The sequence below is a fragment of the Cydia strobilella genome, chromosome 2 (genome assembly GCF_947568885.1).
Source record: "Cydia strobilella chromosome 2, ilCydStro3.1, whole genome shotgun sequence".
In the NCBI taxonomy this organism is placed as follows: Eukaryota; Metazoa; Arthropoda; class Insecta; order Lepidoptera; family Tortricidae; genus Cydia; species Cydia strobilella.
In genome coordinates this window covers 159,113-303,291 of record NC_086042.1, presented here as the reverse complement: position 1 = coordinate 303,291, position 144,179 = coordinate 159,113, and the positions used below count along the sequence as shown (strand labels likewise).

The following is a 144,179-nucleotide window of genomic DNA, read 5'->3' as shown; positions in this document are numbered from 1 at the left end:
CCCCCAAAAGTGGCCCCCATGTTTACATGTCCGTCTTTGGGTCACAAATTTACAAATGTGTACCAAATTTCAACTTAATTGGTCTAGTAGTTTCAGAGAAAATGGGCTGTGACAGACGGACAGACAGACAGACAGACGCACAGTGATCCTATAAGGGTTCCGTTTTTTCCTTTTGAGGTACGGAACCCTACAACTAGGCAAATCGTATGACGCGATTAATGGATGCCCCCTAAGGAATGAGAATGGTTGGACAATGGAAGAAATTGAAAAGACGAGAGGCAGTGGAAAGCCTAGAATCACATATCTGAGCCAAGTAAAGAGAATGCATCGTACGAGCAAATCAAAAGACTGGCTCAGGAAAGAAAGGATTGGCAATTACTCCACCGACAAGAGCAAAGCTCTTAAGTTATGATGATGATGACGCCCTAGACTAGATTAACGGTTTTTTCTAGGGTAGCTGCTGTTGTTACATAGGCGCATTTACCCCGATTGATTTTATCCTCTTCTATCTACCCAAGTAAAATGTCCGATTCGCTCTTGTGCAAGCGGGCAGGTTACGAGTTATCGAAAGAAGGCGATAACTCGACCAACAACAGAATATAATCGTTTCATCTTCGGCAGTTTTAATATTAATTACTGCTTTTAAAAACTCCGGTGCGTGCGAGATGAAACAGTGCAATAACTTAGGACATTTAGGTTATACACATAACAATTAAGTTTATGGAGGTAGGTTGACATTTGAAGAAAACGTTCGGTAGGATTTATGAACGCGGCACTTAATACCGATTCACATGTTTTTGCTGTCCGCGCTAAGGTCCCAAGTACGTTTAATCTTTTGAACACTGCACCGATCCCTTATAGGCGTCCTATGTCACTCCTATATGCCTAGGTATGGTACCAAAAACTGTTAGGTATAAGAGTTACTAGTTACTATCGAAATATCCTTTGTTTCTACTTATATGGTTCATAAGACTTATGTTATGTACTTAAATATGGATCACCTCTGAATTGAACGAATTTTATTTTTATTCTTTATAAAAATAAAATAGAAAATAAAAATCTTTTATTTCAGAAAACATAGGGTTCCATAATATGGTTAGTAACTCTTTACTTAAGAACTAAAGAGTTACTAACCATATTATACAGGGTGGCTAAAAAATAAGTGCATTCCCGTTGCCAGTGAGGTTTTGGGATTATACTGAGCAACTTTTACTATGGGACCAACCACGAAATCGCGACCACGAAAATAGACTAGCCAAAATGTATGAAACAGCCAAAATTTTTCTCGCGATTTCGGGGTTAGTCCCATAGTAAAAGTTACTCAGTATAAAAATAAAAAATATTTTATTGCCAACACCAGAAAAAATAAAAAACATTGCACAAGAGACAAAACAAAATACACAATACACTTAAATTTCACAAAAACATTGTAGAAAACATGCACAGAATGAATAAAAAAGAAAATTGAACAGTAAACTAGATCTAGGTCTGTTTGTGGTATAGGCAATGGGTACCAGTCTCAGCTTTTGCTAGATATATGTGGATATATACCCAGCGCTGATTTTCAAACGGGCCCTTTTTTTTGTACAATCCCAAAACCTCCCTGGCAACGCGTATGCACTTATTTTTTAGCCACCGTGTATACAAAAGATGACATGGCTTGTCGCTTAGGTAGTATTTGTCAACCCGACCCGCCTTCTCAGCCATTCTTGACAGTGTCAAGGTCGTGGACAATGATGAGTTGATGAGACGAAGGTATTTATTGTGGATAATGCAGCCCTCGCAACTCGCAATGCGCCTCCATTGCCACGGTCTTTAGTTACGGAAACATTAGACTATATGGTTGTTTGTGGGGTTTGATTTGGACATTGGTCATCCCGATACACTTTTACTATTGGGGTTTGGTGTGATCTCTAGTATTTGTATGTTGGCAACCCTGAGCGCACGCCAAGATTCTACCTGCTCCACCAGCATAAAAAGCGCTGCGACACCGGCGACCGCCTCTTTTTAACCGACTTCAAGATTTCAAAAGGAGGAGGTTATCAATTCGGTTGTATGTTTTTTTTTTTTTTTTTTTTATGTTTGTTACTCCATCACTCCGTCATTTCTGGACCGATTTTGAAAATTCTTTTTTTGATTGTAAGTACAAATACAGATTGGTCCCGTTTTTGTCAAAACACAGTTCTGATGATGGGATCCATGAGGAATCGAGGGAACTCCTCAAATGTGAAAGGCATACATATAGTGATTTTTGTATTTTCATCAACAAATCAAGCACTTACATTTAAAAAAGTGACATTTGATGAAGTGGAACTGCTGATGATGATCAGAACGGAACTCTTCAATGACGCATAGTTCACGTTTGGCGATTTGTCCTCTTCGTTATGTTTGTTAAGCAAGTTAGGTTTTCAAGAAACATTTTTGTCAAGCTCGAGTTCTGATGATGGGATCCATGAGGAATCGAGGGAACTCCTCAAATGTGAAAGGCATACATATAGTGATTTTTGTATTTTTATCAACAAATCCAGCATTTCCATTTTAAAAAGTGACATTTGATGAAGTGGAACTGCTGATGATGATCAGAATGGAGCTCTTTAATGACGCATAGTTTACGTTTGGGGATTTGTCCTCTTCTTTATGTTTGTTAAGCAACTTAAGTTTTTAAGGCATATTTTTGTCAAGCTCGAGTTCTGATGATGAGACCCATGAGGAACCGAGGGAACTCCTCAAATGTGAAATGCATACATATTGTGATTTTTGTATTTTCATCAACAAATCCGTTTGGGGATTTAAAAAAGTGACATTTGATTAAGTGGAACTGCTGATAATGATCAGAATGGAACTCTTCAATGACACATAGTTCACGTTTGGCGATTTGTTCTCTTCCTTATGGACCCAGACCCAAACTTGGACCCGGACTGGGACCCGGACCCGGGTCTGGACATGGACCCCAACTCGGATCCGGACCCGGACCGAAGTCTGACCCAAACTTGGACCCAGACAGCCGGACACGGACCCGGACTCGGATCCGGACCCAGACCCGGACCCGGAAATGCTACTAGAAAAGTGGGTTAGGTTAGGTTAGAACTGTGACCCTTACAGAAACGAAATGCTATCAGAAAAGTAGGTTAGGTTAGGTTAGAACTGCGACCCTTACAAAAACGAAATGCTACTAGAAAAGTGGGTGGTTTTACCTCCTTTTCTACATTATTAGGCAATATTATAATAATTAGGCAATTAGGCAAAATTAGTCAAAAGATGGATTAGGATAATTACGCAAAATATGCTGTCTATTTCATTTCATTGTCTGGAATCTAAGAGTGCACCATCAACAATAAGTAAACTTTCAGCGGCATCCCCCTTTGAAGTCGGTTTTTTTTCTTAAAAATTATTTGATTTAGACTTCGGCTTCGAAACGTGGCTATTATTGAATGCATTTTGATTTATTCGCTGAGGTCTTTGTGCACTTCGTCTCTCCAGCGGTACCTAGGGCGTCCAGGCCACTTGGTACTCCATAGTACGCCCTCCAGACTGCACGATCTTCCCCCATCCGGACTACGTGCCCGAGCCATCGGAGCCTGGCGGCTTTCGTTTCTCCAATGGGTTTCGTTTTGGCGCCGTCGACTGGACAGAAACGGCTAGACAGAGTAGCATAGCGGTCTTTGGTTTCGGAGGCCAAGATCCACTTCGGGTCGTCGCGCCACAGCAGTAAGTAGGTAAGTAAGTATTTTGATTTATTGTACATTTATTTTTAATTAAAAAGTATTACGGATATTAAACTAGTTTTCTTGAGTAAATTATAGTATTGCTTACATGTAAATATCTACAAAACTGCCAGGCTGTAGAAGAATACAGAGTACTAGGTACAGAAGGTTCACTCTCTAAAACGCGTCTATTACGACATATATGACCGCTAGGTGGCGCAAGCGCGAGCAGGCGTCCGTTCCGTAGCGGTGTGCGGCAACTATTATGGCTAAACACCAAAATTGGTGTGGGCCGCATGTACTTGTAGCGACGCGACGAAATCGCGGAGTAAGCCACGCCTGACACAGAGCTCAATATCTTGGTGTAAAATACACTAGTTTACATATTTTTGTTAAAACTTTCGAGGCCGAGATAAGAAGTTTACTGTTTTTCAATTGTTAATTAACTTTATAAATAAAACAGCTCCGGTTTGATTAAATTTATTTTTATTGGTATCAAAGTGTTGTACATATCATAACCAATATCTTAGACGTAAATTAATACAATATGCCAACCAACACAACTAACAAATATCATGGTATATTAAAATAATTGATAAATTACATTAAAATTAGTTTATTGCTAATGTTTATGGTCATTCCGTTAAAAGTTAAATTAAAAACGTCTTTTCCAGCACAGCAAATCATCGTGATATGTGGTATTTTCTATAAAAAGGGACCTTATTGTCGATGGCGCTATTGACAATAAGGTCCCTTTTCATATAAAATGCCCCAAATATGATCACTATTATCTGAATATTTCAAAGGGCCTATCCAAAATAACAAGCGTTGATAAAACACGCCGATCGAAACTCAGTATATGGAAATAGTCACGTGACTTTTCGTAGCATCTGTCATCCCAATATTCTTTTCGTTTGGCGTTTGTCTTAACTATACAATTGTAATTTTATCTAGGCTCCCAGAAACGTACTTTTTTAGGCAGTCGGTAAGGCATCCAATCCTGAAACTAGTGTTCAAGATTTGATAATGAATAGAAATCCAAGTATTCTAAACACTTATCACAGTTAAAAATGCCTACGTATTCGTATATCGACTGCAAAGTAATTGAACATTGTGATAGTTGAATATATGCCCATGTGGGGCACAGAAGCGTATGATATTTACGAATACGTTAAATTAAATTTAAATTACTTGAGATCAGTTGGAACGAGATCATGTCTTCAGTCACTACTCACAAATAACAATTGTTTATTTAATGGTAAATAAGCAAGTAATTGTTGATTTTAAATGATTTAGTCGATTTTCGTAAATTGTCGCCGCGCGTGTAACTTTTTTTGATTTGGAACGACAATATTCAATGTTCATGTCAACCGTTGGACAAAAGCTACAAATTTGACAGCTATAGAAGACTTGTGGTTATTAAATTGTCGAAAATTAGCGCCATATATTTCAGCTATGTCTAATTCGCGACTATATTTCGCATTATTATGCATTATGGGCGTTCGTACATAACAAATAACACTTTTTGGGACCAGCCCCATTCTTCGAAGAGATCAATTGTGTTCCAAAGTTTTGGATATAAGTAGAACTAAGTATTCAACAAGCAAAGACTCGTATTTGTAATGGCTCCTTTACACGATGGTCCAGGCTATATGGCCATGCGATGGTTGAGAGCACGCACTACGGAATGGGCCACATAGGTACATGGTGTGCTCTCGTCGACAGCTTCTCGCCCGAGACTCTCGGTGAGAGGCTCTCGCCGAGTGTGTACAACCGGCATGATGTGCCATCAGCCACCCGACACCACTACTCTCTCTACACGCTGATTGATGGCCCATTGTGTAGAAGAGCAATAAACAAATATTGCATTGAGCCAACGCAATCAATGCGGCTTTTGTATTACAAAAATATAGGTACAATCAAATGTATTACGCCTACACACTTCCTCGTATTTGCGCAAATACGGCATAGCATTTCTTCCTTCTTCTAATTTTACATACATACAGTCATACATCTAAATATGCATGTCAAGTATAAGGCTGGAAACTTCATAGTTAAAATCCATTCTGCCAGAATAATCATAAAAATAATTACAAAAATAATTATAGATAAAATTGCTCACAATATAAATATTGGTTAACCTACCTTAGGAGAAGTCTAAATGTCTTGGACGAGTTTAAATACGATTCATGGCGAATATTGGAAGAGTTTGAAAGAGATCGAAGATATAGTTCTTTTAAACTTGTTTTTATATCGCAAATATTATATATAGGTACTAAGATCAGATATCATTTATTCGTGGCAAAACGTTGTACAACATGCAAGAAGTAAATGAAGATACAGATACAGGTCAAAAGTAGACAAGCAAACTAACAGCACCTCTAACAACACATTATTATACCTCGACCTTTTTAGCATTAGAAATGGGTAATTGTTATTTTTTTTCAGCGGCGTAGCTAGAGGATATGGCGCCCGGGGCAGTCACTAAATTTGCGCCCCCTGACGACTGACAAAAGTTTCCCTGCTGCTGCCTTTTGCCCATTTTGGCGCCCCCCCTTGGGTGGCGCCCGGGGCACTTGCCCTCTCTGCCCTCCCCCCCTAGTTACGCCACTGTTTGTTTTATAAGGGGGCAAAGTTGTTGTTTACCTCTCGTGCTAATGTTGATACCCGAGCAAGCAAAAGATTCCAAAATAATCTTGAGCTTTGCCAGGGTTTCAAGGCACGAGGGTTAAACAAATTTTGCTACCGAGTGAAACACAATTTTTCACCACACCAACACAAGGAAAATACTAAAAGTAAAATATCAAATAAAATCAAAGCAAATCGATTCAAAATGAATGTTATTAAATATTTATCATTCAGAATCATCATAAGAAAACTCAAAATTTGCATTTGATTACTTTGCCTCACATGTGAATAAAATGCAACTTTCTTATCAGTTTTTGAACAATCAAGAGAGCCTTTACCAGCTGGTGTGGTGAAAAAATCTTGACGTCTATATTCAAAAATTCTTTAAAAAAATTTAATTACTTTTATGAAACCAAAAGTAAATAAAAATAGTAAAAAAAACTAAATATAATTATATCCTTGCTATATAATTGTTATATATTTGCTGTAAATTATTTAAAAAAGTGTTTTTCAATATAAATACACGTTAAAATTGTTTATCCTTTTTCCAATGCTAAAAACACGAGGCAAAGCCACGAAACGGTCCCGACTCAGCATGGTGCTGGCCTGGCCGTAACAAAGTGACGACAATTTGATTCGCCAGTTCACTAACAAATCGTACTGCTTAAGTACGTACATACGTACGTTAAGTAGGTACTGACAGTTTCCATTAGTAAACTACTTCTTCATCTTACTAGCAATCTCTTTCAATTCACAATAAAGGATTTGCCACACTGGATGCGTTCTGCGGGCAGCGGTCAGGTCAAACTTCAACTTCAAAGGTTGCTGTCAATGTTGTTCATACATAATGCGGGTTTGACCTGACCGCTGACCGCAGAACGCGTCCTGTGGCAAATTCTTGAGAGTTTATTTTTATACAATATTTTACTTATTTTATTAACATCATATGTAAGTAATATAAAAAGTTTATATGAAAAAGCACCTAATTCGCCGATAGCTACGTTAGTTATCCTCAATAGTTACAAGTTGTAACATATCACTTTAGTCATTACATTATCTCTGCTTTAGTTCACGACTAAAACTTGTGTAAAATGCACGGTAAAGGAATTTGATTTCTGTGCTACTTCGTACCACAGTGAAAATAATGGGCCAAGTTTTGTTTCGTTGACTTTTTTAGGGTTCCGTACCCAAAGGGTAAAAACGGGACCCTATTACTAAGACTCCGCTGTCCGTCTGTCTGTCTGTCACCAGGCTGTATCTCATGAACCGAGATAGACAGACAGTTGAAATTTTCACAGATGATGTATTTCTGTTGCAGCTATAACAACAAATACTAAAAAGTACGGAACCCTCGGTGCGCGAGTCCGACTCGCACTTGACCGGTTTTTTCTCTTTAGATAATATTTCGCTGCTTTGAAGAGCTCCTACGAAATCACAACATGGCCCGAAAAATGTACTTATAGCTCGAAAACGATACAGAAGGTAATCACGGTCCATACCCCGGTCAATATAAGTCTAGTAAAATTATTGCAGAATTGCAGATTCCGTTTTCTTGTACAAACTGATAAGGTTCAAAATAGATTGTCCACAAATATTACCAAACCCCGTTATATCTAACGCTCAGTTTGGGGGCAAGTAATGGAGCATTTTCGCTAATCTGAATCGATAAATAATGAAGTTGATTTCAATACTCACTCAATAACATATCATTACTTAACAGAGCTCTGCTATAGTTTTTTTTTAATTATTACGAAATGAAAGATTTTTATTATTAGGGTTCCGTACCCAAAGGGTAAAAACGGGACCCTTTTACTAAAGCTCCGCTGTCCGTCTGTCACCAGGCTGTATCTCGCGATCTGTGATAGCTAGACAGCTGAAAATTTCACAGATGATGTACTTCGGTTGCCGCTATAACAACAAATACTAAAAACAGAATAAAATAGAGATTTAAGTGGGGCTCCCATACAACAAACGTGATTTTTGACCGAAGTTAAGCAACGTCGGGTGGGGTCAGTACTTGGATGGGTGTCCGTTTTTATAGTTAATGGTACGGAACCCTTCGTGTGTGAGTCCGACTTGGCCGGTTTTTTATTATTGTATGTTTCATAATTAATTAATTAACTAATCATAGTTTAGTCGTCATCAATCATATCACGTCGAATTGTAATAACTTCAATTTTCACAAAGGAAGAATTTTATTTTGACAAATAATAACTCTTTATAAGTAAAATATGAATCTACTAATTATATGTGAAACAACATCACTATTTTAGCTTGCCCTCAAACTGAGCGTTAGATACAGGGGTTTAAATATTACAGCTTCTGTCTTTCCCTGCTTCATCTCGAACTCCCCGAAGACCCATTACTCCTCTCCGTCCAGCTTAGACGAACTGTTCTGGGCAGCAACTAACCCATACCGCGGTTATGTAAGATTCTAAAAGCATGTAGTAATCATACGGATATACACTGATTCGCTAAGCAAATTCAAAACACGAGAACATAATAGGGTATTTGACTGTATTTGATTTGAAATAAATTATTTTACACCACGCATGAAATAAAGCACCAGAAGATTAATAGAGAAACGTAGACAACAGTTATTTGTATACACAATTTCTATTTTAAAACCCGTATGAAACTATAAAGAGTAGGGAATTTGATTGTGACGTCACATGCTAGTGTTTCATATAAATTTCGTAGCAGCAAAATCGTTTTGACAGTTCGAAAAAAGAAACTGATTTGACTAGTAGTCAAATACCCTATTGTCTATCCACAACCCATTGAAACATTTTGTAGTGCACTGCATTATAGTCTGTCAAACTGGCTATGTCAGTAGCAATGTAAACCAAACTAAAGTATGGTATCCCTAGGAAACGAACAAAAAGCAGCAATGTACATCGAACAACGATGAAATGGAAACAAAACAGTTCCACATGTAAAATATAAATGACGTAGTGTTGCTAACCCGCGATTTTTCGCCGCCTTTTTCTACTGACAAGATTTGCTTGACCAAGTATATTAAGTTTTTTTTGTCGGATCTTTTTTTTTCTTTGTATCAAAGATAGATATAACTCCATAATAGATGGATACAGTAAGGAAAAAACGTGCCTCGAAAATCACGAAAATTTGATTCTCGGTCAGATGGCGCCACTAGTTTTGGCCTACTCTCGTATAGAGGGCGTTGACGGTTTCGTTTGTTATTAAATAATTTTAACGCATATCAGTGAAAGAACATGGGTCAAAATCATATAAAAATAATTAATGCAAATAAAAAAATCATTTATCCATATTTAAATACATTTTAACGTATTTTTATAAATCTTCATTTTTAGTTTTAAAGTATGTCGATAGATGGCAGTGAATTTACAGTGGTTACAAAATTTACTATGACAGACCGCTCTATCTTATTATGTCCTCTTTGTTTGTAGGAAATGCATGCTGTGTTTCCCATTAAGTGATTGTTGCACTTAGAATATCACTAAGAGTGCTTGTATGTATTTACCATATATTATATGTGTAGGGTATGCTTGTAACTAAGATGAGGGTAGCTTTAAGTTATTATCAATAAAACAGTTAGCTTCCGACTGCAGACTTTCATTGACGTTGCATTGGCGACGACTCGGGAATTTAACCGTTTTAGATTGCAAATATTACGGATCAGTGATAAATTTCGATACGCGGAGTCAATATGCCGATCGGTAAAGTGGAACCTTTCGATTTACAATCGAAGCAGTGGTTAAACTATATACGCCGCGTAAAACAATTTATATTACTCAACGAAATCAAAACAGAATTGAAAGTGGCAACGTTAATAACATTAGTCGGTGAACCCACGTATAATTTAATGTGTGATCTGTGCGCACCTGCTAATCCGGAGGACAAAACGTTTATGGAGTTGGAACAATTAATGACAAACCATCTTGAGCCCAAGCGGTCGGTTATCGCCGAACGCCATGTTTTTAGATTACGTAGGCAACGAGTGGGCGAATCGTTATCGGATTATTTACAAAATTTAAAACATTTAGCCGTAACCTGTGTTTTTGGTAGTACATTAGAGGAAAACTTAAGAGATCAATTTGTGTCCGGATTGGCGAGTGATGATATGAGATCGCGGTTATTCGCGGAAACTAATATCGATTACAAAAAGGCGGTGGAGCTAGCTCTGGCGTTAGAGGCGGCTGAGAAACATGCGGAGGCGAGTGCTAGTGGTGTGCGCGGGTGCTTGAGTGCGAGTGCAGTCGGTGCTAGTGGCAGCGGCGCGAGCGCGAGCAGCGGCGGCGCGCCCGCTAGCGGGCTCGGCGGCGGCGGCGGCGCGGCGGGCGAGGGCCTGCACGCCGTGCGGGGAGCGCGTTCCGGCGCGCCCGCGGCGGCGGCGGCGCGGCGGGCGAGGGCCTGCACGCCGTGCGGGGAGCGCGTTCCGGCGCGCCCGCGGCGGCGGCGTCGGCGGCAGCGACGGCGGCGGCTTGTTGGCGATGTGGTAAACAACACCGACCAGATAAGTGCCGTTTTAAACAATATAATTGTGATAAGTGTCAACGTAAAGGACATCTTAAAAGTATGTGTAAGTTGCCTGACAATAAGGGACAAAATAGGAGGCATTTTTATATGGAGGAGGAGTCGGATGAGTCCGATAGTGATTTTTATCACATCCGAGTGTGCGCGACAGGAGAAAAACCGTTTTTTACAGATGTTACAATTGACAGTTCAGTGATTAAATTTGAAGTGGACACTGGTAGTCGAATTTCTGCCGTTAACGAAGTGGATTATTTACGTTTTTTCCCTGATTACCCTTTGTTTAAAGATGATATTAAACTTTGTGCGTATGCAGGCTCGTTGATCAAATCGGTGGGCTATATTGTATTAACTGCATCGATAAATAATGTTACACAAAGAGATTTAAAGTTGTATGTTATTAAAAATGGTAGCCGCCCATTGCTAGGTAGATCGTGGATTCGTCGTTTCAATATTAAGTACTTCGACATACACAATATTGAGACAGATGAGGATAATTTTATTCAAAATCGATTTGTCAACGAGTTAACTCGAGAATTTCCACAAGTGTTTACAGATGGCTTAGGAAAGTCTAAAAAGTCAATTCGATTACAACTCGCAGATAATGAACCGGTTTTCATACGCGCCCGGCCCGTGCCGCTCGCGCTGCGCGCAGCCGTCGAGAGGGAGATCGCGCGAATGGAGCAGGAAGGTTCTATATACCCGGTAGATCAGTCAGACTATGGTACTCCTATAGTACCCGTGATTAAACCATCGGGAGAAATTAGGATCTGTGGGGATTATAAAACTACCATTAACCCAAAACTCAAAAGGGACTATTATCCCCTTCCCCGTATTGATGAGTTATTCGCAGCGTTAAGCGGGGGACAAGAATATTCAAAAATAGATCTGACTAGAGCCTATATGCAGGTACCGTTGGAAGAAAAATCCCAGGCGGCGACGGCAATATCTACCCATATTGGAACTTATGTTTATAAAAGAACTCCGTACGGGTTGAGTTGCGTGCCTGAAAAGTTCCAGAAAATTATGGAAGAAACTTTGCGAGGTTTACAAAATACGGTAGTATTTTTAGATGATATTTGTGTTACAGGCAAGGATAGAGAGACACATATTAAAAATCTGCGAGCTGTAATTGAAAGACTGGCGGAAATGGGTCTAACTGTAAAAATTGAAAAATGTAAATTCTTACAAAAAAGTGTTTCATATCTTGGATTTGTGATCGACCGACACGGGTTGCATCCCGATAAGTCAAAAATAGTAGCTATTTCAAATGCGCCGCGACCGGGCAATGTTACTCAATTAAAAGCGTTTTTGGGACTGGTTAACTATTATGGTAAATTTTTGCCTAATTTAAGCACTCTATTACATCCACTATACAATCTATTAAAAAAAGAGGTCACGTGGGAGTGGAATGAAAATTGTGAAAATTCATTTAACAAAATAAAATCTTTATTAAGTAGTGACAAAGTTTTAACACATTATGACCCAAAGTTGCCTTTAATTTTATCGGTTGACAGTAGTGCTTATGGCATCGGGGCGTTTCTAACACACAAGTTTGCCGACGGTACCGAAATGCCAATCAGCTGTGCTTCGAGAACGCTGACAGATGCCGAGAAAAATTATAGTCAATTAGACAAAGAAGCATTAGCAATTTTTTATGGAGTACAAAAACATCACCAATATTTGTTTGGTAGGCAATTCATACTTAAAACGGACCATAAGCCGTTGACGTATATTTTTGGGCCAAAAGGGGGTATTCCTCAAACGGCAGCAAGCAGGCTGCAGCGATGGGCGGCAAAGTTGGCTGCATATGATTTTCAAATTGAGTATATCGCTTCAAAAAGTAACGTGAGCGCGGACGCACTCTCGCGCTTGCCGTTACATAGTAAGTCACAGAGGGCAAAGGGGGAAGAAGATTGTCACTATTTATTATTTACGGATGAGACTTTACCGATAAGTTTTAAAGAAGTAGCAATAGAAACAAAAAAGGATTCGATACTTAGTAAAGTGGTAGGTTTTATTCTGTTTGGTTGGCCGGAACGATGTGATGATGAGCAGCTGAAACCATTTTATTTTAGAAGAGCTGACTTAAATGTACAACATGGGTGCATTGTATATAAATATAGAATAGTAATTCCACCGAAATACCAAAAAAAAGTGATGTCGGAAATTCATGAAGGCCATTTAGGAATAGTTAAAATGAAATCGATCGCGCGTAATTATGTGTATTGGCCATCCATTGATAAAGACATCGAAACAACAGGCAAGGAATGTGACGCGTGCTGCAGTGTGCGCGACGCCCCCCCGCGCGCCAGCCTCCACCCCTGGGAGTTCCCCGACACCGTGTGGCAGCGTTTGCATGCGGATTTCGCACAATTTAATGGAAAGTATTATATTGTGTTAGTAGACGCGCATTCTAAGTGGTTGGAGGCGGAAGAGATCCGTAGCACGTCAGCAAAAGATACAATAACATTCCTAAGATCTCTTTTTGCGAGATTTGGTCTTCCGCGACAATTAGTGACCGACAATGGACCCCCGTTCCAAAGCGAAGATTTTAAACAATACTGCACAAACAACATGATTAAGAGCCAACAGGAGTGGTCATTTCTCCATACAAACGTACTCGACTGTTTCCTCCGTGGTTTTTGAAGCTAGAGCAATGATTTTTTCAACACAGATTAATATTATCAATATCTGTGTCGGTGTGTTTTGCTTTTTTTGATATTTTTGTTTTTTAAGGCGCTAGAGCCCTTCACACATGGCCAAAAATGGCCTCACTGACTATGCCGCAATGAGAGGCGTGGTATTCAAAACTGGTATCAATTAGCCAAAAAATCAAAACAGTCCGACACAGACAATTTCATAATCATTTAGATTTCCAAATTTGGTTACGATTGGTTAAGTTTTGGAGGAGGAAACAGTCGAGTACAAAACCTCGATTTTTGAGATTTTTACGCAGGATTTTTCGCCTAAGCTGCAGTTGTTCTTATCGCACTAATTTTAGGGGCGGGGTCAAGTTTCTAAATACGTACACAGACAGAAAAGTGATGGGCAATAGTCGACATTAAATGTTGATAATCTAGTGATGTGATAAGATCGATAAACCATTTTGAAAGTCGCGATTTGCCTCTTAGTAGGCGAAGTAAGTAAAGTGAGTATGCACTTTGGCCTCAGGGGATATCGTTTAACACTATTTATTATTCCTTGGTTCATACAAAGCTGAGCTGACGCACTAGCTACGAGATTAAGCGGGTTACCACCGCGAAAAAGGGAGGGGAAAGTCGGCTTCTGCGGTCCAGTTTGCCTCTATTTCTACATATCTGTTGCTATGAGATCAAATTTGGTATAATTATTGTGTAAATTAGGGACGAATAATTTATTTTAGAAATAATAGTTTCACATTTTCATACACAAATCTGAATATATGAACGAAACATTAAAATCATATATAATTTTTGGTCACTGATTTGCTCTTTAGAAGCAAATTGTGGTGATTTGCACTAAAAATTAATTACACAATTTAGTCCATTTATTCGTTATTTAGAAAAGTATCAGTTCTAAGTACGTATTCATACATTTGATTGTAAAAAGAATTAATAATACTTTGGTTAAAATATTGTTTTATATTTTACAATTTTCACTATTATTCTAAAATTTATTTTAAATAAAGTATTACTTTTATTAAATCGTTTATGACGTGATCTTATTATGTATATGAAAAGGGCTCCACGAGGCGAAATACTTTTTACGCCAATTATTTTCTTTTTTTTTTATTTACAACAAAGACGAAAGTTCGAGAAAAATGTGGTTACTTAATAATTGCCTAACTTGTTGAAAAAATAACTTTACATACTATCAACTTATAACCGTAGTATATTCCATGATATGTTTTAAATGCACCATATTATTTTCTAATTTTTAAAAGAATATTTAATACCTTTAAAATAATATCTGTCTGTCTGTCTGACTGTCTGTCAATCTATCTGTCAGTCTGTATCTCATGAACCGTGATAGCTAGACAGTTGCAATTTTTACAGATGATGTATTTCTGTTGCCGCTATAACAAGAAATACTAAAAACAGAATAAAATAAATATTTAAGTGGGGCTCCCCAAACAACAAACGTGATTTTTTGCTGTTTTTTGCGTAATGGTACGTTTGCGTTTTTTGTTAATAGCTTTTGAACTTTTTTTATGTGGGAATGCTTCGAATACATTTTTCTAGACATCATTCCGAATCTAATGAGGTATCATACGTATTTTTAGGAGTTAGTATCTCTATTAGTGGCAGCCGTACAAGCCCAATTTCAAAGAAAAACCGCAAATGGATGTACAAGTTAGCCGTTTGGCACACGCATACTGAGGTCAAAACAAAATTTTTGACCCGCAGTTCCTAAAAAAGTCCCTTAGGAAGGGTGTGCTACAACATTTTTTTTTTGTATGGAAAAAAACATTTTTTTTTTCAAAAACCTATCGTGTGTGGTATCATAAGAAAGGGCTTTTTGAGGCGATTCTAAAAGTATACCAAATCATTACATTTTAGCCATTTTTTTTTGTAAATTAAAACAAATAGAATTTTCAAAACATACCAAGTTTGGGGTCAAGTTAAAGGGTTAAAGAGGTATTTCCCGTTGGATATATGGATATTACGTATCCTTGTATGATTAATATGTACCGTATCTGCAGTACAGTTCCATAAGTCTCGTAAAATAGGTATTGAAGTAGAACGGCCGGTCCGGGCCGTAGCAACTACGCTCGCATTCCATTGCTAATTGTTCTGTTTATAAGTTATTGATATACCCGACAAAAAAAAACAAAAAAAAGTGTTTTTTGTTTAATTTAGTTTAATTTGTATACTTTTAGTTTAAGTCATATATGTTAATACCTACAGTATTAAGTTATTTGTTATAGGTTAAGTGTGCGCTCACCGATAAAATGTATTTTGCGTGAAAAAACAATTAATTCTCGTGTAAGTGAATATTATGTATTCTTATGAGAAAGATCTTTAAACCTAACTGTGTCACTTTGTATTTAAAAAAAAACAAAATAAAATTATTTTTAAAATTCCTTTTTTTGGGTTAGATATGAGGAAATCACGTATCATTTTTGGTATATTGTACAAAAAAAAATCAGCCATATCGTATTTGGAGGAGCCCAAACTTGGTATGTTTTGAAAATTCTTTTTGTTTCAATTTAAGAAAAATGGCTAAAATGTAATGATGTGATATATTTTCAGAATCGCTTCAAAAAGCCCTTTCGTATGATAGATAAGAGAAGAATACGATAGGTTTAAAAAAAAAAGTTTTTTTATACAAAAAAAAAAGATTTTTTATACAAAAAAAAGTTTCAGCACTCCCCTCCCAAGGGATTTTTTTTTAGGAACTGCGGGTCGATAATTTTGTTTTGACCTCTAGTATACGTGTACCAAACGGCTAACCTGTACATCGATTTGCGGTTTTTTAATGCGAACAGCTTACACTATATTTTTAACCACCTTGAACGTTTTGTAGACTAGACTATTGTCCCAAATTGGGGTTTCTTATTCATTCCGACCAGGATTAGGAGCTCTTCAAACATACCTATTTTAATCAAAATCTGACTCATAAATAAAAAACGGACCATTAATAAAACTGTATAATTACATCAACGTAAGAAATATCTCATGTCACATGTTTCTTTGTTATGATAATTTTATCTAACCTGAGGGTTTCTTTTTTTGTAATCAACGAAGCCGGAGAGCGACAAATTTGTTTTTCATCACACTTGCTCGAAAAGATCTTATTTCATGCAGGTGTACTGAAGGGAAAACAAAAGGCCTATATTGTTCCCGCGGGAGTTATAGCTTTCTTTTTTTAATTAGATATGTCACTAATTCATACGAAGTACGAACCAAGTAAGTTATAAGTAAAATACTTTGTTTAAAGTATAAGGGTGTGTAAGGGAGTTTTACTTCTAAAATACTGACAATTATAATTTAGTATTTTTGTTTATAATATTTAATTGGATTAATTTAATAGCCGTTTAAAATATTTTTACACAAAATTTTCAATCGTGGCTGAATGCCGAAGGTCTGTGCCTTAGATGCCTAACCTGTTAAGAAATGACAATATGGCGGACGAATATTTGAAATGTCACCGTATTTTATAATTATTTCCCTGAAAATTTAGTTTTTCATCACAAGTGTAACGAAAACCATTGTGTGTAACTCCGGGGGTAAGAATATTGTAAACTCCTCCTTTACAAAATCTCACTTACCCCCCTCGTTGCACAATGTCGGTACTAATAGCACAGCGTGTCGAAAGTTGATACTTTCCGCACGGAAACGAGAAAAGAAATGATTGTTTTTTTACTCTCCTGTAAAAGTCAAAATGTTATTTGGATTGCAGGTTGTAGAAGGATATTGAATTCAGCTACCTAAAATCAAGAAGTTAAATCACAATAACAGGAAATAAGTAAACGCTCAGTGGTGGTAGCGAGCTAAGCTAACAGAAAAAGTTTGTAAGAACTAGCTATAGCCTATGATATGCCTATATAGCGGGCCGCGACCGCGACGCGACTTGCAGGCATAAGGTCCGTGAGCGCAAATGACGTGCGCGTCTGTGTGCATGCACCACACACACGGGGATATGGCGGCGCCGCCCCCGTCAGCGCGACGGAGATAATCAGTTTGAAATCTCAAAATTGAGAATTCGCTCAGCTCCTGTTGGCTCTTAAGCATACCACCTCCGCCCCGTACAGGCCACAAACCAATGGGGCTGCAGAAAACACAGTAAAAGCAGTAAAAAAGGCTTTAAAAAAGGCATTGTACAGGGGACAAGATCTGGCAACAGGCCTACATAAGTTTCTTTTTCAATACAGAAACTGTGAACACGCGAGTACTGGCGTAGCGCCCGCGGTCGCTTTACTAGGTCGACGTCTGCGCAACCGGCTTGACGCACTGCGACCCGAGACGGCAGAGGTCGTGCGCCGGGCACAGCAACGGCAGGTCGAGGCAGCTGGCGGTCGCGATAGGGAATTTCAGTTAGGAGACGAAGTGCTGGCAAGAGATTATTCAACTCGCGGAGGTAAATGGACTCCTGGTAACATTGGGGCAAGAACGGGACCGGTGTCCTACAAAATAAATTTAGGCGGGGGAACCAGCTGTCGTAGACACGCGGACCAAATACTACCTGTGCGCCGCACGAGATTTTCCTTAGCTGGCCCTAGTTTATCGTCCGAAAGAGGCACGGAAAACACGAATCCTCCGTCACCACCAAAGGAGCCCGTGAGTCCTACTCAGGAAGGGTCGGCAGGTGAAAGCGAGTTTGATTCCGCTTCGGAGGGATCCGAAGGATGCTCGGCAGACCTACCCAAACCCGAAAGTCTAACACCTGACGCGAGCGAACGCGCTAAACGGGCATTTAGAAGGGAGAAAAGATTACGGGGGGTGGAATAGAGTAAAATTTGGCATATATAGTAACTCTAACTAATAGATCATAATAGTCGTCCTAAGTTTTCATTTATAGTTGTTAACCAGTGCCGACGCCGCGCAGATGAGAAAATAAAATGTGTGCATAGATTACTTAAGTACTAATTATTAAATGATCATTACGTTGTAGCGTTAATTTATTATTAAGTTGTACCCAACTGATGTGTTAGGGAGGTACCTATAGGTATAATTTGTATTGAGTATGTATATTATCTAAGGTGAAGGGTTTTCTTATTATAAGGCTATTATTTAGCATGACCTATAAATGGGCCTAAGGCTGATGGTCAATTATATATCTGTAAGGGGGAAGAAATGTAGGGTATGCTTGTAACTAAGATGAGGGTAGCTTTAAGTTATTATCAATAAAACAGTTAGCTTCCGACTGCAGACTTTCATTGACGTTGCAATATGTATTTAAATTTTACCACACACGGGCTCGCGGCCGACCGCTGCTAGAGACCAATCAAATCAGAAATATGTGGTTCTATAAAAATGGACCTCATTGTCGATGGCGCTTACGCCATTATAAACGATGCTCCGATATAAATACAACGCCGCGCGACGCTGTGCGGCGTAAGCGCCATCGACAATAAGGTCCCTTTTCATAGATAATGCCCCATATTTCCTTTAGAATTAAATGTAGAATTGTGGAGTAACCGTTTTTAACGGTGTAAGTGCCAGTTGCACCATCCGCACTTGACAGACTGATCAACGTCACCCGGCCCGCCGCGGCGGTTTACTATAAAACTTTCCATACTATAAAATTTAGCGAACTCTTTAACGATGACAAAAGTGTCGCCCCCTACAAAAAAAAGTGACCCTAAGTGTCGGTTGCACCAAACCGTCTGTCACCGTTAAAGCGTTCGCAAAATTTTATTGTATTGGAAGTTTCATAGATCTATGCTGCGTGACGCTGATGAAAAATGTAAAATTGATAGATTTAGTCGCTGAAATTGTGCACCTTTTGATACGTAATAGAAATAACAAGTACTGGTTTCTATTAGCACGTCTTCTCATCTTGCCGTTTTACAGTTTTTTTTAAAAACAGACTCACTAAATTAGTAATGATTTTTTTTCTGATAGACGTTTAGGTAAACGCGCGTAAAGCACTTATTTTGTCGTTCTTATTTGTCAATTTCGTAAAGTTTGGTCGGCTGAAGATGGTAATTTTGTATTACACATATCCTGTACTCCACCTTTTACAGACATTTTTATTATTATGACTGAAGTAGTGTAAATGAAAGTTAGACGAAATCAATTTTCTCCAGAAATTACTTCATAACAAGTAACAAGTGATTATATATTTCTCTGAAAATCGACTTAATTTCAACGTAGGTAATGTTGATACTTAAACAATCTACAACATTTGCTGACACTTTTCTTATACATCAATTTGTATAATTTACCACCATAAATTGCACCGTAGTGCCTTAGTAGTAATACTGTAATGCTGTGTAACTAATTTGAATAATAAAATAAAATAAAAAATAAAATAAAAAAATATTTTGTGGATGAATTTTTAAAAACTGCCCCTTCTCTTCATATATTACCGGTGACGCACGCTCGCGAACTCATTATTAAAAGGCAAGATGAGAAGACGTGCTAATAGAAACCAATACTTGTTATTTAGATATTACGTAACAAAACGTGTATTAATTTCAACGACTAAATCTATCAATTTTACATTTTTGCTCCAAAATCGACTACGGCCTCTTAATATGCTTTTATAGTACTTATGTTTACAAATCAGCCTTCTCAATATAATTATAATAATAATATTTCAACATATATACGTCTCACTGCTGAGCACAGGCGTCCTCTCATCGACGAGAGGGATTGGGCTATCCCCATGCGGGTTGGGGACTTCATATACACCTTTCAATTTCATCGCGGATGCATGCAGGTGTCCTCACGATGTTTTCCTTCACCGAAAAGCTCGAAGCCTTCTCAAGTAATGGAATATCTGAAGAAAAAAAAACAGAAATTGCAGTTTAGAGTCAATATTTGTGCCATTCTCAATCAAAAGGGTACTTATTGTCGGTTGTCAATAAGGTGCTATTTCCATATAGCTTCAATTTGAAATCAGACTTATTGACAAGCGACAATGTGGTACCTTTGGGTTAAAAATGTCAAATTTAAATATATAATATGCGCTGAAAATGCAACGACGACAACTTCAAAACTCTGTTTTATATATTAAAATGCACGGTTAAGAGATTCAAAGGAATTTAAACCGTGTATACAGTAGTTACATTAGATATTTAAATGACAACGTCAATGTCCGCGACGCAATGTGCTATTTATGTAACCTTTTTCCAGGCCGCAAGACACTAGAAGGAAAAAAATCCAAATTTATATTTCAAAACTGCTGAAATTCCAATCTTATTTAAACATTTTGAACCTTAAATCGATGGAGGTAAGGTTAAAATTCTATTGACACTTATGTGGTCAATAATTCCTTTCGACTCCAGTCAAAGTTCCGCCCCGATTACAGCTTTATGATCTTTTTTCGAGTCGAGATTTCTTATACAATGGCTGTTCATAAAATGACCTGAGGGATGGTCATTTTCCGAGCCTTTTCACGTAAATCGTAGGTAACAACGCCGTGTCCGTCCGTGTTACAGGACGGACACACGGACACTCACCAGTTGATGTTGAGCTTCTTCTTCTTCCAGTGCTGCTCCTCCAGCGCCTCCTTCTCGGAGCGCTCGTACAGGATCTTCTTGTACAGTTCTCGGAACTTCTCCGGCGGCGCGCCAACATCTAGGTTATTCTAGAACACCAATGAGAAATTTCGATATTTTCTCAAAATAGAGTTTTTATGACATAGGAGGCAAACGAGCTGATGGTAAGCGATTACCGTCGCCCATGGACACCCGCAACATCAGAGACGTTGTCAGATGTGTTTGTTACGAACCAATAGAATCACTTCATTTGTTTTCCTCGCTCAGCGTGCAGTGATTCTATTGGTTCGTAACAAACACAACCTCTGGTCGAAACGCCCCCTTAAGATGGGAGTTCACCCTTAATAGTACTCTTTATTTTTAGATAATATAAATTACCTTTTGATAGCGAAATATTGCGTAGTTTGTAGTGGAGTAATGACGTAACACTATAATAAACCCTACAAAATGTAGATGCTCAGACAAGTTTAAATTCGTTTTCTTTATAAATTTATTTATTCATCATTTTCATCATGTTTTCTCATATCGCCCCCTTGCATGGCGACCCGGACTCGTATTGAGCTACGGCGCGCATCCACTAACTCCGTTAGCTCATTGTCTCTGTGTTTGAATTACGTTTCGCTTATGAAGACTAATAAGAAGAATAGTCGTGAAATATCTGTTTACTACTATTAATTCTGTCTGTGTGTGTGTGTGTGTGTGTGTGTGTGTGTGTCTGTGTGTGTGTGTGTGTGTGTGTGTGTGTGCGTGTGTGTGTGTGTGTGTGTGTGTGTACCTGCAGGTCGAGGTCGACGAGCTTGGCGAACTTGCTCTCGTCGATGGGCGGCAGCAGCGCGGGCAGCCGCCGGTTGGCCTGGTTGCGACACAATGAAAATGAAAAAATGAAAAAAAAAATGAAAAATATATTTATTTTGCACACAAAGATGGGAATTTGCAGATGGAGTATACATGAGGTCCAGGTTGCGCGCATACAGCGGTACATTTATAACAGTATGAACAGGGGTCCCCAAACTAGGCATAGCTTGTATCTTGGGCGACCAGTTAGTGAATTAAAAACTAGATTGAAAAAAAAAAGTATGTCTAAAGATGAAGATAGGTGCTAATGCTAATAACCTTAGCTACTAGGGATTTACGTTGGTCAGTCTGTCAGTCAAGTCTCTTACGGCTAAGTGTCTATACCTATACATAAATATTTTACTGGTTGCTAAACATTCACTCACAAATGGCCTCCCGCGACTGACCGTGTAGAAATCGTTACAACTTTCAACCCCATTTTCATCCCCTTTAGGGATAATAGAATAATGACAAAACAATAAATATTGCGTTATGTATTTAGTTGCTGTATAACCTTTTTTTGGATAAAATGTATGGAATCGAATGGTACCCTTACTTTTTTTCTTTTTTGGAAAAAAAAATTGAAACCTTGCGGGTGCTGTATTTTTGTAATATTTCCATATATTATTTTAATATCCACATTACTGTAATAAATTGCTCATTTGCTATCTATTTTACTAGATTTTGTTATAAAATTGAACATGTCATCATAGCTATTGTGGTTTTGTTAATAGATGTAGATGCATACCTTCCGTATCTTGTGCACGTACTCGCTGGGCTCGGCCGGCGCGCGGCGCACGGAGATGATGACGCTCTGGCGCGCGTGGTTGGCCGCGAGGATCTCCGCTATACTCTTCTGTTCTGTTAATAGATGTAGATGCATACCTTCCGTATCTTGTGCACGTACTCGCTGGGCTCGGCCGGCGCGCGGCGCACGGAGATGATGACGCTCTGGCGCGCGTGGTTGGCCGCGAGGATCTCCGCTATACTCTTCTGTTCTGTTAATAGATGTAGATGCATACCTTCCGTATCTTGTGCACGTACTCGCTGGGCTCGGCCGGCGCGCGGCGCACGGAGATGATGACGCTCTGGCGCGCGTGGTTGGCCGCGAGGATCTCCGCTATACTCTTCTGTTCTGTTAATAGATGTAGATGCATACCTTCCGTATCTTGTGCACGTACTCGCTGGGCTCGGCCGGCGCGCGCCGCACGGAGATGATGACGCTCTGGCGCGCGTGGTTGGCCGCGAGGATCTCCGCTATACTCTTCTGTTCTGTTAATAGATGTAGATGCATACCTTCCGTATCTTGTGCACGTACTCGCTGGGCTCGGCCGGCGCGCGGCGCACGGAGATGATGACGCTCTGGCGCGCGTGGTTGGCCGCGAGGATCTCCGCTATACTCTTCTGTTCTGTTAATAGATGTAGATGCATACCTTCCGTATCTTGTGCACGTACTCGCTGGGCTCGGCCGGCGCGCGGCGCACGGAGATGATGACGCTCTGGCGCGCGTGGTTGGCCGCGAGGATCTCCGCTATACTCTTCTGTTCTGTTAATAGATGTAGATGCATACCTTCCGTATCTTGTGCACGTACTCGCTGGGCTCGGCCGGCGCGCGCCGCACGGAGATGATGACGCTCTGGCGCGCGTGGTTGGCCGCGAGGATCTCCGCTATACTCTTCTGTTCTGTTAATAGATGTAGATGCATACCTTCCGTATCTTGTGCACGTACTCGCTGGGCTCGGCCGGCGCGCGCCGCACGGAGATGATGACGCTCTGGCGCGCGTGGTTGGCCGCGAGGATCTCCGCTATACTCTTCTGTTCTGTTAATAGATGTAGATGCATACCTTCCGTATCTTGTGCACGTACTCGCTGGGCTCGGCCGGCGCGCGCCGCACGGAGATGATGACGCTCTGGCGCGCGTGGTTGGCCGCGAGGATCTCCGCTATACTCTTCTGTTCTGTTAATAGATGTAGATGCATACCTTCCGTATCTTGTGCACGTACTCGCTGGGCTCGGCCGGCGCGCGCCGCACGGAGATGATGACGCTCTGGCGCGCGTGGTTGGCCGCGAGGATCTCCGCTATACTCTTCTGTTCTGTTAATAGATGTAGATGCATACCTTCCGTATCTTGTGCACGTACTCGCTGGGCTCGGCCGGCGCGCGGCGCACGGAGATGATGACGCTCTGGCGCGCGTGGTTGGCCGCGAGGATCTCCGCTATACTCTTCTGTTCTGTTAATAGATGTAGATGCATACCTTCCGTATCTTGTGCACGTACTCGCTGGGCTCGGCCGGCGCGCGCCGCACGGAGATGATGACGCTCTGGCGCGCGTGGTTGGCCGCGAGGATCTCCGCTATACTCTTCTGTTCTGTTAATAGATGTAGATGCATACCTTCCGTATCTTGTGCACGTACTCGCTGGGCTCGGCCGGCGCGCGCCGCACGGAGATGATGACGCTCTGGCGCGCGTGGTTGGCCGCGAGGATCTCCGCTATACTCTTCTGTTCTGTTAATAGATGTAGATGCATACCTTCCGTATCTTGTGCACGTACTCGCTGGGCTCGGCCGGCGCGCGCCGCACGGAGATGATGACGCTCTGGCGCGCGTGGTTGGCCGCGAGGATCTCCGCTATACTCTTCTGTTCTGTTAATAGATGTAGATGCATACCTTCCGTATCTTGTGCACGTACTCGCTGGGCTCGGCCGGCGCGCGGCGCACGGAGATGATGACGCTCTGGCGCGCGTGGTTGGCCGCGAGGATCTCCGCTATACTCTTCTGTTCTGTTAATAGATGTAGATGCATACCTTCCGTATCTTGTGCACGTACTCGCTGGGCTCGGCCGGCGCGCGCCGCACGGAGATGATGACGCTCTGGCGCGCGTGGTTGGCCGCGAGGATCTCCGCTATACTCTTCTGTTCTGTTAATAGATGTAGATGCATACCTTCCGTATCTTGTGCACGTACTCGCTGGGCTCGGCCGGCGCGCGGCGCACGGAGATGATGACGCTCTGGCGCGCGTGGTTGGCCGCGAGGATCTCCGCTATACTCTTCTGTTCTGTTAATAGATGTAGATGCATACCTTCCGTATCTTGTGCACGTACTCGCTGGGCTCGGCCGGCGCGCGGCGCACGGAGATGATGACGCTCTGGCGCGCGTGGTTGGCCGCGAGGATCTCCGCTATACTCTTCTGTTCTGTTAATAGATGTAGATGCATACCTTCCGTATCTTGTGCACGTACTCGCTGGGCTCGGCCGGCGCGCGCCGCACGGAGATGATGACGCTCTGGCGCGCGTGGTTGGCCGCGAGGATCTCCGCTATACTTTTCTGTTCTTTGGCTTGCTCCACTTTTTCTGCCTTCAGTTCCACGGGGTCCGGCGGCTTTTCTGGATGTTTTTCTTCGAGCAGCTTCTGGACCTAAAATCGATGACGAAATATTAAACTTTTCCCTAAAGTCTGTCGACAAGGGATCGGTCAAATTCATTGTAGCACACTAAAGTATTGTATAATGAATAGGGTACTGTGTTTAAAAATGAATTATTTTACACCATGCAAGAAATAAAGCACTAGAAGATTAATAGAGAAACGTAGACAGCAGTTATATTTAAACACAATTTCTATTTTAAAACCCGTATAAAACAATAAAGAGTAGGTTATTTGATCGTGACGTCACATGCTAGTGTTTCATATAAATCCCTTAGTAGCAAATCGTTTTGACTCAAAGATTCATTTATTTCGTCATCATGGGTTACATAAGGTGTCAGTTTGGTAATATATTAGGTTCATGATCCATGGTGTGCCTTTCGGCGTACGATATAAAAATATAACTATACTAAAATACCTAAGAACACACGCTAAAATATTTTTAAAATAACAACAAACACTTAAAATACAAGGCCAACCTCACATTTGATAGTTCGAAAAAAGAAACTGATTTGACTATTAGTCAAATACCCTATTCATTATAAGTAGCGAAGAGTATGCGATTATAGTCTGATCTACGAATTCTTTATTCAAATACTAGCTTTTGCCCGCGACTTCGTCTGCGTGGAGTTAGTAACAGCAGCTAAAGTAAGTATAGTGCCTGGAAAAATTCTCATAGCAATCATTCAATTTTAGCATATTATGCACACAAATTAGCAGGCACTTCATTAATTATCTCAATTCCACCCCGCTTTTTACATTCTTATGGGATGATTTTCGGGATAAAAACTATCCTATGTCCTTCTGAGGGGCTCGACCTATCTCTATGCCAAATTTCATCTAAATCGATTCAGCGGTTTAAGCGTGAAGAGGGGACACACAGACAGAACGACAGACAGACAGACTTTCGCATTTATAATATTAGTATGGATTAAAGTCTATGAGTCGAAAAACAAAAAACAATCGATGACGAACTATTGAATTGTCTCCAAAATAATTAACAAATTCGTTCGTTGAATTTGACAGCAGAATCGGGGCTGCGGCTGCAGCTTTCGGTAGGCTGGATCACAAGGTCCTCAGCTCACACGACTTGAAATTGGCCACTAAGATCTCCGTGTACATGGCAGTCGTGCTGCCTAACCTTCTTTACTCTGCTGAAACGTGGACCGTTTATCGCCGCCATATTCGTGTGCTGGATCGATTCCACCTCAGATGCCTACGTAAGATACTGAAGATCCGATGGTCTGATCGTGTTCGGAATACAGAAGTGCTGCGTAGAGCAAATGTGGGTGGTATCGAGGTATACCTCATGCGACGTCAACTTAGGTGGTGTGGTCACGTTTCGCGGATGAACGGCCAGCGTGTGGCTAAGCACATCTTTTATTCTGAGCTTGAGGAGGGCAAGCGGAAACAGGGCGGCCAATTCCTCAGATACAAAGTGATTGAGTAATAAACATCCAAACTTTCACATGTCCGCTGTGTTTTTTGAACTTATTTCAAAGGTCCTGAACTTAAATTAATTTTCTCAATGACATTGGTATTCTAATTAACTTCATTTAAAAGATAATCATTTGATTTTAATTAAAAGGTAACGGAATTCAATAATAAAACCGTGTAGGTATAATATTAGGTTTTAAATAGGTATTCGTTTAGTAGGATAAGAAACTTTATTTTATCTGCTGGTGATTTTAATCAATTTACTTTGTATTAATTTCAGCGCGAGGTGGAGTTTTCTCAAGGATACAGTTTAACAGAGACCTCACCGCTGGTCACGGCGAGTCCCCCAGGTGCCAGGGCCTACACAACTGTAGGCAGTGCTCTGCCTAATGTGGAGTTACGGATAGTGGACGGAGACATGAGAAACTTAGGTCCTAATGAAGTAAGCGGATTTTAATAATTCAGATATTGGATGTTCGATCTATCCGACTTAGGGCCAGTTATACCAACTACTAGCGAACTATCAAACTTCCCAATGCAAAGTTATAGGATAACGCAAAAATTCGTGGACAAAAATTTATACTGCGTTGTTTTGTCGATACTACTACTACTACTCCGTTGGCTCAGTGACCCAAAATGAGAATTGGCCTCCGACACAAGACAGCGCCACTTTTCTCGATCCTGTCTCGCCAATTGGTGACTCGAAGTTCGCGCACATCCGCCTCCAGGCCTCCACCCTGTCGCTGGTGCGTTTTGTTGATAATTTGTAACAATTATAACAAACCTTCGCATTTGTTTATCAAAGACAACAACACACTTTTTAAAGCTACAGTCAGACATTCTACATGAGCAGCCTGTGTGTTAGTTGGTTACCCAGCGTTCCGCATACGATCTCCGAGTTCAGTATAATGATGCTTTCAGAATGCTGATGGGGCTGTCACTGTTTAGCAGCGCCTCGACAATGTCTGCAGAGGCGCGCACAGACGGTTTCCATGCTATCTTGCGTAAGCGCTCAGCGTCCTTAATGCAACGAGCGAGAAGCAGTCCCAACAGCTTTCTAAAAGTATTATCCGATAGATACGACTGTCGAATATGGAGACACCCGGTGGTTTTGACTGGGCAACCTGTATGTTGTTTAGTTCATTTTTAGTTGTAGGTTAATTAGTAAACAAGTAATAATAGTTATTAGGTACTTAGTTTAAGATATACTAACAAAATTTATGGATTGTTATTATCTGAAATAAATGAGTATTAAATTTTTTTAAGAGAATATTTGGAAGATGACCGCTACATTTAGCGCAACTTTTGGTATAGGAATGTGACTCTTAAAGTGTAGAAATACCAGCAGATAAAATAAAGTTTCTTAAGCGTCACATGAAAAATTGTGGCGTAGAGCCCTCGCGATGGGAGCAGCAGGCAGCCGTGCGTACGGAATGGCGGGCTGCAATAAATGCCAAGATAACCGATTTTGAGTCTCAGCGGCGCTTAGAGCTTGATGCCAAGCGCGATAGAATAAAAGCCAGACCACCCGCGGCAATACCCTATAACTTGATGGTGTGCTCACATGCCCGCAATGTTCGCGAACTTTTAGTAACAAGATCGGCTACATCAGCCACGTGCGAGCACACCAGCGACAGCAACGGAGTTGACAGCAGTCGCCGTGGCCGAAGTCGGCCGTGGAGTTATTAATTAAAATCATAGGTAAGTGTGAAAAGTTGACATTTCAGTTAGGTATCAAACAGCTGTGCGTATGTACCTGCAGTTCCACCTTGACGGCGAGCTTGGTGAACTTGCTCTCGGCGATGGGCGGCCGCTGATCGCCCTGCCACAAGCAACACATACAGATTACACAACAAACCTACACACTTATAACTTTTATAAGCACACGCATGTGTCTATATTACAAAATTAAATCCCTCCTAAATTGTGTGAGGGTCTGAGGGTATCCCAATATGGGACCGGCAAGAAACTCGGCGGGACACATCTTTTCAATTACATCTTATAATTAGCTCCATGCATGAATTTATTTTTATTTCTGGATTCATAATTTATATCGTTGGAACACCGGAAATGATAAAAATACTTTTGTAAACCTTAACATTATTTTATTAAAAAATATTTAAAATGTTGAAAATTTTTGAGCTGTTGAAACGCTCATAATTTTTGGCGCGAATTCGACAGAGCGTGATGACGTCACACGTTGGGCGGCCCAACTGACGTTTGCTACTAATGACACTAATCTGTCGAACGCGTGACGTCACGTGGCGTGTCGAGCGTTTCGCTCACTAGCTTTTCACGGGCAAATTTTTGTACTTTTTATTTATAATTTTAAGTAATTAAATGGCAATTTAAAAACGGAAATGCATTTGTAACATGATACAACGGTAACAAACATCCGAATAAAACATATTTCGTTCAAATATAAACTTCATGCATGAGGCTAATTGACAACCCTGAGCGTTGGGAGGAGCTTGCTGGAAGGTCATGTTGGCGTTCTACCATCCATAACGGTGTCAAAATATTTGAAGATAACCGCCTCACCAGCCTAGACATAAAACGCCAGTTGCGGAAAGAAAAACCTAAGCCCTCCTACGTGTACACGTTCAACGCAGCTGGCCAACTTTATTGTCACGCGTGCAATAGAGCATTTAAGAACAAGTTCGGCCTGGCCAGCCACATTAGGGCTCACGCTAGACAACGTCCATAATGTTTATTTGGGGTCGCCGTCATCGAAAACGATGAGGAGGACTATATATATATATTTAACATGCATTAAACTAGCATGCCGGCGGCGGGCTCGGTGTATTAGGAATTTAGGATGATATTCCACATGGCCAACCTTATCTATTTGTGAACCGCTAGGTTCTTATAACTTTATTATTATTTGTATGTCTTTTCCTTATTTCGGGATCATAGGGACCCCATGGGACCTTTGGGAGGCGTGCGTGGGGCCGAAGCCAACAGCGCAGCCCTATAATCATACCATCCCCGAAAGCACAACGTGATACATCTGAAGATGGCAAAGACAGAGACAGGTCTGAGGCTGAAATGATGCCTTTCACCCGAGTTAAACACTCTACTTTTCATTTGGAATACGAGGAAAGTGAAATGCATGTGTTTTTTTTTAAGTATACATTTTTAAAGTATTTTTGGGGGTATTTTCAATTAACAATTTAGGCATAAGTATAACAAATCCATTTAAACCCAAATTTAAATTGCTTATTGTAAAAAAAATTAAAAAATCGTACTTGGAACGTAAAATGCTCTAGTGCACCTTTTAGAACAACAATGACCCCTCTTTCAGAGCATGAGAAATGAAAAGGTTCTTACAATATATATCTTATATCTTGTTTATCAACTTATATATAGGTATGTTACCTCGTGTTCGTGAAGATGCTTCTGTATGACCTCCTGTGGTAGCGGCGGCAGGGGATTGAGACTCTGGAGCTTGGTCTTCTCGTCGGCGTGTCGACCTCGCTCCCGCTCCCGCTCTCGCTCCCGCTCCCGCTCCCGCTCGCGCTCGGCGCCGGGCTCCACCTCCACCGCCACGGTGGCGGCGGCGGGGGCGGCGGCGGGGGCGGGGGGCTCCGCGGGGTGGGTGTTGCGGACGTGGCGCTCCAGGTTGTCTTTGCGGCGGAAGCGGCGGCTGCATACGAGGCAACGGAATGGCTTCGAATCTGTAATAAAACATTTTTGGAAAACGAATTTCTATTGAAAAAAAGGAGATCACCGAACCGAGCGAAGCGAGGCCGTTTAGTAACACAAGGTTGTTAATTCTTATTTAGCCAAAACGTGCAATATTGGTGGTGTTTTTGGTGGGGGTAACGTAATCTCGGGTTCACGAGTAGGGAGACGGCACTCATACTTATACCCCTTGCCTAGGTCTGCCTAAAGACACTGACCTGAGTGCACGGCGGCGTGGCGGCGCATGTCCTTGCGCGCGTGGAAGGAAGTGCAGCGCGGAGTTGTGGGTTCACTGACTGACCTGTGTGGGGTCACTGACCTGAGTGCACGGCGGCGTGGCGGCGCATGTCCTTGCGCGCGTGGAAGGAAGTGCAGCGCGGAGTTGTGGGTTCACTGACTGACCTGTGTGGGGTCACTGACCTGAGTGCACGGCGGCGTGGCGGCGCATGTCCTTGCGCGCGTGGAAGGAAGTGCAGCGCGGAGTTGTGGGTTCACTGACTGACCTGTGTGGGGTCACTGACCTGAGTGCACGGCGGCGTGGCGGCGCATGTCCTTGCGCGCGTGGAAGGAAGTGCAGCGCGGAGTTGTGGGTTCACTGACTGACCTGTGTGGGGTCACTGACCTGAGTGCACGGCGGCGTGGCGGCGCATGTCCTTGCGCGCGTGGAAGGAAGTGCAGCGCGGAGTTGTGGGTTCACTGACTGACCTGTGTGGGGTCACTGACCTGAGTGCACGGCGGCGTGGCGGCGCATGTCCTTGCGCGCGTGGAAGGAAGTGCAGCGCGGAGTTGTGGGTTCACTGACTGACCTGTGTGGGGTCACTGACCTGAGTGCACGGCGGCGTGGCGGCGCATGTCCTTGCGCGCGTGGAAGGAAGTGCAGCGCGGAGTTGTGGGTTCACTGACTGACCTGTGTGGGGTCACTGACCTGAGTGCACGGCGGCGTGGCGGCGCATGTCCTTGCGCGCGTGGAAGGAAGTGCAGCGCGGAGTTGTGGGTTCACTGACTGACCTGTGTGGGGTCACTGACCTGAGTGCACGGCGGCGTGGCGGCGCATGTCCTTGCGCGCGTGGAAGGAAGTGCAGCGCGGAGTTGTGGGTTCACTGACTGACCTGTGTGGGGTCACTGACCTGAGTGCACGGCGGCGTGGCGGCGCATGTCCTTGCGCGCGTGGAAGGAAGTGCAGCGCGGAGTTGTGGGTTCACTGACTGACCTGTGTGGGGTCACTGACCTGAGTGCACGGCGGCGTGGCGGCGCATGTCCTTGCGCGCGTGGAAGGAAGTGCAGCGCGGAGTTGTGGGTTCACTGACTGACCTGTGTGGGGTCACTGACCTGAGTGCACGGCGGCGTGGCGGCGCATGTCCTTGCGCGCGTGGAAGGAAGTGCAGCGCGGAGTTGTGGGTTCACTGACTGACCTGTGTGGGGTCACTGACCTGAGTGCACGGCGGCGTGGCGGCGCATGTCCTTGCGCGCGTGGAAGGCCTGCGGACAGCGCGGACACACGTGCGCACGCGCACGTCTCCGTCCGCACGCGCCGCATAGGCACGTGCGCGCGCACCCGGTACCTGTGTACAATCATTATCGCATCAGTTACATTCTGGGTTGATTAAACAGTTCGTAACGTCGACTCGTAGCACTTTCTAAAGCTGATATTGTGTTCTATTTTGATTGGCAAATAGTTATCTAGCAATTAATTAATCAATATAATTGAAATCGCCCATATATTTTCTACGCGTCATGACGATAGGCTTTCAAAGTCATTATCCTCTATGATCAGCGACTTATATTAGTTTCAGATATATTGCTTATTTTCGTTAGAACTTTCGGGTTTTTTCGTTGCAAATAACGACCAACAGCATTAACTCCTTTTTTCAGTGATATCTAGGATTTCAGTTCTTACGATATACTGCAGTTTTAAATAGATGTCCCAGATTTTTATTAGGTTTTGATTACACTTTTCAAGTTTGTGTTTCAGATTATTTTGTTAGTTATTTTTTTTATGATTACCATTATGTTTGGCGACGTGTTTGCGATAGTTGCTGGAGTCCCGGAAGCGTCGCCCACACGTCTCGCAGCCGTACGGCCGCTCGTCGGAGTGAGTGAGCGCGTGCTTGCGCAGTGCTGTTAGGTTGTTGAACGCTTTGCTGCACTCTGGGCAGGGGTATTTCTTCTCCTCTGCAAAAAATATATGTATTTTATGAAGACTTATTCATTCTTGTATAAGACAAAGTTTAAAAAAACTAAGTCAAATTCTAAGGCTGAATTTCTACTGAGGCAGAGATGAGAGGAGGCAGAGATGAGAGGAGGCAGGCGGTAATATAGGATAATGATTATAATCAATGTTATTGGTTGATTGCCGCACGTCTTCTCTCATCTCCGTTCATCTTCGCCTCAGCGAAAGGCAACCAGTGGCGTAACTAGTGGGGCGGCAGAGGGGGCAAGTGCCCCGGGCGCCATCCAAGGGGGGGCGCAAAAATGGGCAAAAGGCAGCAGCAGGGAAACTTTTGTCAGTCGTCAGGGGGCGCAAATTTGATGACTGCCCCGGGCGCCATATCCTCTAGCTACGCCCCTGAAGGCAACTGAAAGTAAGTACATCAAAGTCTCTTCAGCTTCAACATACGCAAGGAAAGCTACTCACTGGTGTGCTTGAGCTTGTGTCTCTGTAACTTGGACATCTGGAAGAAGCTCTCGGCGCACAGCTCGCAGGCATACGTGCGCTCGTTGCGGTGCACGCGCATGTGGTACTTGAAATGGGAATGAGACGCGAAACTCTGGAAGAACAGCTTCTGTTGTATATACTCGTAGGGGCACTGAGCAAGTAACAGTACTAAATTATAGAAAGTTCTCTCTTAATTTAGAGATTCTAGAGAGACTTAAGTTGGTCCAAATTATTATACCTACTGAAATTTTCACACCTTACACCTTAGTCAGGCCTCCTTCACTCGCTCAAAGTCACGCGCTATATGCCTACCGCTCGGCGTATCGTCGACGATACAATCGACAGAGGGCCGCCGAACGCCCGCCTGAGCGCTCGCACCTCACGTTTCCCGCGCTTACGCTTCGAAATGCCGAAACCACGTAATTATTGTGCAGTAGATGGGTGTAAAAGTCAAACAACAAAAGAAAATTTGTCGTTTTGTTAGGGTTCCGTACCCAAAGGGTAAAAACGGCACCGGCAAAAAGGGTAAGACTCCGTTGCCGCTGTCCGTCTGTCACCAGGCTGTATCTCAGTATCTCATGAACCGTGATAGCTAGACAGTTGAAATTTTCACAGATGATGTATTTCTGTTGCCGCTACACAAATACTAAAAAGTACGGAACCCTCGGTGGGCGAGTCCGACTCGCACTTGGCCGGTTTTTTCATTTCCGAGAGACGAAGAAAGGTGAGTAGTATTTTAAATTTATCTTTATGAATTTTGTCACTATTTTTGAACATAAGTAGATAAATCGTAAATTAAGGAGTTTTTTGAGTCAGGTATTATAAGTGTTGTTTTTAAATATTTGATTGACTAATATAAAATATGGTTGATTCGCAACATTCATTTTATTACAATAATAACATAAGTAACAGTACAACCCTAGCGCATTCTTACGATGACGCGTTGGCACGTGGCTCGCACGGCGAGCAAGGCAGTCTCGACTCTTTGTGCGCATACTTATGGTACATTTCTTCTCGTCCTGAGCAGCAGGTATTATTATTAAGATTTTGTAGGCTATTATAGCGTAGGTATTTTCGCCTTTGTATGGGAATGATGTATCTGTTACGGACATACAAAAACATTTTTACCCAAGCTGAAATGGAAATCATTGCTAACGCTCGGTCAAAAATTCACCTACCTTGTTGCACTCAGGACACTGGTAGGGCTTCTGCTGTCCATTGCAGTAGGCGTGGTAAGATACCTGACTCCGAGCATGAAACTTCCTCTTGCACGCTGTACAGAAGTAACTCCTCCCATTCCCATCTAGAATTTTATTACAAATATACAACATGACATCTTTTTATACACTTATAAATTGTGTGTTTAACAACATAATGGTTACAAAGAATGCTCTTAGATTTTTCTAAATAAACTGAGGAATTATGGCTTTCTAGAGCATGCATATGAATACATACACACCTGTTTCTACCCTAATGTGAGAGGTCTCCAGCTTCTTCTTCTTTTCAGTCTTGTCATAACAGTATTCTGGCTGATACTCTTTCTCATCTTCCTCCCTCCCTAGCAGGAAATGTTGGAGAGGGAACTCCGCGCGGATCGGCTCGGGCTCGCCATTATCACCGTCCGATGGCGGCCACTCGCTGATCTCCGGAGTGTCCTCAGACTCTTTGGGGCTGCTGCTCTCCGCAGCGCACGCAACGCAACCGGCCGTCTCGTGTAACAGACAGTCCATACACTTCACATGCCCGCAGCTTTCCGTCACTAAGCGATTAGTCGTCGAGTTTATAGCCTTCTTGTTGAGGCAGTGGACACAAACTTGCGATTCCATATTTCATAACAAAAACTTGAGGTTAGTTAGTGTTGATGCTTTTATACAATTTTCATTATATTGTTCACGGTGAACGAAGGAAGGAAGGTTTGAATTAGAAACACATTTAGGTTTGCATTAGAGACATGATATGATAATAAATAAATATACATATTATAGCAGAAAAATAGAAACATTAATTTTGCGATGCAAAGTACGTTCTGAATACTTCTGAAGTAGTTACAAACGTCAAGTAGCTAGCTAAATTTTAAAACTAGTCAAACTATGGCCAAACAAGTCATCTGTAAACGTATACATGGAAGAATATTGTAAACAATTCATAGAAAAAATTAAATAAGTTACTTATTGACAAAAGTATTAAAGCGGTTTATCAAAACCTTTGAAATGATGTGTATAAGTTGTATGTTCCGAACGATTCTGACGCTACCGAATGACAGTTATTAATGCGTTCGACATATATTATACTATTTATACTACTCTTTGGTTCGACGTCCAGAATGCATAATGCAACTATAGCCGGTCAAACAACTTTGCCAGTAAAAAAGGCGCGAAATTCATCTTTTCTATGGGACGATTACCCGGATTATCCTTCGCGCCTACATTTTTAAATTTGCCGCTTTTTCTACTGACGGTAATGGCTTGACAGACTATAACATGAAAATACTGTATTGTATTTATATAGTAAAGAAATTCAAAATAATATTATATGATTTCCTAGTAAGTAAAGCATATTATTCTATTCAAGATTTTTTGTCTGACTCAGGAGATTTCATTTCCTTTTAATTTGTTGTGTTGTGTATATTTTATTAAGACTAGTTTATAATTTCACGCTACGGCTCTGTAGCTATTTGTGTGCCATGTGGCGAAACATTGTGATACTATATTATACATTTAAGACCTGTTGTACATACCTATGTTTAACAAATAAATAATTTGGAATTTGGTATTGTATATAAATATCGTACGTGTTTTGCTCGTATGCGTATATTACATTGTATCATGAAGTTATTTGTATTAGATGTGAAATAAACTTGATAATCTTTGAAGTCCTGGGCTATAATCGCGAAAATCGAAGTTCGCAAATTGCGGTCATCTTTCTCTGTCGCTCTTATTACGCTTTCATTGTGTAAAAGAGAAGATCCTCACAATTTGCGAACTTCGGTTTTCGCGGTAGCCCCTCTTGTTAGAAAAAAAAAACATTATACTATCGGCAAAATTAACAAACATCCGGGCCAGATAAGTCAAACGAAAAAAAATAATGTCGTCATCATCTAGGGATTTCATTGGTTGAATCGTATCCTTCAATACTTTTACCACCAATCACATACAAGGCGCTCCAGATTACTGCCAATCAGCACCTAAGCAAAGTTGTCGAATTCAACAAATGAGAATCGAAACTCTAGTCAATTGAGTTTCGTACCTACGCCTCAAAGGGTAGCGTTTTTAAAATAAATGGTTAATACTTACTAAATATAATCTCAAAAATGGTAAGCTCATGCAATATAATACGATACCAAGCATCTATTTCAACTGTAAAGTTATAAATATTACTTCGACCCGACATGTAACCTCAAAAATAAAATTATTTTCAGGATGTCTTTCTAATGATTAGGCGAAAAAAATTAACCATCTTCACGGACGCTAAAGACACGACAACGGTACTGGAATTAAAGAAAATGATTGAAGGTGAGTGCGTCTCGAATGATTTGAGAAAGGTCTATTTTTAGTCTTGGACAATGTCAGTCGGTTAGCGTTCGATTTATACTATGTTTACTGCCTCATTGTTTCTCGGAAGCCTGGACTGGATAGGAATCAGCTGACAAACTAGAATAATATTTTCTAACTTGGCCCCGTGGGCCTTTTTCAGGGAACCAGATTTTGAACTCAAAACACCGTGTTTGTAATAATACAAACATCTTTTAAAAACATGTTTTATATTGGCGCTAAAAAATATGAGATTTGTTCTTGTGCCATGTTTCGTAAGATAACATTTTTTTTAGACTGCATATCTTTATAAACTAAACAAGCAATAACCTACTTAGATTAAAAATATTGTAATAATTGGTTATAATTTGTAAACCTCAATTCCTGTTACATTTTTCCAGTACAGTGCTTACAGCTTAATCAACTTACATTATTACTTTCATGCATTTTATCCAAGGTTGAAGATTTTATTTCCAATGCTGTGTTCCAATGTTTATGTCTGTATCAGAAATATCAAATATGTGTGTGTGACTGTGTGTGTGTGTGGAGCCAGAGACTGTTAACATGTGATAAGAATTTAAGCGGCAAGGCAAACAAGGTGTGTATTTAATTGCAACCAAATATAATATCCAAGCAGTCCTTTTGGGACTGAACCGGTGTGGCCTAGTGGGTAGTGACCCCGCATGTGAAGCCGATGGTACTGGGTTCGAATCCTGGTAAGGGCATTTATTTGTGTGATGAGCACAGATGATATTTGTTTCAGGAGCTTAGGTGTATTTTATGTATTTGTATATTATATATATCATTGTCTTAAGTACCCACAACACAAGCCTTCTTGAGCTTACTGTGGGACTTAGTCAATCTGTGTAAGAATGTCCTATAATATTTATTTATTTAATTAATATGCATCAAATTAATGTAAAAATATTTTCCATAATGTTAATATCCAGAGTGGAAAATGGGGACTATGTTTTCATGGAGAAGTGGTCGTCCCCTTTCTTCTTAACAGTTGAGCCTTTTTTGGTAAAATTTAGAAATGTGTAAATTATCGCTAACTATCACTATTAATATTTTTAACTTATTATTTAGTTTTTCTCATGCTATAGTTTACTTGTCACCATAAAAATATTATTTTGTTGTATAATATTGAAACATAGGGTGCTGTTTATGTGTGCAGGCATCTTAAAGACTCCTCCCCCGAGTCAGATGCTGTTCAACAAGGACAGCCAGCTCATGGATGACGAGAAGACCCTGGCGGAGTACGGACTCACCTCCGCTACAGCTAAAGCTCAGTGCCCGGCACCCATCGGACTTGCTCTAAGGTCAGCTAAACTTGCTTATCATCTGATATTTTAAGTTTTTGTATTCCATATATGAAAATGATAGTGCAATGGGCCAATATCATACTTTGTCATCCATTTTTGTACCAATTTTGCGCTAAACTAAAATAACAGATCAGTTGGTTAAACCAAAGTTTTTATATCCTATTTGATCATCCTACTTTTGTACGAATTTTACACTAAAATGGTAGAGCAGTTGTACAATGCAATAGAACTGTAATTTTAGTATGTTGGTCGTAAACAACATACGAGACAAGGGCAGGCCGATGGTACTCCGCGCAAGCTCGGATTTATGCCTACGAATCTCGTCCCGCCGGCGGTACAAAAGCTAGCTAGTTGGTTGCCACACGCGCTGACGCACGCACGTCACCGCGCGCTATGCCAAAGAAATGTCTTCGTCACGAACGAATGCTTGTAGTGTGGATGGATGCAGAAATAACAAAACAAATAAAAAATATAGTTTTTTGCTCTTTCGACAGATGAGGAAAAGTAAGTAGACATTCTCAATATAGGTTACTTACACCTACCGTTATTATTTTTATGATAGTTTTACAAGCTATGTACGTACTATTAAATTGTTTTAAAGATGTAGGTAATGTTTTTTATGAGACATTTATAGTTAGATATTGTATTTAAGTAAGTATTTGAAAGAAACGTCGGCAGCCCTAGCGTTGTGCCGGTGCGCGCGGTGCGGGGAGCGGCGCGTTGAAGGTCACTCCATTGTATTTTTGTGTAGGTATCAAAACGGTAGGTATTTGCGTTTTCTTTGAGAGATAAGTATCTGTTTGTAAGAACTATTATATAGGTATAATCTGTGAGAAGGGTTTTGGTATTTAAAGGTTTAAAACATAGACTATGCCACATCATTCATATAACGTCGTCTGCGCCACAACAACGAATTGAATCGTCACCAAAATCGGCTAATTACTAATGAGTCATTAGGTTTGATACTACGGTGAAACACGACACAGACATACGTACATACATAGACTGACCCTATTAATATATATTATGACAAATACCTACAAATATACATAGGTGTCTATATATCTATACACGGTGTTTCATGACCCACTGAAAACCTAAAACAGTTTGTTCAGAATCGATAGGAGAATCGATCGCGCTGTTTTAATGGGGGTAAGTTTTTTATTATCTTTTATTATTTTTACATGCCCATTCTAAGGGTTTGTAATGCAACAATATCAATAACTAGCATTTGACACGTTATTTGTCAATGAGCAACACCCTTAACTGGCCATTGGTAAACCTTATCTCGTTGCAGTAAGGTATGCAAATGGTCTGTCAACAGTGTTTTCGATGGTAACTAGCAATTGTTTGATGTCACTAAAACGACGAAGCATTTTGTGTAAAGAAAACTCAACAACTCATATTTTTTTAAATATTTATCGGATTAAAGAATAAATACTCAAGATGAGTTCAAAATAAATAAAAACTGTTGGGGTGTCTGAGGTTTTCAGTGGCTCAAGTAACACCGTATATAGGTGTCCTACAATTAATGATAATGTAGATCCGCAATAGTTACCGATTCGTCCAAAGATAAGATAGCGGTTAATCCGTGCAGTAATGATACACGTCGCCACCTACGGAAAGATATGCATCATATGTCGTGTTCAAAGGTTGCGGGAATCAATGAATATTATGAATAATCAACTCTTTAGATTGCGTTTTTGTTTTTTTTTTTTCATATAGGTATGTGAGAAATGAGAAAGAAATTTCGAGATGTGGTGTTGGAGAAAGATGCTAAGAATCCCATGGACCGCAATGAGAACAAATGAGTCCATTCTGAGAGAACTAAAAATCACCAAACGACTCTCAACAATCTGCCAGGAGAGGGCTCTCAGATTCTTTGGGCACATAATGCGATCGCCACACCACAGCCTCGAACGTGACATCATACTGGGGCAAGTTGAAGGCAAGCGCGCTAGAGGAAGAGCCCCGGCAAGATGGTCGGATTCCATTAGACAAGCATGTGGTTCCATGCAGAGGGCAGCCCACATAGCCCTTGATCGCGTTAAATCCACTTGCCAAAAATCCCTTTGAGACCGCGAGCGCGTCCACTGCTGGTGCTGGCAGTGCCGGCGGCGCGCACGGTGTCGCATAGGAATTCGCCGCTCTATCGTGCGCTGACGCTGCTCAATGCGCTCCTGACATCGGCACCTGAATGTGACTTGTTTGCTTGGAGATGGGCGACTATGTGCCGTGAATGTTTAAAGTTCTGCGAGTTGATGGATGACAGGCTGTCCAGCACTTATGTTTAATGTCACTTACATTGTCTCTTATATATAGTTCATGTGTTTGCATACTGTGTAATCTGCAATGTTTAATTTCTCGGTGTATTGGCTTGTCTGTAATGCCGGGTAAATATATTGTTAATAATAAATAAATAAATGGAGGAATATAGTTCTTGGTCACGATCCTCAGTCATGAGGGAACGACGAAGAAGAAGAGATGTGAGAAATATAATCCTGGTCTCCATCAATGGAGTTTACAGTATAAGTCGATCTTAGGCCGCTCTAATTACCAAAATCACAACTTGATTTGTTTAAACCTTAGCTGGTAAAACCGCGTCTCGGGCGCGATAAAAACTGCCCACTTCTAAAAAATCACGAGAATCTGTTGAAAATTGCGCCCTGTAGAGTAGAACATCCGCACATACGAAAGCAGTTTTGCCCAAGCAGAAAGGGATACCTTCGCTAACGCTCGGCCAATAATAATTTTCAGAGGTATCTGGAAAACAAATGCAACTTCATATTAAATATATTAATAACGGGTCACTCACGTATTTTAAGTCGGAAAACGCTCGACATGTTACACTGCGTACCGAGTAGTGTCATCAGGAGCTTGCGTTGACGGTGACGGACCGGCGCAGACTGCGGGCCGCAGCCCTCCGCGCCCGATGACTCGATTATTAATATATTTAATATGTCTGTGTCTCACGGAAGTCTTCACCCAAAATGCATAATATCTCCCTCATCCCACCTACTTAGGGAGCTGTGAACTATATCATTAACAATTTGCTTTTTTGTGTTAACAGAAAGGAAAGCGGCGAATTTGAAGCTCTGGATCTGACCCCGTACTCTTCCCCCCCGGACCTGCCCGACGTCATGAAGTCACAGGAAGCCAACGGACAGGAGCAGGTAACACAATCCATACCAATATTATAAGTGCTAAAGTTTGTCTGTCTGTCTGTCTGTTACCTCTTCAAGCTTAAACCGCTGAACCGATTTAGTTGAAATTTGGTATAGAGATAGTTTGAGTCCCAAGAAAGGACATAGGGTAGCTTTTATCCCAGAAGTCATCCTTTAAGGGGGTGAAAAGCGGGGGTTGGAAGTTTGTATGGGGAATCGATAAAAAGCAGATATGTAGGAAAAAATAAGATACCCAAATTACTAACTCCACGCAGACGAAGTCGCGGGCAAAACCTAATATATCATATATCACATTAAAAATGGTTTTTAACCTTTTCGACGCCGTGTCAAACACAAAAGCTGTCACTCGAACGCCACGTCATCGAAGTGTCAAAACTGAAAATGAACTTTATGCACATGCACGTAGGTCTATGTTGCTCTGTGGTCTGTGAGGGATTAATCCGTTTTTGGCGTTGGACCTGCGGTGCCGATATATCAGTCATTGGCGTCCAAAAGGCCCCTTTTCCAGGCATAGTACGATTTATCGGCCACATACGCGCCAATAGAATTTCAACGCTAGCAATCCGATTTAAGGTTTAAATTAGATTGGACTTTCAGGAAATGTGACTTGTTTTCATATGAATCATTAAAGCTCGAAGAATTGGAACATTTTTGCATTTCTTGGGAAATCCTTGTAGATTAGTGCGGCCTGAAAAAAGGTTAAAAAATCCCAATGGCCCCCGCCCCGCCAAAACGAGCCGCGCGAAGCGCAAGGGCACTACCTACCTTTTCTAGAAGTGCTTCGTCGTTTTTTTGAATAGGTATTTTCCACAAACTATCTTACGTCATAACACCGCGATTCACATACCTATACCTGTAGAGAGGTGATGTCATCTAAGATACACTTCTGTTAGGTTGTATGGCTTACTATTTAGATTACTTGAATTATGAGCCTTTTGTTATTGAAATTGTAATTTTTGCCAAAGAAACTTGACACTAGAACATTCACAGAATCTTCAGCTAAATTCATTTCTGCCAAATAAATTCCACAGCTTCAAATAAATTCCTACCAAATCCTTTTGCAAACGCTTAGGTAGAGTTAAAGGTAAAAATCCAGTTAACTAAACACTCAACCTAAGGCCAGTTTTTGAAATAAAGGAAAAATTCACCGCCTCACAACCGCCTGGACAATTTCAAGAGACTGCAAATCTCAGTCTATCCCTGAAACCTCACTGACTGTGATTAGGTGATGATTTCCATTATTTCAATGAAGGGTTATTTCGTTAGCAGACAACTCTGTTAAGTAGAAAATTATCTTAGGATCCTAAGGCATTTGACCCAGACGAGTGTAAGCAATGGAGTCCGCCTCGGGCTCCGTCGGTGTCGCAGCCGCCAAGCTCGGCTCGGGCGCGGCCCCCGTCCGTGTCCGTGCCCGGGTCCGGGTCCGTGTCCGTGCCCGGGTCCGGGTCCGTGTCCGTGTCCGGGCGCGGGCGTGCACTGCGCGGGGCCCGCGGGGGCGGCGAACTGTCTTCCGCGGTGGTCCGCTTGAAGCGCGCCGTGTGGCGGTTCTCCGCATTGCTCAAAGTATCGGATACTGGAAATGTTTGATTAGTGATTTTGAATTCGTTTCACAATCGTTCTTTAGGAATAATGCTCTGAACTTGGCTCTCATTTCACATTTATGTTTTTGATGGGATTATCAGTTACATCTTCCGATTTGTAGACAATGAATTCGTGATTTATTCCCTCAATTCGCTTACACGCTTATCTAAACACGCACTGCTTGAAACTGCAACATGCAGTACCCCGTACCCTACCCCATGTGACTACATTGCTGACGGCAAGTTTTGCTTGCAGATGGACCAGCACTAAGCCTCCGGACAGCGCCCGCGCCGTGACACACACACACACACACACCGCATATAAACATACTTATTTTGTTAATCATTTATCGATTTGTGCTCGATTTTAACAATTCTGTTGCTACACATTTGTTTGTAGTATTTTTGTGATGCTTTGTAACGGATGACGTTTTTATTCGGTGCGGGACAAGATGCTGGGAGCTTCCGCGGCACGCCAAGGATCAAATCTCGACACTATATTGTATCCATTGTATATTATGTGGATCTCTACGTGGAAGTTTCTAGCAAATGTATCAGAACATGATTTTCACTCATAAAAGGCTTTTGGCGAAATATTTCGCGTGATATTTAATTACAATATCAATCAGCACATGAATTAACTAAAGTAATATTATAGCGAGTATCGTCACGCGACGCGAGTTCGCCTCAGACCTGAGCCATGACATCTTGTTTAAATATTTCAAGTTTCTCCGAATGTAACATTCGTGCCTCATGTTTGCACTAAACAATAGTTTTTGTATAACGCTGCAACTATTCGGCAGGTTGCTCAGTAGGGCGGGGCCTGCAGAATGTCACGGCAATCTTACATTCAAGGAACCTTCCTTTAATGATGTCTCCATGCTAGGTTCATACAATCATTGCATTGTTTCGCTCAATTTCTAAACGCTAGTTCAAAATGAAAGAGACCTTTCACTGTCTAAACTGAAAAGAAAAACTATTTGTAGTTTCAGTTTCAAAACTTTTGACGTAGGAAATGGCACATTTGTGACCATATAACATTCTAGTTTAGATAGTAAAAGGGCTGTTTAAATAGGCTTTTAATTTACTTATTTGCTTTTCCCTCGCTGTAAAAATCTAGCCAGTAAAAGTAATTTAAATGTAACTACTTTTTTATCATTTTATTAAAAGGGGTAGGGGTAATGTCAACTTGATTATTTGATGGTTCGTTGTAACCGTGTGTTACAGTGTAACGTAAATTAGGAGGGTGGATTCATATGCGTTTTTCATCGCGTTACAATGGAAGATGACTACTAATTAAATAATATCTTGATGAACTAATTTGGGTGATACTGAGATGTTAATTTGTATTGCTATATTGTTTTTATACTATTTTAGTACTTACAAAATAAAACTGATAATGTTTATTTGGCTCGTGTGTAACAAACTTATCAGTATTCCGTCATTATTTATTAACTAACAATTTTTTGTCGTTTTTTTTCTATTTCAACGAACAACCAGCGGCGAGCCCCGCTCAGCCCCCCACCCCCCGTACGTGGGGGGCGCATTCACCTCACTAGCCTAACTTCTCTGTTGCTTATATCTGTCTCTGTCACGTCGGGTGCACTAGCATAGCCCTTATTACGAAACAATAAGGCATTTTTAGGATATTGACGTCTTGCCTGTATTTTACGTGAAGTACGCATAATCCTTGCTCTTGAAATGAGTGCACTCGATACTAGCGCCATCATATCAAGTGGCGCGGCATAAAACAGAACTAAAGTGTTGCCAGCTGCGCCACTGTTGGACGCTCCAATAAGTTGATTTATTTTCTTAGCGTAAGGTTTAATAATGATTTGTTATACATAACGAGGTTATACGAATTGTTAATGCATTTCTTGAAATTAAAATGGTTGAAGTGTTGTTTTTAAAGTATGAAAGTAAGAACCTAAAAAATAATTTAGATATTAATTAAATGGAATGGGTTCTATGTTTCCGTACTTAGCACAACTATTCAACTGATTCTAAAACTTTATTTTTGTATACATATTTCTTACGAATTTATAATTTCAAGTCCTGTATATTAAGTTTGCTCGACAGATATAACCAACAGACCATTGTCCATTGTACATCTTTTTTTATGATAAAATATTTAACTAGCATAGTTGGTAGCTGATACTTGTAATAGGGAGTAAATAGGAGCTTTTCATCACGGGGCTGCTGCGCCCTCCATTGTGATTTAATAATAACTAATATGGTGTCCGCTTCTTACACAGAAAACTATTTCATAGAATGTAATGTTTCGCAGAATTTTCATTTCATATAAACTTCTAACAGAAAAATAGGTTAGGTTGGAACTGCGACCCTTTGCGAAAAAATATGTTTTCTATGAAATGAAAATTCTGCGAAACATTACATTCTATGAAACAATTTTCTGCAAAACAAGGTACATCCAACTAATATAAATCCCGTCGCCAGTCCTCGACGGATCGCTATTTACTTTTTTAACGGGAACTTTTAAGCACGGATTGTATTTATCTCGAGTTGGTCAATTTAGGTGCATAGCTAGCTAATATGGCCCACGGGTCGGCGAGGTTATTTTCAGATCTAATCCAAGTTAGAATAGTTGGGTATTAAACGATATTGCACTTTATTGTACTATAACATAGGATAGCTAATCAAACCATCGTTCACCATGGTCACTTAGGAAAAATGTTTTCATACAAAAATTTAATCTGAATGGGGTAGGCATCTATCAATTTCTTTGTCTATGACATTGTTGAATTTCATACATAAAACCTATAATTAGCTTTTACCGGCCTTTATTCAGATGTGTCTGAGATGGCCCAGTGTAGGCTGATAAATTCAATTATTTAATTTTGTATGAAGACAAAGCTGTACCAGTACAGTACCACGCGTAAAATTTCAATATTTCTTGGTTAACCAGTATATAACCACGATGGTGTTATTCAATATTGGTTCCCCGGTTAGGTAACCTTAGTGGTTAGTCATTATATCCTCTCGTACAACCCCGTTTCGATGATGGATAAGTCACATAATCAGTGTAATTATTTATTCAGTCTCTTGTGAGTAGAGGCAGACAAAGAACCGATTGCCAAAATATTTCGCTTCTAAAAATTAGGTGCTGGCATCACTATGATTTTATAGTAATCCTTATTTCGCCCAGTATAGAAGTTTTTAATTTAAATATTTTTAGAAAGTTTATTTTAGGAAAATTACACCTTTTGTACGCGTCGGTTCTTTGCTATGGCTGTACCTGCATTCTGCATTAGTGATGATTCAACTAGAGACACAACGAGACTAGAGTATGTATAAAATAGCGTAGTATTTCATGTGCGCGTATGAAGTCTACAATTAAATGAACCAGCAGGAAATAAAGCTGTTTTGATTTGTTTTCGGTGTTTTAATTTTGTCCCTATTTGTTCTGCAAAATATTTGCATGTATGATCGCGGCCGCGCTTGCGTGGGTTTTGGTCATTTCTACTCAACCCCAGGGGGTGGATTCAATAACATCTACAATTCATCCATTTTATCAAGATCAGTCCAGTAGTTTAGCCGTGTAAACGTATCAGGCAGTGTTACTTTTACATTAGTAAAATTCATTTTCAGATAAAATAAATATAGTTTGTAAAAGGACTGTCTCATTTCAAACATAGACAGAGAGAATCATACTATCTTTGTTTTACACTAGGACTAGCGCCCAAAAGAAAGGGATGAGTATAATTTTCCTGGTTGTTACTGACTGACAAAATGGTTTGACCAACTATAATAGTTTTTTTCCACATTTACTGGGTTTTCATGTTTTTAGAGGAAATTTTTTGAAAGATCTAGCAACACTGATGAAAATATGTATTTTTCTACCCATAAATAACATTCTATCCAAAGGTCACATACAAACTTTGCTCTGAATAATAATTCAAAAATGTAAACATGTTTTACTAAATACTAAAGTATTATTATTCTGAGAGTAAAACAAGAAGGAATTTAAAGGCATTATTAACATTGAGAAAAAAAAAATACAGACTATAAAATACAGCCCTGCCTTACAAACTGGGCTTGTTCCAACAGTTTGGATCCCTGAAGATTCCCAGAGAGAAAAACACTGATATTTACTGTCAATCTTCCGTCAGTTGTCAACTTGTCAAACTAGTGTGCTTTTCGTAGGACTTCCGGTTCGAGCGCCATCTTGATAGTTAGCATCGTGATTAATTACTTTGTTTTTTGCTTATTAATATTGTTTAAAGTGTAATATCGATAGCTTATTATACAGTAAACTAATGTGGTAGTGTGCAGTGAATGGAGAATTAATTTTGAAGCGCGTTTAACCACCATCTTGGAGTCAACGGCCGGTAGTCCACGTGCTTCTTGTAAAGACTAGCTATCGATTTACAAGAGCTAACAAATCACCGTACACTGTCTTGTACAACCGTACAATTTTTGTCGTTTGTAAACCTCTCAATACCTTGATACTGGCGAAATAGTCCCACTGGGCTGAAGCCATAATTTTAAAAGAAGAAGAAGAAGAAGTGCTTTTCGTAAAATAACCTCAAAATTAAGAGGATCAGATGCTTTTCTCCTCGAATCTAAACAACATGTAATTAACATTAAGTGAAAACTACGAATAAACTTCCGCGTTTAGTTTTATTTATTGCTGTAAATACACGCATACGATGGGTAAGCGTAAAGGAAAATGTGCGAAGAAAAACAGCACGACCAAGCAAAGCCTGGAGCCGGAGACCCTGGTGAAGGCGCCGCACTCGTTTGTGATCCACCGCGGGCAGTGCGGCAAGGACCTCATCGACCTCGCCAAGGACTTTCGCAAGATTATGGAGCCGTTCACAGCGTCACAGCTTAAAGTAAGTTTCAAAATTTTTGTTTACAATATACATTATTTTGGTTCAATCAACAGTATGTAGGTACTGATTTCATAACAACCAGTAACATATTATAAAGCAGTATTAGTTTTGTGTTTACGATCAATCTTTAAAATCGTATAAAAAACATCACCCATATATACCTCAGAAATCCTTGTCAATGCTAATAAGTAGGCGAGTTTTGAATGATTCACGGTTAGTTTCACTAGACTTATATTGACCGGGATGTAGACCGTGATTACCTTTTGTATTATTTATGAGCTCCCGACAACAAAACAATAAATAAATAATACAAAAGGTAATCACGGTCTATATCCCTGTCAATATAAGTCTAATAAGTAAGAGCTTTTTTATTTGGGTTAACTAAACACAAATGATGTTTCAGGAAAGGAAAAAGAACACAATCAAGGACTTCTTGTCGGTGTCGGGCTACCTGCATGTTTCACACATGATGGTGTTCACGGAGACTGAGCAGGGCTCCTACATGCGGCTCGCGCGCCTGCCGCGCGGACCCACACTTACCTTCAAAATACATAATGTAAGTATTATTCAAAAGTAGTTTTACACAGGGCTCGGAACTGGGTTTTTTTTAATTTTTTTTAACCCAAAATAGCCCAATATTTTTAATTAGTTTATGTTCTTTAACTTTCAGGTAACAACTTCGTATTATTAGATTGTCCCATTAAAAAGGAAATAATAAACCAAAGAACGAAAAGGAACGTAATAATACCAGTATTTTTTGTATGAAAAAAAGCGAGCCTTGGTTTTACATAGGTCAAAACTGATTTCATTGCTGATGACAACCCTGTCACAACTTATTTATTTGATACACTAGCAGCTCTTGGATCTGATGCGTGTATATCGAGCACTTGTATTTTATTTTGCACTTTTCAAAGTTCTAAAATGTGTATTTTAAATCGTATTCGTACTCGTGTGTATGTGTGTCGTAACTTAGTTTATGTTTTCTGTCATAATTTTTTTTTATGTAGCTTTAACATGAGAAAATTAGAAAACCCACTGATTTAAACTAAAAACTACACACCTTCACATTTTTTGGGGTGAATTCAGGTGTGAAAGATAATTCCCTATCTATCGGTTGGATCTTTTAGGTTCATGTAAAATTTCTTATTACCACTTGCACCAGTCACTAACCCGGGTTTACCATTGTTACCAGTACAATTTGACACTGGGTTAACGGTTAATTCGGTTAACCCTGGGTTAGTGGGATGGTGCAAGTGGAGCTTATAAAACTATGTGTATGTGACACGTGAAAGTACTGAAGTGGATATAATGTATCCTTGTCAAAGATCCTGGAGGGCAGTGAAAGCCGAATAATCCATGTGGACATCTTTTGGCAGATAATATGATGATGATTATGATAAATGTAAAATATGTCTTGGATTTCCAGTACAGCCTCGCGCGCGACGTGGTGTCCTCCCTCCGCAAGCAGTACGTCATGATGAAGGCCTTCCAACACGCCCCGCTCATCGTGCTCAACTCCTTCTCCGGCGAGGGCATGCACATGAAGCTCATGGCCACCATGTTCCAGAACATGTTCCCCACCATCAACATCACCACGGTATGTTCTCATCTTAGCACTTTCCCAGTTGCATCCTAAAGGAGCCCAAGGATTGGTGCAGGTACCAGTTTTTAGGAAAGTGACCATTGTCAGATCTTTCAAACCAGAGGGGATACTAGCCTTATTGGGATTAGTTAAGTTTCGGAAAAAGGGATTTTAATCTGGATGTTCCGAAAAATCTGACTGATTTCTGCGAGCATCCATGACGGAGCTCCCAGAACTCGATTCCTCTTCTCTTCTTCTTCCTAGCCTTATATCCCATTTACTTGGACTCGATTCCTAGGCTTTTAAATTTTTTGTTGTTAATTTCAGGTGAAATTAAAGAATATCCGGCGGTGCGTGTTGATGAACTACAACCCCTCAACAAAGATAATCGACCTGCGGCACTACGTCATCCGCGCCACGCCCGTCGGACTCAACAGGGGCACCAAGAAGGTACCTACTATCCTCTAAAAATTTCTCATTTATTGCTTCACATATACTGACAGCTGCGACCTATTTAATACGAGTAGAACCAGGGGGGTGTCACTTCGCAGTTTAGGTACATTTAGCCGGCGCGCCTCCCGGGCAGGCGTATGGCAATGGGCTGCCGCTCGACTCGCGCAAAATTGAAAATACATAATGCCTTCGAAACCTAAATCTGTAGATATTGTTTTGTTTACGGATGTCTGGATAAACGAAAGAACAAGGAAGCAGAAATAACATTTTTTTAAATTCCGGACTATATTGACCGACATATTTTCAAAGGAATAAGTACTTCTGTGGCATACCTACTTCCGTGAGAATCAGACATGCTATCTCCGGATAAAAAAAATATGTTTACAGAATCAACGTTTGTAATTCCTACATAATTATCTTAAGAATAATAAATCAGTAGGTATAGGTACAAAAACTTGTGGCGTGACTTTTCTAACACGCGTGACACTCGCGGTTCGGTCATAAAATTGCGGCGCGCAAAGAAGATTCACGGTTCGTGCACGGTCATAAGTTTCAATTTTGCTCGCAGGCGGCGAGTATAGGTATAATTTTATACCTAAATCTGACTTTTGGGAAGAAGTGAGTTTTCTGTACGGTAGTACTATTAGTTATTCCGTGGTAGAACTTAGAATTGACATTTTTAATAATACGTTAATGTTTTTTTTTTAGGTGGTTCAAGGCAAAATACCCAATTTAAGTCGCTGCAAAGACATGTCAGAATTCTTTGACAAGTAAGCAATTTTTTGGTTTAACACATATTTCTGTAAGATTTGAAAACGGTTTTTATAACGCTCTACACATTTTGCATTGACAGAGCGGCCCTTCTCTCTGAGAGCGAGTTCGAGGACGACCCGGGCTCGCAGGTGCTGCTCCCGCAAGCGCTCGCCACGCGCGGCGCCGCGCAGGGCTCCCGGTCCGCACTGCGGCTCCACGAGCTCGGCCCGAGGATAGCGCTACAGCTCATCAAGGTATGAGTCCGCTCTGCGGCTCCACGAGCTCGGCCCGAGGATAGCGCTACAGCTCATCAAGGTATGAGTCCGCCCTGCGGCTCCACGAGCTCGGCCCGAGGATAGCGCTACAGCTCATCAAGGTATGAGTCCGCACTGCGGCTCCACGAGCTCGGCCCGAGGATAGCGCTACAGCTCATCAAGGTATGAGTCCGCCCTGCGGCTCCACGAGCTCGGCCCGAGGATAGCGCTACAGCTCATCAAGGTATGAGTCCGCTCTGCGGCTCCACGAGCTCGGCCCGAGGATAGCGCTACAGCTCATCAAGGTATGAGTCCGCCCTGCGGCTCCACGAGCTCGGCCCGAGGATAGCGCTACAGCTCATCAAGGTATGAGTCCGCTCTGCGGCTCCACGAGCTCGGCCCGAGGATAGCGCTACAGCTCATCAAGGTATGAGTCCGCCCTGCGGCTCCACGAGCTCGGCCCGAGGATAGCGCTACAGCTCATCAAGGTATGAGTCCGCACTGCGGCTCCACGAGCTCGGCCCGAGGATAGCGCTACAGCTCATCAAGGTATGAGTCCGCCCTGCGGCTCCACGAGCTCGGCCCGAGGATAGCGCTACAGCTCATCAAGGTATGAGTCCGCCCTGCGGCTCCACGAGCTCGGCCCGAGGATAGCGCTACAGCTCATCAAGGTATGAGTCCGCCCTGCGGCTCCACGAGCTCGGCCCGAGGATAGCGCTACAGCTCATCAAGGTATGAGTCCGCCCTGCGGCTCCACGAGCTCGGCCCGAGGATAGCGCTACAGCTCATCAAGGTATGAGTCCGCCCTGCGGCTCCACGAGCTCGGCCCGAGGATAGCGCTACAGCTCATCAAGGTATGAGTCCGCCCTGCGGCTCCACGAGCTCGGCCCGAGGATAGCGCTACAGCTCATCAAGGTATGAGTCCGCCCTGCGGCTCCACGAGCTCGGCCCGAGGATAGCGCTACAGCTCATCAAGGTATGAGTCCGCCCTGCGGCTCCACGAGCTCGGCCCGAGGATAGCGCTACAGCTCATCAAGGTATGAGTCCGCCCTGCGGCTCCACGAGCTCGGCCCGAGGATAGCGCTACAGCTCATCAAGGTATGAGTCCGCCCTGCGGCTCCACGAGCTCGGCCCGAGGATAGCGCTACAGCTCATCAAGGTATGAGTCCGCCCTGCGGCTCCACGAGCTCGGCCCGAGGATAGCGCTACAGCTCATCAAGGTATGAGTCCGCCCTGCGGCTCCACGAGCTCGGCCCGAGGATAGCGCTACAGCTCATCAAGGTACGAGTCCGCCCTGCGGCTCCACGAGCTCGGCCCGAGGATAGCGCTACAGCTCATCAAGGTACGAGTCCGCCCTGCGGCTCCACGAGCTCGGCCCGAGGATAGCGCTACAGCTCATCAAGGTACGAGTCCGCCCTGCGGCTCCACGAGCTCGGCCCGAGGATAGCGCTACAGCTCATCAAGGTATGAGTCCGCCCTGCGGCTCCACGAGCTCGGCCCGAGGATAGCGCTACAGCTCATCAAGGTATGAGTCCGCCCTGCGGCTCCACGAGCTCGGCCCGAGGATAGCGCTACAGCTCATCAAGGTACGAGTCCGCCCTGCGGCTCCACGAGCTCGGCCCGAGGATAGCGCTACAGCTCATCAAGGTACGAGTCCGCCCTGCGGCTCCACGAGCTCGGCCCGAGGATAGCGCTACAGCTCATCAAGGTACGAGTCCGCCCTGCGGCTCCACGAGCTCGGCCCGAGGATAGCGCTACAGCTCATCAAGGTATGAGTCCGCCCTGCGGCTCCACGAGCTCGGCCCGAGGATAGCGCTACAGCTCATCAAGGTATGAGTCCGCCCTGCGGCTCCACGAGCTCGGCCCGAGGATAGCGCTACAGCTCATCAAGGTATGAGTCCGCCCTGCGGCTCCACGAGCTCGGCCCGAGGATAGCGCTACAGCTCATCAAGGTATGAGTCCGCCCTGCGGCTCCACGAGCTCGGCCCGAGGATAGCGCTACAGCTCATCAAGGTATGAGTCCGCCCTGCGGCTCCACGAGCTCGGCCCGAGGATAGCGCTACAGCTCATCAAGGTATGAGTCCGCCCTGCGGCTCCACGAGCTCGGCCCGAGGATAGCGCTACAGCTCATCAAGGTATGAGTCCGCCCTGCGGCTCCACGAGCTCGGCCCGAGGATAGCGCTACAGCTCATCAAGGTATGAGTCCGCCCTGCGGCTCCACGAGCTCGGCCCGAGGATAGCTCTACAGCTCATCAAGGTATAACTTCAACCTTACTGCAACGAGGTAAACTATCAATGGTCACCGACACTACCTAGTGTCAAGACAAGACGCAATTTAATGAGCCAACGCAGCGTCAAAAGTGGTCCTACCTCATCGCTCGCTTCACGTCATGAGGCGTCGCGTTGCGTCTTTTTGCGATCCTGCGATTAAACTCTTGTGGTCACTGTTATCCCTGGTGTCTCGACACCAAGGATGTCGCGGATGCCGATTTTTTGACATCCGCGGATGCGGATTTTTAAAGGCTCACATCCGCGGATGCGGATGTCGAGATTAGGCACATAAAAAACGTCAAACTTTAGTAATTATTATTTAAAAAAAAAAACGAAACTTTTAGTCTTTGAACAAGAATATAGGTGCCACACAATCGCATTACTATACTAAAGTCCAAATAAATTAAAGTTTTCACTTCTTGTCGCTGTCCGTCATAGGCTAAAGTGCTCGATAGACGAATCAGAAAAACGAAACGAGATTCCTATTGGCTAATGACGAAATTACCTAGCACTTACGCCGCCGCTAAGACGTTCCCGTACCTACCTGTTCCACATCCGCATCCGCATTAAGCTCCGCATCGATTTCAGGCGGATGCGGATGTTGAAAATAATGCGGAAGTTCCGCGGATGCGGATGCGAATATTCACAACATCCCTGCTCGACACCCTGCAATGGTGGCTGGCAATATGTAAAATGTATCTATGTAATAATGATCATGTTCAGGTGGAGGACGGGCTGATGGACGGGGAGGTGCTGTTCCACGAGCTGGTCGAGAAGACTGAGGCGGAGAAGGCAGCCATCAAGAAGAAGCGGGACGCCAAGAGGAAGCAGAAGGAGGGCCGCAAGGCGCAGCAGGAGCAGAACGTCAAGCGGAAACAGGTATTTTAACACTACAAATAAACCAATGATTTGACTTCACGTTTTATATGACTACATCATTATTTATTAACGCTCTAGGTTTTATAATTGATGCAATTGAAATTCCAAATAGGTCATTGAGGGCACTTTCTCTCTACAAATGTTAAATTTATATCAATTTATGTACGTCAGCTGCAGAGAGAGGTGACCCCCCCTGCAGATGACTGCATACCAGGGATGTTGCGGATGCCGATTTTTTGACATCCGCGGATGCGGATTTTTAAAGGCTCACATCCGTGGAAGCGGATGTCGATATAAGGCACATAAAAAAACGTCAAATATTACACTTTAGTAATTTAAAAAAAAACGAAACTTTTAGTATTTGAACAAGAATATAGGTGCCCTACAATCGCACTACCGGCACTACTATACGAAAGTCCAAATAAAACAAACTTTTCACTTGTCGCTGTCCGTGGCTAAAGTGCTCGATCAACGAATCACAAAAACGAAACGAGATTCCTATTGGCTAATGACGAAATTACCTAGCACTTACGCCGCCGCTGAGACGTTCCTGTACCTACCTGTTCCACATCCGCATCCGCATTAAGCTCCGCATCGATTTTATGCGGATGCGGATGTGGATGTTGAAAACAAAGCGGAAGTTCCGCGGTTGCGGATGCGAATATTCGCAACATCCCTGCTGCATACATTTTAAAAAATCCGTTATCGTGAAACCGCCGTTAGAAGTACCTACAGTACAGTAGAACCACGACTATCCGAGCCAATCGGTACCGTGACTAGTTCGGAGAGAAGTCGGTGTTCGGTTAATCGACCTCCTAATGTACTTTTAAACGTTTTTATTTTTAATTGGCGCCATGCGAATGACATAGCAATAAATATGGGACCCCTTGTAATTGAATTTTTAGATCGGATCCATCAAAATTTGCCTACTACAGCCTATACCATATTAGCGGTATTATAGCCTACACTAGATCGGACGCGAACTTTTAATCCAATATTCTCCATTGTATCAGAGGGAGAAGGAGGAACTGAAACAGAAGGCGCTGGAAGGCATCAAGAAGAAGAGGGAGGTGACAGAGAGCCAGCGGCTGATGGAGCTCGCCAACGCGGAGTCGCGGGGCGCCGACGAGGCCAACGGCGAGGCCGACGACGACGCGGAGTACTACCGCGAGGCCGTCGGCGCCGAGCCCGACACAGGTTACTAATAGCGAATCCATCTTATCATTCTTTCGACTGCGACTAGAGCTTATTTTAGTTTTGAAAAATCGAATTTAAATTCGGTAAATAGTACATTACTACAGAGGCTGGGAAGTAAGGGGTTGCCGGCCGAATGCATATATACGGCCGAACGTAATGAGGCCGGATAGTTATGAGGCCGACAACCCCTTTCCAAGCCGATGTATGTATAGTGCTTTTCTCAAACATGCAATGAAATAAATACACTATATACTAAACAAATGGACCACTTTCTGCGGTGGCGATGAGCGGCCGGATAATCCCATCGTTCAGCGGGGGTGGGACGATATATTGTGCAGAAGGACCATGGCGAATATGTTAGGGGAGGCGGTAGGATCCGACTTGGCGCGCCTCAAAGCCGCTTCGAGGGTTGAGTCGGGGGCGTGGCTACACGCATTGCCTTCCCCCTCGCTAGGCACACTTTTAGATAATGATTCCTTAAGAATCGCGGTTGCCTTGCGTTTGGGGTGTAAGGTGTGCGAAGCACATCGGTGCATTTGTGGGGTCATGGTTGAAGAAGACGGTCACCATGGCCTTAGCTGCATGAAGTGCGCGGGTCGTTTTTCCAGGCATTATGCCATCAATGATGTCATCCGCAGGGCTTTGGTGTCGGCCAATATTCCTTGCGTTTTGGAGCCTCCAGGGTTGTGCCGCACGGATGGCAAGAGGCCTGATGGTCTGACATTGGTTCCATGGCAGAGGGGACGATGCCTCTTGTGGGATGCAACGTGCGTGAGTACATTTGCGCCGTCCCACTTGAGTCTCACCGTCAGGTCTGCTGGTACTGCCGCGGAGTATGCCGCCAAAATGAAGCATGCCAAGTACTCTGCCCTGGAACCAACGTACGACTTTGTGCCGGTTGCAGTCGAGACTGCGGGACCTTGGGCTGTGGAGGCTAGGGACTTTGTGAGGGATTTGGGTCGGCGGCTGAGGGACAGGGGGTGCGACCCTCGGTCCGGATCGTACCTGGTCCAACAGATCTCGTTGGCCATTCAGCGCGGTAACGCTGCCAGCGTAATGGGGACATTTGAACCAGGTGCGATTCGTGACGGTTATTTTATTTAAAAAAAAAAAAAAAAGTGACGAAGCCTGTTGCGGATATCATCATTGGTATTTTTGGGACGAAGCATGTTGCTGATTTGCATTTGTAGCCACCTGACGAAGCCTGCGTTGCGGATTTTTTACATGTAACTAAATATTATTATTTTTTAAGATTTTCTTTATAAATAAACTCTAGTTGTGTTTTAATAATTAAAAAAAAAAAAAATACATAAATCTCCACGAAATTAAAGTTATATTTCTAAAGAAACTAAAAGTAAATGAGGCACAAAATACAACTACCACCTATACCTATCTTTATCACACGTGTCGTATATTTTACACATGTAGTTATCAATTTATTACACAAATTTTCAAGATATATAGATTCTTATTTACTGCCAATTTGGTTTGACCAACTATAAATTTGCAATTCAATTTTATTGGAATTTTTTAATGTTTTTTTTTTTTTTGGAAATTCTATACAAATAAAACTGCAAAATATATCAAATATCGTATATTCTTTTTTTAATAGGCGTATTGGCAGAATGTCATTCCGAACCAAAAAGCAAATATTGGTTATAGTTTTTTTTTATGGCTGAATGCCATGATGCTGTGTCACAAATTTTTATTTTATTTTTTTTTATTTTATTAATTCAAAAAATTTACACAGCATTACAGCGAACTAATACACTGAGAAATTTATAATAGAAAGTATTTATACAACTAGGTACATGATACAGTCTAGAAAGGACAACAGAACAAATGTAAGAAAAAAAACTAGTACAAAACAGATGATTCACGCTTATCCATCGCCTCACAGTACTTCATACATTCTTTACACAGATCCATCCAACTACTTGCAAATAAATCACATTCCGGTGCTGATGCGAGGAGCGCGTTGATATACTGTAGAGCGCGGACAAGTGGTGATTTGCCATGAGACATAGTGCGCGTTTTAGGCACAGCTAATACAAATATATGTGAAATGGAAATTACAAAAAAGCCACTTCCTGGCCTAAGCCTGCAACTTTGTATGAAATTTCATTACAGACCTCTCGTCTAGCCGCGCCGGAGTCGTGATACTTCCCAGCCTAATATAAAGAACGTAATATCAATATTACATAGCATGTTTGAGAAAAATAAATTCCGTAAATCAATCTACCGCACTGTCGTAAACCTTATCGCAAAGCTGTAAGGTTTACCTATGGACAAATTTCGTGTTTTCAGTTTATTATCGATATCATAGTTGTTGACGAACTGAAAATATTTGGCAAAATAGCTTGATTGCGGTAACATAAAAGTAAAGTTAGAAAATTGTCAAACTTTGTTTATTTCAGATTTGTTCAGTGCTCCGCGGAAGCGGAAGGCCGGCGACGACTCCGTGCGAGGCTTCAAAAAGATAAGACTCGACAAGAAACTCCGGAAGAAATACGACCCCGGTCAAAAGGGCGGTTCGCAAAACCAAAATAAGGGCAGGCCGTTACAAAATAAAGATGGTGGCAGGAAGTTCCATAGACATGGTGACGACAGGGAAGATGGCGGAAGGAAATTCCATAACAAGAAAGAAGGTGGGTTCCAGAATAATAGAGATGGCGGAAGAAGATTCAATAAAAACCAGGACGGAAGGAATTACCAAGGAAATAAAGGCAAAGGAAGGGATAAAAGTTTTAACAAACCTAAGAAGGTGTTTGGAGGCAAAGTGAATAAGTTCAAGTCTGGGAAACAGGGCAAGAAGGGCCGGAAATGACAATAAATGGATGTTATAGTATTTAATGGTTTTTGATTTTTAAAGAAACTAGAGAAAAATGGAGTGTCTAGGGTCCCCGTACTCAGTTCAATTGTAAATGTATCATAGCGTGTATAATAACATTTATAAAAAAAACAAGTTCGTTACAAAAAATCAGTTTATTTTGATTTTTCAATTACTAAACTTAATTATGATTAACGTAGCAATGTAGTAAACACAAACTTAATAGCTAACACGTAACAGGAACGAATAGGTACAAGAAGCATTCTCAAAATGCACTAATTTATTTTACAGGCGGGATTCACCAATCAATACATTGCGAATATTGTGATGAGCCGATTTTCATTTTTTTTTTTTTCAATTTCAATTTATTTATTTTCCTTCCTATTGTACAATCAATAACGATAGAATCAATACACGATGTTCACATTAGTCATTCAACACACAATCATTAAGATGAATCAAATTTCTAGATCGTTTCATGTAACGGCGTTACAAACTCGATCTCGTTTACTGATAAGGTACATGGATTTTTCCATACAAAATGAATCGGTCAGGGTGGTATACCACCTGTCCAATTTCTTCGTCCAATGCGTATCGCGTCTCACACGGGCGCGTTTTGCGGGCGCCCGTTTGACGGAGCCCTTAATGAAAGAAAGAAATTGGACGCCGACAAAACTATCTCCCCGATGCGAGTGAACGATAGCTCCGAGTGGATCGGTTAACTGAGATGTCGGCCCCCGGGGGCCCGGGGTGGGTACCGACCCCCTGTGGAGGGCGGGGAGTGAGGAGGGAGGAGTGCGGGGCGCGGTCAGATGAGGAAGATGATGTCGTCGGCCACCATGACGTGGTTGTCGGCCGTCATCTTGTCGAGCGCGGCGTGGAGCTCCGCGGGCGAGAACAGCGCGTGCGGGCCCGGGCCCTGCTCGTTCACGAACGCGGCGATGCGCGAGAGCGGCAGCGAGTTGGCGCGCTCCGAGCGGAACAGGGAGTGGAGCGCCGTCTTGAACAGCGCCAGTCTGCGAATAAACAACGGCATTCTTCTGTAACGTGTCGCGAAACGTTCAAATATTCCATTACATACGCCAGGTTTGCTGGTTTCAAGTAGGCGTTTGTCATATCAGTAGGTAACTTAAAAATTTACATCATCTAGAATTTTAATCGGAACCCTAACACGATACTCCCGGTGATGCCGGTCGGAGCCTCTGGCCGCCCTAAAAAAATGTCCTTCGCATAATTACAAAAGTTATTCTCACAAATAAAAATTGTACAAATATACGAGGCTCGAAGTTGAAAATTAAAAAACGGTCCGGGGATATTCTGACCTGTTGGCGTCGATAGAAGTGGGTTCCTGTGAGCGCGTGACCCGCGTGCCGGGCTCGGGCCGGCTGTCGTGCGCCGCCCGCAGGACGGGCTCGGCCTCCTCGTCGGACGAGAACGTGTACGGGTCCTCCCCCGCGGCGCCGTTCTGAAATATTGTTATCTGAAATATAATACGCTTGGCTCGGGGTTGGCCGGGCTCGGCCTCGTCGTCATCAAGCCTATACTAGAACAAGCATTGTTACCGTGCGCCTCGTGCGCTTGGCTCGGGGCCGGCCGGGCTCGGCCTCCTCCTCGGCCTCGTCGTCATCAAGCCTATACTAGAACAAGCATTGTTACCGTGCGCCTCGTGCGCTTGGCTCGGGGCCGGCCGGGCTCGGCCTCCTCCTCGGCCTCGTCGTCATCAAGCCTATACTAGAACAAGCATTGTTACCGTGCGCCTCGTGCGCTTGGCTCGGGGCCGGCCGGGCTCGGCCTCCTCCTCGGCCTCGTCGTCATCAAGCCTATACTAGAACAAGCATTGTTACCGTGCGCCTCGTGCGCTTGGCTCGGGGCCGGCCGGGCTCGGCCTCCTCCTCGGCCTCGTCGTCATCAAGCCTATACTAGAACAAGCATTGTTACCGTGCGCCTCGTGCGCTTGGCTCGGGGCCGGCCGGGCTCGGCCTCCTCCTCGGCCTCGTCGTCATCAAGCCTATACTAGAACAAGCATTGTTACCGTGCGCCTCGTGCGCTTGGCTCGGGGCCGGCCGGGCTCGGCCTCCTCCTCGGCCTCGTCGTCATCAAGCCTATACTAGAACAAGCATTGTTACCGTGCGCCTCGTGCGCTTGGCTCGGGGCCGGCCGGGCTCGGCCTCCTCCTCGGCCTCGTCGTCATCAAGCCTATACTAGAACAAGCATTGTTACCGTGCGCCTCGTGCGCTTGGCTCGGGGCCGGCCGGGCTCGGCCTCCTCCTCGGCCTCGTCGTCATCAAGCCTATACTAGAACAAGCATTGTTACCGTGCGCCTCGTGCGCTTGGCTCGGGGCCGGCCGGGCTCGGCCTCCTCCTCGGCCTCGTCGTCATCAAGCCTATACTAGAACAAGCATTGTTACCGTGCGCCTCGTGCGCTTGGCTCGGGGCCGGCCGGGCTCGGCCTCCTCCTCGGCCTCGTCGTCATCAAGCCTATACTAGAACAAGCATTGTTACCGTGCGCCTCGTGCGCTTGGCTCGGGGCCGGCCGGGCTCGGCCTCCTCCTCGGCCTCGTCGTCATCAAGCCTATACTAGAACAAGCATTGTTACCGTGCGCCTCGTGCGCTTGGCTCGGGGCCGGCCGGGCTCGGCCTCCTCCTCGGCCTCGTCGTCGGACGCGCGGCGCTTGCGACGCTTCTCTTTCGTCAGCACCTGTTTAGGACACGAAACGATTTGTAAGTGAACTTAATCATTATCATAAACTAGCTTATCAATAAATAGGAACAAAGATGTCGTAGTGTAAGTAAAAAGCGTACCTTCTTAAAGTAAGCATACTGCACGAGCTCTATGGCGGAGTGTGCGTCGTCGGCGGTGATCTCGAAGCTGAGCCGACACTTGGCGTGCGCGCTGGCGAGGCGGATCAGCGTCTCCAGCGTGCGCGCGGTCACTGGCTGCGTCTGTGTGCAAGAGAAACACCATTAAACTAGCACAAGACGAACATTATCTGAGGCTCTACAATACTTGTATAACATTTTAAAGTTCGAAACTATGACAGGAAATCGTGGACGGAAGTCCTTGCCACATCACTGTCCACTGAGCTTGGGCTTCATGAGGCGGGCTATGTGCAGGAACTCACCCTGGCGACATCACTGTCCATGGTGTCCTGGCTCCGCAGCCTGGCGTACTCGTCGGCGATGGCGTCGGAGGCCTCCTGCGTGAGCTTGGGCTTCATGAGGCGGGCTATGTGCAGGAACTTGCGCATAAACTTGGTGGACAGGATGCGCTCTTTCTTGCTGCGCGAGTTGCCGTGCAGCAGCGGGTCGTACTTCTCGTAGATTGAATCTTGTGCGTCCTAGAAATAACAGAACAATTATGTGCGGCTAGCATGTCTACGCGTTGACACTTATTGGGACGGAAGTCACGTGAGCAGGCGTTATCAGGGACCGGCCCGCTATCCCTTATCCGGGTTTTATAAGGGTATTGCATAAGGCTTAACTCACCATACCCTTTGCCAGACGAAACCCTTCATTTTGGTTTTAAAAACCCTTATATTTGTGTACACACATTTGTGTAATCGGTAGCCCAAATACCCTTACAAAACCCTTATCATCCACTCACCAACACATTGCATATAAGGGTTAGCCTTATAAAGGGCTTCCCTTTTAGCATATAAGCGTGCTAATTTAAGTCGTCTACCTCGTTCATAAAGCACACATTACTTCGAATCCGAGCGATCGTCGGCGGCGACGGCGGCGTTCTTTGACTAGACACGCATTTTCTTACCTTTTCATACACTAGCGTAGATATATACTAATCCTGTCTCTTTCACGCAAAGGGAAACCTTTATAAAAAGCGCTTAAAGATAAGGGTAACCCTTATTAAGGGCTAGCCTTATTTTTGGTTAGCTTTTCGATAAGGGTTAGTCAAAGGTAGGGGTATGAATGGGCTTGCAGATCCAAAGGGAAAGTCTTTCAATATGTTAGCCGTGTTTAAGGGACACCCATTGAGAGGGTTTTATCGCGGAAAGGGTTGTCCGGTCCCTGGGCGTTATCCCTTTCTTACAAATACATAAGTCAAAATGACAGATATAGACAAACGATTCATCACTTATTCAGGCCAGTAAAGCGTTTATGAATAACGCCGAAACGGATGCAAAGATTCGTTGAGAATGACCGGGTTCTGAGGTTTTTCCTCCTGTTCCTCTTACCTCGACCTCGTCGTTGTCGGGGTTATCAGTGGACAGCATCTCCACGGACGAGCCCATCGGCAGCACCTCTCCGTCTTGCTCTTTTGGATTTCTGCACAACAGTATACTCGTTAAAATAGTAACTGTTTTTAAGGTAAGTAGGGATGCGGTTTTAACCATCAATCAATAATTTGAGTCGAATTAATAATAGACAAAATTGTTAAAAATACTTGAAATAGTAACGGGTCTAGGGGACAAGTACTCATACTCTAAAATTGTAGCAATTATGAATTATTTTCAGTTTGACGGGGTACCTGTAGCATCCAACATCACGAACAGCAGGTCAAAACGGGACAGCAGCGAGTCCTGGAGATGTTCCCTTAGTGTTACAGTAGGGGGAAGGGGGGGTACCTGTAGCGGTGCATCCGGAGGACGTGCTCGGAGATGCGGCTGTCGTGGTCGGCATCAGCTAAGTCCAGCATCACGAACAGAAGATCGAAACGGGACGGCAGCGAGTCCTGGAGATGTTCCCTTAGTGTTACAGTAGGGGGAAGGGGGGGTACCTGTAGCGGTGCATCCGGAGGACGTGCTCGGAGATGCGGCTGTCGTGGTCGGCATCAGCTAAGTCCAGCATCACGAACAGAAGATCGAAACGGGACAGTAGCGAGTCCTGGAGACCGATGTTCTCCATCGGTGTCTTGTATTGGTCATACTGGGGACAAACAACAACAATTCCATCATCCATGTTGTATAGGTTAAGGTCTGATCTTTAGGTAGATTGTTACAGCACAGTACCACTGGAGCACCGCGATAGTATCTCTATAGACTCAAAGTCGCACCCATAGGTGATAAGATGGTAGAGGCGAATGCGCTGGTTCGGGCACGTGATGAGAAGGGATGAAGAGTACCCAGTTAAAAAGGCTTTAGCAATCCCGGAAAAGAGAAAAGGCGGAGGGCGCCCCCTAGCTACGTGGTGGACAACCGTATCCAAAGACCTGGAACGGGCTCAGCTTGAAACGCAAACAACCCAGGACAGGCGATCCAGGCACCTAAGGACGAGGAGAGCCGACCCCAAATGAAGGGATAAGGCTAGGAAGAAGAAGAAGAAGACTACACTCCCCACTCCCTTTAATTAATAATTACTTACTTGGCACAATACCTCGGTTCGCCGTGGTCTCTCCCAGAAGTCGTCGGCAACATCAAGGGTCTGCTAGGCTTCTTGGAAGAGTTGGGTTGGCAAGAGTAGTGCCGACAACCCATCACGCAAAAAAAAGGCGCAATAATATGACGTTGAGTTGCGGAAACCAAGCCCGCGAAAACCTATAACCTATATTTACTTACTTCATTGGTTAAGTGACTCGAAGTGGCTCTTGGCCTCCGCCACTAGATTTCGCCATTCGTTCCTATCCTGTAGCTAAATAGTTTTATGCCATGGTCACTACCGTACTCAACAGTAACTACCCACCCGGCCGTCCTTGGCGACCCCCGCCTTGGCGATGGTGACCCTTCCTTGCTCCATGACCTCGTGGATGGTGCGGGTGTCCGCCATGTTGTCTGTGTGTCATGTACCCACCCGGCCGTCCTTGGCGACCCCCGCCTTGGCGATGGTGACCCTTCCTTGCTCCATGACCTCGTGGATGGTGCGGGTGTCCGCCATGTTGTCTGTGTGTCATGTACCCACCCGGCCGTCCTTGGCGACCCCCGCCTTGGCGATGGTGACCCTTCCTTGCTCCATGACCTGGTGGATGGTGCGGGTGTCCGCCATGTTGTCTGTGTGTCATGTACCCACCCGGCCGTCCTTGGCGACCCCCGCCTTGGCGATGGTGACCCTTCCTTGCTCCATGACCTGGTGGATGGTGCGGGTGTCCGCCATGTTGTCTGTGTGTCATGTACCCACCCGGCCGTCCTTGGCGACCCCCGCCTTGGCGATGGTGACCCTTCCTTGCTCCATGACCTGGTGGATGGTGCGGGTGTCCGCCATGTTGTCTGTGTGTCATGTACCCACCCGGCCGTCCTTGGCGACCCCCGCCTTGGCGATGGTGACCCTTCCTTGCTCCATGACCTCGTGGATGGTGCGGGTGTCCGCCATGTTGTCTGTGTGTCATGTACCCACCCGGCCGTCCTTGGCGACCCCCGCCTTGGCGATGGTGACCCTTCCTTGCTCCATGACCTCGTGGATGGTGCGGGTGTCCGCCATGTTGTCTGTGTGTCATGTACCCACCCGGCCGTCCTTGGCGACCCCCGCCTTGGCGATGGTGACCCTTCCTTGCTCCATGACCTCGTGGATGGTGCGGGTGTCCGCCATGTTGTCTGTGTGTCATGTACCCACCCGGCCGTCCTTGGCGACCCCCGCCTTGGCGATGGTGACCCTTCCTTGCTCCATGACCTCGTGGATGGTGCGGGTGTCCGCCATGTTGTCCGTGTGTCATGTACCCACCCGGCCGTCCTTGGCGATGGTGACCCTTCCTTGCTCCATGACCTCGTGGATGGTGCGGGTGTCCGCCATGTTGTCTGTGTGTCATGTACCCACCCGGCCGTCCTTGGCGACCCCCGCCTTGGCGATGGTGACCCTTCCTTGCTCCATGACCTCGTGGATGGTGCGGGTGTCCGCCATGTTGTCTGTGTGTCATGTACCCACCCCGCCGTCCTTGGCGACCCCCGCCTTGGCGATGGTGACCCTTCCTTGCTCCATGACCTCGTGGATGGTGCGGGTGTCCGCCATGTTGTCTGTGTGTCATGTACCCACCCGGCCGTCCTTGGCGACCCCCGCCTTGGCGATGGTGACCCTTCCTTGCTCCATGACCTCGTGGATGGTGCGGGTGTCCGCCATGTTGTCTGTGTGTCATGTACCCACCCGGCCGTCCTTGGCGACCCCCGCCTTGGCGATGGTGACCCTTCCTTGCTCCATGACCTCGTGGATGGTGCGGGTGTCCGCCATGTTGTCTGTGTGTCATGTACCCACCCGGCCGTCCTTGGCGACCCCCGCCTTGGCGATGGTGACCCTTCCTTGCTCCATGACCTCGTGGATGGTGCGGGTGTCCGCCATGTTGTCTGTGTGTCATGTACCCACCCGGCCGTCCTTGGCGACCCCCGCCTTGGCGATGGTGACCCTTCCTTGCTCCATGACCTCGTGGATGGTGCGGGTGTCCGCCATGTTGTCTGTGTGTCATGTACCCACCCGGCCGTCCTTGGCGACCCCCGCCTTGGCGATGGTGACCCTTCCTTGCTCCATGACCTCGTGGATGGTGCGGGTGTCCGCCATGTTGTCTGTGTGTCATGTACCCACCCGGCCGTCCTTGGCGACCCCCGCCTTGGCGATGGTGACCCTTCCTTGCTCCATGACCTCGTGGATGGTGCGGGTGTCCGCCATGTTGTCTGTGTGTCATGTACCCACCCGGCCGTCCTTGGCGACCCCCGCCTTGGCGATGGTGACCCTTCCTTGCTCCATGACCTCGTGGATGGTGCGGGTGTCCGCCATGTTGTCTGTGTGTCATGTACCCACCCGGCCGTCCTTGGCGACCCCCGCCTTGGCGATGGTGACCCTTCCTTGCTCCATGACCTCGTGGATGGTGCGGGTGTCCGCCATGTTGTCTGTGTGTCATGTACCCACCCGGCCGTACACAGGGTTGGCGGCGGCCAGCACGGAGCAGCGCGCGTTGAGCGCCGCATGGACCCCCGCCTTGGCGATGGTGACCCTTCCTTGCTCCATGACCTCGTGGATGGCGGTGCGGTCGATGTCCGACATCTTGTCGAACTCGTCGATGCAGACAACGCCACGGTCTGCCAGCACCATGGCGCCTGCCTCCAGCCTGGACGTGGAAATACGAATCGGTATAATGATAAAAATGTCGCGTGATGTTTCAAAATGTGCCACAAAAAAACCCTAAATGACATCGAAATATGTCCAAATATGTCTGTGAATCAGGAAATAATCCTGGGTATCCTGACGACAGGTTCGTCCTTATACCTGCGGTCGCCCGTGTCGGGGTCGGTGGTGACGGCGGCCGTCAGACCCACGCCGGAGGAGCCCCGACCGGTGGTGGTGATCGCCCGGGGGGCCGTGAGGAGTACGTAGCGGAGCAACTGCGACTTGGCTACGGAGGGGTCGCCGATCAGCAGGATGTTTATGTCTCTGGAAGAATAACTCGGATTAGAGATAAGATAATAAACTAAAACTAAAGAGATTTCGTAGCATAAGGAACAATGCTAAGGGTTAATTGGAGACTCGATCACCTTCATGTCTCTTAGTTGGTATACCTCGCATTTTGGTAAACAGCGAGATCGACCAAAAACGAACACGTATCAAATCACATTTACAATCGGATCTATCGCGAATTTATTGAACCTGTGTCAAAACGTCGGTAAATAAAGGTAACAAAATAAATTCGCGATAGACCCGATTGTAAATGTAATTTAATATGTGTTCAAAACGCGAAAGATTCAAATGTCAAAAACGAACAGTCGAACTATTTTGAGGAAAGTGCCTCGTGAATCTCGGTCGATTGTTACGCCATTTAGGGATCTAGCTAAATTGGACATTTCATAGCGTAAGTATGGAACAACCAATTTAGCTAGAAACCTAAATGGCGTAACAATCGCGGAGCGTGATAGTACCTCGCCCAAGGCAAATACAAGTGCAACCAAGATACCTCAAGCAAGACACATTTGATGCAGAAAAAACTGGAATATGCCCAACTCCCGTCTTCAGGTCTTCACGGATTGAGCGCTTGTCGCTTTACGCAGCAACTTCCTCGTGAGGCAGCTCATTCTGTGTGGAACCGAATAACTAAAATAGGTCTGTCTTACTCACCCTCGAAGCCTGGTGCCATTAGCGAGCACCTTTTCCATGCCACCAAGCAGTAAGCACAGGATAGCCTTCTTGATGTACTCGTGGCCGTGGATGGAAGGCGCCAGTGACTTGGCCAGCAGTTCGAACATGTCTTCTGTCTTCCTCTTGGCCATGCGCTTGCAAAGCTTGATGTCGTCGAGGGTGATGGCCAGATCCATGCCCTTGTTGATCTGGGTCACATTGTTGGCTATTAAGATGGTTCTGTAAAAAAATAGGATGTTCACATAAGCAAATTAACTAATAACTATGCTAACTGTGCTAAGTGAACTATGATTTAGACGTAGTACCAGCATCAGCTGCCTGTCTAAAATGAAATAATAATAATAATAAAATTCAAACCAATGAAGACGAACATCAGGTGCATCAGTCAGGTGTCGTGGAGATCAAGCTAGAGGAGGCGCCTTTACATAGGTGCCATCCATTAATTACGTCACACGTTTAGGGGGAAGAAGGGGGTCAAGAAATTGTGACCTGTTGTGACAAGGGGGAGGGAGGAGTCACAAACTCTGTGACGTCACTTTAACTATTTTGATTTCATTTATTCAGTTTACAGTTAATTAACTAGTTTTTGCAATGGTCAATCGTTTCTATTCGTGAATTATTAAAATAAAATAAAAAAACCGGCCAAGTGCGAGTCGGACTCGAGTTCCAAGGGTTCCGTACATCACACAATTTAAATAATGCATTTTTTATGTGAAACGTGGGTCTTAAAAAAACCCGTATAGGTCGGATCAATAACTAAGTAATTAAGACCGACTCACGCTTGACTGCACATTTCTAATAGGTTTTCCTGTCATCTATAGGTAAAGAACTATTTTGTGTATTTTTTTGCAGCTGTGTTAGTGAACACACCTGAAGGTTCCAGCTGTGAAGCTGCCCTGCTTGCTGGGCAGGCACCGGTAGTTCCCCACCACCTGCACCCTGTCTCCGGGCTTGCAGCGGTCCACCAGGTCATCATCACAGACCACGTCCACGGAGCGCGGCAGCTGGCCGGCCGGCGCGCGCTCCGGCATCTCCTGCACCGTCAGCGTCTGGTGGTCCTTGTAGCGGGACAGCCCATACTCCGTCTCTAGGGGGTTGCCCTCGTCATCCTAGGAAAAAAAAAACCTTTTTTATAATTTCGTATTGCTTTTGAAATAAAGAAAGAAACTGATTTGCAAGACCGAAGTGATCCCATAAGTGTTCCGTTTGTCAAAACAATGTTTTGCACAAAAAGACATGCAGAATTTAAGACGTAAAAAAACATAGGATGCTATAATAGAATCCCTACTCAGTATAATGCCGCGGCAATCGTGGCGCTGATTTTCACTTAGCTCATGCGCTAATAACTCACCTTGGTGGGGTATATGGCGGTGGTGGGAAAGGCCTCGAAGGATGTGAGGTCAGTGTATTTGCGCTCCATGACCTTCTTGGTGGTGGGGCAGTAGTGCACGCTTCGCACCACCTTGGGGTGCACCAGCGACACGCGCGTCACGATGCCCTCCACGCAGATCAGGTTACCTAAGTACCTGCATGAACAAAGTCTAGAGTCAGATTTAAATTAATTTTTAAGGATTGTATTGCAATGGAAAAATTTATTTGGAGTTGCAGTTAGGAGGGAAAGAGGGGGCTACCCCCATGGTTATGGAGAAATCCATGGTTAAAGTTTGTTTCATATTACCGTAGTCCATAGGTTGCACAACAACATACATACAAACTTTAAACATGGATATCTATACATGGGCGAAAGTTATAATTAAATTGCATTACAAACCAAATGAACCTCTCCGATCTCAATGGACGAACAGATGGCTGATACTTTTTATTTTTGATCTATTGCCCCCCTCCTGGTGATCACAACCCAGAGGTTTGAAAACACTCATACACAGACAATTAAATGACAAGACTGCTAATTCAAATACACAACTGTAACATTTCATGATCATAAAAAATTCGAAAACTGTTGCCAAAATTGATTTAATAATAAATTTGATACCTGATTTGGGATATTTAAATAGTTATCATTATTTCAACTACTTTCTAAGCACCAGATTTTTTAATCCCATAAGAGACAATAAACCTAGCCCCAAAATGAAATCTTAAATCTAATAACCCAATAACGAAACTCAACCATCTTATTATGGCTGGAACAACAAATTGCAGATTTAAAGCCATAAAAAAAATTAACAGCACCTACCTGGAAGTCAAACTTCTCGGTGTGACATGTTTGGTGCCGAAGCTGCCCGAGAAGGCCACAAAGAACTCCTCCTGCTCCTTCGCGTAGGTCGGCTCCATCGACGACACGTACTCCTTCAGCGCCTTCTGGAACGCGATCTGCTCCTCAAACGCGTTCTCTAACAAGTTCTTCGCGCGCTCTGGGCTCTTGCGCCGCAAGTCATTTATGTTTACGACCAGCCGTTTCGACTTGTCTGCTATCATCTGCTTCACCTTTTCCATGTAAATACCCTGATCTTCCTAGAAAATGTAACAAAACCACGACCATTTTAGAATAATGATGCTTAACAATACCTACATTTGAGGTTACTTTAGTATCGTACTCACTTCATCGTCCAAGAACTCAAGGTACTCTCTTTGTAAGTCACGCAACCTTTGATCAAATTCACCATCTTCCATTTTAATGGATTATAAAACAATAACAAACTTGTTAAATGAAATAACAAAGAAATAAACGCGTTTGCAAACACGATTAACAACTATGAACGGTTGTTTGACAGTTGACGCGATTTGGCGCCAAATCTTTGCGTGACTTTAGTTGCGTTCATAAAAAAATAAACTTGAATCTACGGTAATTTAAAGTATAGTTTGTCAAACGACTGTCTCATTTCAAAAATAGACAGAGATACTCATACTATCTTTGTCTTACACTAGTACTAGCACCCAAAAGAAAAGAAAGAATATATATTTTTTTGTTCTTATTTACTGCCAATTTGGTTTGACCAACTATAACTAAATTGATGAATATTTGAAATAATTGTTAAATTATTAACAGGTTTTTATATTTTATTAATAAAAATATAGTTATATTTTCATATTATAGTGCAAAATACATTTTATTACTAAATACTACTTATTTCTAAACGTACACATCAAAGTACACATGCGAAAAAAAAGCGCGGGAAACGTGAAACGTGGCGGTCAAGTTTTAGGTTTCTTGTAAATTTAATTTCAATTTTAATAGTGTAGATCAGGGAATCGGTAATTTGTATATAATTTTTCTCATAGTTTGTATATATTATTGTATTTGTATATATAATTAGTGTGATTTCGTCGTAGTTGGTAAGTTTTCTTGTATATATGTAATGGGGGACGACGACCCCCCCGACCCTGGAGGTGAAAACCTCCAGGTCGGAAGTAATGTCACAATAGATTCGGCCATGGACACGGACACTTCTGTAGGTAGCAGGAGTGAACGTAAAAGAAATAAGAGTCAGAGTCACAAACGATGCAAAACATGTAATAAAAAAAGAAGGAAAAATGATGGCGGGGATTATTCGTGCGATTGTCAGGAGAACATACAAGACACCCAAGCTCCTTCAAAGTCTAACATTCAGTCTACCATAAACTCTTCGGATAAAGTAAATACAAATAAGGACACTACTAGCACCAAGGTTGGCAGGAATTTATTTTCATCTTTAGATGTTGCTCCCTTTACGGTACACGTTCAACTTAAACAAACTGATGCAAAATCATCTCTGCACCCGGTGTCCTTTGGGAAATTTTTAGTCAAAAAAGGCTTCAAAAACATTATTAATGGAAGTGTTAAGCGCATTGGTAGGACACGTATAGCAATGTCGTTTTCAAATTACGTCGATGCGAACTTATTTGTTACTGATACGTGTCTTGATTTAGAAAATTTTACTGCATACATTCCGTCGTTTTCCGTGACCCGTATGGGCTTGGTTCGCGGTATTCCTGCACAGTGGTCGGAGGAGGAAATTGTTTCCAATATTTCCGTACCTATGGGGTGTGGAAAAGTTTTAAAAGTACGACGTTTGAACCACAGAGTTGTGGTTAATGGTTCTGTTACCTGGCAACCTTCAGAGACAGTCGTTTTGACATTTGACGGTCAAGTATTACCCAAACGAGTCTTTTCATGCTACAACTCTCTTGCCGTCGAATTGTACATTTTTCCGACCATTCAATGTTTTTTATGCTGTAAATTTGGACATACTAAAAATAACTGTCGTTCGAAGCCCAAATGTTTTAAGTGCGGGGAAATGCATCCTGGAAATACCTGTGTAGTGGAGGAGGAGGATGCCATTTGCTGTTTATGCAATGGCTTTCACTTCGCCACAAACAGGTCATGCCCAGAACATGTAAGGCAAAAAGAAATCAAAGTTAGTATGGCAAATAACTGCATCTCTTATGGAGAAGCCGTTAAACTGCACCCAGCCATATCAAAATCGTTTGCAGACATGGTTAAGTCACAAGTGTCACAACCACATACTCAATCAGATTTACCTCGTATCAGTGTGCAAAGTTCAGTTCCAGGTACTAGTTCGAATGTGCGCCCTCTTAGCCATGGCAGCAGAAAAACTGTTTTTTTGAAACCTCGTCCTACTGTTAAAAAGACTACCCATGGCTATGATGTGGCTGCACATCGGGCCATTATAAATGAATACTCTATCCCTTCTTCTCCAAACGGTTGTGCTTTACGCCAGGAAACAGAAAAGGAAGATCGACTAGTAATCGCCGAGTCTATCGAGGCCCTAAGAACTCTTTTGTCCACACCAAACCTTACTTTACCGTCCCACGTTGCCCCTATGATTGACTCTCTTACATTTGCAATTAAAAATAATGGACAATATAATCCAATGGAATTGCAGAAGCATAATCAATAAAAAACATGATTTCATTCATTTATTAAATAAATTTAATCCATGTGTTTTTGCCCTGTCTGAGACATGGCTCAAGCCTGGAGCTCTTCTAAGAGCTACTGGCTATTCATGCCTCAGAGAGGACCGTCCTGATGGGTGGGGTGGAGTAGCTTTACTCATCAGGAATTCTGAATCATTCTCATCTCTTCATCTCCCATCTCATAGTGATGATTTTTCAATTGTTGCTGCCATTGTAAATAACATCTGCATTCTCTCTGTATATATTCCTCATCAATCATCTTCTATTTTTAACGAATTAGAACAAATCATCACTTCTTTACCTAGGCCCTTGTTGATTCTAGGAGATTTCAATTCACACCATCAGTTTTGGGGCAGTTCAGCATCCAACTATAATGGACATCGTGTTTTAAAAATTCTAGATGATTACAATCTATGTGTCCTAAATACTGGCTCTCCGACTCGCCGTACAGCGCCTACAGAATCTCCCAGTGCTGTTGATCTATCCATTTGCTCCGCTGAACTGGCTTCCTCTTTCATCTGGCAAACTCTAGATTCTACATTTGGTAGTGATCATTTTCCAATTATAGTCTCATTTCCTTCAACAAAACGACCACCTTCGAAACCTAGCCCTAGGCTTAAGTACAATTTATGTAATGCTGACTGGAAAAATTTCAAAAGCTGTGTAGAGAAGAAATTGTTGTTTTTGCCAAGTTTAGATGATACTGACGTAGTTGGCTGCTCGGTTGCTTTGGCCCGGGTGATCACAGAAACAGCTGATGATGTTTTCCCTGTAAAAAATAGTGTTATTAATAAAATTCCATCTCCTCCTTGGTGGGATCAGGATTGTTCCCAAGCCATTAAAAAACGAAAAGAGGCTGAAAGACTTTACCGTCATTCTATGACAACTGAAAACTTTGAATCGTACATGCAGGTTGCGCGTGATACTAAGAAATTGTTGCGTAGGAAGAAATATGAAGGTTGGAGACGATTTTGTGCGTCTCTCAATCCTAATGTAAAACCTTCCATAGTATGGAACAACATCAAAAGGTTCAGACATGCATTCAACGAACCCTCAAGCCGCACATTGCCCCCTAATCTTGCACAACAATTTATAGACAGACTAGCTCCTTCATCTGTTCCTGAAGAGTATGTGTTCCAACCTGCAACCTTTTTATATGATCCTTGCTTAGATTCCACCTTTAATGGCCCTTTTAAAATGGAAGAATTAAAGGGTGTATTAAGCAATTTAAAAGATAGTGCTCCTGGTGAAGATGGAGTGCCTTACTCATTTTTAGTAAATGCCAGCGATGGCATACTTTCTTATTATTTAAGCATAGTAAATTTGGTTATTCAGTCCGGTATAGTACCAGATTCATGGAGATCCCAAGTAGTTATTCCTATTTTAAAACCCAATAAACCAGCATCAGATGTTTCTTCCTATCGCCCTATTGCCCTCTCCTCAGTATTTGCAAAAGTAGCCGAACACTTAATTAAAAACAGGTTAGAATTTTTTGTTGAAAAGAATCAATTACTATCTCATAGTCAGTTTGGGTTCCGAAAAGGTAGATCTACCTATGATAGTTTGTCAATATTAATTGCAGACATACGATTGGCATTTTCTAAAAATGAGTCAATAGTAGCTGCTTTTCTTGATATAAGTGCTGCTTATGATAATGTTTTGGTTTCAGTGTTACAAGATAAGCTTCTCAAGTTAGGCATTCCAGAAATGTTGAGTAACTTTGTAATAAACCTTTTATCTGAACGGTCCATTAGTCTTCTTATCGATGACAACAATAAAATTTCTCGTTTAGTGTGGAGAGGATTACCACAAGGATCTGTATTAAGTCCATTGTTATACAATATCTATACATCTGATTTAGAGGCATCGCTAAATGGTACAGTTAGTGTCTTACAGTATGCTGATGATTTATTACTTTATTCATCAAATCTTTCTCCTGAACAGGCCAGTAGATCAGTCACTAGTTCCTTAGGTTTCCTGAAGTCATGGTTAGATTCTAATGGTTTAGAACTTTCTGTTCCTAAAAGTGTTGTGGTTTTATTTACTAGAAAACTGTTTCCTCCTCCAATCAAAGTGCAATTTGATAACTACTCCATTTCAGTAAAAGTTAAAACTAAATTCCTTGGTGTCATTTTAGACAGTAAATTAACAGGTCTCCCACATTGTGAGTACATAGTTTCTAAATGTGAAAAAAATATTAATATTCTTAGGTGTGTTTCTGGTGTTTGGTGGGGTTCACATCCCTTTTGCATGAAACTAATGTACAATGCTTTAATAAGAAGTATTTTAGATTATGGGACATTTTTGCTAGAGCCAGGTTATGTCGCTGGCTTCCAAAAACTAGATCGTATTCAGTCTAAAGCCCTTAGAATCATTTGTGGTGCCATGAATTCTAGTCCTATCAATGCTATGCAAGTTGAGTGTGCAGAGCCTCCGTTACATTTACGACGCCAATATCTTTGTGATAGATTTCTTTTCCGTTGCTCCCAATTCTCTAATCATCAACTCTGGAGAATCTTGTCTAACCTCCTTCTTCAAATAACTACTTCCAACTATTGGACACACAAGAGTCCTCCTTGTTTAATCAAAAGTTTTCAAAAATTTAAATCTATTTCAGCTCCCACTGTTAGCTCTTCTACACTTCCCATTTTTCAGCATGAATATGAGTCTCTTACACTAGTTCCTCCAGTTCTCCTGAATATAGGTATTTCAAAGAATGATATAGAACAAAACCAACAATTTCTGGGTTTTATTGGCACTGATTGTCAGGATGCTAACCATATGTATACCGATGCTTCTAAGATGTCCGTCAGTGGTTGTGTTGGTATTGGAGTACTTCATATTCAATCCAATATTTACCAAAAGATAAAGTTGCCTCCCGAATCCTCTGTGTACAGTGGTGAGTGCTTTGGAATCCTGAAAGCATTAGAGTTTATCATCATTATGCATCTTAAAAAAACAATTATATTTTCGGATTCTTTAAGTTCTCTTCAAGCAATATCTAAAATTCCTTTTAAATCTAAATCCAACAACCCAATTATATATCAAATTCGTAGCCTATTGTTAAAATGTCATCTTAAAGGGTATTCCGTCTCCATTGCTTGGATTCCTGGTCATAGAGGGATTAAAGGCAATGAAAGAGTTGATGAATTAGCTCGAGATGCCATTATCTGTGGAGACATGTTTCCATTTAAAAATGTTGCTGAAGACCTATTAGCTCTACCCAAATTATTCCTACGAAAGGAGTGGACGAAACAGTGGACATCTGGTACAGGTACTGCTTCTGCGTTACACTATCGGAGCATTCAATCATCAATTCCTATCAAACCATGGTTTGCTAAAATCTCTTTGTCAAAACCGGCTACCAGTATGTTAATCCGAATGAGGTTGGGTCACGTATGTACTCCACAACACCTGAAACTGCAAAATCGTGTGGCCAGCTCCGCATGTATTTGTGGAGCTGATCCCGCTGATCTTAACCATATATTTTTTGCATGTAGCCTAAATGATTGTTCTTCATTATTAAGACAGCTGTCAGATCTAAAAGTTCCGTTTCCCACATCCATTACATCACTCCTGCATATTAATGATTCCTCTCCAGATATATTTAAAGTATTATATTCATTCCTATCACGTCATAATATAAAACTTTAATTTATACTTTACCTTTCCCTGATCCATCCAAAATTCCGTCTCATCCGTTATAATGTAATCCTTTAATTCCGTTTCCCCGTTTTACTCGTTTGGCTGAATGCGCCAGGAGCGCGATGCCATTAATAATAAAAAAAAAAAAAAAAAGTACACATGCATAAACGTCAAGCTGTGCTTCTGCTTTGGAGGTTGAGGATTTGTTTGATGCATCGGTAAAGAATTTTGGGCCTAATATCAACGGAATAAAGATTATTTTGTAGAAGCAAAAGGAATTCTAGTTCCTACAAAACAGTGACACTGTTTTCTCAGGCTACGCTTAATCTTATTTGGTTTTGGTTTTATTCAGTTAAATACTTAATTTGAGCCATTATAACACTTATTACAGCGCCCGTATCAGTTTCTTTCTGAAATTAAATAACCTGAACGTTAAGCGGCTTCTAACCACAAAACGTACGATGTCTCAAGAGCAAATATCCGAAGAGAACTCCAACTCCAACATGAGCGAAGTGCTAACAGAGAAGGCTAAAGAGAACGCGAAAGAGCGGAAGAGGCTGAAGATCCTGGCGTTCCACGGGTACCGGCAGAACGGCGCCGTGTTCCGCGCCAAGATCGGCTCGTTCCGCAAGGCCGTGGCCAAGTACGCGCAGCTCACGTTCCTGTCGGCGCCGCACCGCGTCTTGCACGAGGAGGGGGGAGGGGAAGAAGGTAACAACTCAAAACATTACACTGTTGTATGCAAAACCCAGATAAAATGAGTTGTCTTGCCCATAGCACCAATGATGTTGGTACTTGCAAGACATTATCGGATTTTTTAGGGTTCCATACCCAAAGGGTTTTACATAAAAATGTTTTTGGTGGGATAGGTACTTATTTTCTGTACTTATTTCATTTGAATAATTGAGTATTCGAGCAACTACAGTATGTGAGCAACATCGGCATACCAATTATCCGCGCGACGACTCGTCTTTACGTTTCAAAAGTTAAATAAACTCAAAATTTTGATATATTCTATCTGGTATTTTTTTATGATACATTTTTTTAATTTCTTCCTTATGATGTTGCAAATTTTCTACCCACAACTACATTATAAAATTCATCATGTCATGTCCCTATACGCAGACTCGCGGTCGTGGTGGTTCAACGCGGAAGACAACACATTCAGCGGGAAGTGCCTGGGCGGGCCGGCGCTGGGTTTCGAGGCCACGCTGCGGGTCGTGGAGCGCGCCGTAGCCGAGCACGGCCCCTTCCACGGGTTCATGGGCTTCTCGCAGGGCGCCTGCCTCGTGGGGCTGCTCGCCGCCATGCAGCAGAAGGGATGTAAGGACGCTTCTATACATAGGGTAGCAAAGTGTCTGGACGGCCCGGTTTGGGCTTTGAGACCACACTGAGGGATTGTGGAATTAAATATTGCTCTTCAATATGTGACATTAGTGATAATCATGTGGCAATACTTTGACCGCGTCAAATTCAGGACCCTAAGCATTATGGTAGGTATATTACATTGTTACGACAGATTGTTCACGCAGTGTTTTGTTTTTCAGATTTACCGTACACATTCAACTTCGCCATCTTCGCATCAGGGTTCCGATCGGGCAGTCTGGTGCACAAGGGCTTTTATGACGAGGAGATCAACCTACCCTCGCTGCATGTGTACGGCGAGGGAGACTCCATCATACCAAAGGGTAATTTTAAATTATTATTTTTCATAAGCTGAGAAGTGCGTTATTTAGACTATCTAGACACGCGGCAGCGTGTCCAGTCAAGTTCAAAGAAAAAGGAACTGGTGACGCAGCAACCGTGTGTAATATTACATGAACCATTTCGAGCTACTTTGACCCCTTCACAGCTTGAAACCTATTTAACCTACACACATGAAATTTGGCACATTTATTCAAGCCTCTTTGCCTCTTCAAGCCTATTGTTACATCAAAAAAGAATGAAAATATCGAAGAACATGAATGTAAAGTCAATGAGACATTGAGAAATGTTATAAAATGGCTGGAATTACATAATTTGCAAATTAATATTAGTAAAACCAATTACATACAATTTAACACCAAACTTGGCGAAAATGTTAGGATATATAGGTTATAGGTTATAGGTGTTCGCGGGCTAGGTTTCCGCAACTCGACGTCTTACGATGCGCCTATTTTGCGTGATGGGTTGCCGGCACTACTCCTGCCAACCCAACTCCTCCAAGAAGCCTAGCAGACCCTTGATGTTGCCGACGACTTCTGGGAGAGACCCCGGCGAACCGAGGTATTGTGCCCGGTATTCTGCCACCCCTGGACATTCGAGGATGACGTGGGCGGCTGTCTCTTCTGCCTCCATGCATGCCCTGCAAAGGGGGCTATCTGTAACACGCATGGTTAGTAAGTGTTTGTTTAGTGAGGCGTGGCCAGTTATGGCTCCAGTTAGTAGCCGGAGTTGTGGCCTCTTCAGCAGTCGCAGCCTCCGTGACAGACCTGGGTTGATCGTCGGGAGGGCTTCCTTCGCCTGTCTGCAGGTACCTAGGTTAGTCCAATACTGTTGGTGTTTTACCTTGGTGTTGTGTCGCAGCATGTTCCGGAGCCAGGCATATGGCAGAGGTAGGATTGGCTCCGGTCCTGCCACCTTCAGTTCCGAGCCTCCTCTTGCTAATATGTCGGCTGCATCGTTACCTCGCGAGTTGCTGTGTCCTTTAATCCACTGCAGAGTTACGCTATTGGTGGTACATACCTCTGATAGAGCTTTGTGGCATTCGTAGATTAGCCCTGAGGTCAAAGTATAACTTTGCAGGGCTTGTAATACCGACCGACTATCGGAGAGTATGCGGATGGGGTAGTCCAGTACTTTCCTTGAGACGATTGCGTGTGCTGCCATTATGATGCCCATACATTCTGCCTGGAAGACTGTGTTATGTGCACCAAGTGGTGTCGAGATGTGTATGTTTAGGTCCTCTGAGAATGCCCCAGCGCCAGTGCCTGACCTTGTCTTTGATCCATCCGTGAAGATTCTCAGCTCCCTTGGGTTGAGTCCTTCATGGGGTTCCTCGTGTAATTGTATTTTGTACCTTTTGTCGAAGACGAACTGCCTGGGTATCCTGTCAGTCACCGCCTCAATTAGCGGTTCCTTACCTATGGCCTCGTAGAGGATCTCGGTGTGTGGCACCCTAGGCGGTCTCCAGAGATTAGATTTTTTGAGACGTACCGCCGCAGCTAGCGCTTCCTGTTGTATAAAGAGGTGCAGCGGCGGCAGGCCCAGTAGGGCTTCCAGGGCCGCAGTTGGTGTTGTTCTCATGCAGCCCGTGGCCGCCATACAGGCCAGCCTCTGGAGTCGTTGTAGTCTAGCTTCCACTGTGGATAGTTTGGTGCGTGGCCACCATACTATCGCGCCGTAGCTTATTATTGGTCGTATGATTGCCTGGTAGAGCCATAGAATTATCCTGGGAGTTAGTCCCCAGGTTTTACCAACCATTCTACGACATTGCCAGAATGCGATTGTAGCTTTGTCAATTTTGCTGTTTAAGTGATTGCTCCAATTTAGTTTGCTGTCGAGTATTACCCCTAAATACCTTACCTCTGCAGATAGTTGGAGTTCTGTATTGAACAGTTTGGGAAGGCGGTAGTTTCCCAAATTGCGTTTGTTGGTGAACATAACCAGCTCCGTCTTGCGTGGGTTGACTGTGAGTTCGTTGTTAATGCACCAGCGCTCCACGATGGCTAGTGCAGAGCGGGTAACCTCGCACACCGTACCTGAATGATTGCCGCTCGTTAGTATCACTATGTCGTCGGCATAGCCGATCGTGTAGTAGTGATTGTTGTTTAGTGTAGTGATCAGGTCGTTCACCACTAGGTTCCATAGAAGTGGTGATAGGACTCCGCCTTGGGGGCATCCCTTTGCCACTAGTGCCTGTTGTGTCTCACCTGTCCCGAGTTTGATGACTCTCTGGCTCAACATGTTGTTTATCCATTTGGTCATAACTGCATTCGCACCGTGCCTTACCAGTGCTGCTGTTATGCTGCTGAACCTGGTCCTGTCGAAAGCTCCCTCTATATCAATAAAGGTTCCTAAGCACATGGACCTGCTTTTGATCGCCACCTCGATTTTGCTTACCACTGCATGAAGTGCCGACTCTGTAGATTTGCCAGGGCTGTAGGCATGTTGGTTGGGATGTAGGGGCACATTACTTAGCACCCTCTCCCTCAGATACCTGTCGCACAACCTCTCCAAGGTTTTCAGCATGAAGGAGGTCAGGCTGATGGGCCTAAACGATTTAGGATCCGAGTAGTCGCCTTTACCTGGTTTCGGTATGAAGATCACTTTGACCTCTCTCCATCTTTTCGGCACATATCTGTGAGCCAGGCAGGCGCGCAGAACGATGGTCAGCTTCAGGGTGAGATGCTTCCCGCCCCATTTGAGTAGCGCAGGGAAGATCCCGTCCGTTCCTGAAGACTTGAAGGAGTCAAAGCTGTTTATGGCCCACTGCGTGCGCTGTAGGCTGATTACCTCGTGTGTCTGTAGCCACTCGTCCTCTGTCGGAGTAGTCTCCTCTTCCCCCAGACTCACTGGGTGCGATATAGCGCAGTCCGGGAAGTGTGTTTGCACCAGGACCCGCTCTGCTTCCTCCGGTGAGTTGGTGAGAGAGTTGTCTGGCTTACGCAGGGATCCTAAGGTAATAGTCGAGTTGGTGGAGAGGACCTTCCTTACCCTGTTAGCTTGCATGGTGGTCTCAATGTTAGGATCAATATACATTACGAAAATGAGACAATTCAAGAAATGGAAAGTGTAAGTTTTTTAGGGATAGTTTTAGATAAACATTTGGATTGGCAAGCACAAATAGGAAAGATCCGTTCTAAACTAAATAGATTTGTTTATGTACTACGTAAGTTAAGACGCTCATCAGGTTTACATACAGCATTAGCCGCGTATCATGGATATATTAGTTCAGTGTTAAGATATGGGCTCATTTTGTGGGGAAATTGCACAGACTTTAATATTCCATTCGTAGCACAGAAAAAATGTATACGTGCTATTTGTAATTTAGCCCCCTACAAGACATGCAAACCATCGTTCAAAAAACTTAGGATTTTACCGCTACCATGCTTATACATTTTGGAAATCTGCATGTTTGTAACGAGGCATATGTATTTATTTACTACAGCTGAAAGCGCCTCTACTAGAAATCAACGGGATCCTGGAAGGCTGGTTCATGACTGTGTTCCCAGGACAGCATTATACACTAATCACTGTTTTGTTATGTGCATGAAACTTTTTAACAAACTACCTAAAACTATAAGAGAACTACCTGTACATAGATTTAGAAATAAATTGATGAAGCTATTGACTGATAAAAGCTATTACAATGTAAAAGATTTCCTTTGTCAAGATATACAGCCAGATTTGTAGTAGTTTCTAGTTTTAAGATTTTTGCATGCTAGTACAACCTGTATAGTACAAATAGCAGAATAAGCAACCAATTGTCACTTACCACCTAAGACACTATTGTACCTACTTATTCTTTGCAAATAAATACTTACTTACTTACTTACTTACTCTTAGCTTGTCTAAAATACAAACGTAGCTCAAACAGTTATTCAAAACTTGTGACTGACTGACTTATTGACTTATAAATCAAAAACCTAACCCACTTCCAGATGACCTAGAAACTTGAAATTTGGCATCAAAGTAGACTATTAGGCTAAATTTACTTACAAAGAAAAAAAATGAAAATTCTTGGCAATTGACCACGCGTTAGCGAAGGTCTCCTTTTTAGCTTGGACAAATCTGCTTTCATGATGAATACTGTAGTAATTTCTGTACACAAAGTAATGATATCCCAACAAAAACATAAATGTGAAATGAGAGCCAAGTCTTTAAGAATCTATGTATATGGGTGCCAAGTTCTGTGCTGTGTAGAAAATCCTGAAATTATAAAGGATTTGTCTTGGCTAGAGTTTTTACGTACCTATAGGCTATATTATTTGTCTATATTACTTTTCTAAAATTTGGTTTGTTGGTAAATTACAAGGGCCTTTGATATTAGCGTCAAAAATACTGAGCCGAATTTTATGAATGAGCCTGAGGTACCAATCAATTCCTTCGTTTTTATGATGGGGACATATGGTCTACGCAATAAGAGCGAAAAACACGTTGTCGCGTCGTAAGGCGTGTAAGGTATTTTTGAACCGACTTACCGAGTAGGTTTTTAGTCCGGCTTGTAATGCACATTACATTTAACGGTTTAAATACCTACTTTATCCATTCTATTGGAATGTAACACTAACTTATATTGTAACTTGTTCCAGAAATGTCTGAATCCCTAATAAGTCTGTTCACGAAGGCGGTAGTGGCGGAGCACTCGGGCGGGCACTACGTCGCGTGCTCGGGCTCCATCAAGGACGCCTACCAGGACTTCCTGCACGACCGCAGCCAGGACCTGCTGGAGGAGGAACCGGATATCATACAGCCAAAGGAGGATGAAGATATGGGATAAGACCTATTCTTAAATAGTTATATTACAGTTTATTTTTAATAAATGTGTGAAGCGATGTTTGTATTTAATTTTGTAATGAAATGACTTCCTATATAGGGGCATGGCACATTACGTCCGATTCGCACAACTCTCCGAAGTTTGAGCGAGACAACGCTATTATTATAGCGACAGCCCGCTCGCATGCGAAGCGTATTGGTTGTAATGGTTGTATGGCCAATATGGAAGTCTAGACCAATACAGAATAAGTGTATATGAATTTTGAATGTTGTTGGTTTTGCGCAAGAAAAACAAGATACAGGCTCCGAGTGCAAGTAATCGCGAACACTGGTGCATTAAGCTTAATGAATTAATATACTTTAAACTTGAGCATTGGAGACTGCTCACGCAAGTATCATTACTGTTACGGCTTTATTTGCGCGAGCTAGTCTGGCAAAAAAAGTAGAAATTTAAAAGTGGCAACACTGTAGTGTCGTCCCTTTCAAATCAATCTAAGATAAACGGGACGACACTACAGTGTTGCCACTTTTTATTTCTACCTTTTTTTGCCAGATTGTACGTGCACAGTGTAACTATAATTGGTCAAACCAAATTGTCAGTAAATAAGAACAAAAAAAAACTATACTCATCTTTTCTTTTGGGTGCTAGTACTAGTGTAAGACAAAGATAGTACGATTCTCTCTGTCTATGTTTGAAATGGTCACAACAGTCCTTTGACAAACTATATAAACTTTGCTGGCTGACAAAAACGTTTCACGGTCTTGCTACTCTTGCTTAATAGAAAAATCATGCTTTTGAAACGTCAATGTCAAAGTAAAGTTTTTGAGGTTATGTTTTGATTCGTGTTAGGTAAACTAACTTTTATTAATAAAAATAATTATTTACGTGCATAGAATGTAGCTGAAGGAGTGTTTTATGCTAAAGAGAAGTTACAAATGCGGTTAAGAAAAATGTGGCCGCGGTATTTGTTATGGTTCGCTCAGGAACACGTCGATTTTCGGCATGCTGTAAGTTATTTTACCTTTGCTTAAAAACTTTAATTTTTTGCCGCTCTGAGTTAATACTTTTGCAATATATTACAGGAAATGCAAAGTTTGCTGTCCATGTTCAATATTCCGATCAGATATGTCGAAAAACCATGTGAAGTAAAACCTTACTGGGTGGTAGAAGTGCCTTCGGAAGAGTGCGTCAGGAAACTTGCGTCGCGATCTGTGCTGCTTAAAAACTGTATAGAATTATGGTCGAGGGCCAAAACCGAGGCACAGCTGCATCAAAACTTGAAGCGAGCCACGCAGAACAGCACAGACCAGTGGATTACTTCAGAGGGTTCAGAGAATGGAGTCAGTGATCGCGATGTTTGCCCCAGCGGCTTGATAGACGCTTGTCGGCCGGTGGACAAGTCTTTCAAAGTGGAAGTTGAGACCTTTTGCAAGCATTTTAGTATGAAGGAGAAAGTTAAGAAAATTGAGGTTTGTTTATTGTACAAAAATACTTTTATTAAATCACTTGATTACCACAAGTATCAGAATATTGGTTAACAAAATTTAACTTGCAGATAATTTTTATAATCGCAGACATGATATGAATTGTGCCACAGTGCAGATATACAACAACAACATTGTACCTTAAGAGTCCCCGGCAAGCTTGGCCGAATTTCACCTTCCCATACAAATGGAGTTTCATTCTCATTTTAAAACTATGTGTTGGATTGGAATGAAACTTTGCACATACATACGAAAAATTAATGGCCAATGTGCTTAAAAGCGATGTGTTCTACCCAAACTACAATGTATTACCCTAATTGATTGATACTTCATGCATATAAAATCTATTGAAACTATTGTAATTTAATAGAATCTGTTTCAGAAATTTGATTACTTAGCATTTGATGGCCCAGTGAAGCTGAAGAACCCAGACATAGTGCTGAGTTACATAGAGTTCTATGGGCTGGACCCCAACAGTGTGCCCGAGGAGCCAGAAGACTTGTTCTTTGGGAGATGGGTGAGATATACACATATGTACATGGCCACATATCTATGTACAGTCAGCAACCATAGTACCAAATGAAAAAACTGGCCAAGTGCCAGTCGGACTCGCCCACCACTCTCGGTCTGTACTTTTTAGTATTTGTTGTTATAACGGAAACAGAAATACATCATCTGTGAAAATTTCAACTGTCTAGCTATCATGGTTTGTGAGATACAGCCTGGTGACAGACAGACGGACAGCGGAGTCTTAGTAATAGGGTTTCGTTTTTACCCTTTGGATACGGAACCCTAACAATGCACCAAAAGTATCTGCCACTATTCAATAGTTTTAGAAATAGAGAGATATGTAAATCTACAGTTTGCTCACAAAAGTGTATTAGACCCTTACATATAGAGACATCTGTTTTATTATAGCTATTAAAGAATGAGAGAGAAGAAATACTTTTGACATTGATGCTGATTATATGTGCCATTTTGAAAGGTCATCACATGCTGCAGGTGGCCAAGGAAATGATTTCTGTATCTTTAACTGTGTCCTGCCTTGCCTGATGCCTGATGTTTGAACACATCTAACACCTAACCCTTTGAACACCGTGCCTATCGCTTGCTACGCGTCATCCTGAATCTTGTCAGAGTTCACAAGGTTGATATTGGGCGCCCGTCAGTTTACGTCTTAGGTTTAAGAGTCTGTGGTAATAGTGCGGTTTAAGATTATCATCATATTTATTGATTCACCTTTACTTTTTTTCCAAGGTAGCAGATGGGCAGCGTGACCTGATCCAGCAGCACTCTTTAAAGAAGCGCACATTCATCGGCAACACCAGCATGGATCCTGCGCTAGCGTTGCTAGCTGCCAACCAGGCACAAGTACGAGATGGAGATATAGTGCTGGACCCTTTTGTCGGTTCTGGCTCTCTGCTGGTTGCTGCAGCTCATTTTGGAGGTACTATTTTATTTTATTTTGATAGGTACAATAACATAATGCAGGCAAACAACATCGTAAAATATTTCTTACATAAGCAACTTACACATTACTTACATTACGATTACAATTGTACACAACATTATCGTGGAATAATTATTAAGCTAAATACTAATTTTGACTATAAAATCTTATTATTAAGCTAAATACTAATTTTAACTATAAAATCTTATTATTAAGCTAAATACTAATTTTGATTATAAAATCTTCTGTTATTAAAGTTCATAGTAAAAACACAATAAATTGTTAGCACGATAAGATAATAAGTATTTACTTACAAATTTTGAGACAGCAAAACATTTTTGAACTTAGGTAAAGAAAAACTCAAAATATCTATACACACATAGTCTAATATACTGTAAAAATACTCGCTTCATTATTTACAAATCAGGTTTCACAAATTCCCTGTGGGGAAGTTGTATTGGGTACAGCCGTACAGCTTCTCAAAGCATCAATGGATCGGCAATTGAGGCTTTATGATCCATCCCTCTAATCACTTCACGCCCAGTAGGAAGTGCTTAACGAATTAAAAAAAAAATAGTTTATTTAGAACACAAACAGTCACATATACAAATGGATTTGAAGTACAAATTTGTACCAGGATTGGGATTTATATGCCTTCATGTTCTCCCATCCCATTAGCCCATGCAGTGGCATTGTACCTATAGTGGTTTGCTAAACGATGAGGTAAACGTTGCAGCGTATGTGCACGGAACTGACATCGACTACCTCATGCTGCACGCGCGGACGAGGCCCACGCGCGTCGGGGAAAAGGTATTTGTGGCAACCACCTAAAACATTTTCGTTATTATTGTAATTCACAGTATTTCATTGCCAATATTCATCATATATTTGTATAAAATGACTAGTAAAATATGCAATCTACAAACTAACCTATATTGTTTACTCTATACAAGCTCATACAAAAACACAAAGGTGATATATTATTGGCCGGTACTGTATGGCCATTTGGCGGCAGAATATGTACGCCAATAAAAAAAATGTTTATGACCTTTATCTTGGCATTAGAAATAAGGATCTCCAGTCCTATCAAAATTTAGGGGTCGGACCTCCTTTTCGGGAGGTATGTGCAATTTTTAAGTATGAGTATGGTGTCATTTGATTCAGCGCAAAGAAATACACGAAAATGACACCTCATTTGCCTAGCTTGTAAAATGTGCATATTTTAAAATGAACCCCCTGCACATCCCCCATGCCAAAAGGGGTCGGACCCCTAAATTTTGATAGGACTCGGCAGATACTTATTGCTAGTTCCAAGATAAAGATAAAAAACAAAGTATAGATGTATACATATTTTGTCGCCCAAATATGCTATTTTTCGTGTACTACCTATGTAATCTATGTATTTTCAGTGTATAGTTGTTGTCAAGTAGGTAGTTAATTTTACTTACCTATTTGGTCATAGGTCTTGATTGCAGGCATGCTAAAAAAAACTGCCTATAAAAGTTGTATAGCTACTATGTTCAGCAGTAGACGATTTCATAATACGGCCTTATAATCTGGGGTTTGGGGAAAAGTTCTAATAAGAGCAAGCAGTAGGAATACCTAGTAGGATGCATGTCTGCCGATTTTTGTAGCTATCCTCTGAACTGGATGAGGGCTGGAAAACAAAGCAATGATTTTTCCACCAGGTCCGTAAGAAAGAAGAGAGCATCCGCGCGAATATGCAGCAGTACGGCATCGGCGCCCGGTTTCTGGACGTGGTGGTGAGCGACTCCTCGCGCCCGCTGTGGCATCCCGGGTGGAGTGTCGACGCTGTCATCAGCGACCGTAAGTACTTAAAAACTCAGCATCAGCCAAAAAACTGACTCAAAATTAACACTAATAAAACTAAAACACTTATTGCTTCAAAATCTCACCCGGTTAAGGAACAAATTGACATCAGAGGGACACACATAGAACAAGTAAACAAATTTAGATATTTAGGCAGCTTAATTACACAAGACTCCAGATGTACAGGGGAAATAGTATCAAAGATAGCAATGGCGAAAACAGCTTTCAACGCCAAAAAACATTTGCTTAAGGCTAGGATCTCTAAGAGTACAAAAAAACGCCTAATTAAGATATACATCTGGAGCATCGCTTTGTATGGGTGTGAGACGTGGACAATGCGGCAGAAAGATAGGAAGCGATTAGAGGCTTTTGAGATGTGGTTGTGGAGAAGAATGGAGAGAATAAGTTGGACGGAGAAAAAAACGAACGAGGAAGTGCTTCGAATTGTGGGAGAGAAGAGAAACCTGCTGAGAACTATAGAAAATAGACGAGGCAGAATGATAGGTCACTTGATAAGACACGACACTTTCTTTAACACTATATTAGAAGGCAAGATAGAAGCGAGAAGAGGCCGCGGAAAACCACGAGCAAGCTACACACAACAACTGAAAGCGAAAGCAAATGTCGTGTCTTACAGAGACCTAAAGAACCTGGCCAAGGACCGAGAAAACTGGCGCATACTCCACCGACAAGAGCCATGCTCTTAAATTATGAATGAATGAAGCCAAAAAAACATCGTAAAGAAACCGCGGACCAAATCCCAATAGAATCTAGTTTTACTCGGTTCCGAGTCGCCCAATGTTTTATGGTACTCATTATATATTTCCTTCTTTCAGCCCCATACGGAATCCGTGAGCCAACCGAACGCGTGGGCATAGAGAAGGACAACTACACTCTATCCGAGAAGCATTTAGCGCAGCATGTGCCCGCTAAAGTAGAGTACGCGCTGACACAACTGTACCGCGACCTGCTGGGCTCGGCCGCGCGGCTGCTGGCGCCCGGGCGCCGCCTCGTCGTCTGGTACCCGCTGCTCAGGTAATCCTAAACTAAAGTAGAGTACGCGCTGACACAACTGTACCGCGACCTGCTGGCGCCCGGGCGTCGCCTGGTACCCGCTGCTCAGGTAATCCTAAACTAAAGTAGAGTACGCGCTGACACAACTGTACCGCGACCTGCTGGCGCCCGGGCGTCGCCTGGTACCCGCTGCTCAGGTAATCCTAAACTAAAGTAGAGTACGCGCTGACACAACTGTACCGCGACCTGCTGGGCTCGGCCGCGCGGCTGCTGGCGCCCGGGCGCCGCCTCGTCGTCTGGTACCCGCTGCTCAGGTAATCCTAAACTAAAGTAGAGTACGCGCTGACACAACTGTACCGCGACCTGCTGGCGCCCGGGCGTCGCCTGGTACCCGCTGCTCAGGTAATCCTAAACTAAAGTAGAGTACGCGCTGACACAACTGTACCGCGACCTGCTGGCGCCCGGGCGTCGCCTGGTACCCGCTGCTCAGGTAATCCTAAACTAAAGTAGAGTACGCGTTGACACAACTGTACCGCGACCTGCTGGGCTCGGCCGCGCGGCTGCTGGCGCCCGGGCGCCGCCTCGTCGTCTGGTACCCGCTGCTCAGGTAATCCTAAACTAAAGTAGAGTACGCGCTGACACAACTGTACCGCGACCTGCTGGCGCCCGGGCGTCGCCTGGTACCCGCTGCTCAGGTAATCCTAAACTAAAGTAGAGTACGCGCTGACACAACTGTACCGCGACCTGCTGGCGCCCGGGCGTCGCCTGGTACCCGCTGCTCAGGTAATCCTAAACTAAAGTAGAGTACGCGCTGACACAACTGTACCGCGACCTGCTGGCGCCCGGGCGTCGCCTGGTACCCGCTGCTCAGGTAATCCTAAACTAAAGTAGAGTACGCGCTGACACAACTGTACCGCGACCTGCTGGCGCCCGGGCGTCGCCTGGTACCCGCTGCTCAGGTAATCCTAAACTAAAGTAGAGTACGCGCTGACACAACTGTACCGCGACCTGCTGGCGCCCGGGCGCCGCCTCGTCGTCTGATACCCGCTGCTCAGGTAATCCTAAACTAAAGTAGAGTACGCGCTGACACAACTGTACCGCGACCTGCTGGCGCCCGGGCGTCGCCTGGTACCCGCTGCTCAGGTAATCCTAAACTAAAGTAGAGTACTCGCTGACACAACTGTACCGCGACCTGCTGGCGCCCGGGCGCCGCCTCGTCGTCTGATACCCGCTGCTCAGGTAATCCTAAACTAAAGTAGAGTACGCGCTGACACAACTGTACCGTGACCTGCTGGCGCCCGGGCGCCGCCTCGTCGTCTGGTACCCGCTGCTCAGGTAATCCTAAAGTAGAGTACGCGCTGACACAACTGTACCGCGACCTGCTGAGCTAGGGACATGTTTCTTAGAGCTCGTTCCCACTATGTCGGATGTCGGGACGATTTTTAATCGGGTGTCGTAGCGGCAGAACATTTTATATGAAGCTATTCACACACGAACGACAACGATTTTGTGTCGGATCCGACATAAAATATCGTGTGATTTGTCAGCCCTCTGTCCGGAAAAAAATCGTGTCGGCGGCGCTGTTCACATAATGTCGGATGTCGGACCGACCACCCCCTGTGCCTCCCGCGCGTCAAATGAGAACCTCAAATGGCACCAGCTGCGGTCGTGGCCGACAGCCGACTAGTGTGAACAGAGGCACCGACACCCGATTAAAAGTCGTCCCGACATCCGACATAGTGGAAACGAGCTCTATGGTTACTTTACGATTTCAGAGCGGAATACAGCCCCGACCAGCTTCCATCCCACCCGTGCCTCGGGCTGGTAGCCAACTCCGAGCAAGTCCTATCTCGGCTCACCGCCAGAAGGATGCTCACTTATGAGAAGATACGGGAGCCCGACGGGGACGTCGCGGCGGACGGAGGGGTCCACAACTTCAGGTGAGCCTTGTGTGGGGGGTTTAAGGTCGGTATTACCATGGCAGGAGGCCTACAACTCCGAGCAAGCCCACAGTTCCATAAGTCTCGTAAAATACGAGTAGGTATTTAGTACCCAGGGACCGGCCCGCTATCCCTTATCGGGGTTTTATAAGGGTATTGCATAAGGCTTAACTCACCATACCCTTTGCCAGACGAAACCCTTTGTTTTGGTTTTAAAAACTCTTATATAAAGCTACCACATTTGAGTAATCGGTAGCCCAAATACCCTTACAAAACCCTTATCATCCGCTCACCAACACCTTACATATTGCTTATAAGGGTTAGCCTTATAAAGGGCTTCCCTTTTAGCATATAAGCGTGCTAATAAGTCGTCTACCTTGTTCATAAAGCACACATTACTCGAATCCGAGCGATCGTCAGCGGCGACGGTGGCGTTCTTTGTCTAGGCACGTATTTTCTTTCCTTTTCATACACTACCGTAGATATATACTAATCCTGTCTCTTTCACGCAAAGGGAAACCTTTATAAAAAGCGCTAAAAGATAAGGGTAACCCTTATTAAGAGCTAGCCTTATTTTTGGTTAGCTTTTCGGTAAGGGTTAGTCAAAGGTAAGGGTATGAATAGGCTTGCAGTTCAAAAGGGAAAGTCTTTCAATGTGTTAGCCGTGTTTAAGTGTCACCCATTGAAAGGGTTTTATCGCGGAAAGGGTTGTCCGGTCCCTGTTAGTACCTACTCGTATTTTACGAGACTTATGGAACTGTAGAACTGTATCACTTTGTAATATTAAAAATAAAAAATAAATACTATATGAAATTGTTTTCAAAATTGCTTTCTTGGGGTTAGATATGAGGGTATCACGTATCATTTGTGTCAAAAAACAGCCATATCGTATCTGGGGAGCCCAAACTTGGTATGTTTTTTTTGTTTTATTTATATAAAAAAATGGCTGAAATGTAATGATGTGTCACCTCAAAAAGCCCTTTCATATGATACCACACATAGGTTTCGGAAAAAATCCCATACAAAAAAAAAAATTCAGCACTCCCCTCCCCTCCTAAGGGATTTTTTTAGGAACTGCGGGTCAAAAATGTTGTTTTGACCTCTAAACTGTACATCGATTTGAGGTTTTTTTTTCGTACACCTTACACTATTTCAAAACTTTGTTGTTTAGACACTCGATTTAAAACTGCCTTTTTTTTAAGACTATTGTCTATCAGTCCAGCTGTCTGTAATAATTATAAATTTTTGAAGGTATCTCATATACCAATCTCATGTTTTCTTCAGGGAAAAATACTTCAATTCCGGAGAGGAAACGCGTCGCGCCAGGAAGGAACGCAGGGCGGAGGAGCTGGCCGCCTACTTGAGGCAGAAAGCAAATCAGAATGCGGACGTCACTTAATCACTTTATTGTTTAATATACCGTTACATATATTTATGTTGCAACTTATTTTCTACCAACAGTCCAGGAAACCGATGGAATTTACAAGTTTTAGTGTCTTATTAAAAAAGTCCCGATTCCTGTTTCACTGATTTGGTTTGTACAGTCGCCGTCAGATATATCGGAGCAGCCAAGGTGCTCAAAAATATCTGAACACGCACTCTAACCCCTTCACAATAGAGCCGTGTTCAGATATTTTGAGCGCCTCGGCCGCTCCGATATATCTGATGGCGACTGTACACCAGTCAAATCTTACAAAAAAAAAACTGAAAAAGTTCGAAATTTTTGCAGTTTTTCGCAAATTACGCACGGAGCACAACTTTTTTTTTCTTGCAAAATATAGTTTCACATTCCTCCAAGGTCTCCAAATAACATACAAAAAATACAGAACTACATCACGCATTGTTTTTTTATTGTAAGATTTGACCGATGTATTGTTCAATTCTGATAATGAAAATCTGGCAGTAATGATGCGAGTCCATCGATTTCTAGGCTTTTCTTATAATTTTTTTTGTTATATTTACTTTATACCCGAATTCGCATACAAATTGCGACATTCAATTAATTTATATGTATAATTAGCTAATACGGTATCAGGACTTGTAGCATATGCCCAGATTTTATACCGTCGCTGATTGTGATTACAATTAGTTTCAAATTTTTTTGAGATACGATGTGTTCTCATCTGTCCCCGTCTCGATTACGTAGGGTGGGGACAGATGGTTACATTTCTATGTCCCCGGGGAAACATGGATAGGGATTTATTCCCGCCTGTCCCCGCCTCGGTTACGTCGGACGGGGACAAGTTGAAATACATCTGACAAAGTTCGATCTTGCAAGCACATTAGTCAATTCTAGTAAAACATGAGACTATGTCAATCCGCTCGCATCGTACAAAGTAAACATCGACTGTGCAAAGATAAGTCCGAGTCCGCGCCAATTCCGTGCATTCGGAGGTCGAGGAAGTGGGGGGAGGGGGGGGGGGGGAGCGCCGCCGCCGCACCCGTACGTACAAAATGACACCACTCGGTCACGACGCCCAACATTCCTAACATTCCTCAACCGTGCACGGAATTCGCGCGCGGGCAGTTTGATCGAGCAGATGCGCAGCCGTGCGTGTGTGTGTGTGTGTGTGTGATATGGAACACGTACTAGTCCGCGATGGCGAGCGCGGCGAGCATGCGCGCGAGGGGCGCGGGCGCGGGCGCGGCGCCGAGAGCTTCCTGCTGCCGCGCGGCGGCGGCCTCGCTCTGTGTGTGTGTGTGTGTGTGTGTGTGATATGGAACACGTACTAGTCCGCGATGGCGAGCGCGGCGAGCATGCGCGCGAGGGGCGCGGGCGCGGGCGCGGCGCCGAGAGCTTCCTGCTGCCGCGCGGCGGCGGCCTCGCTCTGTGTGTGTGTGTGTGTGTGTGTGTGTGTGTGATATGGAACACGTACTAGTCCGCGATGGCGAGCGCGGCGAGCATGCGCGCGAGGGGCGCGGGCGCGGGCGCGGCGCCGAGAGCTTCCTGCTGCCGCGCGGCGGCGGCCTCGCTCTGTGTGTGTGTGTGTGTGTGTGTGTGTGTGTGATATGGAACACGTACTAGTCCGCGATGGCGAGCGCGGCGAGCATGCGCGCGAGGGGCGCGGGCGCGGGCGCGGCGCCGAGAGCTTCCTGCTGCCGCGCGGCGGCGGCCTCGCTCTGTGTGTGTGTGTGTGTGTGTGTGTGTGTGATATGGAACACGTACTAGTCCGCGATGGCGAGCGCGGCGAGCATGCGCGCGAGGGGCGCGGGCGCGGGCGCGGCGCCGAGAGCTTCCTGCTGCCGCGCGGCGGCGGCCTCGCTCTGTGTGTGTGTGTGTGTGTGTGTGTGTGTGATATGGAACACGTACTAGTCCGCGATGGCGAGCGCGGCGAGCATGCGCGCGAGGGGCGCGGGCGCGGGCGCGGCGCCGAGAGCTTCCTGCTGCCGCGCGGCGGCGGCCTCGCTCTGTGTGTGTGTGTGTGTGTGTGTGTGTGTGATATGGAACACGTACTAGTCCGCGATGGCGAGCGCGGCGAGCATGCGCGCGAGGGGCGCGGGCGCGGGCGCGGCGCCGAGAGCTTCCTGCTGCCGCGCGGCGGCTTCACTCTGCAACAACCACATCAGGGTTCTACTTGTAAAGCTTCCCGAGCGACCACCTCCCAGGTACACCAGCTACCACGGTTCCCACCGATGTGGTGGAAAAAAATGCTATTGTCTGTTTCATTCATCAGATTAATGAAACGGACAAAAAGACCCACCAGAAACATTTTGATGTAAAATGTTGCCGAGACGAAACCGTAAGGCTCGCACTGTCAAAAAGTTATCAGATCTGTTGTAGAGCCGAGCTTCTAACTCTACAAGCCCTAACTTTACAAACTCTACACCTTAGTCAAATTATGTGGCGGGGCCGTTTTTGCTACTACGAGAACTATTGTATAATAAAAAATAATGAATAGTGAAACAATTTTTCACCTTACGTCCATGTGACGGTAGCGAAACGGCCGAGCCACATAATTTGACTAAGGTGTAGAGTTTCTCAAATTAGGGCTTGTAGAGTTAGAAGCTTGGCTCTACAAGAGATCAGATAACTTTTTGACAGTGCGAGCCTTATGGTTTCGTCTTGGCAACATTTTACTTGAAAATGTTTTTGGTGGGATTTCCCTTCTTTATGTAAATTGCTTATACAATCTTCCATCCCCTAACTTAAAATGCGGGGGGTAATTTACTATTAAGAATCCTGAAATACGTATCTGGACTGGAGGCATCTTTTACACAATCTGCATTTTACTAATTCCCCATATACAAACTTCAACCCCCTTTTTTCCCCTAACGCTCTTTTCCACCCCCTTACGGGGTGATTTTGGGGTTGAAAACTATTTTATATCCTTCCCCATAACAAAAACTATCTACATACATACATACATACATATAATCACGCCTATTTCCCGGAGGGGTAGGCAGAGACCACGGATTTCCACTTGCTACGATCCTGACATACCTCTTTCGCTTCCTTCACTTTCATAACATTCCTCATACACGCTCGCCGGTTTAGGGTGCTCTTGACCTGGCCTTTCTTCAGGATTTCCCCGATCTGATCAGAGAAAGTCCGCCGAGGTCTGCCCCTTCCAACTCCCGTTTCTACCTCTCCTTTATATACTCTCTTTGTTAGCCTCCTTTCACTCATTCTTTCCAAGTGTCCAAACCATCTCAACATACCTTTCTCAATTTTTGTCACTACATCTTCGCTCAGTCCACACTTTTCCCTTATCACACTGTTCCTAATTCTATCTTGTAATCTCACCCCACATACACTTCTCAACGCTCTCATTTCCACTGCATTGACTTGGCTTTGATGCCTCTTCTGCCATACCCAACTTTCGCTACCATACATAAGTGTAGGCACCAGCACCCCTCTATGCACAGCCAACCGTGCCTTTTGCGACACCTTCTGGCTGCTCATAAAAGCGTTAAGTGCCCCATTCACGCGATTTCCAGCACTCACTCTCCTTTCAATATCTTTATCATGCTTACCGTCCCTAGTGAATAATGTTCCCAGATACACAAACTCTTTCACTTGTTCTACTCTTTCTTGACCAATCAAAATTTCACAGTTTGTCATATATTCCTCCTTTTCAAATACCATAACTTTCGTCTTACTTACATTTATTTTCATTCCTTTCCTTTCAAAAGATCCATGCATTCTAGTTACCATCTCCTGCAACTCTTCACCCGATGACGCTAGCAATACCAGGTCATCAGCGTAAAGAAGACATTTGACGGGTAACCCACTCATTCTCAGCCCACACTCATCATTTCTCAAATCATGCAAACTACTGTCCATGAACAGATTAAACAGCCACGGTGACGCTACACATCCCTGCCTAACACCCTTTTCGATGCTAAACCACTCAGTGTACGACCCGTTTACTCTCACACAAGCACTGGAATCCTCATAGAGCGATTTCAGTGCCTGAATGAGACGGCCGCTCAATCCATACACCGACAGTACCGACCAAAGTTCATTCCTCACCACTCTGTCATAAGCCTTTTCCAAATCCACGAAAGCGCAATAGACCTTCTGACCTTTGGCCAAATACTTTTCGGCTATGCATCGCAAGGAAAAGACTTGATCCGTACATCCCATACCCTTTCGGAATCCCGCTTGTGCATCCCATACTTTTTCATCGGTTTCTTTCACTACTCTCTCAATCAATATCTTTGCATACAATTTGCCGACGACGCTGAGTAAGCTAATGCCTCTGTAGTTTTTGCAATCCAGTTGTGATCCCTTTCCTTTGTAAAGAGGTACAATGACGGCCTTGCACCAGTCCCTGGGCACTTGACCGGTTCTGAAGCACATATTGAAAAGGCGGTACAACTGACTTGCTACAATGCCTTGTCCAGCTTTCAGCATCTCGACAGAAACTCTATCATACCCTGCAGCCTTCCCTGATTTCATTCCTTTCAACGCTTTCACAATTTCATCCATGCTAATACTATCTTCGTTCTCCGACACGTTTTCAATGCTTTCATTCAACTCCAAAATTGACGTGCTTGCCTTCTCTTTATCAAACAAACTTTCAAAATACTCTTTCCATCTTTCTAAGATGCATTCTTCCTCATTCACTAATCTTCCATTCTTGTCTTTTATTGACTTTAGCTCAGAATTCTATCTACATATAGAAAACTATCTACATAGCAAATTTCAACTAAATCGGATCAGCGGTTTTTAATTCCTCAAACAAAATTCCACCCCCCTTTTCACCCCCTTAGGGGCTAAAAATTTCAAGTTTTTTAATTTTTCTGTTGTTTGTGTACTAAGATTATTTTACATACCAAATTTCAGCTTCCTAGGATTTCAGGAAGTACCCTAAAGGTTTTGATGATCATCAGTGAGTGAGTGAGTGACGAAATCGGGGTTTTTTAGATGTGTTTTTTAAATAATTTTTGTGTCCTAATAAGTCCACTAATGACATCATACATATCCCGAGAATTTTGTCAAGTTATGAGGGTTCAAAAAAACGACGAAGCGCTTTGAGAAAAGGTAGGTAGTCCTTGCGCTTTGCTTCGCTCGTCTTGGCGGGGGCACTACCGTGCCCCCAGATTAATTTAATCTTAACCGTTTCGACTATTTTATGGTAAAATCAACTCTTTCTTGTAACTCATTGCCTTGGTTAAGTTCTCTTGGGTTTGGGTCACTCTTTTAAATCTGTTTTTAAAGTAAATAATTAACAAAACCAACTAATTAATTAACTATACTGCAGAGATACGGTACATATCCATAAGTTTCCATAAGTCTCGTGAAATAGGTATTGAAGTAGAACTGTCACTTTGTAAAGTTGAAAAATTAAAAAAAAATTGTTAATATTATTTTCAAAATTGCTTTCTTGGAGTTAGACATGAGGATATCACGTATCATTTGTGGTATATTGTATAAAAAAAACAGCCATAGTGTGTCTGGAGGAGCCTAAACTTGGTATGTTTCGAAAATTCTTTTTGTTTTAATTTAAAAAAAATGCCCGAAATGTAATGGTGTGATATATTTTTAGAATCGCCTCAAAAATCCCTTTCGTATGATACCACATACCAGCGAAATTTTTTTAGGAACTGCGGGTCAAAAATTTTGTTTTGGCCTCTAGTATGTGTGTGCCAAACGGCTAACCTGTACATCGATTTGCGGTATTTTTATACGAACGGGTTAGACTAACATACCTGCGACCACTGGCACAGTTTGAGCACCTCCTGCCGCTTGCTGCTATTACCCGAGGACTTGTAGTAATTCAGTAAGTTGTTGGTTGTCTGTCAAAAATAAACGAATTATTTTTTAAACATATTAACATAAGATTACGGCACTGATATAGTTATATGTAAATAAATAAGACATAAGACAATTGAAACCTATCTGTATCTTTTTAGCACACTTAATTATAATTTTTTTTTTTTTTTAATTTATTTAGGAAACAAACAGTCATATACAGAAAAGTTTAAACTTGCAGATATACAATAAGACCTATAGTTCCATTAATTATAACATACTGATATTGATAACAAGTAGAAACAGGGCTTGTTCGGCACTGCCTAAAAATAGGAAGATACACAGAAGTAACAATTGGATACACAACTAATAAAGTACCTAAGTATCAAACATGCTTACAAACATACATACGTTACATAAGACTATAGAACAATTACAATTTTTTTTTTTTTTATATTAATTATTGTATATGTTTTTTGTCAATCTGACATTTTTGTCGCCCGTTATGTTTTTACAGAATCCTTGATAATTAAAAAGTTAGGACAAATCTCTATATGTATGTCTGTTATCACACTAATCACGTCTGCAAGGAACCTGATAGCAGCTTATAGTTATTACATAGTGGCCTACCAGAAATAGTCCGAGCAGCGCCCGCATGTTGTCCGGGTTGAGCTTCACGGCCTGGCAGTAATATTATTACATAGTGGCCTACCAGAAATAGTCCGAGCAGCGCCCGCATGTTGTCCGGGTTGAGCTTCACGGCCTGGCAGTAATATTATTACATAGTGGCCTACCAGAAATAGTCCGAGCAGCGCCCGCATGTTGTCCGGGTTGAGCTTCACGGCCTGGCAGTAATATTATTACATAGTGGCCTACCAGAAATAGTCCGAGCAGCGCCCGCATGTTGTCCGGGTTGAGCTTCACGGCCTGGCAGTAATATTATTACATAGTGGCCTACCAGAAATAGTCCGAGCAGCGCCCGCATGTTGTCCGGGTTGAGCTTCACGGCCTGGCAGTAATATGTCTTGGCCAGCTCCATGTTCTCCATGCCGCCCTACAAGATACACGTTATACATTTTTTTTTTTTTTAATCTGGTTTTTATGGAGGCTTTGGACACTCTAGGTGAACATGTCAGCCTCATGGGTGCTATCATAGTTCCCTACTCAAGGGAGAGGTCAATAAAGTGGTAAACACTGATTGCTTTGTCCGATATAGGCTCTGCCAACCAACAATTGATCTGTCCATTTTGCATGGAGCCCAGACTACCAAAAATTCTTTTTCTCAAGTCCGAATTCCGGACGCATTCCAACAACACGTGAGACAAGTCATCAGTCTTCTGACAGTTTGCACACAGTGGTGACGATTTAACACCCATCATGCACAGAAATTTGTTTGTAGGGATGTGTCCGGACCGGACTCGGAAAGCTGAGACTAACACTTTTCTAGAGAGGTTGGCAGAATCAAACCAGGGTATCCACAAGGGTCTATCTTGAATTGTTCTGTACCAGATTCCAACACCCCTTGATAAAGCTTGTTCTCCAAAATGGTATTCCCATTTCTGTAAACATCTTTTTTTAATTCTGGGAATTACTTCACTTGAATATGGTATAGAATCGAGTACAGAGCCATCCATTACAGCGGTTTTAGCAAGCTTATCTACTGCCTCGTTTCCTACTAACCCTACGTGGGAAGGAATCCACTGTATTTTAACAACTCTATCTTTACAAATAAACTCATGAATCAACTGTAGAGCTTCATATGCAACAGGCATGCCTCTTTGTCCATAAACACAACGATTAAGGTGTTGAAGTGCACTCTTTGAGTCAGATAGTATTACAACTGGAGCACTATTAGCTAGATTATTTGCATAACACAAGGCTTCTTTAATAGCTACAAGTTCAGCTCGCATAACGCACGCGTCATCATGCAGCTTCCACATGAGTGAAACATTGCACTGAGGATCAAACAGAGCTGCTCCAACACCTTGTACACACCTCGAACCATCAGTGTATATTTTATGAAATTGGACATACTGCTCAGTAAGCACTCTCAGTGTAGAATTTCTCAACGCCTCATTCTGTTGATGCCGCTTAGGGACATCAATATAATCAATGCTATCCATTATACATGACCTGGTGTTAATCGAGGACACCCACGTGTTCAAAGAGTACATATCCAATTTGTCACAGTGATGCACAGGTAAATCTTTCCATTCATCATAAATGTTTGCTAACAAAGGAAAATTTATAACAGAAAATAGGTAACGTTTAGTCAAAATGCTCTGTAACGCGGAAATAATGGGGCTGTTTGATCTTGATCTAATTCTTAGTAAAAATCTACAACCCAACCAATAACGGCGCACAACCAGAGGAGGGATGGAGAGTTCACGTTCCATAGCTATAACAGGAGTGCTGCGTATGAAGCCTCCGCACACACGCAAAGCTCTATTTTGCAAAATGTCTAATTTCTTTAAATGATAAATAGCACAGCTTCCATAAATAAAACTACCATAATCCAGGCGACTTCTTAAGAGAGATATATAGAGGCGCCTGAGATGTTTAGGGTGAACTCCCCAAGACCTGCCCGCTAGAACCTTTAAAATATTAATATGTTTGTAATTTCTTTCACACAGCTCTTTTATATGGAGCCCCCATCTCAAGGGCGAATCCAGCCATAACGTTATACATAAATACACAAATAACGTATGTACTATGACTATGTTAGTCAAATGTGATTCCATGTTTGCTAAAAACTTTTTGGTGTTGTAGCAACAATTTGCATCATCATCTTCCTCGCGTTATCCCGGATTTTTGCCACGGCTCATGGGAGCCTGGGGTCCGCTTGACAACTAATCCTAAGAATTGACGTAGGCACTACTTTTTACGAAAGCGACTGCCATCTGACCTTCCAACCCAGAGGGGGAACCAGGCCTTGTTAGGATTAGTCCGGTTTCCTCACGATGTTTTCCTTTACCGAAAAGCGACTGGTAAATATCAAATGATCTCTCTCTCTCTCTCTCTTTAGCCTTTTTCTACTCTTTGGGTGTAGGCCTACACCCATCAAATGATATTTCGTACATAAGTTCCGAAAAACTCATTGGTACGAGCCGGGGTTTGAACCCGCGACCTCCGGATTGCAAGTCGCACGCTCTTACCGCTAGGCCACCAGCGCTTTTTTTTTTGTAGCAACAATTATATTTATAATAAATATTCCTATCTTTTGTGAATCCTAAAACAGTATCTTTTACTGAAAATACTGAGGTGTGCAATAAAAAGTATTCTGTCAATCTATCTAGACAGTGCAAGTGCTAAGTAAACATCATAATTTCATAGAAGATTGCCGTTTAAAATAACACTTACACAGCCTATGCTATCAAAATCGCTGCCAACTTAGCTCGGTATGACTCTATCTATCCCCGACTCGAGACAGATGGCAATACACCACCAGTACTGAAAACCTTTAACAACCAGCTAAATAGATCCGCTCACCATGGTGTACCGGATGTCGGCGAGCCGCTGCAGGTGCAGGTGGCTGTGCGGCTGGTGCAGCAGCAGCTCCTCGGCGCAGAAGGCTGCCCGCGCATACTCGCCGGTCTGCTGGTACAGCTCGCATAGCTCCTGCCACGCCTCAACGTCTGACATGAACCTGGAAGGACATTCAAAAACGTTAGCTTCAGTCAGTTGCACTAAGTAAACTTAAATTAAAATTATTAAATAAACGCAGGCAATATACTAATACCTACTTCCTCAGGTAGTCGACCGGCTCCTTGATGGCTTCGACTATAAGTCCCTGCACCTTGAGGATGGCGACTCTTCACTGAATGTCCAGCAGTTATCATCCAGCAGTAGTGCAACAAGGACTTACTTCTTCAGATAGTCGACCAGCTCCTTGATGGCTTCGACTATAAGTCCCTGCACCTTGAGGGTGGCGACTCTTCACTGAACGTCCAGCAGTTAGCATCCAGCAGTAGTGGAACAAGGACTTACTTCTTCAGGTAGTCGACCAGCTCCTTGATGGCTTCGACTATAAGTCCCTGCGCCTTGAGGATGGCGACTCTGCGCTTGCGCGCGGCCGCGTTCGTCTCGTCCGCCTTGATGATCACGTCCAGCAGCTCCAGGGCTTCTTCATACCTGTAGCATCAATTTTTAGGGTTCATCCATTAATTACGTCACACGAATTTCGAGGTTTTTTGACCCCTCCCCCCACCCTGATTCTGATTTAATGAACCACCCGAAGACCGGGCAAAGTGGAGAAGATTGAGTAGGAAAGCGGACCCTGGCGCTAGGCCGGAAAGACGCTAGGTCGAAGAAGAAGATTCTGATTTTACCAATTGTAAAAATTGTGGATTTAAAAATTGAAATTTGCTGACCAAGCATAGCCCACAGCTTAGCCAGGGGCCAACTATTGCACAAATAGACAATAAAGAATATATCAATGCTTGGCTTCTTCTTTAAACTTTCTTCTTCTTCGTCGTTCCCTCATGACTGAGGATCGTGACCAACAACTATATCCCTCCATTTACGGCGATCAAGGGCTATGTGGGCTTTAAACTTTGTTACAGGCATAATTATGGGTAAAAAAGGTAAAATAATGAAATTTAATCGCGTTAAACCCGGCAATGACATTAATTATGTGTACAAAACGCAAGAGTTTAAAGTGTTATTTTGTTACATGCAGTCCCATTGTATAAGTGGATAACCTAAACACACCCTTGACGAGGCAAAGAGAGATTGCATAAAGGACAATGAGACAATGCAGGGCTGACCTCTCCTCTGCCTCTAGCTGCGCTGCCTTGTAGCGCATGACCCGCATGCTGCCCGGGAACTCCTGCCTCAGCATAGAGATGCACTGCTTGGACACGCTGTACGTGTGGGTGTCCAGTGCCGCGAACACCACTTGCTCCAGGATCACATACTCTGTACAATAATGGCAGGGACACACTTATCCCACGTACGCAACTTATGCAATGCATTATGACAATCTGGACCCTGAAATTTGTATGCTTATTGCTTAGAAACATACTTGTCATGAGTTGCATTGCGTATGACAAGTATGTTTCTATGTATGTTCCACTAATTGTAATTGTATTTAGTTTTTTGACGTGTAATGTATGTGTACATTATTAATAAATATGAATATGAATATGCATACAAATTTCAGGGCAAATACACGAATTTCGAGGGTTTTTTGACCCCTCCCCTCCTCCTTGTCACATTTGGCAAACCCCTCCCCCCCTGGTGTGACGTCACATTTTTTCAATGAAATCGGCAAATCGAAATAAGTATTATTAATATTTTATCAAAATCTTTTTGACAAAAGAAATATTAGTAATTTTATACCCCAAAACTGATAAGAAAAGAAAATTAAATGATTAAGAATGATTACTGTTCCAAAAACTTGTTATTTAACTGTACAGCGAATAAAATAATTTAAGGTGGTTCGACTAGGTTACCCAAAGCTTAAACCCCGCTAGATGGCGTCACTTTCGCAAATTTTCAGGTTTTATTTTTTTGTGGAATAGTGTTGGTATCTGTATACTTAAAAGTATGTTTAGCGCACTCTTTACATAAATATTGAACTATTATAATAAACATTGAATACTTCATTAGTGTAAAAAACACTTTTAAAGTCGACAGAGTGTTTCTGTCATGCTATTTCCTACTATTACTCACACATGCAAACAGTGTTTGCGTGATTGCTTGTAGTAGACAATTTCATGCAGTGTAAGTATGCTGCAATGGCGTTGCGGTATGTTCGTGGAAATACGTGCAAAAGGATTCGGGTTCGAGACTGGTACGTCAGGGGTACTTTTTTTTGTCCTTTTAGTGTTATCTTATGTTTCTTATACCTTCTATTCTTCGAATTCTTGTCCGATTCCGATATAACCGAAATATATTTCAGTGATATCGGAAACGGCTCTAACGATTTCGATGAAATTTGCTGTAAGGGGTTCGATCTAGCTAGGTCTTATCTCTGGGAAAACGAGCATTTTTGAGTTTTTACTTGTTTTCTTTTTCTCCCAGATATTCAGTATTATTAATAAATTTAGTTTATAACGTTTTATAAAAATATGTGACGTTTGAACTAAAAGGTACCACATTGTCGGTTGTCGATTAGGTTGATTTCATTTTGAAGCTTTATGGAAATATTACAACAATAAGTAGGTACCCGTTTGGTTGAAAACGCCACATATATTGAAAACCTGACTTTCACAAATCTCACCTTTTTGGGTTCTTCCAACTCAGAAAGGATGGAGAATACTGACGATTCTTAGTAGCACTAGCCCAAGGAAGTCCAGGTTTGTAAGTGTCAGGTATCAGTTTTTTTTAAAGCGCTAAATATAGTTCTACAAGTAAAGCAATCCCTTACTGCCCAGCCTCTATAGTATTTTTCAAACTGGAAGGGTACGATGATAGATTTCATCTCCATACAATTTATAACCTAATAATGCCAAATGTTGCAAAATTATATTGAATTGAGATCTATCATCGTACCCTTGCAGTTTGAAATAGTTATTTACGATACAAGTGCGGAAAAGAGAAAATTCGAAACGAGTGGCGACAGATTAAAACACGACCGCAGAGTGTTTTAAACCGACACGAGTTGCGAATTACCTATTCGCACGTGTATCGTACAACGTTTTACAGTACATATGGCCCTTTAAACTTTCGACATATGCATGAAAAGTGCTCTTTACGCACTAGGGCGAGAAAGTTGCACCATATGTAATGTAAAATACTTTTTAGTACATATGGTGCTACATATACGTTACCGCCCTAGTGCGGTAATTAGTACAATACGTGCATATGTCGAAAATGTAAAGGGCCATAATTATGTACTGTAAAACGTTGTAAAATACACGTGCGAAAAGGTAATTCGCAACTCGTGTCGATTAAAACACTTCCTTCGGTCGTGTTTCAATTTATCGCCACTCGTTGCCAATTTCCTACTTTTCGCACTTGTATCGTAATGTACTAATAATAAAGTAGTAATTGTAAAATAAAATTAAAACTTTTTATATATTTTTTTTTGGATTCAAGTAGGTACAGTGAGTAACAATATTGCATGGCCTTCTCATTATAACTATTATAGAAAACGGGATATTTATCATGTTTATTTATATTATTTATTTCTCGATATTTTGGCCGGTCTTGCAAGACCAATCGTTGTGGAGATCCCTGGGGAGGCCTATGTCCAGCAGTGGATGTCTTGTTGGTGTAGATGGATTCACACAACAAATGAAATAACATTTTTTCATATTTGTTATCCGTAGTTGTCCCTGTACCTGAAAGAAAAATAATATCATGATAGCACAAAATCTCTAATGTTATAGGAAGAAAGATGAAGCAACAATATGGATTCTAATAAAGTTATCATTTACTTACCTAGTAATAATTGTGTTTTTCATTCATAGACAAAATTCCATAATTTTCATCCCCAGGAAATGTTTTATTTTACTTTATTGCAGTGAGGATGTCCTGATTTTTTCTGGCTAATGAAGGAAAACATTTTATTTCCAAGAATGCCTCTTCATTTTGCACAATACCTAAAAAAACCTAGAGTTAGTGACACATTGACTATTCGGCAACCAAAACAGTAATAATTACATTATATAGGTATTGTTCACTGCTTATATCTACCATTACGGAAGAAGTGAGAATTATTTTCTAAAAAGATCGGCACGAGAAAATTACAATGCACAATGAAGGAATGAAACTGTACCTACCTTACGAAACTTCACCATCATGAATTCCGCTTCAATTGAGTCTGAATTTTTCTGGATTTTCGCGGACCAGAACACCGATGATTTTTGTAACTTGATTTAGACGTTGCTATCATTTTCAATTTATACAAACAAATTGACACAATAAACATGACCCTATGTGTCAGTGTCAACACTGTCAAATAAAAATGCACTAAACATGACGGCACTGCAAATCCTGCCAGGTTGGCCAGGCAACGTCGCCAACGTCATAGAGTGGCAACGCCGCACGCAACGTATTTGTACACGACATTTGTGACACACACATACGTAAAATTGATGAAAAAATTACGTTGATTTATGTATGATTTCTGTATGAAACAAAGTTTTTCTATTAATTTAGCGCAAACGAATATTCGAAAGTAGATAAATGAGCAAATATTTGTGTAGTAATAGTGTGTAGTGCCTTAATTAAAGCAGATTGAATTTTGTATGAAAATCGAACCACCTTAAATGCTGAGTGAGTCACAAGTTTAAGTTTAAGTGACGTCACAAAGTTTGTGACTCCTCCCTCCCCCTTGTCACAACATGTCACATTTTCTTGACCCCCTCCCCCCTAAACGTGTGATGTAATTATAAATGAAATGAAAAAATGAAAAAAATGAAAATGAAAAATTGTTTATTTTGGTTAAAACATTTCACAATTTACAATTTAGTTATGCTTGGAATCTCCTTGTAAGTATTGTAAATACTTGTGGCAGAAGACCCCGCTACTAACTATTAAGGGTTTATAAATAGTAACCGAACATATCATTTGAAGTAATATTTAGGTGAAGATATTATATAATTAGTATGAACTTTAGCTAAAGTAAAGTTTAACATATAATTTATTACAATTAAGTAAAATTAAATTTACTATTTAAAATTAAATTTAAAAACAAAATTATGATATAATGTTAAGAAATTAGTGCATTCAAAACAATTGAATTTACAAAATTGAGATAAAACCTGTGTGTGTGTGTGTGTGTGTGTGTGTGTGTGTGTGTGTGTGAGTGAATGTGTGTGCATATGTGTGAATGTGTTTATATAATAACCGTAGTGATTTAAATATTTTGAAATATGTCTAACGATAGTTTAATTTTGATTGATATGAATATGTTTGAAAAAGTTGTTTTTTTATTTTTATTTTATTATTGTTGCAATATTTAAGATACGTGATATATTAGGTTTTCAGTTTCCTTGTAACTTAGGTTAATTAACCATTCTAAAAGTGTTTTCTTAAAATTATACGATTGCAGTGAATAAATCAAGATAATATTATTTATATTATTATACAAGTAGGCAGAATGGTAAACAAATTGCCTTTTGGCGAAAAGAAACTTTGTGTTAGAGAGGACAACTACTTTATCTTTTCTTCTTTGTGTTGACGTAGGTGGTTTATAGGTTAGAGTCCTATGTAACTTTAAGGTTGTCACAACATGTCACATTTTCTTGACCCCCTCCCCCCTAAACGTGTGATGTAATTATAAATAAATAAATAAATATTATAAGACCTTACACAGATTGACTAAGTCCCATGGTAAGCCCAAGGAGGCTTGTGTTATGGGTACTCAGACAATGATATATATAATATATAAATACTTTAATACATAGAAAACACTCATGACTCAGGAACAAATATCTGTGCTCATCACACAAATAAAATCCCTTACCGGGATTCGAACCCAGGACCATCGGCTTCACAGGCAGGGTCACTACCCACTAGGCCAGACAGGTTGTCAAAATAATTAATGGATGACCTCTAATTATGATGAGTTGAAGTTGAGTGCTTACTCTCATTGCCGAGCTTGTTGATGTCGTCCATGATGGTGACCCAGAACTCCATCACGTCCTCGCTGCGCCGCTCGTTGTTCTCCCGCCATTGCCTCATCAAGTCTTTTATTTCTGTAAAAAAAAAAAAAAAAAAATGTTGAGCAGATAATATACTAATGAATAGTCAATACATATAAATACCATAACAAATCATGTAACTGTTTTTTCGTTGCTTGCTTGAAAAAAGTGTTGTTATTAATGAAAAAAAAGGATATTAAACATTGTAAACAAACATACGCAATAATTATTGGTGTGAATATATAGTCAAGGCAAGATATTTTTATTATATGTAGCATTAACATAAGGTTTTTCTTTATTTAGTTTAACTACAAGAGAAACTTTTCTCATGGTAATTTAAATAAAAATAATTTGATGTATGTTTACAAACCTCCAATGCTGAGATCTTCGTAATTGTAAGACATATTTATCTTGTTTTATTTTCTAAAGCAATAAACAATCTTATATTAACCAAATAAGTAATAGAATATAGTTTTTCAGTAAAATTGACGGAAAACTCATGCAGTTATTTCCTTCCAGGGCTTCCATCCACTTCCAGTCACGTCAGGTCAGACAGTTGTCATTGACGTCATTGTCAAAATATTCGATGAATTATGATTGGTTGGCAGGATAGTCAGAGACAAGAGATGAAAATAGGTCGTCAAGTCTCACTTTATTTAAAGAAATTATTATACATAAAAAAATGGATACACAATAAGAAGAAAATGTACACAATAATCAAAACGTTGCTCATTAAAATTATATTTAATATTACTACTTTACTGTGTGATATTGCCATTGCTGGGTGGTATGGTAACACAAAAATATTTTCTTGTTTATGGTAGAAAATAAATTCGTTCAACGCATGTTACGTTTAATCCGTTTTTTTTTGTCTGTCGAGAATGTATAGAAACCCGATTATAGCACTACGCCACGAAGCGTGTTATCGACGTTTGAATACGTACATCGGAATACAAATGTTTTGTGACTGCAAGCAATAGAACGAGACGTCTGCAATATGTCGGACTATTTGGAAATATTTTTAGATTAAGCTTAGCTTAGTACTCGTGTATAGAACTAATTCAAAGGTTTATTTTAGTATAATCGACAGTATGCAAGATATTTGACAATCAATAATCCAAGGTAAGTCCCGTTAGTGCGCGTTAACAATACAATGTATTCATTTCTTTCTTCCTCGTTCATAATGCTCGACTTTTTATGTCTCAATGGCCTTTATCTCGGGGTTTTGTTTTCTTTTGTTCTCTGTTTGCACTTTAAACGAGTTTGTGTAACCCGAAATCGGTGATCGCGATCGTGGTATTTATATAAAGTTGTTTTGTGGCAGATCGATAAGAAGAAGTGCTGTGCGAGATTGGGGAAGGTCTCGGCCGTATGCTCGGCTCGCGTGGAGTGGGCGATGCGCGTGAAGGCCGCCGCGACGGTCTGACGGCGCGCGAGCCCCCGCTGCGAGCGCGCGACTGACAACATGGAGCAACTCGTGCAGTGCCCCGTGTGCACCCTCTTCCTCCACAATGGCATGTCCCTGGAGTCCCACCTCGACACCCACCCTAAAGATCAAGTTATCAAAGCCCTGTGTAACCTATCTGCTAACAATGTCGGGTTTGGAAGCCGGACTTCCACACCCGCTCACTCTGAGCGCTCCTACAGGAGCAGGTCAAGGACTCCCGCGGAGGACAGCCCTCGGTGGAGTGGCCGCAGCATCGACAATGAGAGATACTGGCGACGTACCCCCAGCAGGAGTTCCAAGACCCCTGCATCCAGTATTGCTAGAAATGCAACACCATCAGATATGCAAATAGGTGATGTCAACTTTGAAAATAATTCCAATAATGCAACATCTAGCCCTTACCCAGCCATGTCATTCATGAAGCCTGACAAGTCTAGTCAGCCCTTCATGCAGAATGTACCCGGGCCGGAGTTTGATCCACAATATGTGTACTACCCGGACCAGCAGGAGGACAAGGAGATCAAGTATTCACGAAGCGCTGAGTACAGTGCCATAGACAACACTAGTAATGTGTTTACATATAATATGCCATCTGTGGCCCCGGCGCCCAAGCTACAGACGGCCCTGATGCCTGCAGGCTCGGGCTCCCGCAGAAATAATGATCTTGTAAAATTACTTCCTAAACCTAATAATATACTTGTTAAGGCCAATGTGGGAGGAGTGCAATATATTACCCCTGGAGTGAAGCCCATGCACCTAGTGGTGCCCACTGCACCGACATTTGTACAGAAGAGTGTTCAAAATAATATGATTGTGTCCGGGAGTATACCCACCAGCCAAATCATGGAGCCCAAGTCTGTAGTGTCACCACTAGCCAGCAGCAGTAGTTCATTCAACCAGTTGTCAACGGGCACTTTCACTCCAGGCACTACAGTGGTCACCCAGAACTCACAGATTATCTACAGGGAAATGGTACACAATATAGACGGGAAACCTTTCATTTCCAGCATGCCCGCAGTGCTCAGTGGCCACGACAATGTGACTAATGTAGCCGCCACTAGCTCTATGTACCAGAATGTCATGGTGGTGGATCAGTTTGGAAACACATCCTGTATGTACACCACGCCTCAGCAGATTCTGTCCAAGCAATGCAATCCACCAGTGTATAGTGAAGTGTCCATGAGTAACCTGGAGAAATCACTGTCTAATCCTAGCAATATAAGTAATGAATCCAATAAAACATTGATAATTGAAGTTGGCCCCATAGTGGGGCCGCCGGTAGAAGTGTGCACCACCAGTACTAACAGGAGCACCTCACAAGCTTCTCAGACAGTTGCAGACACACCTGGCCCAGAGAAGCAAGTAGAAAGGAATGACATGCCCGGATCTACTAAAGGACTAAAAATTCTTAGCAACATTAAGGTGGAAGTACCAGTACAGCATCACAAAAATTTGCTCAATACCATTGTAGACCTTACAGGAACCCAGGAGCCCGAATACTCTGAACGAGCCGCCTCTCCAGAGCGGATCCTGCCTGACTTCGAGGACAACCACCACAGCCTGTCCGGGGACTGCCTGCAGCCCACCACCAGTAACGATAGCATAGTTTCAAATACATTCTCTGTGATAAAAAACGTCGGGAATCCTCCCTCGTACAAAGACTCGGTTTCCAAGTCTTCTGTTGTAGATAATAAAATTGATAACGAATTTTCTGATAGTTGCCCCATGCCCGACCTCATTTGCAACGAAAAGCCGTCGATATCGCCGTGCAGCGAGCTCTCAGAGAGCGGGGATAACTCCACCGATAGAATTTCCATATCGCCGAAGCCTGAAACGCCGCCAGCTCCCATAGAACCGTCCATAGAGACCACTACACCACCTCTGAAGCACTCCTTTAGGCACACACCTCTAAGACTGAACAATATCTTTGTCAAGAAGCATAAAAAGATTTTAGAAATTAAGAATTCCAAGAGTTTTACCGTGACGCCGTGCAGCAGTAAAGACCTGCAAGTGGGGCCGTCGTCGCCGGCGCGCCCGCCCGAAAACTTCACCATGAATAAAATTCACAGCATCGACACGAGCGAAAAGGAAAGAGCGGAGACCTTGCAGACCATCACTGTGGAAGTCTGCAACGACAATGACAATGACAGCCAGCACGAGTTCGACGCGGACACGGAGGAGCAGTCGATGGACCTGGAGCCCGTGGCGTGCTCCAGCATCCGCGACTCGAGCCAGCACTCGTCCGTGCACGTGAAGGAGGAGATCAACTCCAGCAACGAGAGCGGCTTCAGCAACGAGCGCGGGCTCGCGCCGCTCGAAGCCATGCGCCCCATCAACGTGATCGCGTACGGCGCCATGGCCGAGTTCGACGACGAGTCCAACCACAAGGAGCTGCTGGAGCTCGAGGCGTCCTCGAAGAACAAGCAGTTCGTGAGCATGATGAACGACAACTACTTCGGGGACAACATCTACGCGGACTACTTCACGCCGGAGCGGGAGGCGTTCGAGGCGCGCGAGAAGGACGCGTACCTGTGGGGCTCGGCGCAGCGGGACGGCGAGTTCGTGCTGCCCACCTTCGTGCACGAGAGCTACAAGATCGCGGACAGCGACGCCGACTACGCGGAGCTGCAGGAGCGAGAGCGCGACGCCAAGCCGGCCGCCGGCGCCTCGCACCCCCACCCCCACCCCCACCCCCACCCCCACCCCGACGTGGACTCGCCCTGGACTGGGGTAAGGACACGTGCATTCTTCATTTTTAGGCTTCCGTACCCAAAGGTTAAAAACGGGACCCTATTACTAAGACTCCGCTGTCCGTCTGTCTGTCACCAGGCTGTATCTCAAGAACCGTGATAGCCAGACAGTTGAAATTTTTACAGAAGATGTATTTCTGTTGCCGCTATAACAACAAATACCAAAAACAGAATAAAATAAATATTTAAGGGGGGCTCCATAATTCATAATTTATTTATTGCATCCATGGTTTACATTTGGTGGTACATACATAGTGGGTTTCACATGGACCCTGGTAGGGCACAGCAATAGTCTTAAATCTAAAGTATGCTAGGTATTGGTATTAATGTAATCATTATATATAGGTACATACTCCCATACAACAAACGTGATTTTTTTGCCGTTTTTTGCGTAATGGTACGGAACCCTTCGTGCGCGAGTCCGACTCGCACTTGGCCGGTTTTTATACTATTTGGACTTCTCTTGAATTTGAAATGCAGGACCCACTATGATATGTACGACACACATGTGATAAGTGGATCCAGTCCAGACTCCATTGTTCCTTCTGAACAATTCGCCACGTAAAGACTGTTGTTGTTAGGACATTTTTTTTTAATTAAGCGAAATCAGTTTAGACGCGTTCGCCGGAAATATGTTTCTTATTTGAAAATATACTTTTTCTCTTTAAAAACCGTACAGTAGCCTCTCACGTTGAACTCCCCTTAGGTCTCAAGTCGGTCGCATCTAAAGTGGGTCGAGGTCTCAGATAGTCATTAAGTTTTGGGTCTGCCACAATGGCCGAGAGAAAGCATTGAATAATAATGAACTCGTAGTTACGTAAACTGGTCGTGTATCGAATTATTTTAAAGGGCAAACAACTGTACCTTTATTAACTTAATATATTTTGGACTCTTACTATACAAAAAATTGTTATGTGGATATTTATTTTGTCCCAACTTCCCAAGTTCCCAAACTTTGGGTTAGTTAAAAATGTTAAACTTATTTTGTTCGTAGTTATTTAGAGATTTAGACTACGGCTGTCGAAATGTGGACGCGGACAACCGTCGAATAAAGTTAGTCGGCGGTTACTGACGCACTCTCAGTTCTCAGATTTCCTTATTATGGCAATTTACCGTCTTCCTATACGACTGTATCGAGTTGTTATACCTAGTATCATATCAATTGCCCCTAAACTCCGGACAGGGTCGTTGGGACTCTTCTTTATTAAGTCAATGCTCCATTTTAAAATGTAAATGCAAAAAAAAAACAGCGTTCAGATCTACCCTAATTGTAATTAATTCTGTCCTACTTTACTTTAAATACATTCGATTCAAAATACGAATACAACCTCAAACTTAGGAGACTTCTATTTCTTTCGAAGCGATTATTTCCGGAGATATTGTTATTATTTGTTAAGCAGACAGGCAGTTGGAATAACTGATAATGCCTGTATCCAGAGTCATCAACAAAGTTTTCAGTGTTGAGTAGAATTTGCATTGTGCTAATCTAATTTATTCTTAAACACGTTCACACTTTGGGCCGATACTACGTCCTCTGGTTTGGGAGTTTGTTCCAAGCTTTGACCACTCTGTTGCTAAATAAGTGTCTATGAGGTTATTGTAGGACCTGCGAGCCACCAGCTTATACTGATGACCTCTCCACTTTATCAAAAAAATATACGCAGCAATACGAGTATGTCTTATGCGTTGCGTTTGACCTTTTAATGCCTTTACTAAACGGTACGTCAACGTATTTTATTAGCGGTGCGCCCGATCCTTTATTACTTAATGTAATGTACTTATCTGAATTTCACGGGACTTATAAAAAAAATAGTGATGCCCAGGCAACATTGTTAGTCCCATAATACACATTTCGCGATGTTTCGTTAGTATTTTTTGTTATGATTCTTATAGCGATTGAGTAATTGTAATGGTATTCGGTAATAAGGTCGTTTTGTGCATAGATTTAAAAGATGGAACGCGACGCGAGGCTTCCGTCTCATATGTTTGACTTTATGCTGTAATCACAGTGCGAGATTTTTGCAAGATCTCGCTGGAATAATAAGATGACTGAGCTACAGGGTGCCTCGGTTTCGTGATTGTTGGAGTAGTAACAGAATGCTGGTCGTATTGCAGATGTACCGCGAGGTGGAGGCCGAGGGCTACGACCTGCTGGCCCGCGAGAGCTGGATGTCCGACGCAGAGGATACCGAGTCCGCAGAGAAGACGGATTGTTTGTTAGTACTTATTTTGTATTATATAATTTAAAAATTTGTAATATTTCGCTACCGCACAAGGGTTCTCTCTCAATGAGGAAGCACAATTGGAACCAGGAAGAAACTACTACATAAAATTGTAACCATTGATATTACAAACAGACGCTACTGCTAAAAAATGTAAGTATGTAAATTGGCATGGGGCGACTGAGTTGAAGCCTTTGGCGGGTGTGGTTTTAACATTAGTTTCTTATGATAGGGAGACGGCTCGGAGTGCGCCGCGGCCGGTGACGTGCGCACTGTGCCGCGCGGTGTTCGCGTCGCGCGCCGAGCTGCGCGCGCACCGTGCGCTTGTGCACGCGCACGCGCACGCGCACGCGCACGCGCACGCGCACGCGCACGCGCACGCGCACGCGCACGCCGCCGCGGGCACGTGCGCGCCGGGCAGCTCCAGGACCGCTACCTACCGCCGCGCAGGCGCACCCGCCATCAAGCAGGAGGACAAGCCTACAGTCGCGCCGCCAACAGGTACACACTTAGACCTAGTATACTTGTTCCCTCGTGACTCAGGATGCCTCCTGATGTTACACCAGTTGGTTATCCAACATCACTCCAGAATAAGGCTGCGTTTTCACCACAGATATGCGAGGATGCGTAACGAGGAATATGTTTGCCAATCAATAGAAAATTCCAAATTTTATATTAAAGGAAAAAATTTAAAAAGTTAAACTTCCGGCAGGATTTGAACCCGCAACCTCCGCAATCCGTGCAGACGTATCTGCATGTTAAAAATTTGATTCAATAGAATATTGTCCACTAGAGCTGCGCTGAGTGAGGATAGGTAAATGAAGTGATTCTATTGGTTCTTAACAAATCCCCCTCGCTGCGTAGTGGCCTTCTCGCACGTCTATGGTGGAAACGCAGCCTAATAGAGATGTGCTATGTCCGCCTTTCTTTCTCCATTTTTTTATAACAAAACACTACATGGCTCAGGACCAGGGACCGGACAACCCTTTCCGCGATAAAACCCTTTCAATGGGCGTCCCTTAAACAAGGCTAACACATTGAAAGACTTTCCCTCTTGATCTGCAAGCCCATTCATACCCCTTCCTTTGACTAACCCTTATCGAAAAGCTAACCAAAAATAAGGCTAGCCCTTAATAAGGGTTACCCTTATCTTTAAGCGCATTTTATAAAGGTTTCCCTTTGCGCGAAAGAGACAGGATTAGTATATATCAAATACAAATACAAAATACAAATACAAATGTTTATTTCATAGAATATGGTACAAAGATGGTCAAATTACAATAAGTGCGGCATATTCTGCCTCTATCGGCGTAGAAATATGTATTACTTACAACTAAGTTGCTATACCTACTTGATTATTACTAACATGCATATAATATATTTTAATATTTACATATCGAGTTTTTACAAACCTTATAATTACCTAGGTATTGGCACAATAGTAGTTAAGTCAGGAATCAATTACAATACATTAAAATTATATTACAAATAATTAGTTTATTAATAATTAAGGAACTCATTGATCGAATAAAAACACATGTCAAGTAACCATCAAACATTTTTTTCTGAAATTTATTTATATCTAGTGATTTTATGTCATTTGGAATCTTATTATACAATTTAATTGCCATGATATAAACATTTTTACTAAATATGTTTACTTTTTGTCTTGGAACAAATAGTTTGCTTGGATACCTTCCATTTGTTTTATTATGAACGGCATCATGTAGAGGAAATAGATCTGGGTGTTTTCTACGCTATCTACGCTAGTGTATGAAAAAGAAAGAAAATACGTGCCTAGTCAAAGAACGCCGCCGTCGCCGCCGACTCGCTCGGATTCAAAGTAATGTGTGCTTTATGAACGAGGTAGACGACTTAAATTAGCACTCTTATATGCTAAAATGGAAGCCCTTTATAAGGCTAACCCTTATAAGCAATATGCAAGGTGTTGGTGAGCGGATGATAAGGGTTTTGTAAGGGTATTTGGGCTACCAATTACACAAATGTGTGTACACAAATATAAGGGTTTTTAAAAGCAAAATGAAGGGTTTCGTCTGGCAAAGGGTATGGTGAGTTAAGCCTCATGCAATACCCTTATAAAACCCGGATAACGGATAGCGGGCCGGTCCCTGCTCAGGACCTACCTATGCAAATGAATAAGTAACGAAGAAATTCGTCAAATGTCAAATTGACTACATGAATTTCCGGACGAAATCACCCAATTGATATGAAAAGAAATCACCCAATTTATTTCCGGACCGATGCGACCTTCAAACCTTCAAGAAAAGAGCGTACTCCCATCTTAAAGGCCGGCAACGACAACTCCTCTGGTGTTGCGGGTTTCCATGGACGACGGTAATCGCTTACCATCAGGTGATCCGTCTGCTCGTTTGCCTCTTATATCATATAAAAAAAATGAGACCTACATTTTTTTAACAAAACATACAAATAGTATGTAGATAAACAGATACCCCCTTATTCATAAACGTCTATTATAAGTTGACAAGCCGCTAATAATCGTTTCTCCCTTTCCGACGTATTGGTATGATGGAAAGGGACAAACGATTATTAGCTGCTTGTCAACTTTAGTAGAGGTTTATGAATAAGGGGGATAGTATGCTTACGTATTTTTGGCTTTCTATCAGAGAAGGGTCCTTATTCTGTCGTTTTATTATTTTATCAGTATTTAGTAACGGAACAAATATGAATGTTTTCAGAAACAGAAACGCTTCTGCTGCCAGACTCTAAAGAAGCCCTAACATCGAGCATCTTGTACCCGGGCGGGCTGGAGACCAAACCCGTCATCATCAAGCAGGAGCCCCGGCGGCGGCGGAGAGACCACACGTGCCCCACATGCAAGGTACTGTCTTCTCTGCTGCCAGACTCTAGAGAAGCCCTAACATCGAGCATCTTGTACCCGGGCGGGCTGGAGACCAAACCCGTCATCATCAAGCAGGAGCCCCGGCGGCGGCGGAGAGACCACACGTGCCCCACATGCAAGGTACTGTCTTCTCTGCTGCCAGACTCTAGAGAAGCCCTAACATCGAGCATCTTGTACCCGGGCGGGCTGGAGACCAAACCCGTCATCATCAAGCAGGAGCCCCGGCGGCGGCGGAGAGACCACACGTGCCCCACATGCAAGATACTGTCTTCTCTGCTGCCAGACACTAGAGAAGCCCTAACATCGAGCATCTTGTACCCGGGCGGGCTGGAGACCAAACCCGTCATCATCAAGCAGGAGCCCCGGCGGCGGCGGAGAGACCACACGTGCCCCACATGCAAGGTACTGTCTTCTCTGCTGCCAGACACTAGAGAAGCCCTAACATCGAGCATCTTGTACCCGGGCGGGCTGGAGACCAAACCCATCATCATCAAGCAGGAGCCCCGTCGGCGGCGGAGAGACCACACGTGCCCCACATGCAAGGTACTGTCTTCTCTGCTGCCAGACACTAGAGAAGCCCTAACATCGAGCATCTTGTACCCGGGCGGGCTGGAGACCAAACCCGTCATCATCAAGCAGGAGCCCCGTCGGCGGCGGAGAGACCACACGTGCCCCACATGCAAGGTACTGTCTTCTCTGCTGCCAGACTCTAGAGAAGCCCTAACATCGATCATCTTGTACCCGGACGGGCTGGAGACCAAACCCGTCATCATCAAGCAGGAGCCCCGGCGGCGGCGGAGAGACCACACGTGCCCCACATGCAAGGTACTGTCTTCTCTGCTGCCAGACTCTAGAGAAGCCCTAACATCGATCATCTTGTACCCGGGCGGGCTGGAGACCAAACCCGTCATCATCAAGCAGGAGCCCCGTCGGCGGCGGAGAGACCACACGTGCCCCACATGCAAGGTACTGTCTTCTCTGCTGCCAGACTCTAGAGAAGCCCTAACATCGATCATCTTGTACCCGGACGGGCTGGAGACCAAACCCGTCATCATCAAGCAGGAGCCCCGGCGGCGGCGGAGAGACCACACGTGCCCCACATGCAAGGTATTGTTGCCGTAAAGCACCACAGATTAGCAGATCATTTCATCGATCATTAGTTTGGGCCACATCGCCATGAAAGTAACTAGCTTAATCTCTTTATTGGCAAAGCGACAAACAAAAACAGTATAATAAATAGTAAATAACTTCTCAGCTCTCAGGGGTCTAAATTTGTCATGTAAAGACGGGCTTGAAATGGGTTACCCGTTGACCACGGACGTTGTAAAGGGTTCGAAAGGGTATACATAACCCGATTAATAGTACATTATGATACAAGTGTGCTACGTTGGTCATTACACACGAGGCGATATTGTGCGCGCGAGCTGTAAGCGAGCGCGCAATAAGAGAGCCGATGTGTGTTATGACCAATGCACACGTGTTTCATACGACGTTTTTCAACACACTTGCGAGGAAAAAAAAACTAAACTGATTATATATAAATCAAATTTTAATTGCTGAAACTTGAATTTTCAAAATGGTGCTTCGTTTTCAAAACTTTAAAGGTACATTTTCGTCAATATTTATACTAAAAACTTGCGAAACTATCCTAATGTCGTAACAAATAAGACGGAAAATGGAGCGTAATTTTTTTTTCTGTACGCGATCTCACTGCGCGCGCGCATGGCAAAGGCGCGAACGGAATCGACAAACAGCCAACATCAAAAATGTAAAAACTATTATTTTCGTATTTATAAGCGATGGATTTAGACAAAATCGAACAAATGTTATGTTTATTCATTATTGTAATTTACGAGAGAATGTAATCTATAAATTACGTTTTGCGAGATAAAACTTCAGAACCTCTAAAATGGCTTACTTAGTTGGTTTTAAAAAAAAAATACTCGACCAATTAAGTAGGCTCCGTTTCTATACATGTTCTTAGGAATCGGTTACCTTCTTAACTCAGTCGGATTATCATTCATTACACACGAGTGCTATAATATAAAGCCTGACCAGGAATATATTATCATTGTCAAGAGGGCGCTGTTATTTTCAAGTATAGAGTGATTAGGGTGACAGTTCAGTATAGTATGAAAATATCAGTTCCAGTGAAATTCCGTAACATGGCGCGTGATTATATATTCCTGGTCAGGCTTTACTGAAAAAGCACGCCAAAAATCGGTGGAATAAAAACGTCGTCAAGCAAGTGTGTTGAAATAGTACATTATTGTCGAGGCTCTTAAGTAGCTACTTGCTCGCTGAGGATTCGTTTTAAACGGACGACCTTGGGAGTCCGTTTAATTGAATCCGAAGGCAGCAAGTAGCCTTCCAGCCGAGTCATATATAGTGCTTTTCTCAAAAATGCCGCAATAAATACAAATACAGTAGAAATATTTTACAGAAGCAACGTTCTTATGTATATATTTTCACAGAAAAAAGTTTAAAGATTTTCTTTGCCGCCTTTTTGTTGTTTATATTTGTATTTTTCTGCTGAAAATACGCTAACCTATTTGAGACACCTAAATAGTCGTGGTACCAACATTATAATAATAAGTACTGATCATCTGTTTGGCTGTTTAATGGACCTATGCCTTCATTTGATATGGCCACTTCAACTTTTAAAAAGTTTGGAACTCGACAAGTAATGGAATTTGTATGCAACATTGCAGTCCCGAAATTGAGACTGCAATGTTTTTAACTTTTTAATTTTTCACTGACCATAAACTACGCACTTCGCGACCTACTTTTTAACCGGCAACGTCGACTTTGCCGTCCATTTTTGAGAAAATAGAGTTATTTCATAAATAACTATAGTGGTCAACGAAGACAATATTAACGGGCTTGAAGTTTGAAATTTAGATTTATATTGAGGTGTTGACGCGAGCGAGGAGGAGGTTTGTGCCCGAATAAGCGCTACACAAGGACACCTCTCCTGAGTCCTGAGGTAGCCTCGTCTGCAAGAATGAGAGTACATATCGGTGGTCGGTTGTTGCGCAGGTGGACCAGGGCTCGGAGGCGGCGTTCACGGCGCACCTGAAGCAGCACCCGCTGGAGTGCCTGACGTGCGGCAAGTGCTTCTTCCGGCGCGCTAACCTCGCTTTGCATCTCAAGACGCACCAGGGCATCAAGAACTTCAAGTGAGTGTCCGCTCCGTTCTGACTCATTTTGAACTAAAAGGTAGTTCGATTGAGCAAACTGGGTAGTTGCCAATTTCATAGATACCGGTGTTCCATAGCCACAAATTCACATTTTGCCCTGTAACCAAGCCTATGGTACGGGGTTCGGTTTCCAATAAGGGCATTTATGTGTGATGAGCACAGATATTTGTACCTGAGTCAAGAGGTACCGGTCGCTATGTATTTAAGTATTTATATACCTATTATATATATCGTTGTCTGAGTACCCGAGTACCCACTGTGTACACGAGCCTTCTTGAGCTTACTGTGATGGGACTTAGTCAATTTGTGTATGTCCAATATTAATTTATTTTATTTAAAATGAATTTTATTATAAAAAAATATATATATATATATATTATTGTTTTATAAAAAACTATCGCGTGGAATGTGAGTTAACTTAGCACCGACTTAAACAGAACAGAGTGTGGGAGTGGCATTGTAAACGTAACATTTTCATAGACATATGACATTAACGCATTCACTGCCATGCCAGCGACCCGCTATGCGAGTTCTCTGTTCGTAGGCGCTTTTCGCTACAAACGGTTTTCCCGTGTTAGCTCGCCCTGGTACTGAATATGTTATTGATCATATGTGTAGTAACTTTCTGACATTGTACAGATGCGAGGTGTGCGAGAAGCGTTTCATGACGCGCCAGAAACTGCAAGAACACCACAACACACACACGGGCCGCGCGCCCTACAAGTGCACCGTCTGCGACGACACCTTCCGCCGCTACTCCAACATGGTGCAGCACAGGTAAATATTGTACACACACACACACACACACACACACACACACACGGCAGTGATCACTTACAATCGGATCATCCGTCTGCTCGTTTGCCTCCTATATCATAAAAAAAGGAAGACATTACTATATTTCGCCAATCTTCATTAATTTGAAATCGAGGGAAGGTCTTCTAAGACCGTTTTCGCGTAGCAGCACGGCTCCCGGTAGCTGCCCTCACTGACCCAATAGGAAATAAGAAAATCCAACCTATATAGTCTGCATCTCTAAAAATGTTAAGAGCGACTATCACTAACATTCCGATTTGCATAAAAAAATTATAACCTTTAAATGTATCGTAGCACGTATGCACTCATTTCGTAGGGGTCGATGTCGCTCTCTATCTTATTTCTAATATTCTCTCCTGTAAAGTATTATGACCCCCCCCCCCCCCCTCCCCCGCAGAGACCGGCACCACCTGCACAAGAAGCGGCTGGTGCGCGACTTCGTGTGCGCGTGCGGCGCCGTGTTCCACTCGCGCGCCAAGCTGCGCTGGCACGCCGAGACGCACGCCGCGCGACCGCACGCCTGCCCCGCGTGCGGGGACAAGTTCCTCCACCAGGCGTCGCTCACCCGCCACGTGCGCCGCGCACACGACCCCGCCTACACCGACACGCAGCGCCCCCGCCAGCACAACGTGCCCTGCCCCGTCTGCAAGCAGGTACGTGGTGTAGCCACCTGCACGACAAGTGCCCGCACCATCGCTCACCCGCCACGACCCCGCCTACACCGACACGCAGCGCCCCCGCCAGCACAACGTGCCCTGCCCCGTCTGCAAGCAGGTACGTGGTGTAGCCACCTGCACGACAAGTGCCCGCACCATCGCTCACCCGCCACGACCCCGCCTACACCGACACGCAGCGCCCCCGCCAGCACAACGTGCCCTGCCCCGTCTGCAAGCAGGTACGTGGTGTAGCCACCTGCACGACAAGTGCCCGCACCATCGCTCACCCGCCACGACCCCGCCTACACCGACACGCAGCGCCCCCGCCAGCACAACGTGCCCTGCCCCGTCTGCAAGCAGGTACGTGGTGTAGCCACCTGCACGACAAGTGCCCGCACCATCGCTCACCCGCCACGACCCCGCCTACACCGACACGCAGCGCCCCCGCCAGCACAACGTGCCCTGCCCCGTCTGCAAGCAGGTACGTGGTGTAGCCACCTGCACGACAAGTGCCCGCACCATCGCTCACCCGCCACGACCCCGCCTACACCGACACGCAGCGCCCCCGCCAGCACAACGTGCCCTGCCCCGTCTGCAAGCAGGTACGTGGTGTAGCCACCTGCACGACAAGTGCCCGCACCATCGCTCACCCGCCACGACCCCGCCTACACCGACACGCAGCGCCCCCGCCAGCACAACGTGCCCTGCCCCGTCTGCAAGCAGGTACGTGGTGTAGCCACCTGCACGACAAGTGCCCGCACCATCGCTCACCCGCCACGACCCCGCCTACACCGACACGCAGCGCCCCCGCCAGCACAACGTGCCCTGCCCCGTCTGCAAGCAGGTACGTGGTGTAGCCACCTGCACGACAAGTGCCCGCACCATCGCTCACCCGCCACGACCCCGCCTACACCGACACGCAGCGCCCCCGCCAGCACAACGTGCCCTGCCCCGTCTGCAAGCAGGTACGTGGTGTAGCCACCTGCACGACAAGTGCCCGCACCATCGCTCACCCGCCACGACCCCGCCTACACCGACACGCAGCGCCCCCGCCAGCACAACGTGCCCTGCCCCGTCTGCAAGCAGGTACGTGGTGTAGCCACCTGCACGACAAGTGCCCGCACCATCGCTCACCCGCCACGACCCCGCCTACACCGACACGCAGCGCCCCCGCCAGCACAACGTGCCCTGCCCCGTCTGCAAGCAGGTACGTGGTGTAGCCACCTGCACGACAAGTGCCCGCACCATCGCTCACCCGCCACGACCCCGCCTACACCGACACGCAGCGCCCCCGCCAGCACAACGTGCCCTGCCCCGTCTGCAAGCAGGTACGTGGTGTAGCCACCTGCACGACAAGTGCCCGCACCATCGCTCACCCGCCACGACCCCGCCTACACCGACACGCAGCGCCCCCGCCAGCACAACGTGCCCTGCCCCGTCTGCAAGCAGGTACGTGGTGTAGCCACCTGCACGACAAGTGCCCGCACCATCGCTCACCCGCCACGACCCCGCCTACACCGACACGCAGCGCCCCCGCCAGCACAACGTGCCCTGCCCCGTCTGCAAGCAGGTACGTGGTGTAGCCACCTGCACGACAAGTGCCCGCACCATCGCTCACCCGCCACGACCCCGCCTACACCGACACGCAGCGCCCCCGCCAGCACAACGTGCCCTGCCCCGTCTGCAAGCAGGTACGTGGTGTAGCCACCTGCACGACAAGTGCCCGCACCATCGCTCACCCGCCACGACCCCGCCTACACCGACACGCAGCGCCCCCGCCAGCACAACGTGCCCTGCCCCGTCTGCAAGCAGGTACGTGGTGTAGCCACCTGCACGACAAGTGCCCGCACCATCGCTCACCCGCCACGACCCCGCCTACACCGACACGCAGCGCCCCCGCCAGCACAACGTGCCCTGCCCCGTCTGCAAGCAGGTACGTGGTGTAGCCACCTGCACGACAAGTGCCCGCACCATCGCTCACCCGCCACGACCCCGCCTACACCGACACGCAGCGCCCCCGCCAGCACAACGTGCCCTGCCCCGTCTGCAAGCAGGTACGTGGTGTAGCCACCTGCACGACAAGTGCCCGCACCATCGCTCACCCGCCACGACCCCGCCTACACCGACACGCAGCGCCCCCGCCAGCACAACGTGCCCTGCCCCGTCTGCAAGCAGGTACGTGGTGTAGCCACCTGCACGACAAGTGCCCGCACCATCGCTCACCCGCCACGACCCCGCCTACACCGACACGCAGCGCCCCCGCCAGCACAACGTGCCCTGCCCCGTCTGCAAGCAGGTACGTGGTGTAGCCACCTGCACGACAAGTGCCCGCACCATCGCTCACCCGCCACGACCCCGCCTACACCGACACGCAGCGCCCCCGCCAGCACAACGTGCCCTGCCCCGTCTGCAAGCAGGTACGTGGTGTAGCCACCTGCACGACAAGTGCCCGCACCATCGCTCACCCGCCACGACCCCGCCTACACCGACACGCAGCGCCCCCGCCAGCACAACGTGCCCTGCCCCGTCTGCAAGCAGGTACGTGGTGTAGCCACCTGCACGACAAGTGCCCGCACCATCGCTCACCCGCCACGACCCCGCCTACACCGACACGCAGCGCCCCCGCCAGCACAACGTGCCCTGCCCCGTCTGCAAGCAGGTACGTGGTGTAGCCACCTGCACGACAAGTGCCCGCACCATCGCTCACCCGCCACGACCCCGCCTACACCGACACGCAGCGCCCCCGCCAGCACAACGTGCCCTGCCCCGTCTGCAAGCAGGTACGTGGTGTAGCCACCTGCACGACAAGTGCCCGCACCATCGCTCACCCGCCACGACCCCGCCTACACCGACACGCAGCGCCCCCGCCAGCACAACGTGCCCTGCCCCGTCTGCAAGCAGGTACGTGGTGTAGCCACCTGCACGACAAGTGCCCGCACCATCGCTCACCCGCCACGACCCCGCCTACACCGACACGCAGCGCCCCCGCCAGCACAACGTGCCCTGCCCCGTCTGCAAGCAGGTACGTGGTGTAGCCACCTGCACGACAAGTGCCCGCACCATCGCTCACCCGCCACGACCCCGCCTACACCGACACGCAGCGCCCCAGCCAGCACAACGTGCCCTGCCCCGTCTGCAAGCAGGTACGTGGTGTAGCCACCTGCACGACAAGTGCCCGCACCATCGCTCACCCGCCACGACCCCGCCTACACCGACACGCAGCGCCCCCGCCAGCACAACGTGCCCTGCCCCGTCTGCAAGCAGGTACGTGGTGTAGCCACCTGCACGACAAGTGCCCGCACCATCGCTCACCCGCCACGACCCCGCCTACACCGACACGCAGCGCCCCAGCCAGCACAACGTGCCCTGCCCCGTCTGCAAGCAGGTACGTGGTGTAGCCACCTGCACGACAAGTGCCCGCACCATCGCTCACCCGCCACGACCCCGCCTACACCGACACGCAGCGCCCCCGCCAGCACAACGTGCCCTGCCCCGTCTGCAAGCAGGTACGTGGTGTAGCCACCTGCACGACAAGTGCCCGCACCATCGCTCACCCGCCACGACCCCGCCTACACCGACACGCAGCGCCCCCGCCAGCACAACGTGCCCTGCCCCGTCTGCAAGCAGGTACGTGGTGTAGCCACCTGCACGACAAGTGCCCGCACCATCGCTCACCCGCCACGACCCCGCCTACACCGACACGCAGCGCCCCAGCCAGCACAACGTGCCCTGCCCCGTCTGCAAGCAGGTACGTGGTGTAGCCACCTGCACGACAAGTGCCCGCACCATCGCTCACCCGCCACGACCCCGCCTACACCGACACGCAGCGCCCCCGCCAGCACAACGTGCCCTGCCCCGTCTGCAAGCAGGTACGTGGTGTAGCCACCTGCACGACAAGTGCCCGCACCATCGCTCACCCGCCACGACCCCGCCTACACCGACACGCAGCGCCCCCGCCAGCACAACGTGCCCTGCCCCGTCTGCAAGCAGGTACGTGGTGTAGCCACCTGCACGACAAGTGCCCGCACCATCGCTCACCCGCCACGACCCCGCCTACACCGACACGCAGCGCCCCCGCCAGCACAACGTGCCCTGCCCCGTCTGCAAGCAGGTACGTGGTGTAGCCACCTGCACGACAAGTGCCCGCACCATCGCTCACCCGCCACGACCCCGCCTACACCGACACGCAGCGCCCCCGCCAGCACAACGTGCCCTGCCCCGTCTGCAAGCAGGTACGTGGTGTAGCCACCTGCACGACAAGTGCCCGCACCATCGCTCACCCGCCACGACCCCGCCTACACCGACACGCAGCGCCCCCGCCAGCACAACGTGCCCTGCCCCGTCTGCAAGCAGGTACGTGGTGTAGCCACCTGCACGACAAGTGCCCGCACCATCGCTCACCCGCCACGACCCCGCCTACACCGACACGCAGCGCCCCCGCCAGCACAACGTGCCCTGCCCCGTCTGCAAGCAGGTACGTGGTGTAGCCACCTGCACGACAAGTGCCCGCACCATCGCTCACCCGCCACGACCCCGCCTACACCGACACGCAGCGCCCCCGCCAGCACAACGTGCCCTGCCCCGTCTGCAAGCAGGTACGTGGTGTAGCCACCTGCACGACAAGTGCCCGCACCATCGCTCACCCGCCACGACCCCGCCTACACCGACACGCAGCGCCCCCGCCAGCACAACGTGCCCTGCCCCGTCTGCAAGCAGGTACGTGGTGTAGCCACCTGCACGACAAGTGCCTTTTTTTTTTCGTAGGGGTAAATACATTTACTAAACAGGTTAATTTTATATAGATATATCGTTTTTATTCATGAGATTCTGTTCCTAATCGGTTATGTGTCATAAAATTTCTAATATTGCTATTATCGAAAATATTTTTTATTAAAGTAATAATACTTCATTCGATGTGTGCTGATTTCGTTAAAAACAAAATTAGTAGTTTTTGAGTTTATTCCGAACATACAGACATACAGACAGACGCGGTGGGGGATTTCGTTTTATAATATGTATTGATGACATGACAGTTTAAATTCAACTAAAATTCATTTGAAAGACAATTAATAATTTAGCTTTAATTACCTACCGAAACTTAAATCAGTATAAGTACATAATTATAATGAATAGATGTGCATGAAGGTCTCGTGGTGTGCGGTGTGCGGTGTGCGGTGTGTAATTGTATTGTAATGATCGAACACGCACTCCGCAGGTGTACCTGCGCTCGAACCTGCGCGCGCACCTGCTGACGCACTCGGGCAAGCGGCCGTACGTGTGCGTGGTGTGCTCGAAGGCCTTCACCACCAAGTGGAACCTGAAGCTGCACCGCTGGACGCACGCGTCGCGCTCCGCCAAGCCCTACAAGTGCACGCTCTGCAAGGGCGCCTTCATCCGCCACTCCGAGTACGTGTCGCACATGAACGCGCACAAGGCCGTGCGCCCCTACACCTGCAACTACTGCGGCTGCCAGTTCATCCGCAAGTACAACTGCCAGCGCCACGTGCGCGAGCACGAGACGGCCAAGAAGTACGTCTGCAAGGTGGCCGAGTGCGGCAAGTCCTTCCACCGCTCCTACTACCTGTCCGAGCACATGAAGGTCCACAGCGGCGCACGGCCCTTCGCGTGCGGCGTGTGCGGCAAGCTGTCCGGCAACAAGTCCAACCACAACAAGCACGTGCGCATCCACCACGCCAGGGAGCCCGTCGCCAGCGAGGCCTAGTCTTATAGGCTTCTAATCCTAATCCTAGTCCGTTGTGTCGAGGAGGGAGTCGGTTTCGGCGTTCGTTTTGGAACGAATCATGTCAATCGGTCAAACTTTTCCGTTGCGAAATCGGTAAAATAATATTATTCGTTCGTTCGTGCTGTAGTCAAAATAACTTACGGCGGAGATAAAAAAATATTCTCAAATACTAATATGCATTCGTAAGCTGTACTTGAGACACATGAAATGGTCAGCCTCATCTCTCTGCAGGTAGATATCGACAGTCGGTATTTAATATATCGAGTCACTTCATATAAACATTATTATAAAACCTACCAGTTGGTTGTTGGCTGCTACCTCTAAAACAGAATGAGCAGTTAAAACAAATGTTTTCCATCTCTCCTATTCGGAAAGTTCACCTTTCATAGGCTGATAGCCGGGTGGAAAATTGCATTTCCCACCTTAGGGTGGAAAGTATTTTTTTTTAATTTGTACTTCGTGCAACGGCTAACAGTCATATATATATATATTTAATAAGTCATATATATGCCATATTACTCAGTTAAAAGCTCTCAATCTCATATAAGCTTCCGCATTTTCAGACCAAGTATTATCGAAATTAAATATCAATTGCAATGCATTATAAAAACATATATTTGTTAATAAATCAATATAAATGATGAATGTTTAAAATATTATCATAACATTTTTTCAGTTTCAATTTTTTTAAGGCGCGTATACATTAAGGCCATTTCAGACACATGCCAATTTAACATCGGATTGATTAGATTAGATTAGATTAGATATATTTATTTCACAACATATGATTACAGTACAAATTACATTAATGTCAATTTATAAGAATCTACATTGTGATCGTCAGAAATAAATTTAAATAATAGCAAAACAATCCAATATTAATTTCATTAATTATACATTATATGAAAAATTTCCCCTGAGAAGGATCGTCAAATAGTAACAATAATAAACAAGGAAAATGTCAAAAATGGTATGCGATTATAAATTATACAGTTATGTCAAAAAATTCACTTATTCAATATAATGGGTTGTCTAGTAAAAAGTTTCTCAATCGACGCTTGAATGTTGTATCGGATGGTTCCGTCCTTATTTCTGCAGGTAATCGCTCATAATAAGTCGGACCGATGACACGCGGGTTCTTTGCTGCAAGTGCCATGCGACGTGGAACTGTTCGTAATCGACCTGTAGTTCTAATGTTTATGCCAGATACCTCGACGCGTTTAAACAAAGATAAGTTATTTCTAACATACATAATAAATTGTCTATGGTTTTAGAGTTTTGCTCCGACGTAACGATTTTGATCGTAATCGTTCCACCGCTGAAGCACCGTTCCCCTCCGACCGACCCGACGTCCGGCGACTTGTAAATATCTAGTTAAAATTAAATTTGAATTGTAAACTGTAAATACAGGACCAAGTGTACATGGGCGGAGCATTTTACTTACGTAGGTACAGTCCACCGCGGCGGCCGCGCGACATTTCACGCGATACAGTGTACTACGAGGGGCGTTCAATAAATTCTCGGTATGTGAATGAAAACAAACAAATACGATAAGTTTAATATTTTTATTTTTCAATATACTCCCCCCCTATGTTGATACACTTAAAAGATCGATCTATTATTTTTTTTAATCCCTCATAAAAATAATTTTTATCTTTGGTGTCAAAATGCTCCTCCACTGCCGCCTTCAACGCTTCATCGTCAGAAAATCGATTTCCACGCAGATCCTTTTTAAGATTGGGGAACAAAAAGAAGTCACTGGGGGCTAAGTCCGGACTATACGGTGGGTGAGTAATAGTTTCAAACCCAGATTCAAGAATAGCCGCCTTGGCAATATGAGCAGTATGCACAGGGGCGTTGTCATGCAGAAGCAGAACACCTTTGGTTAATTTTCCTCGCCTCTTGTCTTTGATTGCACCCCTTAATTGACGTAGAATATTAGCGTAGTACTGTCCTGTGATATTTACACTCTTTTGTTTGTAATCGATCAGTAATATTCCTTCACAATCCCAAAATATTGTGGCCATGACCTTGCCAGCTGAAGGGATGACCTTGAACTTCTTGGGATGAGCTGTACCCTTAACGTGCCACTGCATGGACTCCTGTTTACTTTCTGGGTCATAATAATGAACCCAGGTTTCATCTCCAGTAACTATCTTTTGCAGCACCTCATCAGGATTTTCACCGCACAGGTCAATAAAATCGGAACAACAAGCTACTCGCATATCTTTTTGAACCGGTGTCAGCATTCGCGGAACCCATCTCGCACTTACTTTTGACATATTAAGATGGTAATGGATAATATCATGTATGGTACCAACAGAAAGACCGGTTATTTGAGCTATTGATTTTACCTTCACTCGGCCGTCTTCCAATATAAGTTTTTCCACTTTGATAATATTTTCTTGTGAAGTAGCTACTACAGGCCGGCCTGGTCTAGGATCATCTTCAATACTCTCTCTCCCACGTTTAAATTCACTTGACCACTTTTGAATGGTAGATAAAGAAGGAGCAGACTCACGGTAAACACAATCCATTTCTTCTTTTATAGTTTTTTGATTTTTACCCTGATTGGTCAAGAATTTTATTACGGCTTTATGCTCTAATTTAATTAACATTGTTAAATCGCTCATGGTGCTCACGTTTGTTCGGCAATTGCAGAAAAACAAGAACATATCGGTTTGAATTTTACTTTTTTTTTTAAAGTCTATGAATGACTCTTAGTGGCCAGTAACAAAAGAAATACTCAAAAAGGTTGTAAGATATCAATATCGAGAATTTATTGAACGCCCCTCGTATGTTTAATAAGCAATGAAAAAGCAGAATGAAAATATCATGAAGAAAATCGTGTCACGAGAAAGGATGCTATCGTCTGGTACACCTATGTTTATTATCGGTGCACCCTATAGGTACATACTATTTTTGAATGATCTTAGTTCTTATATTAGTGTGACGTTTTCTGCACATTGTCAGTAGCCCAGGTAGCAGTGACGTCAGCGACGTACAAGTGACCTCATAATGACGTCATTTATACGTCATAATGACGTAACGGACGTCATAATGACGTCTAAATGCTACCTGGGAGGGTAGTATTGTATGTTCTGCCTCAGTGATGTCACCATGACGTCATTCAATGACATAAAAATTACGTCACGCGATGACGTCATGATAACGTCACTGAGGCAGAACATACCCAGGTAGCATTTATACGTCATTATGACGTCCGTTACGTATTTATGACGTATAATGACGTCATTATGACGTCACTTTTACGTCGCTGACGTCACTGCTACCTGGGTACAATATTACCCATTGTCGGTTGCCAACAAGGTGATACTGCCACAATGATGCAATTAGAAATAGTTTGTCGACAACTTACAATGTGGAAAAGGTTGCTTGGAACCATCACAGAAATAACTGTACTGTCAAATATAAGAGACGTGTTGTTAGTTGCATCATAGCACGGTTGACAAGTGTCGCGAGTGTCGTGTCATGTCGTATGTCGTGTCGTGTCGTGTCGTGTCGTGTCGTGTCGCGCGGCTGAGGTGTCGTGCGACGACCGTGTGTAGGGTATGTTTAGTCCGATCAGGGCATTTCGGTAATAAGGTACCCCGCTCGTACTAACTTTATTTATTTAAGGATCAAGTCATTGCTGATGATGATCACTTTACCAATGAGTTTGGACAAATGAAGATCGTTTGTCCAAACTCATTGGTACATCAAGTTATGACGTTGCAGAAATATGGAAAAGAAAATAATACTTGCCAAAATATATCAGTAAATATGACTGTTTCTTCTGTAAGTCATGTTGAACGAGGATATGATGAATTATAAATTACAAAAATTATACTAGGCTCTACGGCCGGAGTACAAACCTTTATTTACTGTACATACTATCTAATTTTATTATATTATAATTTACTTATATATTGTTTAGTTCAATAATGATATTTTGAAAGAGTTAACACATGTTAGAGTATTAGCCTCATGCATGAAGTTTATATTTGAACGAAATATGTTTTATTCGGATGTTTGTTACCGTTATATCATGTTACAAATGCATTTCCGTTTTTAAATTACCATTTAATTACTTAAAATTATAAATAAAAAGTACAAAAATTTGCCCGCGAAAAGCTAGTGAGCGAAACGCTCGAAACGCCACCTGACGTCACGCGTTCGACAGATTAGTGTCATTAGTAGCAAACGTCAGTTGGGCCGCCCAACGCGTGACGTCATCACGCTCTGTCGAATTCGCGCCAAAAATTATGAGCGTTTCAACCGCTCAAAATTTTTTAACATTTTAAATATTTTTTAATAAAATAATGTTAAGGTTTACAAAAGTATTTTTATCATTTCCGGTGTTCCAACGATATAAATTATGAATCCAAAAATAAAAATAAATTCATGCATGGAGCTAATTGTATCTATGATTGAAGCCGCGGATGCAAACCGACTGGTAGTGAAATCGTGGGCGAACATTACAATTAATATGTTGGTGGGCTTAAAGAACAAGTTGGCATGGCAACATTTCTTGCGCCACCGTAAAAAAATATAATAAAGTGTGAATTCATCAGATAACTTGTAATTGTACCAATCATTAATCAGTTAATTTATGGATTTAGAATTATTTTAATCTTCTGTGTGAGGGAAGCTGCCAAAAGTTGATTGATCTAGATTATCGCCCTTTTTTTTTTTTTTTTTTTTTCTTTTTCACTATAAGTCGGTCATAAATGTGTCACCTCTCTTGCACTCGCCATAAAAAAAAAAACTTTAAAAGGTGGTTAAAAAACGGAGTTAAATGGCGTGTCTTTGTTGTTTGAAAACATACATGACATGACATGCAGCGTCGCGAGGGGTTATTTGAAACTCCCATGTATGATGATCCCTATAATTCCAAATAGTCCGAAGGAGGTTCAAATAGACCCGCGCGACGGTGACATACAAGACGGATGTTTTATCCACCGCGATAAAAGACAAATTAATGTGATAAATACAACTACGTCTTTAGCAAGCCTTTTGTCGCTTTTGAAATGAAAATGAAATGAAATGAAAGTTTTAATAACAAAACTTCCGTGAGACACAGACATATTAAATATATTAATAACGGGTCACTCATTTTTGGCGGTCTGCGCCGGTCCCTCGCCGTCAACGCAAGCTCCTGATGACACTACTCGGTACGGAGTGAAACATGTCGAGCGTTTTTCGACTTAAAATACGTGAGTGACCCGTTATTAATGTAATTACGAGAACATGGTACAGTAGATATTATTAAGTGTACATTATTGACCCATGATATGTTCGGCCTTAGGGTATGTGTAAATTATTTGTATTGACACGGTTCATGCATGTCAAAGGAAAATAGTCGTGTTTACAAAAATATTATCAAAATTTAAATTATTTAGTACAAACGTCAAGTTTTTACGTGTACAGATGAAGTAATAATTAGAATTTATAATGTCATAAGAATGTATGCGAATGAACATGTATTGGAAGGATAATGAGGACTCGATAACATACACAGAGTATACTGTATTGTAGTTCCTTGTCCCATGCATGTAACGTGGGACAGATATCGGGGTAGGTGGCGAGTGCGAGCGAGAGCGTCGCGCCGTGGCCGGCAGGAGCCAAGTGCAATGATTGTTGATCTTATTGTTGTTTTTCACTTCAATTTGATATAAATTTCCCATTTAAAATTACAGTCTGAAACTACATTGAAAACTTACTATCAACAGCATAATGTTTACGTTGAAGGCCACGGCACACCGGCTGCGTATGCGCACACGTGCGCGTGCGCGTGCGGTATAATGTTGGAGCCGGCGTGCACGCACACGTCTCGCAAGTGATGTGCCGTCTCTCATAGGCATCTGTATAATACAACACGTATCTGCACGCAGCCGGTATGCACAGCCCTTTAAAGTTAAAAGTAACAAATGATTTTGTGTAGTTTCGTACATAAAGATGCGCTATATTTGAAAAGAGGACTAGAGGAATCCTAGCGCTGCAAATGCAAAGTATCTTATTTATTTTTAGTTCAAAAACATCAGAAGCGATTGGCGATTTTGTGTACGCGTTATACATTTTCTCCCTTAACTGAACTGGTGGAGGCAGGCACCAGCCAGTTGTATGGCGCTCAGCGAACACTGCACTTGTAAATTAACTGAGATGAATTTTGTTCAAATGAATAGTTCAAATATCGACTTTTCCTTTTTGGGCAATTTTTTATGCCCCATCCATACGGTTTATTTAATTTAATGAAATTGTAATTTAAATTATTTATTTTGCCAGAGATATGGTTACATTAGCTGTTAAAAAGTTTTACACGAGGTAAAGAAAGTAAAAAAAAAAAAGATGTAGTGCATGCTTATTTTCCATCGTTTTTTTTTACGGAAACGTAAGAACGTGTCATACTATTTCAGTCAGTCTCGGTCTCGGTACAAAAAGTACTGAGACTGAGGCTGACTGAAGTAGCGTGACAAATACGAACGTTTCCGAGAAAATACGATGGAACACAATGAGGGCTACCGGCGTTTAATTTCGCCGCTAGGGGCGCTAGTGTAGATGGAGGTCTTTCAAAATGTCAAATGCATAGAAGTTTTGGGGGTTTCAAGCTTTTTTATCGAGAATTTTCACTCCTTATTCATAATTGTCGTAAATCTTGTCCATCTTTGATTAATCATGGTAAACAATACATATAACTCAATAAATGTTAATGGTTTAAAAAAAGTGCCACCTAAAATATATGCAAAATTAAACAGGTTGAAAACATGGCACATTTAGACGTTAACATACCTTTGTGTGTATTAGAACGTATTGATTTTATAAAAATCAGCATAGAAGTATTTTGAGATATGTTTTTCTGGACCTACATCTACAGTGGCGCCAACTGGTGAGCACAAAAACGGTAGCCCTCATTATGCACTACATCTGTACGCATATCTCGCCAACAATATCGGCATGCAAAGATCCTTAACCTAATTGTCATATACACTATGTGATACAAAAATTATTTAAGCTGCGTACCTGTATTTTGATCCATTATTATTCATTGAAATAAATTTCGCTTACCTCAATGCAGTTGTTGGTATCCGCGTAGCCAGTTAGCCAGTGCCCGGGCACGGGCAAGGCCGCCGCCGACACGTCGAGCCTCCGCCGCGTACCACGCCAGCTGTGTTCAGTCAAAACACCAACATATTCTTTCATTTCATGTAAAACAATGATCTCGTATTTTTTTTAACTACATAAAACGTTAATGTTTTTTTTTTAATTATTCTAATTATTTTTTAATTATTTGAATTAAGCATTTAGTTGTAACTCGCTCTGTACTCGGTTCTTAGAGAAATTGGTTATTTATTTTATGTAAGTTAATGTTAATTATAGTTTAATTGTTGTAAATAATATAGTGTATTTTGTATCGTGGGTCGTGCACCAAAACTCGGTTCGGCGGAGCGGGAGCGGGGTCACTGGACTGAAAGGTTTGTGTCTGCAATAAATTATCGTAAGGACTTATATGAGACTTTTATTTGAACTATATCGTTGCTTATTTTACGACATTACATGGACATTACTCACAAGGCACATCGGAAATGCATTTTGCAGGCGAAAATGCATTGATTTTATAAAGACGTGTAAAGTAAAAAAAACGTGCCCCATGTTGACAGCTGAAGAAGATGGCGTTGTTTGTGGTGATAACTAAATTGTCAAATCTCAATTTTTGACAACCAGAATCAAATAACAATTATACTAATGTAAGATTAGTGATTACCGTAATATATCATAATATATCGTTGTCTAGTTTTACAAGGAAGGGGGTAAAGTTATTGTTTAACCCCTCGTGCTAATATTGTAAGCAAGCGAAAGATTCCAAAATTGAACCACGAGCGTAAGTCGTGGTTGAAATTTATGTTTAACATGAAAATGTCAGTTGATATACAATTCATTAAAATAACAATTATCAATTAAATTAACTTACAGCTAGTACAACAACATTAATAATAGATACTTAAAAACTAAAAAAATAATTAGCAATTGATTCTAAAACAGAAATAATCTATATAGAATTTCAATAATTAATATTAAACAATAACATTAATATTATACAATTTAAAATAATCCGCCCTGGATCGTACCTGGCTCAAAGGTCCCCATTATTCCCGCTGCGTTTCCCCGCTGAACTGCAATGGATACCTGCTGAACCAGATACGACCTGGAGCGAGGATCGCTGCGCAGCCCCTCACGCGCAAACGACGCCCCAATTCCCTGAAGAAGGAGCGAGAGGAAATGAAAATTACCTATAGGTTTGCAGATGCACTAAGAAGTGCAGGTGCTACTATTTTGAACAATCGTAGGTAAGGCAACATTTAATTTCACAGAAATCACGTTTCCGTTATCAAAGAAATTAGAACTAAAGTGTTGCGATAGCAATTACAATGAACTCGATAAAATCGCGATCATTTTAACCCCATTTTTATTTCAAAGAAATTGACCTCTGCTAAAACTAGCCAGCCTTTAACCTAAATCCCAATTTCCATATTTTCTATAACAATTGTTTAATAATAATAAGAAAAAGTGGAGCACAGCGCAATCTGTGCGACTTTCACCTTTCGCCCCGAGATACGCTCGCTCGTATGATACTTAAATGAAATGACGTGGCCCTATCTTTAACAATGGCGAATAAGACAATGGAATTAATCGCGAAAAAGAATAAATCTGTCACGTACTGTTTAATTAAATATAGTACAGTCAGCAGCAATAGTTGCTATAAGCGGGCGAGGTGTTCAAAATGATCTTGACGCGACTTTATTGTTAAGAGAATAAGAGCGAGTCAAGGTAATTTTGAACACCTCGCCCGCTTAACAACTTCTGCTGCTGACTATACCTGATGGGTTCAATTCCTGCCTTTACACCAGTTGGTGTGGTGAAAAAATAGTTATTTTCCCCTCACTACCTCGGAAAGCCGTCTTTTATCCTTTAAAACAAGCAGGGAAAAACGCATTTTATCCACTAGTGGGGAAAGTAATTTGACCTTCCATGGAGCGTGTTTAAGTCAAACATCAAACATTTATTCAGCAAATAGGCCACAGGGGCACTTTTACATGTCAATTTTTTTTCCCCTCACTACCTCGGAAAGTTGTCGTTTATCCTTCAATACAAGCGGGGAAAAACGCGTTTTATCCACTAGTGGGGAAAGTAATTTGACCTTGGATGGAGCGTGATTAAGTAGCTTGACAGATAACAAAACGTAAAACGCTCATGATAATGGTTCGTTCGATATTAATTATCATTAAATAAATGGTTTGAGAATCTAATAAAAAATACCAAATTTAGCTTTATTTAATGATTTTAAGTCATAAACCTTAAAATTCCATAAAAAACGTTTGTTTTTTTATAATGATGTTAAATATAATTCTGAACGCACAAGTTGAGTCGATGCAATTTCAAAACGCATCGTTGACATTTCATTATGGATGGTATAGAAAGGATCGCAATCTCTTATGGCAGAATTGTTGCAAAAGTGACCGCGTTAAGCTTTAAATAATAGTTTCTAATCTCTCCGGTGGCGCTAGTTAGGCTCTGGGACATGAGTATAAGATGAACCATATAAGGCAACAAATAAACCGACCAAATTACGTAGGTTGTTTTTGGTAGTATTTCGGTGTATGGTAGCGCCGCCTAATTACTGTTTTTTGATGGACACTTTTCATACATAGAGATTTGGCTCCTTTATACAGTCTCCATGCATTTCATACATCGGAAATGTCAACATTGTCAACATTTTTTTTACTTAAAACCTTTTCTCACCGACTCGCGTAAAAACACACAACTTCCAGAGTTTTCTGTTATAATATCGTAAAGAAATGAGTGATTCCAGTGATGAAGATGATCTAACGCCTGTGGATGTTGCACTTTCCTCGCTATAGTGAGGTGAAAAGTTTTGTGTTACACACGGGCGCAAATGTATTTTACTTCTCGTGTGTTGAAACACTCGCTATGCTCAGGATTCTATTTTAGAACCACTCGCTTCGCTCGTGGTTCACCTATAGAATCCTTTCGCTTGCTCGTGTTTCAATTCTACACTCGCGGGTAAAATACAACTTTGCACCCTTGTATAACAAATAACTATTTTAGTATTAGCTTTTGACAGATAACAGAACGTAAAACGCTCATAATAATGGTTCGATGTTAATTATCATTAAATAAATGGTTTGAGAATTTAATAAAAAGTACAAAATTTAGCTTTATTTAATGATTTTAAGTCATATAATATTAAACCTTGAATTCCATAAGAAACATTTGTTTTTTAAATTATGTTGAATGTAATTCTGAACGCACAAGTTGAGTCGATGCAATTTCATCGCATCGTCAGAAATGTCAACATTGTCAACAAAAATTTTCTTCTAAAAATACACAACTTCCAGTTTTCTGTTATAATATCCTATTATCGTAAAAAAATTAGTGATTCCAGTGATGAAGATGATCTAACGCCTAGCCTGTGGATGTTGTACTTTCCTCGCTATAGTGAGGGGAAAAGTTTTGCGTTACACACGGGTGCAAATGTATTTTACTTCTCGTGTGTTGAAACACTCGCTATGCTCAGGATTATATTTTAGAACCACTCGCTTCGCTCGTGGTTCAACTATAGAACCCTTTCGCTTGCTCGTGTTTCAATTCCACACTCGCGGGTAAAATACAACTTTGCACCCTTGTATAACAAATAACTATTGTTTGACAAGCCGGCAAAGTTGTTGTTCAACTTTTCGTGCTAATATTGAGACCCGAGCAAGCGAAAGATTCCAAAATTGAATCGAAAAGTAGAATCTTGAGCGTTGCAAGGGTTTCAAGGCACGAAGGTTAAACAAATTTTGCCACCGAGTGAAACACAAACAATTTCAGTGAAACACGAAAATACTAATCGTAAAATGTCAAACAAAATCAAATCCAAATGAACGTTATTAAATATTTTTGTCATTCAAAGTCATTATTTAAGGATTTGCCACACTGGATTCTTCTGCGTTCAGCGGCCAGGTCAAACCCGCATTATGTATGAACAACATTGACAGCAACCTTTCAAGTTTGACCTGACCGCTGCCCGCTGAACGCATCCAGTGTGGCAAATCCTTTAATAGTCAATTCTACCAGCCAACATGAACATAATGAAACAACTAAAAATTTGCATCAGATATATTAGATTGCCCCACATGTGGATAAAATGCAACTTTCTCATCAGTTTTTCAGCAATCAAGAGAGCCTTTACCAGCTGGTGTGGTGAAAAAAGATTCGGCGAATTAGGTACAAATAAATAACTGAATTTAGAATAGGTAGGTTAGGTATGTACTGTCTTTTCTATTTATTATTTGTTTACAAGTACAGTAGGTTTTTTAACTGTTTTATTTTAGTAAATACAATAAGAGGCACCTACTGTCCGCGCGCCAATTCTGTGCATTCGGAGGTCGAGGAAGTGGGGGGGGGGGGGGGTGTGCGCCGCGCCCGTACGTACAAAATGACACCACTCGGTCATGACGCCCAACATTCCTAACATTCCTCAGCCGTGCACGGAATTCGCGCGCGGACAGTACTTAGCTCAATTGTGCCGAGGAGTTTTATCCTACCGGGTTTTAATCATATTAGCAAATAACGCTAGTCGAACGAGTCGGACCGGTCGGACGCAAAACAAGCATTCCGTCACCAACGACGAAGATAGATAACGGGTGGACGTCATCCAGTTCGATACACTGCTCTCGCGCACCAGTAGGCCGAGCACATGATTGACGCTACATTATCTCGCCGCGAGAGACTACCCGTCTTTTACTAACTGTATGAATTAAAGTGGGACGGGTAGTCTGTCGCGGCGAGATACTCTCGCGCCAATCATGTGCTGCGGCAGGTCATTCTCCAAACAAAAAAAAGTGTGTGCGTGTAATCATTACGCGCGATTTTAGTAAAACTTCTTTGACGATGACGTTTATCGCTATTATGGATGGTACAGAAAGGATCGCAATCTCTTATGGCAGAATTGTTGTAAAAGTGACCGCTTTCAGCTTTAAATAATAGTTCCTAATCTCTCCGGTGGCGCTAGTTAGGCTCTGGAACATGAGTATAAAATGAACCATATAAGGCAACAAATAACCCGACCAAATTACGTAGGTTGTTTTTGATAGTATTTCGGTGTATGGTGGCGCCGCCTAATTACTGTTTTTTGATGGACACTTTTCATACATAGAGATTTGGCTCCTTTATACAGTCTCCATGATCGCTATGTTGGCACTATGTATGGTATAGAAAGGATGCCAATCTCTTATGGCAGAATTGTTGCAAAAGTGACCGCTTTCAGCTTTAAATAATAGTTCCTAATCTCTCCGGTGGCGCTAGTTAGGCTCTGGGACATGAGTATAACATGAGCCATATAAGCACAGATTAATAAATAGTTACTACGTAACAGATACATCATTCCCATACAAAAGCGAAAATACCTACTCTATAAAAGCCTACAAAATCTTAATAATAATACCTGCTGCTCAGGACGAGAAGAAATGTACCATAAGTATGCGCACAAAGAGTCGAGACTGCCTTGCTCGCCGTGCGAGCCACGTGCCAACGCGTCATCGTAAGAATGCGCTAGGGTTGTACTGTTACTTATGTTATTATTGTAATAAAACGAATGTTGCGAATCAACCATATTTTATATTAGTCAATCAAATATTTAAAAACAACACTCATAATACCTGACTCAAAAAACTCCTTAATTTACGATTTATCTACTTATGTTCAAAGAAATAAATAGTGACAAAATTCATAAAGATAGATTTAAAATACTACTCACCTTTCTTCGTCTCTCGGAAATGAAAAAACCGGCCAAGTGCGAGTCGGACTCGCCCACCGAGGGTTCCGTACTTTTTAGTATTTGTTGTTATAGCGGCAACAGAAATACATCATCTGTGAAAATTTCAACTGTCTAGCTATCACGGTTCATGAGATACAGCCTGGTGACAGACGGACAGCGGCAGCGGAGTCTTAGTAATAGCATAGAGTAACTTATACTAGAGCGGTATTGTCATAGTAAATTTTGTAACCCCAGTAAATTCACTGCCATCTGTCGACACACTTTAAAACTAAAAATGAAGATTTATAAAAATACGATAGAATGTATTTAAATATAGATAAATGATCTTTTTTATTTGCATTAATTATTTTTATTATTTTGACCCATGTTCTTTCACTGATATGCGTTAAAATTGTTAAATAACAACAAACGAAACCGTCAACGCCATCTATACGACTGTAGGCCAAAACTAGTAGCGCCCTCTGAACGAGAATCAAATTTTCTTGATTTTCGAGGCACGTTTTTTCCTTAGACTGTATCCATCTATTACGGAGTTATATCTATCTTTGGTAATAGGGTGCCGTTTTTACCCTTTGGGTAAGGAACCCTAAAAAAACGACAAATTTTCTTTTGTTTTTTGACTTTTACACCCATCTACTGCACAATAATTACGTGGTTTCGGCATTTCGAAGCGTAAGCGCGGGAAACGTGTGGTGCGAGCGCTCAGGCGGGCGTTCGGCGGCCCTCTGTCGATTATATCGTCGACGATACGCCGAGCGGTAGGCATATAGCGCGTGGCTTTGAGCGAGTGAAGGAGGCCTGATATAAGGCAACAAATAACCCGACCAAATTACGTAGGTTGTTTTTGGTAGTATTTCAGTGTATGGTGGCGCCGCCTAATTACTGTTTTTTGATGGACACTTTTCATACATAGGGATTTGGCTCCTTTATATAGTCTCCCTGGTTGGCACTTTGACGTGTGTCCTATTGTGCGTGTGTCACTACTGAGCATTACTTTTCTGTCAGAAAAAAAAATCGAGTTACCCTCTAGTCGCGCCTAAAGAGGTTTTACTTCAATAATATACTTATATATCTCTCGGTCTCACAGGTTAAAATGCTTTTCAAACGAAAAACGTGAAGGTAAAATTTAATTTAGAGACCGGCTTTATAGATATCCTATTAGGGCAGAAAGGGCAGCAGGGCTAAAAGGGTGCTAATAAAGATGCCACCAACAGTACTTCTCTCGTAATATAAATGTGAAGGTGTGTAAATGTTGCGGGTAGAGATGTTATTTACAGCCTTTAGTTACATGCGTAAATATGTGCTACGTATGTAGATACAAGCTATGATAAATGTCATATACCTAAAAAGGAACAAATTACCCAGGCCTCCAGTGTCCAGAGCTGGAATCGAACCAACGTCCTCTGTAACCTCTGTTTACGCGACAGATGCCTAGACCGCTCGGCCATCCGGTCACGGTGGCATGGGTCGAAATTTCCAAGTAAGTATATGACAATTTCCTGAAGGTTTGTGGCCCCCGCTGGCCATCCCTAAGGTAGAACAGTATGGTTCGACCTAATCCTAACCGAATCAACTTAGGTGATTGTTTAAGATAGGGCTAGCGAAGATAGATTGGACTGCCTAAATAGTAGTGTCTACTTGAAATAACACCAATTAAAATATTTTTATAGAAAGTAATTTAATTTGTTCTTAGAGTAGAGCATAATATGTCAGTCTTGTAAGAGTGGCGTCACGCCACGGGTCAGCGGACACACCTCCGGAAACGCGCAGGCGCAGGCGATACCGCGCGTACCCCGCTCCCGCACCCGCCGCGCCTGCGCAGCTCCGCGTGCGCACGCAGGGGTGCCACTTCACCACGTAGCACAGTAAACATTTAGTGCGATGACCTGACAAAGTAGCATAGGTGGAATAATAAGTTACATGTAGCAATTCTCTTTACTCTCAACAAATACATAAATAGGTAGGGTACACTAAGGTACCACTTATTTACTGGTTCGTTTTTAATTTAGCTCGAAACAGCAATTAATTCAATTCAATTCAATTATTTATTTCAAATCATTAATTTTGATCCATATAGTGTTAGTATATAAGTACAACAAAACTTAAAATTAATTAAGGTTAGTGAAATACAATTACAATTTACAAAACACACACATAGGTACAATAAAATAAAACTATGAAAACGGATTATATCGCGTATATTGAATTTATACATCCCGACGTTTCGAACCCTAAACAATCCGCCAAACCCCAAACAATTGAAACAAATATTTTTTATTAATGTGAATTCAGTTCATTTTGTAATACCTACCTATCCAACGAACATCCCTCACCATGTGATTGAATAATAGTTATTTGTGCAACAAGAGAGGAAAGTTGGTTTTTCTTGCGAGGGACTCAAAAACACGAGATGTAAAATAACTTTGCTCTCGTGTTGCACACATAATTTTTCACCTCAGTAGTAAGAACATATTAAAGGTTAAAATGTATTTCGAATTACACAGAATAAACAGAAAAAAAGTATTATAATATGTACCATACGATACGATACGATACCATAGTCCATACCATACCATACCAAACCTTACGATACCATACCATATCATACCATACGATACCATACCATACAATACCATACCATACCATACCATACCATACCATACAATACCATACCATACCATACCATACCATACCATACCATACCATACCATACCATACCATACGATACCATACCATACCATACCATACTATACCATACGATACCATACCATACCATACCATACCATACCATACCATACCATACCATACGATACCATACCATACCATACCATACCATACCATACCATACCATACCATACCATACGATACGATACTATACCATACCATACCATACCATACCATACCATACCATACCATACCATACCATACCATACCATACCATACCATACCATACCATACCATACCATACCATACCATACCATACCATACCATACCATACCATACCATACCATACCATACCATACCATACCATACCATACCATACCATACCATACCATACCATACCATACCATACCATACCATACCATACCATACCATACCATACCATACCATACCATACCATACCATACCATACCATACCATACCATACCAAACCATACCATACCAAACCATAACATACCTAACCATACCATACCATACCATACCAAACCATAACATACCATACTATACTATATAATACCATACCATACGATACCATACCATACGATACCATACCATACCATATCATACCATACCATAATTTTTTTTTAATAAAAGTATAAAGTTCATGGCCTTCACTAAATTAAAAAGCTACATTGTTTCACTTCCTGGAGTGAGGAAAGTCGCACTTTCCTCACTCCAGGGAGTGACGAAAGTGGGCTTGTTCGAGCTGCTGAGTTGAAAAAAAATATTCCCACTACGTGTAGGGATGTACTTTTTATTTTACCACTGTGTCGGCATGATTGATTTACATGTATATCCATGCGAAATTGCAGCTCTGCTCTAGCACTAACGATCGTGGAGCAAAGCCTCGAACGGACAGACAGACAAACATACATACATGGCGAAACTATAAGGGTTCCTAGTTGACTACGGAACCCCAAAAATGAACAGATTTCACAACACAATGGGTTCCACTTTTGCCAATTTGGTTACGAAACCCTTAATACAAAGAACAAGACGAATTGTGAACTTCCTCTATCGATGTCTACTAGAAGTCGGTTAAAAGATACGGCTCTCCGTAAGTACCTCCATATTGTGCTAGTAAACTATAGGTACCTACGTAAAGGAGATTTGTTCTTTTGGGTCGCATTAGTGATCCACGTAACTGGTTTTCTATTTTTAGACTATCTGAATAAAGGCAGTACAGCCTGGACCGGTGTGAGGTGTGATGTTAATGAAACCCGCTCTACTATTATCCGGGTCCGGTGCCTATACGACGTACGGTTTTTTGGCACAGGGGCTATCCGTCGCGCGACCTCGATTCGATCGATTATAATAGTTAGAATACGTATTTGAATCGTGATCATTATTTAGCAAGTTTCCCGCAGGGACAAATTATAGTTTTGATAAATAAAACAACACGGTGGTAAGTCAGTGAACAGTGGACGCGATTTAAAGAAATGCTTCAGCTACAATAGCTACATTATTGCTGTTGATTTTCATTGTCTTTGACGTCACTGAATAAGAATAAGAATTCATTTATTCATGGCAAACTACATTTCATACTTAAACGTATTACACAGAAAAAGTATATTTAAAACAAAAAGTATATAGTTTACCACGAAAAGGTCCCGCCTCAGCATAATGTTATCTCATAAGTAGTATATTGCTATACAGGGTTCATGTGGAACTGTATTAAATAGTTTTAAGAACTGTATACTAATATGAGTGCAATAAACAATTCTAATTCTAATTCTAATGCTAACCCTAAAGGCAGCGCTGGTCTTCCGACGAGACCATTTGTGGGCCACGAACGCAACCGTACAACACTGCACATTATAAACGTGCCCAATGTTTGTTTTTTGGTATCAATTCAATTTAATTGTCCCGTAAATATTTAGTCAGTAAAATTATCAAATATACCTAGGTATAAAGGTACCTAGGTCAGTTATAATCTTTATTCTTTTTGTAAGGTCGTTCCAAACTCCAACGTTTCTCACCGGACCTCATTAGTATAGGTAGCTCGCCTGCGCCTGATATCTCCGGTGAGAAACGTTGGAGTTTGGAACGACCTTTTAAGAGGTGCGATTAATAAAGAATAAAGATTATAACTGACTCGTGCAGTCCGCCGGACGATATCGGCTTGTCAGTTGTTTGGAACTGTCAAATTTTTGTTCTAACTGACAGGCCGATATCGTCCGGTGGATTGATAGTCAGTGGGCCCCTTAAAAGTACCTAGCTAAGAAAGACTAGAATAATGAATCTATTGAATATATCTAAGCATATAACAAAACGCAATGCATGACAGTGACAGCTAACGTCACTTGATACATATTTCCGTATCCGTTTATATATTGCTATCTCTCTCTTCCCGAATGTCCGTAACCTCGTTAACTTGTTGTCCGCGAGTTCTTTTTACATTAATTAATATTGTAACAATCTTAACCAGCAAATGGTGCTGTTATTATAATAATAAAAGCTCCCCATTTGTGCAATTCAAAGTGAACTTTATTTCCAACATTACTCCAGTCCAGCCTTTGTGCAGTACACCACATCCACGCTCATACTACGCCGGTCCACCGCGACCTTTCCAATAGAATCTGACCGGCGGAACAAAGTCGAGATTTTTAGGGTTCCGTACCAAATTGGTACAAAAGCAACCCTTATGGTGAGACTCTGTCCGTCCGTTCGTCCGTCA

At 43.3% G+C, this 144,179-nt stretch overlaps 7 protein-coding genes across 7 annotated transcripts; 5 read left to right on the top strand and 2 right to left on the bottom strand.

Moving 5' to 3' along the window:
- The first annotated feature begins 36,194 nt into the window (after nucleotides 1–36,194).
- Nucleotides 36,195–46,036, top strand: LOC134749690 (elongin-B). The gene is made up of 5 exons (XM_063684712.1): nucleotides 36,195–36,336; nucleotides 36,442–36,535; nucleotides 37,731–37,875; nucleotides 40,949–41,051; nucleotides 42,900–46,036. The coding sequence occupies exons 1-5, from the start codon at nucleotides 36,334–36,336 to the stop codon at nucleotides 42,912–42,914; spliced, it is 360 nt and encodes a 119-aa protein (XP_063540782.1). The 5' UTR covers nucleotides 36,195–36,333; the 3' UTR covers nucleotides 42,915–46,036.
- Nucleotides 46,037–47,167: 1,131 nt separating this feature from the next.
- Nucleotides 47,168–57,736, top strand: LOC134749713 (protein Peter pan). The gene is made up of 9 exons (XM_063684734.1): nucleotides 47,168–47,499; nucleotides 47,903–48,055; nucleotides 48,926–49,096; nucleotides 49,409–49,531; nucleotides 50,243–50,304; nucleotides 50,388–50,541; nucleotides 53,536–53,691; nucleotides 54,705–54,888; nucleotides 57,306–57,736. Exons 1-9 carry the CDS (start codon nucleotides 47,314–47,316, stop codon nucleotides 57,713–57,715), a joined length of 1,599 nt encoding a protein of 532 aa, XP_063540804.1. The 5' UTR covers nucleotides 47,168–47,313; the 3' UTR covers nucleotides 57,716–57,736.
- Nucleotides 57,737–57,904: 168 nt separating this feature from the next.
- Nucleotides 57,905–69,470, bottom strand: LOC134749751 (DNA replication licensing factor Mcm3). Its single transcript, XM_063684779.1, has 14 exons — nucleotides 69,281–69,470; nucleotides 68,916–69,193; nucleotides 68,073–68,247; nucleotides 67,592–67,830; nucleotides 66,701–66,940; nucleotides 65,858–66,022; nucleotides 65,501–65,699; nucleotides 62,454–62,602; nucleotides 61,912–62,002; nucleotides 60,841–61,056; nucleotides 60,521–60,661; nucleotides 60,315–60,416; nucleotides 59,041–59,183; nucleotides 57,905–58,734 (listed from the first exon to the last, which is right to left on the bottom strand). The coding sequence occupies exons 1-14, from the start codon at nucleotides 69,350–69,352 to the stop codon at nucleotides 58,527–58,529; spliced, it is 2,418 nt and encodes an 805-aa protein (XP_063540849.1). The 5' UTR covers nucleotides 69,353–69,470; the 3' UTR covers nucleotides 57,905–58,526.
- A 5,953-nt stretch (nucleotides 69,471–75,423) lies between these two features.
- LOC134749732 (esterase CG5412) lies at nucleotides 75,424–81,790 on the top strand. The gene is made up of 4 exons (XM_063684756.1): nucleotides 75,424–75,952; nucleotides 76,367–76,564; nucleotides 76,789–76,929; nucleotides 81,535–81,790. Exons 1-4 carry the CDS (start codon nucleotides 75,703–75,705, stop codon nucleotides 81,720–81,722), a joined length of 777 nt encoding a protein of 258 aa, XP_063540826.1. The 5' UTR covers nucleotides 75,424–75,702; the 3' UTR covers nucleotides 81,723–81,790.
- A 752-nt stretch (nucleotides 81,791–82,542) lies between these two features.
- Nucleotides 82,543–90,862, top strand: LOC134749681 (tRNA (guanine(10)-N2)-methyltransferase homolog). The gene is made up of 9 exons (XM_063684703.1): nucleotides 82,543–82,726; nucleotides 82,802–83,188; nucleotides 83,586–83,720; nucleotides 84,461–84,650; nucleotides 85,390–85,463; nucleotides 86,342–86,480; nucleotides 87,320–87,518; nucleotides 89,273–89,437; nucleotides 90,722–90,862. The coding sequence occupies exons 1-9, from the start codon at nucleotides 82,655–82,657 to the stop codon at nucleotides 90,834–90,836; spliced, it is 1,476 nt and encodes a 491-aa protein (XP_063540773.1). The 5' UTR covers nucleotides 82,543–82,654; the 3' UTR covers nucleotides 90,837–90,862.
- A 1,986-nt stretch (nucleotides 90,863–92,848) lies between these two features.
- LOC134749670 (ER membrane protein complex subunit 2-like) lies at nucleotides 92,849–106,762 on the bottom strand. Its single transcript, XM_063684691.1, has 8 exons — nucleotides 106,599–106,762; nucleotides 106,172–106,282; nucleotides 101,402–101,552; nucleotides 100,623–100,766; nucleotides 100,125–100,281; nucleotides 97,594–97,689; nucleotides 96,593–96,679; nucleotides 92,849–92,986 (listed from the first exon to the last, which is right to left on the bottom strand). Exons 1-8 carry the CDS (start codon nucleotides 106,630–106,632, stop codon nucleotides 92,891–92,893), a joined length of 876 nt encoding a protein of 291 aa, XP_063540761.1. The 5' UTR covers nucleotides 106,633–106,762; the 3' UTR covers nucleotides 92,849–92,890.
- A 416-nt stretch (nucleotides 106,763–107,178) lies between these two features.
- Nucleotides 107,179–126,422, top strand: LOC134749664 (uncharacterized). Its single transcript, XM_063684681.1, has 9 exons — nucleotides 107,179–107,350; nucleotides 107,553–110,405; nucleotides 112,541–112,641; nucleotides 112,880–113,148; nucleotides 115,365–115,507; nucleotides 118,568–118,707; nucleotides 119,368–119,505; nucleotides 119,942–120,197; nucleotides 125,416–126,422. Exons 2-9 carry the CDS (start codon nucleotides 107,694–107,696, stop codon nucleotides 125,920–125,922), a joined length of 4,266 nt encoding a protein of 1,421 aa, XP_063540751.1. The 5' UTR covers nucleotides 107,179–107,350; nucleotides 107,553–107,693; the 3' UTR covers nucleotides 125,923–126,422.
- Nucleotides 126,423–144,179: the final 17,757 nt, after the last annotated feature.

Excerpts from the sequence above, each read along its gene's own strand:
- LOC134749690 (XM_063684712.1), top strand. Across the intron at positions 36,536-37,730 it reads ATTAAAGAAAATGATTGAAG|GCATCTTAAAGACTCCTCCC; the intron begins GTGAGTGCGTCT and ends TTATGTGTGCAG. Across the intron at positions 37,876-40,948 it reads CCCATCGGACTTGCTCTAAG|AAAGGAAAGCGGCGAATTTG; the intron begins GTCAGCTAAACT and ends TTGTGTTAACAG.
- LOC134749713 (XM_063684734.1), top strand. The coding sequence starts at position 47,314 with ATGGGTAAGCGTAAAGGAAAATGTGCGAAGAAAAACAGCACGACCAAG. Across the intron at positions 49,097-49,408 it reads CCACCATCAACATCACCACG|GTGAAATTAAAGAATATCCG; the intron begins GTATGTTCTCAT and ends TGTTAATTTCAG. Across the intron at positions 54,889-57,305 it reads CGGCGCCGAGCCCGACACAG|ATTTGTTCAGTGCTCCGCGG; the intron begins GTTACTAATAGC and ends TGTTTATTTCAG.
- LOC134749751 (XM_063684779.1), bottom strand. The coding sequence starts at position 69,352 with ATGGAAGATGGTGAATTTGATCAAAGGTTGCGTGACTTACAAAGAGAG. Across the intron at positions 67,831-68,072 it reads CCGCCATATACCCCACCAAG|GATGACGAGGGCAACCCCCT; the intron begins GTGAGTTATTAG and ends TTTTTTTCCTAG. Across the intron at positions 62,603-65,500 it reads CCAACCCTGTGTACGGCCGG|TATGACCAATACAAGACACC; the intron begins GTGGGTACATGA and ends GTTTGTCCCCAG.
- LOC134749732 (XM_063684756.1), top strand. The coding sequence starts at position 75,703 with ATGTCTCAAGAGCAAATATCCGAAGAGAACTCCAACTCCAACATGAGC. Across the intron at positions 75,953-76,366 it reads GGAGGGGGGAGGGGAAGAAG|ACTCGCGGTCGTGGTGGTTC; the intron begins GTAACAACTCAA and ends CCCTATACGCAG. Across the intron at positions 76,930-81,534 it reads AGACTCCATCATACCAAAGG|AAATGTCTGAATCCCTAATA; the intron begins GTAATTTTAAAT and ends AACTTGTTCCAG.
- LOC134749681 (XM_063684703.1), top strand. The coding sequence starts at position 82,655 with ATGCGGTTAAGAAAAATGTGGCCGCGGTATTTGTTATGGTTCGCTCAG. Across the intron at positions 83,721-84,460 it reads ACTTGTTCTTTGGGAGATGG|GTAGCAGATGGGCAGCGTGA; the intron begins GTGAGATATACA and ends TTTTTTTCCAAG. Across the intron at positions 86,481-87,319 it reads CGACGCTGTCATCAGCGACC|CCCCATACGGAATCCGTGAG; the intron begins GTAAGTACTTAA and ends TCCTTCTTTCAG.
- LOC134749670 (XM_063684691.1), bottom strand. The coding sequence starts at position 106,632 with ATGTCTTACAATTACGAAGATCTCAGCATTGGAG. Across the intron at positions 100,282-100,622 it reads CTGGTCGACTACCTGAAGAA|GTTCATGTCAGACGTTGAGG; the intron begins GTAAGTCCTTGT and ends ATGTCCTTCCAG. Across the intron at positions 96,680-97,593 it reads CGCTGCTCGGACTATTTCTG|ACAACCAACAACTTACTGAA; the intron begins GTAGGCCACTAT and ends TATTTTTGACAG.
- LOC134749664 (XM_063684681.1), top strand. The coding sequence starts at position 107,694 with ATGGAGCAACTCGTGCAGTGCCCCGTGTGCACCCTCTTCCTCCACAAT. Across the intron at positions 110,406-112,540 it reads TGGACTCGCCCTGGACTGGG|ATGTACCGCGAGGTGGAGGC; the intron begins GTAAGGACACGT and ends GTCGTATTGCAG. Across the intron at positions 115,508-118,567 it reads ACACGTGCCCCACATGCAAG|GTGGACCAGGGCTCGGAGGC; the intron begins GTACTGTCTTCT and ends GTTGTTGCGCAG.